At 31.8% G+C, this 121349-nt stretch overlaps 8 protein-coding genes across 10 annotated transcripts; 4 read left to right on the top strand and 4 right to left on the bottom strand.

The window, feature by feature from the left end:
• The first annotated feature begins 11861 nt into the window (after nt 1–11861).
• Nucleotides 11862–28070, top strand: LOC139488183 (solute carrier family 15 member 4-like). Its single transcript, XM_071273636.1, has 10 exons — nt 11862–12462; nt 13894–13992; nt 15640–15713; nt 16079–16218; nt 17042–17211; nt 18270–18448; nt 20111–20297; nt 21918–22109; nt 22849–22992; nt 27528–28070. Exons 1-10 carry the CDS (start codon nt 12189–12191, stop codon nt 27683–27685), a joined length of 1617 nt encoding a protein of 538 aa, XP_071129737.1. The 5' UTR covers nt 11862–12188; the 3' UTR covers nt 27686–28070.
• A 1752-nt stretch (nt 28071–29822) lies between these two features.
• Nucleotides 29823–40440, bottom strand: LOC139488187 (DNA-binding transcriptional regulator BolA-like). The gene is made up of 6 exons (XM_071273640.1): nt 40323–40440; nt 37849–37922; nt 36131–36230; nt 35141–35205; nt 34161–34229; nt 29823–30053 (listed from the first exon to the last, which is right to left on the bottom strand). Exons 1-6 carry the CDS (start codon nt 40345–40347, stop codon nt 29973–29975), a joined length of 414 nt encoding a protein of 137 aa, XP_071129741.1. The 5' UTR covers nt 40348–40440; the 3' UTR covers nt 29823–29972.
• On the top strand, nt 40436–47247 carry LOC139488185 (histone-arginine methyltransferase METTL23-like). Its single transcript, XM_071273638.1, has 6 exons — nt 40436–40551; nt 42720–42824; nt 43727–43964; nt 44270–44354; nt 45073–45596; nt 47102–47247. Exons 1-5 carry the CDS (start codon nt 40468–40470, stop codon nt 45239–45241), a joined length of 681 nt encoding a protein of 226 aa, XP_071129739.1. The 5' UTR covers nt 40436–40467; the 3' UTR covers nt 45242–45596; nt 47102–47247.
• A 2113-nt stretch (nt 47248–49360) lies between these two features.
• On the bottom strand, nt 49361–61294 carry LOC139488155 (isovaleryl-CoA dehydrogenase, mitochondrial-like). Of its 2 annotated transcripts, none has more exons than XM_071273572.1 (12): nt 61106–61294; nt 59877–59966; nt 59154–59205; nt 58528–58697; nt 58127–58220; nt 57283–57419; nt 56552–56648; nt 53312–53405; nt 52885–52966; nt 51867–51971; nt 51205–51277; nt 49361–50397 (listed from the first exon to the last, which is right to left on the bottom strand). In XM_071273572.1, exons 1-12 carry the CDS (start codon nt 61247–61249, stop codon nt 50264–50266), a joined length of 1272 nt encoding a protein of 423 aa, XP_071129673.1. In that variant the 5' UTR covers nt 61250–61294; the 3' UTR covers nt 49361–50263. The 2 variants fall into 2 exon arrangements, with proteins under 2 accessions (XP_071129673.1, XP_071129674.1); XM_071273573.1 differs by lacking the exon at nt 53312–53405 and adding an exon at nt 54781–54874 and having other exon boundaries at nt 61106–61284.
• Nucleotides 61295–66848: 5554 nt separating this feature from the next.
• LOC139488188 (uncharacterized) lies at nt 66849–73008 on the bottom strand. Its single transcript, XM_071273641.1, has 4 exons — nt 72867–73008; nt 70484–70531; nt 68438–68539; nt 66849–67129 (listed from the first exon to the last, which is right to left on the bottom strand). The coding sequence occupies exons 1-4, from the start codon at nt 72963–72965 to the stop codon at nt 67016–67018; spliced, it is 363 nt and encodes a 120-aa protein (XP_071129742.1). The 5' UTR covers nt 72966–73008; the 3' UTR covers nt 66849–67015.
• LOC139488186 (uncharacterized) lies at nt 72988–78087 on the top strand. Its single transcript, XM_071273639.1, has 6 exons — nt 72988–73112; nt 74129–74176; nt 75241–75313; nt 76323–76348; nt 76613–76639; nt 77160–78087. The coding sequence occupies exons 1-6, from the start codon at nt 73044–73046 to the stop codon at nt 77370–77372; spliced, it is 456 nt and encodes a 151-aa protein (XP_071129740.1). The 5' UTR covers nt 72988–73043; the 3' UTR covers nt 77373–78087.
• Nucleotides 78088–79052: 965 nt separating this feature from the next.
• Nucleotides 79053–94425, bottom strand: LOC139488184 (COP9 signalosome complex subunit 4-like). Its single transcript, XM_071273637.1, has 11 exons — nt 94276–94425; nt 91286–91365; nt 89019–89170; nt 88400–88503; nt 87339–87492; nt 85395–85545; nt 84996–85080; nt 84214–84299; nt 82791–82906; nt 81953–82037; nt 79053–79334 (listed from the first exon to the last, which is right to left on the bottom strand). The coding sequence occupies exons 1-11, from the start codon at nt 94356–94358 to the stop codon at nt 79198–79200; spliced, it is 1233 nt and encodes a 410-aa protein (XP_071129738.1). The 5' UTR covers nt 94359–94425; the 3' UTR covers nt 79053–79197.
• Nucleotides 94426–100492: 6067 nt separating this feature from the next.
• LOC139488180 (protein lin-54 homolog) lies at nt 100493–120951 on the top strand. 2 transcript variants are annotated; one of them, XM_071273630.1, is made up of 13 exons: nt 100493–100583; nt 102527–103428; nt 103752–103932; nt 105453–105586; nt 106553–106783; nt 108001–108173; nt 108586–108654; nt 109335–109480; nt 109732–109826; nt 114476–114675; nt 115413–115588; nt 115855–115881; nt 116923–120951. In XM_071273630.1, exons 1-12 carry the CDS (start codon nt 100565–100567, stop codon nt 115875–115877), a joined length of 2349 nt encoding a protein of 782 aa, XP_071129731.1. In that variant the 5' UTR covers nt 100493–100564; the 3' UTR covers nt 115878–115881; nt 116923–120951. The 2 variants fall into 2 exon arrangements, with proteins under 2 accessions (XP_071129731.1, XP_071129730.1); XM_071273629.1 differs by lacking the exon at nt 115855–115881.
• The last annotated feature ends 398 nt before the right edge of the window (nt 120952–121349 follow it).

Here is a 121349-nt window from a genome sequence, read left to right as displayed (position 1 = left end):
GCTTCAGAACAGTAAGCACATCTTGCTCCACTTTTGGCATCCCGTCGTGTTCCTCGTAGAACTATAAATTTTGTAACCAATGGAACATATTAATAGTCATCTGTTACACATATGTTCCGTCATAGTTCACCAACACGCGTCCGTCATATTTTCTAAGGGATACTATTAAATTTCACACTCACAAGTAACGATGAAAACGCAATGTGAAAGTATAAAAACGTTTGTTATGCAAAACAGAATATAAATGTTCTATACAAAATGTAAGGTGTTCGATTGATGTCTATATCTGAAATGTGATTATAATTGCTTTCAATTTATCATGTGATATACCTAGAAGATAATGACTTTTTTCAGATTCGTGGTTTCCAGATGAAATAAATGATGGCAAAACGGAACACGTTTTCTTTTTATTAGGAATTTTAATGTTAATTGACTTTGTTTTGTTTGCTATTATTGCATGCTTTTACAAATACCAAAAACTAGACAAAGTTGAGACTGAAATTTCAGGATCAACACAAGAAATAAACTGTGTCATCAATGAAAGTGTTAAAATAACAACACCTCAACATGTGTTGGTGAAATACAACAAGTAGCATATTATAACAACAGAAATGTAATAAAACTGTTTTCAAGCAATACAACAGAACAAAATTGTGTACTAAGTGACCGTTATTGTTAGTAAAATATGTTTGTGTATGTGTATGAAACACTACATTTCGTTCTAACTGCTACTTTTGTGATTGTTAAGATGTATGTTTACGTGTGGATCAGGGGACAGTACGTGTCAATTTTAAACATACACTAGAATAGAGTAGTTTTGCATTAACGAAAACCCTTTAATCATAAACTTGCACGTATTGAACTTCTAATTACACCTTTTGATTGGTTGGTAGCCAGGGTATTTTTTTTCATTTTCTAAAATGTTTTCCTAATTTCAAACGAATTTGCTTGTTTTTTGTCACTGCCTTTGAATATGCCTCAAATACCATGGTATATAGAGTTTATAAACAAGTATAGCAATAATACTTTACTCCAGAAATTGGGGAAAAGGTGAATTTCATAATAACTGAAGAAAAAAAATAAACGCTTCAAATCAGCGGAAGAAGTTAATAAAAAAACATCTTCCATATTCCTGATTTGATACGGGCGTTTTCAAAAGAAATTGTTTGGATAATCCTTGCTTTGTAGTTAGCTTATCTTCCTACTTGTGTGATAGTTGTTTTTAGTTCCGTTATGTCGCACAATAAAGTTGGCAACCATATCAGATACAATTGATTAATGCAACAATAGAATAAACTCTGTAAAATTATATCACCAACAAACATTGCTTGTCTGTCATGTATATTTACACAGTAAAGTTTGCTGGATTATTCTTGCATGCATCTATTATGTCTGCTTTGATTACTAAATGCGCATCTGGTGCAAGAAAATTAGTACCGTCAATTTTATTACTACCACTGGGTCGATGCCTCTGCTGGTGGACTATTAGTCCCCGAGGGTATCACCAGCCCAGTAGCCAGTACTTCGGTACTGGCATGAAAATACGGATTTTATGTGTTATTAAAATTTCCTGTTACAAAATATTAAAAATTATTATAAATTAAGGAATGAATCTCCCTCATGCAAAGCTCTGATTCCTTTCACGGATTTGGCTATACTTTTTTGACCTTTTGGATTATAATAGCTCTTCATCTTTTATATAAGCTTTGGATTTCAAATATTTTGGCCACGAGCATCACTGAAGAGACATGTATTGTCGAAATGCGCATCTGGTGCAAGAAAATTAGTACCGTCAATTGTATTGATTACTAATCAAATTATTTCAATAAAATGGAACTATAACATCTGTCATACAAATGGTAAGTTTAGCAAGCTATACATTATGGAATGTCTGTGTCATATCGACCCATCCTTCTTTTTTGGGGGGAGAGGAGCCATGCTATGTTATTTCGTCGTCTTTCTTTTAATGCCACTTAATATTGTCAGTTTAACTTAAAGTTGTCTTTGTCCTCTGTGTATCTTGCCTCTTTTCTCTCTCCCTATATATCACCCCAACATTAGTGCACTTACATTGTCTTTCGGTGAACAGGGATTTGTTATTGTTTTCTTTATACCAAAATCTATAATCGGGGCTGATTTCACTTTCTTTTCTTTACATTCGTTATTAATTATGTTTGCAGCATATAGAAGTTATAGATTATATAACTTTTGAATTGTTTTAACAACTCTTTGATTAAAAGAGGGACGAAAGATACCAAAGGGACAGTCAAACTCATAAATCTAAAACAAACTGACAACGCCATGGCTAAAAATGAAAAAGACAAACAGAAAAACAATAGTACACATGACACAACATAGAAAACTAATGAATAAACAACACGAACCCCACCAAAAACTAGGGTAGATCTCAGGTGCTCCGGAAGGGTAAGCAGATCCTGCTCCACATGTGGCACCCGTCGTGTTGCTTATGTGATTACAAATCCGGTAAATAGTCTAATTCGGTAGGTCACGTTCATGAAAGGGAAGGGGATTGTAGTTACGACGTAAGGAACGTATCCGATATCATTTGTGAAACGGTTATTTCATAACGGTCAACCAACTCGTGATGGCGTCCATAAAATTTACGAAGGGATGATTTCAACTTCACCATTTGGAACTCTTGGTTTAATAGCTTCCTTGTGAGCAGTAACCCTCTATCAAGAAAATCATGATAGGAAATGCAAGCACGGGAATATCGTATCAATTGGGAGATATATACCCCGTATGCAGGTGCTGCTGGAATGTTGCTACTTAGAAATGAAAAGTTCACAATTGGAAAGCTGAAATCATCTCTTTTGTCGTAAAGTTTTGTTTTCAACCGACCCTCATTGTCAATTTCTAGATGTAAGTCAAGATATAATGCCGACTTAACTGTATCTGTAGTATCCTTTATCTCCAATTCGATGGGATAGATAGTCACCAAATTTTGAATTGTTTAGTGAAAGAACGTCATCTATATAGCGGAAAGTAGAGTTAAAGGATATTGCTAACTTCTTATCTTTCTTCCTAAGAAGTTCCTGCATGAAGTCAGCCTCATAATAAAAAAGAAACAAGTCGGCAAGTAGAGGGGCACAGTTTGTTCCCATTGGGATGCCGACAGTCTGTTGAAAAACACGTCCTCCGAATGTTACAAATATGTTGTCAATCAAGAAATCAAGCATCTTGATAATATCGGTTTCAGAGAATTTTTTGTTTGAATCAGAGTGATTCTTTACAAAGTATGATTTATCCCTCCCTAAGACAAGATACTTGTATTTACGTTGGCCATTCTTTTTTATGAAGCAAAGTAATACCAACTCTTTCAATTTGTCTTTTAGTTTGGAATGTGGAATACTTGTGTAAAGAGTAGAAAAGTCAAATGTTTTAATACTGTTACAAGATGAAAGAGAGTTAGATTGTATGTACTCTAAAAGATCTTTGGAATTTTTAAGTATCCACATCTGATTCACGCCACCTCTAGAATAGGCAGTTTCACAATAACTTTGAAGCCCGTCTTTGATTGCTGATAAAATAGATGTTAATAATTAAGAAAGAGGTTTCGTGGAGCACTTGGAAGACCCAGCAATATACCGTTGTTTGTAAGGACACTTATGTAGTTTAGGTATCCAATACAGTGATGGAAGATCCAGTTCTTCGTCTTTGGTTGAAATACCAAAGGAACAAATAACAGACCTATGATTATCCAGGATTTCCTCTTTGGTTAGTGTCGTGAGTTAATATGTTGAGTTTTCAAGTGAATTGTCTATACCTAATTCGTTTATCAAGCAATTAATGTAGTGACTTTTACAGACAAAAACGATGTTATTTGGGGCTTTGTCTGCGGGGACAACAACATATTTATCATGGAGGTCGGATAAGTGTTTAGCAACATTTGGGTCTTTAAAGATTGACGTAGCATGGGCATTGATGGACCCATTCAGTTTCTTGATTCTGATTTGTATTAACGACCTCACTGCCTTAATCCATTCGGATAGAGTGTCTACGTCTTCCTTTTCACGTTTAGCCCATTGCCTGGCATAATCCTCGACTGAGTCCATCAAAATTTTAAAGTTGTATTTCCAATTGATGGATTTAGGCTCACGATATTTCGGATCTTTCGATAACACATTTCGTAGAGAAGTGTTATTAACAATGTTAAGGTCACCGGTATTAACGTGGCCAGCAGGATTATATATGAATTGGGAACTAGCACAAGTGCAATCAGGAGGTTTAGACTTGAAGTCGTCAATATCGAGATTCTGCAAAACGCGTTTGTAATTGAAAATTTTAGTTGCAATAGGTTTGGTATAGGTATAAGAAATTATTAGTACAGACTGGTCTTTGAAATAAGGAGGTATTTTCGATTGAACTAATTTATGATGAAGGATATTGCCTAGGTTGACGCCATCGAGACCTTTGTTGGCAAAGGAAAGATTTAGAAAAGATCTTTTCTCTTTTTCATCTTTTCCAATGCGAACTGGCTTGAAAAGTCTGTGACTTGCAATATCCGAAATTATAGCTTGAAGTTTGTATTGGTTTGAATGAGGGTTTGTAACAGTGGATTCCAAACATAAATTGAACAGAGAATGAAGTTTTGAAAAGGGTAATGAATAAAGTTTCGTACGAATGTGATGAATACCTAACGGCTTATGTATGAATGACAGCAAGTCATTAATAGAGACATCATGCAGAGAAGGTGATGTATAATGACGATGACCATGACTGCGTCTACGTCGAGGAGTCGAGTTGAAAATATTTATTACATTCACCGAGTTACACGAAGGACTAGATAGAATACCTATACCATCAATTTTGTCATTGCAGCCATACGGTGTTGCAGTTCCCAATTGTCTAATCCAGTAGTCTTCTTTTTGTCTACGGAGAGTCGTTGAAAGATTAGGATTGTTAGAGCTATGGTATATCTTTTCGATAATGCGAACTGTCATAGAAACGATGGAATGATCGGGCTGATTGAAATGCTGGTATAGAATGTCGTTAGCATTGAGGTTAATGTCTGATCTATGACCGCACATACGTTTGTTTAGCCTTCCTTTCGTTTCACCGACGTATACAAATCCGCAAAGGTTGCACTTTAATCCGTAGACGACATTTGTCGATTTATAATTCAGATCATCGTAACTTCTGGTAAAATATGACTTCTTGGTCAAATTGCTAGTGAATTCAGCATCTGTAATTAAAATAGCACATGTTTTGCAGCCTTTGGTCTCACATTTTGAAATGCGACAGTGTTGTACTGTGTCATTAAAAACCAAAATGTCTTTAAGGAGAACTGAACATGGCTGTATATGTGTGATATTGCTATTGTCACTAGGACGATGATCTGAATGAGTCGTGTTTGAGATATTTGTCATGTCTGGTGATGAGGGGACACCTGCCATATCAGACGACACCGTGTCCATGGTGACGTCTGTTTCGGACCTTTTCATACTGGGCGACGTCCGAGCCAGTTTCCTGTTCGACCTTCGTAAGTTCATGCAATTGTAGTTTTGCTACTGGGCGGATGATGTCCGCGGGGACAAAATGTCCACCAGCAGAGACATCAACCCAGTGGTACTAAAAGAGGGACGAAAGATACCAAAGAGACAGTCAAACTCATAAATCTAAAACAAACTGACAACGCCATGGCTAAAAATGAAAAAGACAAACAGAAAAACAATAGTACACATGACACAACATAGAAAACTAAAGAATAAACAACACGAACCCCACCAAAAACTAGGGTAGATCTCAGGTGCTCCGGACGGGTGAGCAGATCCTGCTCCACATGTGGCACCCGTCGTGTTGCTTATGTGATTACAAATCCGGTAAATAGTCTAATTCGGTAGGTCACATTCATGAAAGGGAAGGGGATTGTAGTTACGACGTAAGGAACATATCCGATATCATTTGTGAAACGGTTATTCCATAACGGTCAACAACCTCGTGATGGCGTCCGTAAAATTTACGAAGGGATGATTTCAACTTCACCATTTGGAACTCTTGGTTTAATAGCTTCCTTTTGAGCAGTAACCCTCTATCAAGAAAATCATGATAGGAAATGCAAGCACGGGAATATCGTATCAATTGGGAGATATATACCCCGTATAAAATCGTCCGTTAAAATATCCAATAGTAAATTTATTTGAATGCCGAAGATGCTTAGAAATTTATTTCTTGACATTATCTGTGTACCGTTTAATAATACAGTTTATCGACATGTTGTATATAGGTTGGTCAGGTCTATGAATAAAAATATATTGAATTAACAAATCTAATATTTCTTACTCTGTATGTTTATAGGTACTAAACTAATGGTCAATTTTAATAGCAGACCTGATCCTGAACTGTTTTGAATCACATATTACGGCCAAACTCATTAACGATCCATATTAATTACATTCACTGGGACCTTTGTGAAGTGACGTTTTTTTGTTCCGATCTTGGGCTATATTTATTTCATAACCCTTTCGCTTTGTCCAGATTTAGAGAGACGCTTTGAATTTAAAAACACGTAATCTATATATATTAAACAGGTACATAAATAAAGCAGACGTTTCGTTATGGACTATTTCTTAGAGCATACAGTTAATGACTACTTAAATATATAGATAAATATGTCCTGTCGATACTTATATTTTGTCATTACACAATGCAATGCTTTTCTTAAAGTCGTATGAAACTTCAAATTAAAAAAAATGATGATTGTTTTTATAACAAAATGTAAAGTTGTCATTATTAAAATTATGTACATATAATTTTTATCAGGAAAATTCTTTTGTTTGTCACACATTTAGAAGAAGTTTACTTTTTTTAATTGCTTGCTTCCAGGAAGCAATTCGCCGACATATTTTCCGTATTCAAAAATATAAAACAACACGTTTAATAATTTATTGCGTCCGAAGCGCTTTTCTGGATTTACCTTCATCAGGAACGCTCAAAGCCAAACATCTGAAATCCAAAGATGTATAAGTACCGAAAATCGTTGAAGAGCTATATGTTAAAAATACCTAAAATAAATAGCCAAATTCATCTAAAGCCAACTTTGCCTGAGGGAGTTGAAACCTTAGTTTCATAATAATTTCAAAATTTATAAACGGACAATTTCAGTAAAGTTTGTTTAATCATGTCAGTACCGAAGCACTGACTTCTGAGCTGATGATACCCTCGAGGACTGATAGTCCACCAGCAGAGGTATCGACCCAGTGATGTAAAAATATAAATCAACACGTTTTATAATTTATTGCGTCCGAAGCGCTTTTCTGGATTTACCTTCATCAGGAACGCTCAAAGCCAAACATTTGAAATCCGAAGATGTATAAGTACCGAAAATCGTTGAAGAGCTATATGTTAAAAATACCTAAAATAAATAGCCAAATTCATCTAAAGCCAACTTTGCCTGAGGGAGTTGAAACCTTAGTTTCATAATAATTTCAAAATTTATAAACGGACAATTTCAGTAAAGTTTGTTTAATCAGGTCAGTACCGAAGCACTGACTACTGAGCTGATGATACCCTCGGGGACTGATAGTCCACCAGCAGAGGTATCGACCCAGTGATGTAAAAATATAAAACAACACGTTTTATAATTTATTGCGTCCGAAGCGTTTTTCTGGATTTACCTTCATCAGGAACGCTCAAAGCCAAACATTCAAAGTAACCTTTGCGTGACCCTCTCATAAAAATCCGGTGATCGCAATACACATGGATCTGTCAATGAAAAAAACTTTATTCTGATTATACATGTTATACACGTGCTTCTTTGTTGATTGTTTACTTTAATCTTTACTACAATCGGTTAACTACGGCGTCAAAACTCGACAATTAATGAGCTGCCATATTTTTACTTCATAACAGACAGAGAGAAAAAAATGACGATTAAACGATATTTTTGCACAGAAGACTAAGTTTATGATATATGCATGCATTGGTTCAAGAATTGTATAAACATTATTATTCACCAGTCACTCAATTTCATCATATGACTTTAAAGTGTTTTAAAATAGCATCTTTACATGAAAGCCTTTTAGAAGCTACAAACTGATATCCAAGCAAGTCTGGGAAAAACCTGATTATCTATTGGTTAAAATTGGCTTTAAATTATCTTTCTTTACATAAATAGAAGTACTATTAGAAAGATACGTCGTGTGTTTTCTATTGCACTTAAGGGGTTTTGGATGTCAATTTGTGGTTCGTATGATTTCAGCTTGTCATTGGTTAAAATAAGATTATGACGTCATATGTTCTTGCTTTACTCTGAAATTCCTATTGTGATATCATGAAAAAAGTCAACTATGTATAATTACCTTAAATAGAAAAAACGACATTAGAATAGAAGGGATAAGATGGTCTGCATAACAGCTAAAAATCATAAGAAAAATAAACTACACCACCAAATATCATGCTTTGCGATATTTTCTCACTCTCGACAACTATATTTGAAAACTTAAAGATTTCACTTTCTCGATTGATAAAATCTATATTTATTGCTGTATGTTGCATAATAAATGAAATTAAGACGTTTGGGATGATTGCGAAATTTATCATATAAATCATATGTAAATAATGAAATTCTTCATTGAAGCAAAGTTAAGTATATTGCTGAGACTTCCTAGTTTTCCACGAAACCTCTTTCTAAATTATTAACATCTATTTTGTCAGCAATCAAAGACGGGCTTTGAATAAAGGCAACAGTAGTATACCGATGTTCAAAACTCATAAATCCATGGACAAAAAACAAAATCGGGGTAACAAACTAAAACTGAGGGAAACGCATTAAATATAAGAGGAGAACAACGACACAACATTAAAATGTAACACACACAGAAACGGACTAAGCATTAGACAAAATCCTATGAGAATAACAAATATAACATCAAAACCAAATACATGAATTTGGGATAGATAAGTACCGTGACGCGTCTTATAGTAATGTGAATTCACACTCAAAAATAAGAGAAAACAAACGACACAACGGAAACACAACGTTAAAATGTAACACACACAGAAACGAACTATAATATAACAATGGTCATATTCCTGACTTGGTACAGGACATTTTTAAAGGAAAAAATGGTGGGTTGAACCTGGTTTTGTGGCATGCCAAACCTCCCTCTTTTATTACCATGTGAAATATAACATTAAAATGACAACACAACATTACAGGACTACAATAGAAATAAATAGGAGAACAATTGACAAAGAAACACACGAATAATAGCTAACAAAAGGCAACAGAAGTGCATTTTGTCCACACAAGACTTACCAGTGACGCCCAGATACAAAAGTTTGAAAGCCGGAACAAGTACAAATTTGAACAGCATCGAGGACCAAAAGTTCAAAAAGGTTGTGCCAAAAACGGCCAGGGTTTTCTGTTAGGTACCAGAACATCCCTATTATTTAGAATAATTTATACTTTTGCAAACAATAAATTTTATAAAATGACTATACAAAAGATATATGATAAAACTGAAGTATTAACTAATTACAGGAAACAACCGAAAAATATTACATAACCCGACAAAACATACAAAAAATAGACACATCCGAATAAGTTAAAACCTCAATGCCAAGTGACGTCATATTTGAAATTGTAAAAAAATGACAAAAAATTACGTCACATTTGAATTTGTAAAACAGATCATCAAAAAATGAAAAATGACGTCACATTTGAATGAATAAGATAGTTTAAAGTTATTGTGAAACTCCCTATTCTAGAGGTGGCGTGAATCAGATGTGGATTCTTAAAAATTTCAAAGACCTTTTGGAGTACATACAATTTAACTCTCTTTCATCTTTTAATAGTATTAAAACATTTGACTTTTCTACACTTTACACAAGTATTTCACAATCAAAACTAAAAGACAAATTGAAAGAGTTGCTATTGCTTTGTTTAATAAAAAAGAATGGCCAACGTAGATACAAGTATCTTGTCTTAGGGAGGGATATATTCTACTTTGTAAAGAATCACTATGATTCAAACAAAAATTCTCTGAAACTGACATTATCAAGATGCTAGATTTCTTGATTGACAACATATTATTTGTTACATTCGGAGGACGTGTTTTTTTCAACAGTCTGTCGGCATTACAATGGGAACAAATTGTGACCTTCTTCTTGCCGACTTATTTCTTTATTATTATGAGGCGGACTTCATACAGGAACTTCTTAGGAAGAAAGATAAGAAGTTAGCTGTATCCTTTAACTCTTCTACCCGCTATATAGATGGTGTTCTTTCACCAAATAATTCAAAATTTGGTAACTATGTTGAACGCATCTATCCTGTCGAACTAGAGATAAAGGACACAACAGATACAGTTAAGTCGGCCTCATATCTTGACTTACATCTAGAATTTGACAATAGGGGTCGGTTGAAAACAAACTTTACGACAAAAGAGATGATTTCAGCTTTCCAATTGAGAACTTTCCATTTCTAAATAGCAACATTCCAGCAGCACCTGCATACGGTGTATATATCTCCTTATTGATACGATATTCCCATTCTTGCATTTCCTATCATGATTTTCTTGACAGAGGGCTGCTGCTGCTCACAAGGAAGCTATGTAACCAAGAGTTACAAATGGTGAAGTTGAAATCGATCTTTCGTAAATTTTACGGACGCCATCACCAGTTGGTTGACCGTTATGGAATAACCGTTTCTCAAATGATATTTGATATGTTCCTTACATCGTAACTGCAATCCCTTTCCTTTTCATGAACGTGACCTATCGAATAAGACTATTTACCCTTTTTGTTAAAATATGAGCAACACGACGGGTGCCACATGTCGAGCAGTCTGCTTACCCTTCCGGAGCAACTGAGATCACCCCTAGTTTTTGGTGGGGTTTCTGTTGCTTATTCTTTGGTTTTCTATGTTGTGTCATGTGTACTATTGTTTGTCTGTTTGTCTTTTTCATTTTTAGCCATAGCGTTGTCAGTTTATTTTCGATTTATGAGTTTAACTGTCCCTCAGGTATCTTTCGTCCCTCTTTTATGATATTTCTTGCTATTGAACAATTTGCTTCTGGATCTCTTGTGTGGTGCCAACAGCTTTCTGGATGCGTAAGCTTTAATCTAAAAAATTACAGAGACAATTGACAATCACATTATGCAAGAACAAATTGCAAAGATAAATCCTGTGATTAGAAAATTATTCAAAGAAAGAATTCGAACTCATAACCGCAGAGATGACAAACAAGTCTTTATTTTGAAATTGGTTATTTTTAATTTGGGTTTTTTTTGTTAACATTTATAGATTATAGTGAGATATTTCAGCTGTAATCAATGAATATTATTTTCACAATTCAAACCTAATTCCAGTTTTCTTTACAACCGCCCCTTTAAAGATAATTCTTTTTTTAATAAAAAGTATATCTTTTTCAATTTTAACTATCCATCTTTTTTAACCCGCTATTGATTTTGATATACATAACAACCACCCATGTGACTAATATAATTGTGTAAGATTTAAACATAATAAAAGTCGAAACTGTACATATGACTTTTAAAGTGACTTTCGTGGGAAAAACTTACAAAAAAGTAAATTCACTGAACTCCGAATTCAAAAAGAAAAGTTTCTAATCAAATGGCATCATCAAAAGCTCATACACATCAAACAAATGAATAACAACTGTCATATTTCTGACTTGATGCAAAGTGTGTTATAGAAAGTTTTTTGAAATACAATACAACGACAAAAATAAACAAGTAAGTTTTCTTTCCAATATAAAATTAACTTTATACTCTAATATTATTAGAGGTATTCATGTACTAAGGAAACTTTTACAGAAAACAACAAGGGAACACGAATATTAGGCCAACGAGACCCCATCACAAAAATGCATGTTAATATAAACAGGAAACCTCTGACAAAAATACACTATTATTGCCCATAATAATATATCCGACATCATATACTACAAAACAGATTTATGTCATCTATATCAATTACAATATTTAAATACAAAATACTACGGAAACTGAGTTCAGTTAACTAAAACAAGGAAACTTGATTTCATCAATCTATTTTTATTGATATTTTAATCGATAACATATGACTTTAATCATACATTTTAGCATGTGATAACAAAATTCCAAAAACTATAAGCTATAACTTTGGAAAATCCAGTCCATTTGTTGTTAATGGAGGGACAATACATCTGCTAATAAAAAGAATGTCTTCCATCGTACAAAATAATGCCACAGAACCATTGTTGGCAGGAACTGAAGATAATGGTGAAGGAAATCCTTATTCAACTGGATACGGTTCTATCGAGGAAAGACCTCGTTTTACAAGGAATAAGCTGTTCATAGTTGGATGTATTCTGATGACCGAATTATGTGAACGTTTGACATATTACAGTGTGATAGCCAATTTGATATTGTTTTGTACTTCTACTTTGGATATTTCTTCGACTGGTGCAGCAAGAATCAGTTTAATATTTTCTGGTTCGTTTAATATTACATTTCTTGATGCTTTTTAAGATAATGAAAGATATCAGCTCAATAGATGCTTAACAATATATGTTTGTTTTCTAACCACCTATTGCACAAGTATAAGTATAGGTGTGTTTTGTTCAAGAAAATATTTTCATGTTGTCTTCTTTTTGCTATTTATTAAAAAATTGCTTTCTTTTTCAGCTTTTCTAGGTGTCACATCACCAATTCTTTAAATCAAATTTAGTTCACGTGTTAAGCTAGTCGCACTTTGACAGAAATAATGTGCTCAGCGTTGCTGTTATCTAAATTAGCGAGCTAATTTTCAAGAAGTAATTTGTGGCTGCATTAGAAATTTAAATTTATTTTGACAATTTTGAGTAGAAATGTCCGAGAAGTGCTTAAACTTTCATTACAATTTTTCTGTAGATGTGCTATATAAAAGGCTGATTTTGATTTTCAGAAAACCAGGGTCAATTTAAGTAGTTAGTCACTTCCGAAAGGTTAAGTTAGAAGATGATATTATATAATTCAGAATATATAAGATTTTCATAAAGTCAATCTTAAGGGTGATTTTTTAAAGAGGTGTGAAAAGGGAAAAATACATAGTTGAAAATATAAGGGTCTGAATGAGATATACAGAATAGAGAATACTTGACAAAATAATAAAACAAAAATTGAAAAAATTAAGCATAGAGAATAAACCAGTGATAAAATATAAAGAATAATATGCATTAACAATCAAAAAATATAAAAAGGAACACAAACAAATCCAGACCCTTTTACACAAATATATATACTAACTGAATTGATAGCATGGCATAAAATAAAGTTAATACCGAACACAGAGAAATATTCAAAACAGAAAGTCATTAATCAAATGGTAAAATCAAAAGCTCAAACACATCAAACGAATGGATAACAACTGTCATACTCCTGACTTGATACAGACATTTTCTTATGTAGAAAATGGTGGGTTAAACCTGGTTTAATCTAGCTAAACCTCCCACTTGTATGACAGGCGCATAAAATTACCTTACATTTACAATGTGTGTATAAACAAACCGAACAGACATAAAACGTAATTCTGTCAAAATAGAGATACAACAGTCAACATAATGATTGTGTTACAATCTTAATCACTCTAAAATAAACAAATGTGTGAGAAAGAAAAAAAGGCATATAAACGAATAACATAAGTAGTAGATGTATTGTGATGTTTGGTAAATTTCAATCTATAAACATCATTATTAATTTAGAATAAACATCAATTTTCTGTTGAACTATTGTGCTCGGTAGTTACATTTGGAATACATTTCAATAATCGTATTTTTTTAAAATATATCGTAATATAAAAAAAAACAATTCAGGCTGGTTTCAATGGTTCAGATTCATTGAGGTTTGTTGCGATACAAAAGAATGGTTTTTTTATATATATTTCAGGTTCGGTATTCATTGTGCCAATTTTTGGAGGATATGTGGCAGACGCTTTCGTTGGAAAGTTTAACATAATATTAGGATGTGGACTAATTTACGTCATCGGTGAGTATTTATATTAAGTTATCAAATGTAAGGATAATGTGACAACCATGAGCCATACTTGTAATTACATTTGTGGAAATAAAAGGATATAAAATACATTTTGGAAAAGTATAACAAATTTATATCATACATTTTTTAAGGCCCACTTATCCATCGTATTTGCATATCTTACACAGATTTAAATACTTTCTTTTTTATAACGTTTGATATTCTTGCAATTAAGAAAAAAATGGCTTATGCTCAGATGTCTTTCCTAATTAAGGATTTAGAAAGCTTTATTTAGATTCGCTATATTGTTCTAATTGATTTTTTTATGGAATTTTCATGCCATATCTTTGTTTTTCCCATATTAATTTTGTCACAACTTTTCTTAGTGGCATTATTAGGAAGCTCGATTTCTTGATTGACAACATATATTTATGCTTGGAGAACGAGTTTTTTCAATTTACAATCGGCATTTCCACGGGAATTAACTGTGTGCATCATCTTACCGTACCGATTTGTTCCTTTATTTGTACGAGGCAGACTTTCTACAGGAGCTTCTTTTGCATTCCCATATATGGATGAAGTTTTCTTTCTTAGTAATTCAATGTGTTGCGACTATGTTGAGCGCATTTATCCCATCGAACGTGAGATAAAGTACAAATACAGTTAGCTCTACCTGGTATATTGACTTACATCTAGAAATTGACAACAAGGATCGGTTGATACTTTCAAGAATAACTTGTTTAATCGATTATAGACAACATTATGGCAATAGAGGAAATGACGAATGACGATAAACAAAAAAATGCCAAAACCAACATACTGTGGATTCATTTATTTTCGTGGGTATCAATTTTCGTGGATTGCTGAAAACTTGCATATTCATGGATATTTGATTTCGTGGTTTTGTCGATCTCTGTATACAAAGCATATTGGAAAAATGTTTCCGCGCCTAAAAAGATAAGATTCATAATTTCTTTTGAAGTTCTCATAACATAAAAGCAAGGTCAAACATTTCGTAAATCACTAAAAGTTTAAGGTTACGTATAAAACGGGAAGATAGGAAAGCCGACACCATGGCGTTTGTCATAAACTGTTCTGGTTGATGTGTATTGAAATTTATCAAAAATTGTATTTTGTAGACTGTGATGAGTCTTATGTAGACGAAACGCGCGTCTGGCGTATTAAATTATAATCCTGGTACCTTTGATAACTATTGGTCTGCTTGTCAAATTATTTTTGCCATGACATTGGCAGTCCGTTGTATGATTTTCACTATCCCTTCAGTATCATCTGCCTCTGTTTTAGTCAAATTAAGACATTAAACTTTATGCAAGCTTCTTGTCGCTTTAGATTCTGGACTTCATCTAGATATCAAGGATATATAAGTACTGACGGGTGTAATGAAAATACCAGAATTAATATAACAGTATGAGAAATTGAAAAAAAATGCTGAATATTCTTTTTATTCTTTTCTTTTTGTGTTATTTTATAAATTCTGTTTCATGTGAGTTCTCGAAGGTGTCGTATGGTATGCTTTCACAAATGTGACATGTTACTGAAAGAAAATCCAACTGTTATTTGTATATAATACAAGCAATACCTTTAACTATCCATCATGATATCCCTAATTATGTATCTTGTTCTCAATGCCTTTTATAGGATTAGTTTTACTACCAGCATCGGCTGTTGACTACAAGAATAATTGGTTTGGACTTCATAACAAAATATCTACTGTAAGTTTTCCAAATACTGGGACAATGTAGCGAAAACAGGTTCCCTTCACAGTTCATAATAAACGATTCCAATGTTAAAAAAATGAATAGATCAATAATACAAATTGAAAAATATCATGGTTTTGTTTACACACTATATTGTTACAAAATGCAAATGTCGGTAAGAATGTTTTATAATCCAAATGTAATGTATCTCACCATAATAACAAATTAAATATATGAAATATTGTATCGTTTAAATCACAATTTTTGTCGAGAACACAAATAGGGTTCTGCAGATCAAAGACTTCATTGTAGTTTTACTAGACATGTTAGAATAGCTAGCTAGCTTACATGGTTAACAAAAAACTTTTATAATATCACAGGAAACAAGAAGAGGATTGTTCTTGTCATCACTTGTTCTAATTGCTATAGGGACTGGAGGTATAAAATCTAATGTTGGACCATTTGGTGCTCAACAGGTTGAAAATCTGGGACCAAAAGCTGTGCAATCTTTCTTTAATTGGTAAATGTCTACCTTTAAGTCAAATCCTAGAATTTTATACCAAATATTAAATTCTAAGTATTCCAGAGTCTAAATTTAATATAAAAACTACGCAATATTTGTCATTTAGTTTAAACAACTTTAACTAGCAAGTGTAAGTACAGTAACACTTGCCAGAGTTAGAACAATACTAGTGCAATAAGACCTAGTTTAAAACCCGCTAAACCCTAATCTGGTTCGAGACCTGCTATTCCGACATAGTGCATGCACCACCGTTAGACTCGATCCTAGAAGTAACAATATGGCATTTACACAACTGTTAAATTTACTGATCAAACGACTATTATGTTTTCCTTAGATTTAAGACCTCGACCCAAGTCTCTTATGAATTTGTAAAGTATCGAACAATGAAAATATGATATTCGTTTAAATATCTGATGAGTGCTTTAAGTCTTTCATCTTTTAAATAAAATCTTTTGCGAGAGAAGCACGCATAAAGTATAACTCAAGAAATGTAAACAATATTCAATGAGGCACAGAAACAGTTGCTACTGAGAATTGAAAAGTTACAATATATATTAGTAGATGTATTAGCTAAGTTATAAAAATTGCCAAAATCACGATTTGTATTGCAATATTCAGGTGTCCAATCGTAAGGCAAAATGAGGACATATTAACATAAACATTCTTGCTTTAAATCATAATCCATGTCCAATCAAAATGGCTAACAATAGCTAACTATCATAGAATATTTATATATAATAATACTTTATTCAGAGGCAATACATATTATAGAATATGACTTATTGTATTTTTGTATTATCATATTTTATTTATGTTATAGGTTTTATTGGTTTATAAATGTCGGTGCTATAATTGCCTACTCCGGTGTAGCAGCTGTACAACAGGACGTTGGATTCGATGTTGGTTTTCTCATACCATTATTAAGCATGATAATAGCACTTGTTATTTTTGTTCTGAATAAATCAAAGTATATTTCTTCGCCTGTTAAAGGTAACAGCAATATTGTTATTTCTCGTTTATATTGATTAAAACGTGTATTAAATTGAACTTTAAGTATTGTATTACGAAAATAAAGTATGCTACTTATTTCTAAGCGTACGACACATTTTTTGGATAAATACTGACGGATGATAATCATTCATCACTAATAAGTCGAAGAAACAGACAGGGAAAGGTGACGAAAATGCGACAGAGAACAAACAAAAATTTAAAAAAAAACTGACAAAACAACACGAAATCCAAATAAAAATAGGGTTGATATCCGGTATTCCGAAAGGTTACAATCGAGCAAAATATGACAGGATTATGGTTTTTGAATGACAAACAATGATAGGATTTGATATCATAAAACCAAACCTCAGATAAAGATCAATTTTACCGAATGAAGTTGCAACCAATGTTGTGTAAAATTATTTAATTGATCAATTAGAACTTAACAAGAAAACAACTATCAGTTCGTCAAACGAGAGCCGAAACACTAGCTACCTTATGCGTTCTACATTTGGGGCCTTGTAGTGTAACAGCGGCGCTACCTGTATGGTCGTAGAAAAATAGAAAAGGTTAAGTAGATACCATTTGTTCGATAAAACAAATATTTTCGTTTGAAATGATGATGCATTGGTGGTTAATGAAATATTATATCATACGTTGTAAAATAGAAATAAAAATAAAGGTAAGAAAATGTGTATATAAGGATTCCAACTTCATTCTATTTACTAGAACAGATAAGCAACTGTATGACTAAAATGTAACATTTCCTTTTTTTTACCATATACATAAGCAGGACCGTGCAACTTTGTCATTATGCCAACGGTAAAAGTAGATGGGTGAAACGACATCTAAGTTATCTTGCCGATTGACGCTTTTTTCCATTTTCTATGACAAATTCGGATGTTTTTCATTGTACCTATTATCAATAATAAAATATAAGGGTTAAAGGCTCATTCATTATATAAAGAGATAAAGAGTTGACTCATTGGCACTCATACCACATCTTCCTATATCTATATACATAATTCCGTCATTTTCAAACTTTAAATTTATTTTAGGGAGTGTTCTCAAGGATACCATTGGTGTTTGTTGTGCTACCAGATGTAAGGGTTTCGACCATGCACGGGAAGATGACGGTGGCCCTTACAGTAATGAGATGGTAAACGGCGTAATAGCAGTCCTACGTATTCTACCTGTATTTTTATTGATTATTGTGTATTGGGCAATTTATTCACAGGTATGTTTACAGAAATGAGTATTACAAGAACTGCATTTGCCTAGCCATTCGAGTACAACTGACAATCTTACAATTTGAGAAATCATATTATAAAGGGACTCACGAGGTTTTATAAATTACAGCAAATCTGAATATAAAATGATCCGTAATCATTGGACGGTAAAAAAAAGCAGTGTTCAAAAGTCCCAATATCGGAATTTAAATTATGTGTATCAAATATAAGTGTTACCTGGTACAAAAAGTACTGTTGTTTTTATAAACCGCTCTCTCTCAAATATTTCTCAATCTTAAATGATTTTTTCATATCAACGAAAATCTATCGATGCAACATGTCAATCACTCCGGACAATAGCTTTGTCTTTGATGATACAATTATAATATACAACAGTACCTGTTGCTGTTTACCTTCTAATGTTAATGTTAATTTTCCTTTTTTTTTTGGCTTGCCGCAAAACCAGGTTCAACTCACCAGTTTTTTTTAAATGTCCTGTACCAAGTCAGGAAAATGTCAATTAATATCGCCTGGTTTGTTTCTGTGTGTGTTACGTTGTCGTTTGTTTTTGTTCACTTCAGTTTTTCAGTTGTTTCGTTGTCGAAAGTTACTATATTGTATTGTTTATTTGCGAAATTCTCTGTCCTGAATGTTCTTGCATTTATTTGTATTGTATTCCTGTCATGAAATGGTGTCATTTTAGTGCTATATTTAACATTGCTATAAAAGTGCGAGGTTTGGCTAGCCACAAAACCAGGTTCAACCCACCATGTTTTTCTTAAAATATCCTGTACCAAGTCAGGAAATACTCATTGTTATATTATAGTTCGTGTCTCTGTGTGTTACATTTTAGTGTTGTGTTTCTGTTGTTTCGTAGTTCCCTCTTATATTTGATTCTCTCAGTTTTAGTTTGTAACCCGGATTTGTATTTTTCTCACTCGCGTTATGCATTCGAACAATGGTATACTGCTGTTGCCTTTATTTAACGGCACAAAAGAGGGACGAAAGATAACAGAGGGACGAAAGATACCAGAGGGACAGTAAAACTCATAAATCGACAATAAACTGACAACGCCATGGCTAAAAATGAACAGGATAAACAGACAAACAATAGTACACATAACACAACATAGGAAACTAAACAATAAACAAAACGAACCCCGACAAAAACTAGGGGTGATCTCAGGTGCTCCGGAAGGGTAAGCAGATCATGCTCCACATGTGGCACCCGTCGTGTTGCTTATGAGATAACAAATCCGGTAAATAGTCTTATTCGGTAGGTCACATTTATAAAAGGGAAGGGGACTGTAGTTGCGACGTAAGGAACATATACGATATCATTTGTGAAACGGATAACGGTCAACCAACTCGTGATGGCGTCCGTAAAATTTACGAAGAGATGATTTCAACTTCACCATTTGGAACTCTGGGTTTAATAGCTTCCTTGTGAGCAACAACCCTCTATTAAGAAAATCATGATAGGAAATGCAAGCACAGGAATATCGTATCAATTTAGAGATATATATGACGCAACATGTCATGTAATTAAAGATTTGAAGTATATATTGTGTAGAATATCTGATAATCTTATAGTAACTAGAGTTAATTTAAATTACAGTCTTCTTTATTGTCATCTGCAGTTATAGTTTAAAATGATCATATCTTTTTAGATGGGTACAACCTTTTTCCTGCAAGGTGAAAGAATGGATCTCAAAGTAGGGTCCGGCAATGTACCTGTTGCAGTGCTTAACATATTTGACACGATCATAATTATAGTTTTAATACCAATAATGGAATCGTTGGTGTATCCATTTTTGACAAGGATCAACAGATCACCTTCGCATTTACAAAGAATGGGTAAAAGGACATTATGTATTTGATTATTAAGCATAACCATATTTTATACGTTATATGTTATTCATTCGATATTGAAGAACTTGCAGATGGTACTCTGACTTTATACAGCAGATTCCAACGAGCATGAAGCTAAATGTAGATTCTTTGGTTAGCTTCCTTGCTAGCTCAACCATGAAATCATTATAAGGTAAGGAACACAAGTCTTTGGTTGGAGTCAATAGTTAAGCAGAGAACCAATCAGAACTAGTGACAGAATATGAACATTATAAAACTTGTTTTACAAGTCAGTTTAAAAATAAGTTTTCAATCTAAATTTAAGTATAAGCTAATTCACAAGCATGTTGTAGGTGTGTTTGATTTGCCAATTTTATTTCAATCAATTACTCAGTTCATTTATAAATCCAGTTATGTGTATGTATAAGGTTATTGACCCCTTCTGTAGCCTTTGAATTACGAATGTTTCAAACTGCAATAATATAAAAACAGCAAAGATAATGAATAATAGAGATGGGCCATTTTGTACATTTACAATGAGGAACTTCGATCAAGCATTATTATTTGTAGTGTTATTGCATTTAAAAGTTAAACGGGATTTTGTGGCAAATAAACCAAGATTTTTGTAGAAAATCCACAGATATTTCTGTTATAAAATTTTAAGCATAGATTACTCACTTGATTTTCTATGAAGTGCTAGCGTTTATTGTTTACAAAGTCCTAGACAACCGTTAATGTAAATTAAACAAATTCGTCCGAAGTCACGAAATTCAAGCGCACCCTAGAAGGTGTACTTGAATTGGTCCATATGTATATTTTTTTAAACCAATATTCAAATTTATAAACGTGTTTCAATGAAATCATTGCTAGCACTGCTTGCAAAAAATCCTCCATATATCAAGTACTTAATTGCCAGCTATGAAAGTGCAAGGGGAAATGCTGTGGATTTTCTATAAAATTTCTATTTGTTTAGCATTAAATCAACACTAAATATTAATATCATCCTTGAACAAAACATAAACCGTAACTCCGCTTCATGCTTTATAAAAAATGAAATTCAATTTGCAAAATTGTTTAGGGAAACCTGTTTGTATGAAACATACATATTATAAACAGGCCATTGATATGAGTGTTTTCATTGGATGATGAATTGGTTCTATGCTCCTCCCAATTTTGAGGTAAAAATCATTTCATGGTTGAGCTAACAAGGAAGCTAACCAAAGAATCTACCTGTAGCTTCATACTCGTTGGAATCTGCTGTAAAACGTAACCAGTGTCTGGGTCGAAAGTTTATGAACCAGGGTAATGTAAAGGAACGTTTTGTTCTTTTTTTAAAAAGAAAAAGTTCATCGTAAGATACCAAGACTTTGTTGATAACAATTTCGTATCATTTTTAACGCGCGTCTGGCGTATAAAATTATAATCCTGGTACTTTTGATAACTTTTTACAAATAGTACATGATATTGTTCAAGAAAAGATTCAGTAATCAAAACGCAAAATCAAAAGCTCAAACACATCACACGAATGGATACCAACTGTTAAATGTCCTGACTGTGAATGGAAAAGTAATTTTAGTGAATATTCTTAATTTTATTTATTTACATACATTTCACATTCTTTTTAAGGAATTGGAATGATTTTCGCTGCAATGGCAATGTTTGTGGCAGGTATTCTGGAAATTTACAGAAAGAAGGATATAAGTATTATAGGCCAAAAACTTGCTGGTAACACATTTAATGCGTCATCTATATCAGTATTTGCTCAGGTACCACAGTTCACTTTGATAGGTGCCAGTGAAGTGTTTACAAGTATATCAGGTAATTGTATTCATAGTATACATATACTTACTCTGTTAAAACCTTTAATTTGAAAACTAGTAACTGGTTTCTTCAAACAAACATTTGGCTTTGAACGTTCAGATTGAAGGTTAACCTAGAAATGCGCTTGGGGCTCATTAATTCGCAAAGATTCTAGTCCATAGCTGGGTCAATATTGGTGGTAAGATCAAGATATGAGGCAGTACTTCTTGTTTTGTCCATCCTTAATCTCAAGTTTCCTGAGATATATTAGATACAAACATTTACAGAAAAGGGGTTTATTGAGTGACGAGAAATATTGTGTTTGTGTATGCCTGAAATATCACCTTTATACAATACAATTTGTTCATGATTGACCTATCGGGCCTATTTTGCACTACACTGTCAGTGTATTTGTTATTCTGATTCTATTCTCACATTTACAAGAAAACGGTTAATTTTATGTGTTGCACCTGCTTTACCCTTACTTTAATTTCATAATTTTGAGAGATACGTATTGCTTTTACCATTTTTGTCACATTGATGCATAATGACACTCTGACATCATTTTTCACCTCGCTCTTAATGTTTGTCCTTTTTCTCTGTATATATTTTTATAATATTATTATGCCCAATGACAAAGAGGTCTAGGCCATTTTTCAATGGTGTCGTAATCGTAAGATCCTTTAACTGCAATAAGCATGCAACATCTTGAATAAATTTTGAACTTATAAAGCAACCAATTAATATAAATCAACAGGATTGGAATTCGCTTATTCTCAAGCACCAGTGTTTATGCAGGGAGTGTGTATGGGGTTGTTTTTGGCGACCTCTGGAATTGGTGGTTATGTAGCTGAACTCATTTTAGTTATTGTAGATGCTGTGACCGGATCCAAGCCTCCAGGTATATCTTTACTAAGTAAACATTTCATCACGAAGTAATAATCAAGGACTTTAATTGTGTGATTTATAAGCGAAACTATAGCAAACATTCTTTTTTTTTGTAAACACTCTATTATGATATTATGATGTGTTAACCAGATATCTGGAAAGAGAAATATTTAAACGTCGTTATTTATTTTATTCTATCATATCCCGTTAGTTTACATCATTGTTCATTGATCTTCATTTTAATGAGCAGTCTATTTTTCACCTATTTTTCGATAAATCATAATACCTGAAGCCTATGAAATACTGTAGAGCCTTCTTGAAAATTGTTTTAATCCAAATTAGTTACTCTCTTTGAATAAAGATATTTTATTATATTTATTAGTCTATAAAATCTAAATAAAAAATCATCAAAGATACAAGGCTTATAATTGTGTACGCGTGTTTCTTCTTAAACAGGATCATCGGTGATCATTGAATCAAAAAGTTTAAAAGCCAAATGAAGTACGGTGTTAGAAGAGTGTTGAAGCCTGAAATTCTGTAACGTTTTGTCAAATACTACTTACAGTGAGATGCTTATAGGTGTTACTGTAAAATTTTACCTATAGCTCAACCTGTTTTTAAAATTGTCAACACAATAGGGACATTTAAATTGACCAGTTGGTATTGTTAGATTTAAATCTACCTTGATGCTACCTGTAAAAAAATTTATTCACCTTACCAAAAGTTTCAGCATGCTTTTTTCCTGAACTTTTTTTTACCTAGGATTATTCTATTGAGAGATTTTTATTTTACTGTCATTCAAAATCTTATGAGTGATCAAGCCAAACAAGAATGACTTTATCATATATTTTATTTTCTTGCAGTTAATTCAAAATTGCATGACCTAAAATGCACTACATTTCATCTAAATGTTTGCATAGCCACTACTAGCAGTGTTGAATACCCTAAATAATCCAGTCGTAATATTTCACTCACTTTAATGAAACCTCAAAATCATATTTGAATAAACAATTTCATTTAATTTTTTTTCACTACTATTTGACATCTCATCCAGAATTCCAAAGATTTTAAATAATTCCCAATTTTATTCATTTTTCACTACTTCACTAGATTTTTTTCTAAATCCATAGTATGAATTCTGATTAACTTCCAATGATATACATCCTAATTTAACAGGTGCAGAATCTATACATAATTCAGAATCATTTCCATTACTATATTCCAAATAGTTATCCTCACTTATATTTTGTAAAATTTTATTTATATTTTTACTGTATATCACCTGATTTTAATATATCCACAGTAAACATTTTATTTCATTTCCTATAATAAATTCCCAAATCAAACAATATTTGATTCAGAATTTTATAATGACTATTAACAATTTCACATTCACTTAAAACATTTCCTCATGTTAGGAATATTTTAGAATATTTTACTTTCATTTTTCACTTTATCACTAGATTTGACTATATCCACTGCATTACTTCAACATTTTATTTCATTTCCTATAATAATTTCCAAATCAAACAATATTTGATTCAGAATTTTATAATGACTATTTCCAATTTCACATTCACTTTAAAAAAACATTTCCTCACGTTAGGAATATTTTAGAATATTTTACTTTTATTTTTCACTTTATCACTAGATTAGACTATATCCACTGCATTACTTCAACATTTTATTTCATTTCCAAGATCCCATTTAAATAGGGAATCATCTTAAATTTGTAATAGATCCCAAAATTAATAATGAATATTTCAAAAATCACATTTAAAGCCACAGAAACATGTTGGATGAACACACACTATATCTCCTACTTTAATTCCAGTTTTGAAATTTTTAAATCTTTAACATAACTAAATCCCATCGTATGAAAAATTGAATTTCCTTGAGTGAACACAGCATTTTATGCACAAAACTCCCACTAATATTATAATAGATTTCAAATAAAAAACACATCAAGGTATACTCCAAAATTATTTTGAATTTTATATGTACAACATCATATGTAAGCCCCACAAAACGGTTTGAATGAATTATTTCCTCCTTGATGTCCTTCATGACAATAAAATCTTGAAAGAAACACATCACATTTTAAGAAGCAAAATTGCTATAAAAAGTCTGAGTAGTGAATTCAAATAAAATAAATCCAATATTGTACACACAATGACACCAAAAGATTTAAAATATTGCAAATAATAATCCAAAATGAGAATCTTGAAGGGTCATGTGAAGAAAAGAACAACATATCCCTCTGAAAATTTAAACTGTAAACACCTGAGCAGCTATTTCTTGTTTCACTGGCAGCTGGACAATACTATGTATAAGGGTTGGAATTTTAAACAAGCATTTTGGTGTAAAAACAGTTTAAATTTTCAAACAAATTAATACATATTTATTTTAATCTTTTACTGATTTAGAATTTTAGGTAAAAAATAGATAAATCATATATATCAGGGATTTAAAACAATGAAAACCAAAACTATTTTCTTCCCTATCAATTTTTAATAGAATAATCCTAGGTAAGAAAATCTTCAGGAAAAAAGCATGCTGAAACTTTGGGTTAGGTGAATAAAAATCTGTACAGGTAGAATCAAGGTATATTTTAAATCTAACAATACCAACTGGTCAATTTAAATGTCCCTATTGTGTTGACAATTTTAAAAACAGGTTGAGCTATAGGTAAAATTTTACAGTAACACCTATAAGCATCTCACTGTAAGTAATATATGCCTACTGTTGTATGTAACTATCCTTTGTTTAAATTTGCTGATGTGTGCAATTCATCTTTTTTTTTTATTTGATTCTTTGTTTGTTGTTTTTTTTTTAGCCAAATTAGAACTAAATTGGAAATATCAATATTGTGTTTTTTTTATTTTAATAAAGAGGCAGATTTTCTATGCCAAATTGTAATACTAAACATCCAGCCTTTAAATGAATTATACGGTTATGCTTCAAAGGCACAGGCACTGGTCTCAGAAATTTTATATACCTTAAGGTGTATATAAAAAAAATATTCTGAGACAAGTGCCTGCTTTCAAAGGGCTATGATGTTATGATATCGTAGTAAATTAAATTGTAATTTGCTGCGAACAAGTGAAAGAGCATCCTCCTTTTATTCATTCGGTGTTAGTAAATAGCTTGTTTCGGGACCTTTATAGATCTTTATAAACTTCAATTTTAATCAGTTCCATCATATTTTGCTGTACGTGTGATTAAAAAGTGTTATTGTGGAATTTTTTTTAAAATCAAGATCAATGGTCATCGATAAAGTCATAGATCATGAATGTTAAACTATATGTTGGCTCCTACTACGGGGCGCCAAATGGGACTCTTGTGGTTTTGTACAAAATTCAATTCTGTCATAACAAAATCATTTTTGTCTTACAAAACTATGTGAAACAGACTTGTTTTATGAGAACTTCAATTTTGTGATGACAAAATTCATTTTGTCAAAAAGGTATACACATATAAACTTATTTGCATACAAAGTTGACTTACCTGATATGGAAATTAAAACACAAAAGTCAATTGTGTGAGACAAGATTCAATTTTGTGAGACAAATTGACTTTTGTGAGACAAAATTGACTTTTGTGAGACAAAATTGGCTTTTGTGAGACGAAATTGACTTTTGTGAGACAATTTTGTAAATTTTGTCTCAAAAAAGTCAATTTTGTCTCAAAAAAGTCAATTTTGTCTCAAAAAAATCAATTTTGTCTCTTAGAAGTCAATTTTGTGACGACAAAATTTAATTTTGTGACGACAAATTTCAATTTTGTGACAAAATTGACAAAATGTGAGACAAATTTGACCTTTGTGAGACAAAATACAATTTTTGAGACAGAATTGACAAAATTCACAAAATTGAATTTTTTGTCTGACTTTTGTAGGCAAATTAGTTCACAGAGTCCAAACTAAACTAATTTGCATACAAAATTGACTTTTGTCATCCAATTTTCAAATTAGGTAACAAAAGTAAAGTCTGTGTTACAAAAATGAATTTTGTCATGACAAAAGTAACTTTTGTCCACTGAAAGATAATTATGTATGACAAAATTTTAGATTTGTAGTATGCTACAAATTTTGTTAAACTGAACTAATTTTTGTGGAACAAAAGTCCCATTCGGCGCCCCGTACCTACATCTTCAAGTATTGTGAAAGAAAATCTGTTTTCAATTTTTGAAAATTAGGTAAACCATGCAGATTGAAGTAATTTGCCTTTGTATTTATGAACGGCTGGCTCAGCTTAAGAGTGATGCCGTATACAAACAAAAGGTACTAAGAAGATGTATAAGATCATTTACTTTGATTTTAAATCAGAATTCTAATCAAATCATTCCTACATTTTTACTTTCTTTAAATTGTTATGTGTATTATGTTTTTCCAACTAACAAAAGTTGATATAAGTGAAACATCTGTATTTTCTTTCTTTAACGTTTTGGGTTCTTTATTTCTTTCTTTAACGTTTTGGGTTTTATGATTATTCGTTAGTTATCGATAAATAATTGATCGAAGTAATATAATGAACATATTTTTTTCAGATTCTTGGTTTCCCGATGAAATAAATGATGGAAAAACAGAATACCTTTTCTTCTTGCTGGGAATTTTAATGATTATTAACTTTGTGATATTTGCTATTGTTGCATACTTTTACAAATACCGGAACCGAGACAACTATGAAATTTCTGTTACCGCTTGATCTTAACCTGCTAAAATGATACAGGTTTACATAACTAATCAGGTCGTGACGTCTATACAGTTATGAGTCTTATTGAGTTGTATAGAGACGTATTTGTTGTCAACAATTGCAAATTATATTTAAAAAAACAAACATGTGTTTATATTCGATGCATTGCAGGCAGATATATTATGAATTGATAGCCTGTTTGCGCATTAAAATATGCAAAATATTGTTTGCGTGGCTCTGCTAGCTTCCTTAACCTGGAATGTAAAATAAGTTTCTGTTCGTGATCAGACTCGTACATATTAATGATGTAGTGTTATTTGTGTATCATTTTTTATTAGATGTAATTATGACTCTTTTTTTATTTATGTATATATAAGATCATCATATTTATAAATAACATTTGGTGGGTTACCTTCTTTTGTAAAATATTCATATAGCAATATTTATCGACTGAAAATCAAACAATCAATAAAGGCAACAGTAGTATACCGCTGTTCAAACTCATAAATCCATGGACAAAAAACAAAATCGGGGTTACAAAAAAAATTGAGGGAAACGCATTAAATATAAAAGGAGAACAACGACACAACACTACAATGCAACTAACACACACAGAAACGGACCAAGCATCAGACAAAATCCCACGAGAATAACAAATATAACATCAAAACCAAATACATGAATTTGGGATAGACAAGTACCGTGACACGTCTAATCGCAATGTCAATTTACACTCAAAAATAAGAAAAAACAAACGACGCAACGTTAAATTGTAACACACACAAAAACGAACTATAATATAACAATGGCCATATTCCTGACTTGGTACAGGACATTTTTAAAGGAAAAAATGGTGGGTTGAACCTGGTTTTGTGGCATGCCAAACCTCGCACTTTAATGGCAATGTTAAATATAACATAGAAATAACATAATATTACAGGACTACAATACAATAAATAGGAAAACGTAAGCCACTCCTTGTGATCGATTCTCCTTCTCGCCGGGTAGCCATCGTAAAGTAGCAGAATATGACGTTTACATTATTCCGACTTTTGTTTGAACACTTTCTTATCACCCCCAGAGTTTGGTTGGGTTCGTGGTCGGTGCTCAGTCTTTGGTTTTCTATGTTGTGTTTGATGTACTATTGTTTGTCTGTTTGTCTTTTTTTTTTTTTGGGGGGGGGGGGAGGTCATCGTCAGTTTATTGTCAAATTTCGTATTGTTCTCCCTCTCTTAGGAAACATACTGAACTTGGTTGAGGACTACTCATCAAGGTCATGTAAGCTCGTCATCTTATCTCTTTTTCCCTCAAGTATACCAGTATATGGAAACCATGACGACGACTTGGGTACATCTCCCATGCTAAGTTGAACCCTATTAGCTATGGCTGCATGCCTTTTTTTGGTGCTTCAAAACTATGGCCAATAATGCAGCCATATTGCTGATTATACTACCTAATCTGTAGTTACCTTATATCTGTATATAGCTTATATATAGCTGTTTTAGACAGATTTAGGCAGACTACATGTATTTGACTCTTTTTTTACTCTTAAACTGAACTTGTGAAGTTCCACGGTATCCTTAGATAATATTAAAAGGGTAGAACTACAGCCTATCTCCTGATCATTTTTTGACAAATCAATGATGATAGATTCCAAGAAAATTGTAAATATTTGTAAAAAAAAATCATACAAAAATATTGAAAAGCCAGAAAAGTGTAGAAAAGTACAAAAACTAAAACAGATACTAAAAAAGCAGGAAAATGTGAAATGTGAGGGAAACATATACAGATACTGGATAAAAAGGAAATGTACAAATTGAGGTCATACGCATCCAAAAACGTAAAATTAAAATCACAAAATGTCTGAATCTTAAGAGATGATAACTGTTTGTCTTTTTCATTTTTAGCCATGGCGTTGTCAGTTTATTTTCGATTAGGAGTTTGACTGTCCCTCTGGTATCTTTCATCCCTCTTTTAAAACCATCAGATCTCTTTTAATTTGTTTGACACAGCTGTAAATAAAAGCACCAGTAGTATACCGCTGTTTGAAAGTCACAGATCAATTGATAGAAAAGAAATCCAGGTTACAAACTAAAACCAAGGGAAACACATCACCTATAAGAGGAAAACAACGAAATAATAGAAACTATTGTCATAAATGGCCCATGATCCAACATGAACACTTTTATTCTCTTTCTTTTTGACATTTATCAAATATCTGAGTATCTGTCACATACAGAAGTTTAAATAGTGAAATACAATTTTTGTCATTGTTTTCTGCAAAACATCACAGTCTTCATCACAATCCAGAACCTCCTTGGCATAGTGGAGATTTACCAACATTCTGACCTGAATCTTCCCATTGTTTTGGTGTTTTTGCCTACAAATAGGATATAAAATACAATGTTATATGTATATATGGAAGTAAATATTACACATGTTAAAACTTATATCTATTTAGTACTGCCGACCAAACTGTTGTTTTAAAAACAAGAGGCTCATAAGACTGAATCACGCATTCAAGAAAATATGTCATTTTGTTTTACTGATTCTATAATTTTGCCAATGATCTAAAAAAAAATCAATTTTAGATTATTAAACTTATTTGAAATGTATATATAGCAGAAGGTATGAAAATAACCAAAAATGATTCCTTTCACATTTAAAAAAACTAGAGGGTCCAAGGACCCTGTGTCGCTCACCTGATATTTTTATTTACAATTGTTGCATGATAAATGCAACTGTTGTACTGTCGTTTAGTTTCAGAGATATAATACTAAAAAGTGCATTTGAAACCTATGTTTTATTTCAGCCATGTGGGCAGGCAGGGTCATCATACACAGTGGTCCCTGGATATCCTAGTGGTGATTTAAACCAAATTCGACAGTTGTTTCAGGGGAGAATTTTTGTAAAATTTATCTAACAAGAAATGCAAAGTAATGAGAAAGCTGTGAAGTAGTTTTGTTGTTGCGTAACCCCCCCCCCCCCCCCCCCCCACACTTTGCCACCAGTGCAAGGGTTGTATAGCCAGCTGAGGTCGTGAAAAACTCTCTTTCTTTTGTTGTTGCAGATAGATCTTGACCTGATAAACAATTTTACCACATGTCAGATTTGCTCTAAATGCTTTGGTTTTTGAGTGATAAGCCAAAAACTGCATTTTACCCCTATGTTCTATTTTTAGCCATGGCGGGCATCTTGGTTGGTTGGCTGGATCACCGGACACAATTTTTAAACTAAATACCCCAATGATGATTGTGGCCAAGTTTGGTTTAATTTAATCCAGTAGTTTCAGAGGAGAAGATTTTTGTAAAAGATAACTAAGATTTACGAAAAATGGTTAAAAATTGACTTTAAAGGGCAATAACTCCTAAAGGGGTCAACAGACCATTTTAATCATGTTGACTTATTTGTAGATCTTACTTAGCTGAACATTTTGCTGTTTACAGTTTATCTCTATCTATAATAATATTCAAGATAATAACCAAAAACAGCAAAATTTCCTTAAAATTACCAATTCAGGGGCAGCAACCTATCAAAGAGTTGTCCCATTCATCTCAAAATTTCAGGGCAGATAGATCTTGACCTGATAAACAATTTTACTACAGTCAGATTTGCTCTAAATGCTTCTGTTTTTGAGTGATAAGCCAAAAACTGCATTTTACCCCTATGTTCTATTTTTAGCCATGGCGGCCATCTTGGTTGGTTGGCCGGATCACCGGACACAATTTTTAAACTAGATACCTGAATGATGATTGTGGCCAAGTTTGGTTTAATTTGGTCCAGTAGTTTCAGAGGAGAAGATTTTTGTAAAAGATAATTAAGATTTACGAAAAATGGTTAAAAATTGACTATAAAGGGCAATAACTTCTAAAGGGGTCAACAGACCATTTTGGTCATGTTGACTTATTTGTAGATCTTACTTTGCTGAACATTTTTGCTGTTTACAGTTTATCTCTATCTATAATAATATTCAAGATAATAACCAAAAACATCAAAATTTTCTCAAAATTACCAATTCAGGGGCAGCAACCCAACAACGGGTTGTCCGATTCATCTGACAATTTCAGGGCAGATAGATCTTGACCTGATAAACAATTTTACCCCATGTCAGATTTGCTCTAAATGCTTTAGTTTTTGAGTTATAAGCCAAAAACTGCATTTTAACCCTATGTTCTATTTTTAGCCATGGCGGCCATCTTGGTTGGTTGGGCGGGTCACCGGACACAATTTTTGAACTAGATACCCTAATAATGATTTTGGCCATGTTTGGTTAAATTTGGCCCAGCAGTTTCAGAGGAGAAGATTTTTGTAAAAGTTAACGACGACGGACGCAGGACGACGGACGACGACGGACGACGACGGACGACGACGGACGACGACGGACGCCGGACGCCAAGTGATGAGAAAAGCTCACTTGGCCCTTCGGGCCAGGTGAGCTAAAAATCTGATTAACTAAGTTCAAATTCTCAACCACACCTAAATCTCGTGCAAGGTCGTTACTATCTTCAATTGTTTGAAAAAAAACTGTTGGGAAGTAGCTCTTGTAAAGAGTCCCTAATACTTTTAATTAAAATAAGAAGTAGGAAGATCTTCATTTGCTGCTATATATATCAAAAGCTGTGTACTAAGGATCATTATTTTATTTTATATTATTTTATTTTATTTTATATTATTTTTTAATTGATACAGTTGTGTTTGCTATTTTGTAGATCTTATTTAGTGGTCTTTTTGTGGATCTTGTATTAATGATCCTTTTTACTGGTCATAGTTTCTTCTTATCTAAAATTGATTTTTTTTTAGATCATTGGCAAAATTATAGAATCAGTAAAACAAATCTTCTTTTAAAGGCAATAACTCCCAGATAAAGTCATCTTATTGTTCTTTTTCATCAGTATATTGTAGATCTTGTGATTTAATAATTCATGTAGTTGAACACCATACTTATTATCAATTATAGCCTTCCATGGTAATTGCAAAATAAAACGAAAATTATACAAAATTGTCATTTAAGGACAAAAACTCCTTTTTAGGAGTCATCTAAGGATAACTCCCCTTTGGTAATTTTCGCCTCTCTTTTCCACTCATTGACATTTCCTGTTGCCTATCCTATCATTAATGCTGTTTACAGTTTTATATTTAGCTATTATAGTTTTTTGAGAAAATTGGCAAACACTTGATAATTAGACAAACATGGTCATTCAAGGGCAATAAGTTGAAAACCTCCTTCAAGAGACATTCAATGGTTTTCCACATATTGATTTTTGTGTAGCTCTTGTATTGAGGATCATTTTTTTCTGTGTTCAGTAAATACCTTTCTATTATAGATTTTGAGATGAAAGACAATCTCACAAAAAATAATAAAAACCATAATTTAAGGGAAGTAGCTCTTGTAAAGAGTCCCTAATACTTTTAATTAAAATAAGAAGTAGGAAGATCTTCATTTGCTGAACATTTTTGCCCGGTAAGATTTTCTTTATCTTTTAATGTTTTCAAGATATAAAGACATTTGATGCATTTCATCCTTCTGTTTTATTTTTAACCATGGGGCCATATTAGTTGACTGACAGGAGAAAAAAAACAAAAGCTGTGTACTAAGGATCATTATTTTTTAAGTTCAGTCAAAAAAGAATCTTGTAGTTTTAGAGCAGATTTTTTTCAAACAATTAAAGATAGTAACGACCTTGCACGAGATTTAGGTGTGGTTGAGAATTTGAACTTAGTTAATCAGATTTTATTTTTAAATGTGAAAGGCATTATTTTTAGTTATTTTCATACCTTCTGCTATGATCAAATAACTGGGGTTTTTTTTCCAAATTGTGGTAGCTAATAAGACATAGCCCATTCAAAACAAATTATTACCCTGGTATCAAGCTATATGAGGGGGAGGACAGGGGTAAGGGAGACCGGGAGAAAGGGGGTAGGAGAAAGGAGAAAGGGGGTGGGAGAAAGGAGAAAGGGGGTAGGAGAAAGGAGAGGAAGGCTGGGAGAAAGGAGAAAAAGTTGGAGAAAGGAGAAAAAATAAAATATCTCTCCTTTAAAAAAAATTTCTAATATTTCAAGAAAAAATATCTCAAAAGGAGATGTTTTATTCTAATGGGAGAAAGGAGAACAGGGGTAGGAGAAAGGAGAAGAGGGGTGGGAGAAGGGAGAAGGGTACCCCCCTGTCCTCCCCCTCCTATATGGCATTATTGTATGAGATCCATGCTATGATGAGTTCCCTTCCTACATCTCTATAAACAACTAGAGAACAAGATGACAATATCAAGTGGGAAACCTCTCACCTCATTTGTTAATATTTATAGATACAAACTGAACTATTAAGAACTCATGTGACAAGCAATAAAAAAATAGCATGTCTATAACATAACTTTTGCCATCATTTTACAATGCAAGTACATTTGTACTAAGAAATATTGTATGTCAAAACACTGTGTATCTATACTAAATTTTCAAAATTTTCAAATTCAAAATCTTTTTAATTACTCACAATTATTGAAAGTGCATGCACAGATCCTTGGAGTTCATCTGCTAAGTTTTCATTGACCATTCTATGTCTCTACAAAATAAGATTCAACTATAAAACATTTTTTGTTCATCATAACTACAATTTCATAAAGACATCAGCCTGTAGATGTGATGTAGCTGAAAATCACAGAATCCAACAAAAGACACTAGCAAAGTGACAACAAAGCAATGATGGTCAGATAAACAGACTGCCAGATGAAAAGAAGGAAAATATTCTATACTTGGGAAGTCCCTTGTGTGGGGTACTAAATAAAATAAACTTCTTTTTTTTTAAATGAACAATGAGTAAATTATTTTTTACAAACTATATCTGTGAACATTTATAATTCTCTTCTCCATATTTTATTTTTTAACATATCAAATCTTTGCTATCTTTTTAACTGATGTTCATTATGTGATTTACGTAATTTCAATATGTAAATGAAAGATAGAACATAATATTTTGATATTTTTTGTTTACTCTGCAGCAGTTGTTAACAACAAAAATATGAGATATCTGCATAAAATTTTCATTCTCTTTTTATAATTGCGTTGCTTTCAAACTTAACTTGCAAATACAAACATTAATGTTAGATACTAGTAGTTCATTTAAAAATATCTCAACATATTTTCAGTGAATTAAAGTAATGAATATCTTTTTTAATAAATATTTTGCCATTTGAGACAAATTCAAAGATTCATAGGTTTTCTGTATTGGGGGTTTTGTTACACTTTGCACATTAAAAAAAACAATAAAGGAAAAAGGAAAATCACAAAAATACTGAATTCCTAGGAAAATGTAAAACGGAAAGTCCCTAATCAAAATGGCAAAATCAAAAGCAGTCACACATCAAAAGAATGGATAACAACTATCGAAAGATAGTTTTCAATTTGCATTTTTATTTCTGGGCTTAAAAGCCTTACAATCAATAGAATTTTTTTAATTTTTTTTATAATACAAACCTTAATAAGTGGCTGGCCTTCAAACATATTTGATATTACCACAACTTTAAAATGACTTTCAGATCCTACAATTGTAAAAAAGACATTTCATTAAACACACTATACAAAAATATAAAATTCAAGACCTGCAACAATCAATTGACTATCAAAACATATAAAGACAAAAAACAAAAGTTGTAATGACTCTCAAAACCATAAATATCAATGGACATTCAGAACTTATAAAGATAAAAATTTATTCAAGGACATTCAAATCAGTTCTGTATACATGTGCCTGTCCCAAGTCGGCAGCCTGTAATTCAGTGGTTGTCATCTGTTGCTGTGTTACATATTTTTTTTTTTTCGTTTATTATTTTTTAAATAAATCAGGCTGTTAGTTTTCTTGTTTGAATAGTTACATTTGCCATGTTGGGGCCTTTTATGGCTAACTATGCAGTATTGGCTTTCCTTTATGTTACAGGCCGTACAGTGACCTATATAATTTCTATGTCATTTGGTCTCTTGTGAATAGTTGTCACATTGGCAATCATACCACATTTTCTTTTTATGCCCCATTTATGGGCATTATGTTTTCTGGTCTGTCCGTCCGTCCGTCCATTTCTTCGTCTGTTCGTTCGTTTATCCGTTCGACTGTTCGTCACGTTTCAGGTTAAAAGTTTTAGTTAAAGTTTTTGGTCGATGTAGTTTTTGATGAAGTTGAAGTCCAATCAACTTGAAACTTAGTAAACATCTTCCCTATGATATGATCTTTCTAATTTTAATGCCAAATTAGAGATTTTATTCCATTTTTACAGTCAACTGAACATAGAAAATGATAGTGCAGATGGGGCATCCATGTACTTGGGACACATTCTTCTATATATATCATTATTTCCAAATTCCAGATTATAACTCTCAAAACATTCCATGTCAGATGAGAGTCTCATCCTAGTTTTGTTGGTTTTGTATAAAAATTAAAAAAAATATCTTACTAGTAGTTTGACCTATTACCTTTAGGTACATTGTGCATAAAACTTTCATTTATAACTTCTAGATGCTGTGGTTTAAGTCCTTCTGTTAATTTCTTGGTAATTGAACTTTCCACTGGTTTCTTCAAAAAAATAATATTATTCTAAAAGATAGGGATCACATGCTGTAAATAAGGATATTTATATTTTATTGGTTTTAAAGGAGTATGTTTGGTAAGGTCCTAAAATGGCCCCCATTTGTAGCGTAAATTTCAAATTAGAATTTATTGACTAATATCACAATGAATTATAGCTAATAAATGTTCCTGAGTTTTATAATGACGTCACAAGTTGTACTCATATTAATTTTCAAAAAAAAAATCAAAGAAAATGGGTAAATTTCCATTGATTATCGGACAGGAAACATAGAGCGCATACATCGCAACAAAGATCTTTTGAAATAATGTTTATGAAGACATTTTACATGTTTTAATTGAATATTTAGCTTGTCGACGGCTGCGCTCTATGTTTCCTTGTCCTAAATTTGGTTGAAATCCAGCCGATTTTGCCAAATTTCACAAAAATCTCTTATCTTGACCTATTTGTGATGTAAAAATCAACGTGTTAGAATTAAACTTTGACAAAAATAGTTCTATTTAACTTTCTCTCATGTCTTTAAGTCAACTTAAATATTTTTTGTCTTGTCACATTGAACTTTATAATCGGGGCCAAATATGGCCCTTACCGAACTTACTCCTTTGTGTTGTTTAAGTAACAGAACACTCCAATTGTACACACAAATACATTAATAATATAATTTGTGTTTCTTTTTCTTATCAGAAAAATTGAAATGATATATTTTAACTGTTGGTCATCTTATAATTTTCATCATGAGTCTCTGTGACCTATACGTTTTTTGCCATCAGGGATATTGCCATCTACATCTAATGGTTTGTTGGAGTATTTCCGTTTATTCATTTTCCTTGAGAGCTTTAACTGAGGTGGAAAGCTGTATCAATGGCAATAACATGAACTCCTTTTCTTTTAATATGACTTCACAATTATTAATCATTTTATGATTTTCAGTGCCGGCTTACATTGAGTTAATCAGTTAGAAACTAAACATTTAAACAGCCATGCATAAAAAGGGAATTTTGAATTGTTCCATTAAAACAAGTACTTAGATAAAATGTCATGAATAATTATAATAAAATGTTAACAATAAAAATTCCAAAAGGAACAACTAATTTCAAGAACAAAATAAAGCATGTAAAATTGTATATGGTTAACTGATTCTGAAACAGAAAAACCTTTAAAATGTTTAGAAAGAATGAAATATCTACAACATAAAACAAGAGAATACATTAACCATTAACAACAAAAACCTCAAAATAACACATTTACAAAGACATAAAAAACATTAAAATATCACACATAGTCCAAATACCCTGCTTGGTATAGGTAACAATTTGAAGAGGTTATTATAAACAAGAAGATGTGGGTGGTATCAGTGCACGGATTAGAAGTTCCTTCATAATATAGGTTCAAAGTGGAAGAAATTTTCTGTATTATTATTTCCAATGGAATAAATATAATAGTATTTGTTTCTTACAGAATAAGGGGTATAGAATATTTGTTTCAACAGGAACAGATATTATGACATTGTACACTAAAAAGTTTCCAGGAGAAATTCTGTTAGTCAGAACAAATATACCCTTTGTTTTACAACATGTCAACTGTTTTTTTATAACAAAAAGTTACCTGCACAGCAGAATCAGCCATTTGTGACATACGACAGAAATTCAACTTGTAATTCTGCGACAACCTCCTTATTCCTACAAAAAAGGAAAAATATAGTACACTGGTATAGGTATCACTGTAGTGATGTGGAATGTTAAATGTGAATATGGCAAACAAGAACCCACAAAACATCTGAATAAGTTAACAATATAATTGATTGATTTGCTTTGACATGAATGAATAGTATAGCATTTTTCCCTTTATACTTCAATTATTATCAAAATAAAATCAGGATGATTACTAACAAATCTAGCTTAATCTTGCTACATGCTAATGAGTCTGTTCAAAATCAGAAATTCTGTCAGTGTTTACATGGCTATTATTTCATCATGGTTTTTTTTCTAATTGAGAGTTAGGTGTTTTTGTCATATTTTTTTTCATCTCTAATCAAATTATTCACAACAAGACTAATAACCTTTTAGAACAGATTGTACTGTGTAGGTGCTCATATGTTAATTTGGGTGTGAACTGGAGTCATGTTACTAGGATGTTTATATCAGAGCTGAGATGATACTTAATTTAAAAAATTGTTGGATAGTTGTTAAATTGTTAGGCTGTATTGATGGGGTTTTTTTTCCAGATCTCCATGTATTCACATAGCGATCCATGTCATCACATGACAGAAGTTAAGTTGTCACAGAAAATATTATATTAGATGTCCTTAAAAACTACATTAGTTTTGGCTAAAATGAATTATTCACAAGTATGAACTTATGAGAAAATAGCTACATAGTATTTTAAAAATATTACTATTAGAACTTCCTTTCTGGTAGACTTTGAATACTTAGTGTCCAGTGGGAAATAAAGCATGCAAACAGGATGTTATAAGACAAGGCAAAACTTAACAATTCAAAACCTGCAATTATCATGATGAGCATTATCTGAGATGAACAATAAATATTATAACAAACTTATTTCAAGATTAAACTGGTTAGAAAAAAAGGATTCATATTTTAGTGAAAAGTGTTAAAGCATCAAATAATAATTTGACAAACTGGAGTTATGCATTGGAAGACATCCTTTATCTTTTATTACATGATAGAATTATATTGGTCACAAGTCGTAACAAAACAAAATAGGTAAATTTACTGAACATTCCTTATTCAATTTCGATTATCTTGAGTTATCTCCCCTTATTTTACCAAGTTAAATAAAAAATTATTCAGTATTAGTGAAAACAGATGTAATACAATAATTAAAGTCATTTAAAATGAGTGACTGGTGAACAGTAATGTTAATCAAATTCTTGAGCAAATGTATGCATACATCATAAACTTAGTCTTCTGTGCACAATTTCATCATTTTTACACATCCATATAGTATAATCGTTAAAAATAATTTCTCTTGGTCTGTTATGATGTGAAAAGATGGCAGCTAAATACTTTGTTGTGTTTTGAAGACGTAGTTTGCCTATTGTCACCTTTATAGTAAAGGTAAACAATTAACAAAGAAGCATGGATATTGAGCATATGTATAACATGAACAATAAGAAATAGTTTATTTCAATGACAGATTTATGCGTATTACAATCACTGGATCACTTTTACAAAAAAGGTCACACTGAGTTCACTGCATACATGATACAGAAAACATATCTGTGAATTGTTAACTGGAAGCAAGCAATTTAAAAAATAGTAAATTTATTCTAAATTTGGATGAACTATAGGATTTTCTTGAGAAAAAAGCAAATATACAGTACATAAGTTTTTTTTAATAAAAACTAGCCATTTAGTTATATTAAAAAAACATATGAATATTTTTTTTCAATTTGAAGTAACATAATTTTTCTTCTGACATCTATTATACAAAAGCTTACAATTGAATTGCATTCCTTTGACGACTTTATTTAGGTTTTTATTCAGATGTTTATCCTGTTTATATTTATGACACTGGTACAACTTTTAAGGGGATGCTCGGTCAAATTTATGCTTTTTGTTTTTCATTCAATTTTACTGGGAAATATTTTTTTGTTATTAAACTACTTTTTACATTCATCCATCTTCCATTACATTTCACAATGCTTATACAAAATATCTGACGCCACAATGGAAAAGAAATTGTTGTACAATAAAATTGAGAATGGAAACGGGGAATGTGTCAAAGAGACAACAACCCGACCAAATAAAAAACAACAGCATGTTGACGTCAATAGTTCAAGCAGTACAGATTCTCTGGTCAGCCGTGAATATCAATAAGGTGTATCATAGCAAGCTATTCATAATTAAGAACTAGAAGGAAAAGAAAGAAACTCTTCCTAAGTTGTCAGCAAATGTGCGATTTATATTTGATTTGTTTATTTTCTGTATTTTAATTTCACTTTTCAATTTTGATTGTTTGTTTTGACAAAATGTTAACTTTTGGGGGAATTTGAGGGGGTGATGGGAGGGAAGGGGTTAATTATATTGGTAGATCTTTTTCATAGTCTTATAGTTTACCTTTCAGCATTTTAAAAATTAACATTCCACATTTCCTTCACTGTCATGTCTCTTTTGACAATGACGACCTATAATTTGACCTGGTATGGGTTTAAAAGACACTATTTTATTGGCTCATACAAATGTCATTATCTAGAACGTCAGCATGTCTTCTTCCAAGAGGCAGAAAATTGAAAAATTCTTCAAATTCAGTAGTGATTCAGAAAATTGTACAGTTTGTATTCCTGAGGTATCATTTCTGTGTTCTGTATTATTTGATTTGCATACCATTTTCTATATAACAATTCTGCATAATTTAGCACCCCCCTTTTTCACTTATCTATTTTATTTTACTTTTAGCACCACAGTGACCAGTATTGATAGGCTTATGAATACAATTTTACATTGTTATGCCCCACCTACGATAGTAGAGGGGCATTATGTTTTCTGGTCTGTGCGTCCGTTCGTTCGTTCGTCCGTCCGTCCGTTCGTTCGTTCGTCCGTTCGTTCGTTCGTCCGTCTGTCCCGCTTCAGGTTAAAGTTTTTGGTCGAGGTAGTTTTTGATGAAGTTGAAGTCCAATCGACTTCAAACTTGGTACACATGTTCCCTATGATATGATCTTTCTAATTTTAATGCCAATTAGAGATTTTACCCCAATTTCACGGTCCACTGAACATAGAAAATGATAGTGCGAGTGGGGCATTCGTGTACTGAGGACACATTCTTGTTAATATATTATTAAAACAAGAAACATATAGAGTGGGGTGCTCATTTTCGCCATATCTTTCCATGTTTTCTTCAGTTTATGTTCAGGTCCTTAAATTATGTTTTTGAAGTATACTGATATTTCTATATATGAAGATAACTTCAAATGCAAAATATTCTTAGCTTCAAAACGTGTTTGTTTTGAGAAAAATCATTTGAAATGTTGGATTAAAGGGTGTTTGAAATTTCCTGATGTTTTGTCAACGGGAAACACATATTCGCCGTTGTTACACATCTATATTAAAACCAAATAACTGCAGCTTTAAACAATATGTATCAAATAAATTTCATTATAGACAAATAGCAGAAATTTGAAAGGTGTAAAAAAAACTGAAATTTAGAGCAATCAGTCAAAGAATTACTAAAGAGATACCTCTTTGAAATGTTTTTTTTTTCATTCAGGAAATTGGCTGAAAATCGTTGTCCGTTTTTCGGTTCTCTGTGGTAAGTGCCGAAATGTGGTCTCATTTTCAAAAATTATCATATTTGTTATAAAAATATAATTTACCGGCATATTTCTTCAATTTCAACCATCCTTTGAAGTTTTTACACCTCAAAATCATAAAACGGCCAAATTGTGTCCACGGCAAATATGAGCGCCCTACTCTACATAAATGATTTTTTTTTATTTGATATTTATGTTTGATAACTATTATGATATACATTTGAAGGAAACAAGATAAAGACATGTTTTAAATCAAAGTTGCTAGCTCAAAAAAATCTGCAAATATAATTTAAGCAAAAAAAACTGCAATACCATTTTCTTTGTAGTGACATGAGTGAAGAAATGTATAATTAGTTAAGCAAAAATTCTTTTATTGGAATTAGCACATGTAATGATTTAGCTTACATGGTTTAGCCTTACTTCAATGTACTTGGTATCAATTGGGATATTGGTTATAAATACTTGTCAAATTTTTCTTTCATCAGAGTTAATAAAAAAATGATTGATGTCCTGGTGTGTACTATGAAATTTGCAATAAGGATAACAAAAAAGTTGACATCCCTTGCTATTCTAACATTGGTATTCATGTTATTTTGGGTTCTTGAATTCTTGGTTTAAATCCCCAGGTCTTGTGTGTTTTGGGAGTCAACATGATCGATATGATTCTCTTGAAAATAATTTTTCCTGACATAATTGAAAGTGCAGCAAAATGATGAAAATACAAGATTTCAATTGCAGATTGTCTTGGGTCATTCACAATTGTGAAGCTCGTAGCATCCCTCTGCTGTAAAATCATCTCTGCAGGGTCAGTTCAAGTCTCTTCAAAATTTGTGTTATAAAGTTCACCACACTTTGCTATTGTATCATCTGTTACAGTAATTATAATTCACAGATTATCAACCCTCCCATGTAAGCATGTTCTTGAATATACATAATTATAGAGTTCAATTGAAGGTCTCATACACATATTGTCATTCTGTAGTCCGACCAGCAAACCATGTACTAACTTTTTTATAAATTAGTTTTAGAAACTTGATTGTATTATCATGATTATAAAGCAAATATATTACAATTTGTGTGTACATTTTATTTTTGGCTACCCACCCAACTGGCAAACCCTCATAAATTTTGTATATATATGTGAGAGACAAAGTCACATTCACATTTTAATAGAAATATAGCACATACCCGGTAATTTTTATTTTAGGTTCTTGATGGTAACTATGGGATGTATGTGTGGCCATGTTCACCAGTATTAGCACAGTATATATGGTACCACAGAGCATCACTCAAAGGCAAAACTATACTTGAGGTCAATACATTAGATGTGTTCCTTTTGGGGATTGTTTTCTGAAGAAAAAAAATCTTTGTTATCACAATTGCAGTTACCCCAAATGATTTGAAATGAAACATAAAACAAACATGTATCAAATGCTACCTTGGGCTGATAACAGAAGATATGAACTACTTAAAAAGATATGTTGTTAAAAGTTTTTTAACAATACATGCATATGAGAAGATATGCTTAGAAGAAATATGGAGCAAAATCCTCTTTATCAAAACAATATTCTCAGGAAGTATATTATTATATATATTTATCTGTTCATGCTTTTGTACCATGTTTCAAGATGGAAAATATTCCTGAAGTGGAATTTTTTTGCACAAAAAAAAACCAACAAAAATATCCTTCAGGTGACATAATCAAATCATTTGAGCTAAGATTAAATTGACGTTTTCTGAAAGCATCTGAAGTTTCATCTGAATTTTAAAAAATGTGATTGATAATGCATTTTTTTAAGTGCCTCTCTACTTAAAATCATACAAAAGATGATTAATGGTTAGAAACCGTACACAAATTTAGCTCAGATATTTTGTTAAGAATAAAGATAATTTTTGAAAAACTTATTCTGAAATTTATACTTTTAGCTTTTATCATAGGTGGTAGAAATGAATGAAATGAGATATATTAAAAGGGAGATAACTTCATTATATGCAGTGTATCCCATTGTCTTTCTGTTTTTATCAGCAGACAGTTTTCAGGAAAATATTTAAACTTTTATTACCATGAAGACATGGATAACTGTTGGTGATTAAATAATTCTATCATTGAAAAAAACAAAACAATTAAATATTTAATTCAATTTGCTATTTAGTTAACGCTGTTAAGAATTTAATTAATATTAAGTTGCACATTTGTTTTTTTATGGATTACAGATTGGTGCTGGAACTTCTCTTCCTGGGATAGTAGCAGCCAAATGTGAAGCCACAGTCATTCTCAGTGATAGTTCTGAATATCCACAATGCCTTGCGAATTGTGCTGCATCATGTGAAGCAAATAATCTGTCCAATATACCAGTGGTTGGTATAAAATGGGGACAATTCACACCAGAATTACTCAATCTTCAACCTGTTGACATTATCTTAGGATCTGACTGTTTCTTTGATACTAAAGGTTAGAAATCTAGTTGGAAAATGGTATTTATAGTGTAATTTGGGGTTATATTGACACTAACATTAATTACAAAGTGATGTAAAAATATGATTGAATTTAAGATATATATGTAAAATATTTATTTCAAGAAAAATTAGAGAATTTCAAAAAAGTTTTTGTTATCAGTTAAAGTATGCATACACATTCCTGTTTAGTTTTTGTCTATCTTTCTGACAAATAAAATTGTGAGTAGCAAAACTTTGAAAACAGTGCTGATGTCTTGTGATATTAATAGTAATTGACATAATTTGTTTTATTGTTTCCAGACTTTGAAGACATCATAGTTACGGTAGCATTTATAATGAAGAAAAGACCAAGTACAGAGTTTTGGTGTACTTATCAAGAAAGAAGGTAACCAGTGTTTTACTCTGTGAAAAAGTCAAAACACTAGGAAAATAAGAAAATAAGTTGTTGGCTGCTCTACTAGATCTTCTTGGAAAAACAGTAAAAGCTGCTAACATGGATAAAAATTAACAACATCAAGGAAACAGATAAAAAAAAACATGTGGCTGCATAATGGAATTCACTTCACAATTCAATTTGATAATAAAATTGTATTTTATATTTGGAAAAGGATATTATATTTATCTACAATCCTTGCAAAAATTAAGTAAATTAAGGGTAAGAGGTGCTCAGAGAACATTATTAGCACATCTCAATCTATTTTGATGAAGGGAAGCCATGGTCAGTTGACAAAATATTCATATAAGTATTTTTGTCTGAAGACAGGAGCTTTAAACCCATTGGTTTATTTTGGTTGCTGTCTGTTGTAATTGTTTATTTTCCTAATGTTAAAAGTTTGAATAAGGTCATGGTTTTCTCTTTTAAATTGTTTAACTTTTTTGTGTCTACCTTTTACTTACTTAAACTATATGGTATAGGATTTGCTCATTGATGAAGGCTGTTCAACTCTTATACATTGGTCTTTTGTGGATAGTTGTCTCATTGGCAATCATACCACAAGACAACAACTTTTTTTACATTACACTATATTGAATCATTTAATGTAATTTAAAGTTGTATTTTGAGTAAATTTGTCAATGAAGTATATATATATTTATGATTACAGTTCTTCTAGAAGTATTGAGTACCTACTGATGAAATGGGGATTAGAGAGCACAGAGATAGATTTAGAAACATTTGAAGGAGACTCACCAACCCTGGCAGGATCAACATTACCTGGGAATCATACCATTCACATGTTCATTATGAAAAAGAAAAAATCAACTGACAGCTAGATTTATAAAACTTCATGTATAATGGACCTTTTCAGAAATGCTAGTTCCATTATCATAAATTATGTTGCACAGTCCTAGTGTCCTGATAAATTTTGTCAGGGCCTTCCAGTAGCATTTAGAATAAGATGTGTCCACAATGCAACACCATTTTGTATGGTCCTATAATACTGCATACTGCTTACACATTACATATTTGGAAGAGGGAATTTTTATATGTGGTTATACAAAATGAATAACCAAAAGATGTCGGAAATTAGATTACCAGTAATTGATATTAAGTTCAAAATATGTGACGAGTACACTTCTCGTACTTTGAAAAAAGGAGCCACTGATAATGTGATGTTCAGAGCACAGAGTAAGTTGACAATATCAACATGATGAAATGATGACTCAAAGAAGTTTGAATTCCCGTTGACAGGTAGAAAAATTTACTGATATTTTTAAGATCTGTTTTAAACAAAGGAGAAGGTTCACGAAGGGTTAAAATTGGCGCTAAATTTTTTATATTTTATAAATCGGGCCAAAAAATTACAAATTTCAAATTGAAATACTAGTGATAATACTATTACCACTAAGACAAAAATATATTTTCCAGCACTTTCCTTTACAATTTATGAAGCTATGACCCCTTAAATAAACATTGTTTGTATTTAAAGGTCAATTTTGGTACTTTTTTCCAATAATTTTAATTGTTTTTGGCCTAATTAAACTTGGCAACCATCCACGATCCAAAAAAGCTTTTATATTGATGAATAATATATCAAAATGGAATCTTTTGGTTACAACACATTTTTGATCATAGGTGGTGGCCAATGTGTTTCCATTTAGCTTTTAGGTCTGAAAATAGCACAAAATCATATTTTAACAAAATGTCCAAAATCAGCTTATTTTGTGGAATATTATGTACTTTTATTAAAAGAACTGATGTATTTAAAATTAACACTTTTGAAATGGACCCATTTACGAACCAAATTGTGACCTTTTTGATGTTATATGATAAAGTTGATATTTTAGGCCATTTTGTGTCAATAGTGAACCTTGTCCTTTGTAACCCTAGAAGTTGTACCGAAAACATATGTTGTTTTGAAATGGTTTTCATTGATGGCAAAACCTATATACTGTTATAAGATTTCGATTAACTTAAGCTTCATTCATTTAAATTCAATATTGAAGTGCTCCACTTCCTGATGTCAAATCATTATCAATTTACATTTCAAAACTATTTGTATTCATCAAAGAATAAAACAATTATGTCTGTTTATGCCTATGATTATGCTTCAGAAAACTCTCGCTTTCTGTGTGTAACATTATCACCTTATCATACCATGTAAAACTTACATATCTTTTACTCTGTTACCAATATGAACGAATAATAAAGAATAATCTCTTGTTGATATTCTGAAAATTTATAATCATAAAAGATGAAATCTAAGAACTTTTTAGTTCAGTTTCTACATAAAGAAACAGTTTTTTATATGTCTTCTATGTAAACTGTTTCTTTTGTCCTGAACCTGCATGGTCTTCGAAATTAGCACAGGACAGACAGGACATGTCTTGTAAAAATATATTCAGTTCTGTTGAAGAAAGAAATGAAGATTCATTAATTCCGTCCTGTAAATGCCAAGCCCCAATTTCTTTGACTGCATGCATGAAATATTTGTCAATGGACATTAAGCAATAATAATCAATTAAAGACTAACAACTTCAGAAAAAATAATGTTGTATTTTTTGAAGTGATTGCTGATTATGCATTATTAAAGATATGATTATGAGTTAACATTCCAAACTTTACCTAAGTTTTTCAATGTATTAAAATGTAGGGTATGCAATATGATTTTTTTTTTTTTTTTTCATTTTCAGGTACAAGAAAAAGAAGAAGAGCAGATGAGAAAAGAATGACAATGATGGTTTTAAACAGAATCTTTGGCAAATGTGCAATAAAAAATAGAAAGAGCAAATAAAATAAAATATTCAGAATATTTTCTCTTTAGTTCAGAGAACTAAAATGAGCTTTTCTCGTCACTTGTTGCACATCTTTGATGTACATTAACTTTTACAAAAATCTCCTCTAAAATTATAAAGAAGTTTCTAGTTTTAAAATGTGTTTGATGACCCTGCCTGCCAACCAACATGGCTGACAGGGCTAAAAATTTAACAAATTGGATAAGTGTAAGGTTGACAATTATCTTGAAAACACATATAGACAGATAAAAAATCTGACAAGGGCAGAATTGTTCAGAATGTTCAGATCTTCAAATTATTCATTTAAAACAAGAATTCTGTGAGTATTGCATGGCAAAACATAGTCCCCTACTGGTTAAAATTGTTGTATAGGAACAAAATCAGAACTAGATCTATAACTTGTAATGGTGTAAACTATATAACAAATATAAGGTCAATATCTTCAAGCATGATGAAAAGGAAAACTGATTATTTAAATGAATTTTGTAAGTCAAGGACCATAACTCTGCACATATTCATCAAACGGAACAAAGTTCGAACTTAATCTGTTGAAGATAATAGTTGGAACCTAAATGACCTTAAGTCATCTGTATACAATGCATTAATTATCAAGCTCTCCTTTGATAAGAAATAAGCTTTAGAGAAAAAGTCCAAGCTGTTGGTGCTTGCCTTGCATACCTGTCTTGCTTACTGGAACATTAGTTACAGACAGGACAAAAATAACACAATTTTCAACAGTCCCGTCACCTTAAAATTTATACGAGAGTGCACATGCTTTAATGTTTTGCCTTCTTTACTAATAATAGATATTATGTTGATAGTCCTAAATATAAAGCTATACTACAACTATCACATAAACTTAACATGATCCAAGAAAATGAGGTCAAGGTCTAATAAACCAAACAAGAAATACATGTACACCTTACAATCATTCAATAAACTAAATATAGTTGATGTAAACCAAGAAAACTAAACATTGACCAATGGACCATGAAAATGAGGTCATATATATACCAATATACGGGTACCTCATTGTACTTGATGCCTCGGAGAGGTTTCTTTTTCTTCTGGTTGGCTTTTGTTGTTCTCGAACCTTGTGGAAGTTAATTTGTCATATCACATTGGGCTTGTGGTCAGTTTCCAAGGATAGATCACAGAGATGTCCATTAACTATGAAAATGAGGTCAAGGCCAGATGAACTCTGCCAATTATTTCATGCGACTGTCATAAAAGTGAGAGTTTTAGCGCTATAAAACTAGGTTCAATCCACCATTTTCTACATTTGAAATTGCCAGTACCAAGTCAGGAATATGGCAGTTGTTGTTCATTCGTTTGATGTGTTTTATCCTTTGATGTTGCCATTTGACTTCCGTTTTGAATTGTCCTTGGAGTTCAGTATATTAGTGATTTTACTTTTTTTTTTTATGTGTACACCTTACAATAATTCCATGCACTAAATGCATTTGACCTACTTAATATAGTATCTATGAAATGGACCTATCATGCAACATAAAATTGACAAAATTGAGGTCCAGGTCAGGTGAGCACTGATTGACAGACCATGCAAGGATCCTATATACCAAACACAATTCTCCAATTACTTTTAAATAAGTGCGAAATTCATATTACAAAAAAAATACATATTCTTTTACAATTGGTCGCTTAGCAATGAAAATGAGGTCAAGACTAATGGATCTATAAGAGATAGAAATTTCTTAACATTAGGTATATAAATACAAGGTATGAAGCATCCAGGACTTCCACACTCTGAAATATCAAGCTTTATACAAATAGTTAATGTCACTGCAACCAGTAGCATGTCTCTAATCGGGAATTTTTGTCACAGACCAAAAAAAAAATCAGGAAAAAGATTGTTGCCAATCAGAAGTTATATTAATATTTTAAATTGTTAAGTTGGAATGGAATAGACCTGAGGCTGTGTACAATGTGGGTCTCAATGGAGTCTAAGTGTGACACCAAATTACTGTGCCATGAAAACAGGAAATGAAGTCTAGTGGGACACAGGAAATAACAAATTACTGAGAATTGCTTTCGTACATAGTGTAAGCGGGATACAGGATCAGAACCCCCCAATGAGACCCCTATAATATGTGAAAACAATATGGATACTCAGATGGAAAACACATTGAACAGAAATAATATCAGTAGTATTTTATTGACATAATAGGTACCATTTTCATCTTCAAATTGACTGCTTAATATTAAATACATGATCTCAGTAACAAATATTAGAGCAAGATAAATACTTAAGTGAAATAAAAATCTTTGAACCATGGTTGTTCATTAAGTCAGCTAATCTGTTTATTAATGAACATAAATCTTCAGAAACACAAAAATACTTGATTATAGAGATAATGTTAATTTAATTATTCATATAAATTAGTATTAAAGATCAATTAAGCTCTGACTACATAACTTTTTTAAGGTATACAATTGTTTAAAAAATTTAAAAAAACAAACCTAAAAAGTTAATTTAATTATTCATATAAATGAGTATTAAAGATCAAATAATAATTATGTTTGAATAAAAAGATATCTGAGACAAACAAGAATGTAACAGCAACACAAGCATACAATACAATAAAAACAAGTAAAAATAAAACACTTATTTACTGGCCAGGAGAACAATATTGTCCACCAAGGCACCAACTATTTCCCCGACAAGAAGCAGAGTTCTTCAAGTTCTAATTTTGATATATATATTGACTGACAGAGAAATGTTTTGATATATATAAAACCACTAAACCAAACTTTTCTAGGAATATACAAATTATGTTTGATATTAAACTGGCCACCTATAAAAAGTCTGCTTTAACTACTTCAAAAGCATTTAACTAGTTTATATAAACTCAGCAATGGTTCAATGCTTTTGGATAGAAAAAGATACATTTTGAATATATCAAGAACTTTAGCCTATTTAAATATTTTTCCAGTATATTTTTATTCCCTGAGATGACTATTTTTGGAAGTGATTAGTACTTCTTACAATGCTCAACATTTAATTCTTATCACAGTCGCTTGCAACAAATTATTCACATATTATTTATAGTGAGCATTAATAGCACGTCCTATAATCAGTCTTCTAACTTCACTCGTACCAGCTCCTATTTCATATAATTTGGCATCTCTTAAAAATCTTCCTGTTGGATAATCATTGATATAACCATTCCCTCCTGAAAATTAAAACAAAATATGTAAGTGTGAAAATCATACCTGTCAACCTTTTAAATCTTCAGAGGGAGATCTCCATCTCACCAATGACATTGTAGGGGGAGATTTTGAGCAAATGACATTTACAAGCTAAATATATGACCTATAAACCTGCACACTTATTCATTTTCAAAACACCAATCAAATTTAATAAATATACGGGGACTTTATCTTTTCAAATCATGGTTTTAATCAATACAAGTTTGTGTTTTTCCTTTATCAAAACCTCCACGTCTCATAAATCATAACATTCTATATTTTGGTATGCATAATATCAAGGTTATTATTAGATGTCCATGTCTTACTTATACAACAAGGAAAACAATGGGCAATGTCTATAGAAAATGTATCAAAAGGACACTGCTTCTCATGCTATTATTTGCAGCTGTTAAAGTCTTTTATTTAAGGGGGTAGACCTTGGTTCAGGGAGATAACTCTTTAAATCAGTTAAGCGTTTGTAAAAGTCAAATTCATCAATGTATTTTAAGCATTTACCTGAAACAGATTGAAAATAATCTATGTAACCTAGAAGCTTAGAATATATTTTTGAAAATTGTTGACACAAACATACTGATGATTTTAAGAGTTATTTCCCTTAACCTAGGTCTACCTCCTTAAATCTATTCAACATTCATACCAGGATAATATTTATTCATTCATTGCTTTAAATTTAAACCCCTTCTAATATCAAATTTTGATTCAAAGACAAAGTTTTGTTACAAGCTAATGAACCTTCAGAAAATAAAATGTTTTAATCTAATTTTTCTCACCTAAAATCTGTATAGCATCCAGTGCTGTTTTGGTGGCTGCTTCTGCTGTATACAATATTACTGCTGCACAGTCCTAAAAAATATAGGAGATAATTGAATGAAAAATGAATTTTACTCAACTACTTATTAATTTTTGGACTGAATGAAATAGAGAAATATTTAATCTTCCCAATCAAAATTTGAAATAATGTTTACTTGTATTTAAATTACTGTAAATTCAGACATTATTGCATGCATTTATTATTGCAATTTTGTCATTTTAGACTAAAATGTGATTTTAATTTTTGCGACATTGGGAAAAATCCTGTTTAATTCATATAAAAAATTTCAAAATGCAAGTTTAAATTATTGCAATTATAACCCTGTTGCATTTTTCACCATAATAAAAACATCGCAATGATTTCTGAATTTACAGTACATAAATTATTAAGGCGGCACTTTTCAGGTGGCTATCTCAAGCCATCTGAATTTTGAACAAACAAAAATATTTAGCATTCAAACTTCCACAGACAAATGCATATATAAAATTAAAGCATTTTTACAATACTATATACATTTTGTTTGGCTTTCCAAACTTGAAATGTGGAGAAGACTTGAAAAAATTTATTCCAGAAACTTGAGTCATGTGCATAGAAATTAATATCATAAATTTTTGTACATACATTTGGTTGTCTTTCTCCTCTATCTAATGCCCTGGCTACATTATAGACATATGAGCGTGATGCATTCAGTGTTGTATACATGTCGGCCATCTTGGCTTGAATCATCTAAAATGTTAAACACAAAATAATCATATAAGTAAAGAAATATCCTATGAAAAGTTTTCCTTACAAAAAATAAGAGAGCACACGCTAAATTGATCACTTGCTTCATTGATCATTATTTTTATGTTAAAGGTCTTAAAGATAAAGGTTAAAGAAAGTAAAGATTGAACACAGCATTACAGCAAAATGCATTGAGTGTGTAGATAAAGAAATATCTTTGACTAGTTTGCTTGCTAACTGGACCATAAATTCATTATTAGGTTAGGTATACTACCCTCTTTCTAGAGTAGACTAGTCCGACAGATAACCAATCTATCTGGCTGCAGGACTACACTACTCCGAAAGGAGGGTAGTATACCTTACCTAATAATGACTTAGCCTGTAATTCAGTGGTTGTCGTTTGTTTATGTGTTACATATTTGTTTTTCATTCATTTTTTAACATAAATAAGGCCGTTAGTTTTCTCGTTTGAATTGTTTTACATTGTCTTATCGGGGCCTATTATAGCTGACTATGTGGTATGGGCTTTGCTCATTGTTGAAGGCCGTATGATGACCTATAGTTGTTAATGTCTGTGTCATTTTGGTCTTTTGTGGATAGTTGTCTCATTGGCAATCATACCACATCTTCTTTTTTTATATATTCACAGTTCATCTAGCAAGCAGCTAGTCATAAAGATATTACCTTTACTTACACAATCAATGCATTTTGCTGTAAAATATATAAAGAAATTGCTTTGAATGCTGTCCTCTATCCTGGCCATTTGAAATTAAGTCTGAACTGTGTTGCACCAACACTTGCACAGTATTCAATTTAATTATGAATAAAAGCCTACCATAGATTGATAGTTTGACATAAGGCATAATAATATCTCTCTCACTTGTAACTATGATATCCCCTTAAAAACTGTATTTACCTGAAATTCTCCAATCTTTGTACCAAACTGCTCTCGTACATGAGCATAATTAAAAGCAACATCACAACAGGCTTGCATTATTCTGAAATAAATCATTATATGTTATACCTTTATAGCACATCCTAGAAAAATTATAAACTCTAGCATTGAAAATGGTCACTTTATAGATTTTTGCTTTAATGCAATGAAAAATAGTAATCATATTATATCTGTGCATTCAGGATTTTTTCTACTGCTGCCTTTTGGGATTTAGAAGGCAAATATAATGACAATTGAATTTTTCTAGCAGTGCATATCAACATATATCAGAGTTCAATAATATCAGGTTTTTAATGTAATTTTAAAATACATGTTGAATGATTATTTGACTGTTGCTTAAGAAATGTCCAGTGGCAAATGTACATTTAAACCAACACTTTGAACTTACCCAAGTGGACCTGCAGCCAATACTAATCTCTCAATATCTAGACCACTAAATAGGACATACACTCCCCTGTTTAATGCTCCCATCATATTCTCAACTATCAAGGAAAGAAAGGGGTGTTTTCATAAGTGCTAAATTTTCTTAAATGTCTTATCCGTGCCATATATACAGTGTATATAAAGTGACAATTTCACTCCAGAAAACATTTGGAAAACCAGAACACAAAGTGCTACCATTAGCTCTGGTGAACAAAATGCTTTCCATGGAAAACCATAAAGCTAAGCAATTTTATGTTTATGACCACAAACCATTTAGATATGCTAAGATTTCACAATGACTATAAATAATCATGGCCATTCATATAGCTTTTTTGTGGTTGTCAGTTTTTATTTGTGGAGGAAGACAGAGTACCACAATTTAACATTCCTTCTCTAAAATGACATTCTAAATATAGTTTGTGGTCATTCATGAAGCTGTACTCCTTGAGGAAAGTGTCTGAAATAATGAGAATATATCTAAGACATTACTTCAATTGTAATTTTGTAAAAGATCCTTCATCCAAGAAGGCTGAAAATGGCACCTTCATATCATCACATAATGAATAGCTCAAACCTTATATTATTTTTAAATTTTCAAACAAGGCTGTCTTCAATATATTCTCTTTATACGTTGCTTTATAATTATACAGTTTAGAATATATATTCCATTGCAATACACCATGTATGTAGACAATTTGCATTCACAACTTTAATTGTCAATTTCATTAAATATGAGCTAAGTGTGTTGAAATACTGCTGCAATCCAAACATTAAATATTTCATCACCAAATATAATTTCATCTCCTAGAATTTTCAGACAAAATTATAACTGTGATGCTTAAATGAGATTTACAATAATTTGAAATAAATTTCAATCACCAATACATGTTGTTATGCCTAATGGACTAGCGAAATAAAGAATGATTTTGTCTACATAAGAATCACACATGCCATTGTTCAAAATAAATTACAGCAAAGTTCCTTGAGTGTGTAGGTAAAGGTAATATATTTGGTTAGCTTGCTTGCTAGCTAAACTGTGAAGTCATTATTAGATTATGTAAACTATCCTCCTTTATAACTGTCTGTAGGACTAGACTACTTCCAAAGGAGGGTAGTATAGTTAACTAGCATCATGGTTCAACTAACAAGCAATCTAACTAAAGACATTACATTTACCTACACACTCAAAGTATTTTGCTGTAATACAAAGAATGACTTCTAAAGTTTTGTCAACATGAGAAGGTGACAGTTAAACATTTATTGTAATCAAAGAAAAAGAAAATGGCTTCTTGAATGATAAACTCATCACTGTATAATTCTAGAAAATTATCTGATTGGTTGATCAAGAAAATACAAAACTGTTATAAATGAATTTATCCCCAAGCCATGTATGATTCTTATATAGAGTTGTAAAAAAAAAGATAAAAGCCTCACCCTACACATCCACTACTTCCTAGACCTCTCTCTATATCTAATCCCGACATTAGAATATAGACACCTTTACCTATACCACCAATTATATTTTCTTCTGTAAGTATAATTTTAATTTAACAGAAAAATAGTCAAAGATTCAAAAGGCAAGGTTGCAAAATGTAAGGCTTGAAGGACCATAAAATGATAAAGAAAGTAAAATTTGATATACTTTGGGGAGCATATTAACAAAATTAATACCTCTATAAAAATAGTTGCTGAACAAAAGTTAATTACACCAGTCTTTACTAAGAGAAGCTTAAAATTGACTCACTTTCACAATTTGGAAATTCTGGGTAACCTAAATTTGTGTTCAAAGTTATTTGCATATATGCAATGTTATTCAACCATTTTGAATTTGTTGGCTGCAAGTTAAAAACTGTAGGAGTTGATTATACAAAATGTTGACAATGTTGTTGAAAATAAACAAAGTTTCAGTATGATGGCTTTAGATATTTTGATTACCAAAAATATACATGTTGTATTGCAGTGAAACAATTTCTAGCTACAAGGCATATGCTTGTGTATAATCTCACCCTGGAGCACAAGCTGCCACTATAACCCTTTCAATATCTAACCCAGACATCAGCACATAGACACCTTTATTATTACCACCTAACATATTCTCAGCTGAAAGTATTTGAGAATAAGCTTGGCAAGTAATTCTTTGTTAAACATATATAACATGTATTTTCAATATAAACCTTGATGATGGAAATTTTTAAAACAGTGTAATGTTAAATTTACTGATAAAAATAAATATTCAATGAAATTTTCTGAAATAAAAGAACCTTTTTCCTTTATTGAAGTATGTGTCACTACATCACAGTTTTTTTTTAATTGTATTTATTCAAGCCCCCAATTTCACTAGCTAATAGTTTTTTACTGTAAATTTAGAAATTATTACAATTTTTATTATTGCGAAAGATGCAAATAGGTTATAATCGCAATAATTTAAACTCGCATTTTGAAATGTTCTATATGATTTAAACAGGATTTTTCTCAATGTCGCAAAAACTAAAATTGCAATAGTCCATTTGCCAATTACCGATTTGATTCTGTTATTACACACTTTTTAAACAAATTGCTTCCCTTTGTCAATCGTAGACTGGTTCCATAATGGACAAAATTGGCTTTTGCCAATGCAAAGTATGATGAAGTGAAAGTGATGTATTGGCGGTTTAACTAATTTTTCATAAAAAAATAATTTCTGATGTCAAAAGTATTTAGCTTAACAACAAATTAATGCAATTAAAAGATTTGAGAGCCTTAAATAGTACTCACATTACGCACACGTAGATGCGCTCGTTCTGCTAGCTCTCAAATATAAATGAAAATTAATGTCCCTCATAAGGGAGACAACTGAAAGAGGAATCTCTAATAACAGGGTCAATTACAGGAATTGGCAAATAGCCTATTTAGTCTAAAGTGACAAAATCGCAATAATAAATGCATGCAATAATTTTTGAATTTACAGTACCATTAAACCATAGATGGTGATTGCTAAACAACCGCTGGTGTCTTTTACTGAGTTGATGGTCCAAAAACAATAAACATACAGCCAAAAATTTATTATGAAAACAAAGAGAGAATTTCATGGGAAAAATGAATAATTAATCGGCTCTGATAAAGCATGTTGAAGTTTATGTCATAAATAAATGCTTTGTCATCCCTTTTTTTATTTGTTGAAAAATAGCATTTGTTATTTTTCTTTCAATCAGAAAAAAATTCTTACCTGGAACTATACAATCCTCAAATATTAATTCAGATGTGTTAGAACCTCTCATACCAAGTTTATCTAACTTTGGTCCAGCAGAAAATCCAGGCATCCCCTAAAAAAATTGAACACACAAATACTGAAATTAAAAAGTTGGCAATCACATAAACACAGATAACCCTAAAGTCTGTCCATTCAGTACACAATTCATGTTTAATAACATACATTTTGTAGCAACTGATTTAAACAATTTTAGCACTAAGTTTAGAATTTCCATCTTGACAAAACCTAAGCATCATCTACAATGAATCCTGTAAATTTTTGTTCCAAATAAAAACATGAAAAAAATGAAAACAAAACAATATTAATTTTATGCATCGAACTCCTTTTCTGAATTTACCTTCATCACGAACGCTCAAAACAGAATATTTGAAATCCTTGAATGTATAAGAACCAAAAACAGTTGAACAGCTATATGACCAAAAGTACCTAAAAAATAGCCAAATTCATCTGAGATAAACTTTGCCTGAGGGAGTCAAAACCTCAGTTTCTATAAAATATCAAAATTTATATATAAATGATGTCAGTACCGAATACTGTCTTCTGTGCTGACTATACTCTCAGGAACGAATAGCCCTCCAGCAGAGGTATCGACCCAGTGCTGTAAAAAATGAAAACAACCAAAAATGAAAATGAGATTTCAAACAGGGTGTATGTCCTCAGTCAATTTGAGACCATTATATGGTTACCTTTTCTATTAGGAAAGCTGTAATACCATGTTGTGGTTTATCAGAAGTGATATCTGTTTTAGCATACACTACCAGCACATCAGCATCAGGACCATTTGTTATCCAGAACTTATTACCATTCAATACGTAGTGATCACCTTCAAGTATAATGAAAATAATTCTCGTTTTAATTTTTCAATATGATCATAAAAACTCCCATTTTTTGGGGCTTTTATGGGCCTTGTTAGCTAAAGATAAGTAATTGATCTTCTTTCAAGGACCCACACTATAAAGCATAACATTGATGCTCAAACTCTTTCTATGCCCTCTGCTATTAAATAATGTATAATCATGGAGACGTACTGTAGAAGGAGAACTGAAGACCATGAATAATACATGGGGAACAGTAGAAAAGATGGCCAAAGACAGACAGAAATAGAGAACCTTTGTTGCTGCCCTACATGCTGATGGCATACCGGGCAGTAAGTAAGTAAGTGTAAGTAAGTATATTTTCACTAATCATTGCTTTCAATATGAAAAAAAAAATCCTGTGCTATTCCTATGCGCGGCTATACAAAAGGCATTTTATTCAAGATTCAAGGGATTTGGAAAAAGAATGCAGAAGAGATTGTGCTGTTCGTTTAATATATTGAAAATTTACAACATCAACAAACAGATAGAACATATTCAAAAAGTGTAAATAAGTTATTACTTATTACTGTGAACCTGTGACTAAATATAAAGTCATTCTATTTAGCAGTACCTGAGAAAATTAAGGAGCAAATATTTGTTGGACGAAATACAAACTTTTATTTTAATTTATTGACTAATGCATTATAATATAGCCCCAAAATAATAACCATACCTTTTTTTTCAGCTTTCAATTTCATTGATACAACATCTGATCCTGAGTTAGCTTCACTCATAGCTAATGCCCCTACATATTCTCCTTTAATTAACTAAAACAAACAGTAGTAATTTTTATGTTTTTATCAATGCTTCTCTCAGTTCATAATTTGCATTGCACAATTTCAACTTGTATTTTAAAAACACAAAACACCACTGATCACTCCCCTTTACCCACCATATATCATTTTATTAATTTTATATGATTTTTTGACCAAAAATTAAATTACCCACTACATTTTTATTAAAGTATCTTCTTATAAAACCAAACCCCATTACACACACACACACACAGGTTTAATTATGGACCTTTCCTAAGAACATTTGTATGCTTCATGCAGATACTATTTATACAAATACCTTAGGTAAATATTTGTCCTTCTGTGCCTCTGTTCCATTTCTGACCAGCTGATTGATACATAAATTTGAGAAAGCACCATAACTGAGAGCTATGGCTGCTGAAGCCCTGGACATTTCTTCCATCACAAGACAGTGGTCTAAATAAGACATTTCTGATCCACCATATTGAGCTACAATTAAATATCAGATCAGTGAGAAGTTCTTACTTGGCATTGGCTATTATAGTCTCTTTTATATTTCAAAAACAAAAAAAAACAGATAACATCAGCTGTAATCTTCTTACTTTCTTTTGCCTTCTTTTTTCAAGCATCAATGATGACTGATGAGTCATTTGAAGACGAAACATGCATTTAGCATACAAAATTTTAATCCTGGTATCTTAGATAACTTTATTTAATATATAGCACAAAAATTGACATTGTATTAGTTTAGGGCAAATCAGCAAAATCTCAGTTCAGTGCACATTGTGTATAAAATTGTCTTTATATGAACATTTTAACAACATTGGAAAATGTATCAAAAAAAATTGAAAATATTCATTTTACATAAATAAAACTAACCCAACTGACCTTTATATTACATGTAGTATTTCTAAAATGTAACATTATTATGATGGTAATACAAACCAGGTGCTGTTATGCCAAGTAATCCCATCTCTCCACATTTTTTCCAGAAATCCTAAATAAAAAGAAAAACATCTTTCTAAATATCCTATCATTTAAGTATGAACAATAACACTACTTGGAGTTAATAATAAAATAACAATTCTTACAATAAGGCATAACATAAAAAAAACAGTTGCTTAATCTCTGCTTTTAAGAGTGGAAATTTGATAATTAAAGTCTGTATGTCAGTTATTTTTACATAATTTTCATAATCCAAAGTCTGTATTTTCACAAAAATTAGCACAGCCTTACCAAACGTTTACTCAACCTGTAACTCATTATAGTAGATTCACATACTTAAAATCAGTTTAATATGTGAAGGAGTTTTAGAAAAAAGTTGTATTGCCGATTAACATAATCATGGACAAGGGTCAAACTATACATTTGCTATATGACAGCAACAACTTTGTGTATTTTTCATATAACAATTAAAGCGTTTTACAAACTTCAAATCTTACATGGTATGTTTTAAGTACAGTGACCTAAAGTTGTTAATTTCTGTGTCATTTGGTCTATTGTGGAGAATTGTCTCATTGGCAATCATACCACATCTACTTTTTAGATTTACAAGACACTAAGCCAGAAAGATATAAACAAAGGCAACCATTGTTAATGTGCTTGACAGGCAGTAACCTCTTTTTAATGTGTACAAGATAAATGGAAATATTCCAATAATATACGTACTCTTAAATCTTTAAATTCATTGTTATGATCAATTTCTTGTGCTTTTGGTGCTAGCTCTTTTTGACAAAACTGAAAAACTGACTGTCTCAACTGAAAAATAAACCATGAAATTGAAATAAACATGTAAATATTTATTAAAATCAATTGCATTATATTGTACAATAAACACTAAATGCGTTCACAACTATGACGACCGGTTAAAAATCTTACAATGCTACTTAAACCCTTACAATCTTACAACTATTACATACACCAAATATAGTTGACCATTTGCTTAAAGTACATCTGAGAAACAGACAGAATTGAGAAAACAATGATTAAAAACACCCATGAAAATGATTGAATAATGTAAAAGTCTTTTATATTATGGTATTTATCCACAATTTTAATGTTTATGGTTTGTAACCTTTTCCAAAGGTATGGTGTCATGGATGTTAGAGTTAAGATTTTAACTTTATTAAAATGACTAAACAATTGTTTTGATAAAAACATACTGATAAGTTTAAAAAAACATGAACAATATGACAATGAGATTTATGTCTAATTTCATAAGCATACTTGTTTATCTTTTTTTTTTTAATTATATCATTTTTAAATGAATAATACATGTCTTTTAATATAAAATATAAAAAAATCCTTCAAAATAAAGGAACATAAACTGCATCGTTGTTTACACTAAACAATGTCTTGAACATATAATTCCTAACAATAGGACCAACATATTGTACATGTACATTTCATATTTTTATAAGGTTGAGTCAGTAAGTGATGATATTATTAAAAATTAGATGTTTTAATATTCTAATACTGATGAATTAAACATCTTTCAGATATTATAGTTAAGAATTGAAGGTTTACCATTTTTAGAGAATGAGGAGAAATTTTGTCTGGAATTATAGATATCTATACATGTAGATAGGTTTAAATCATTATATTGGCACAAAGTCCCCAATATTACAGTAGGAAAAAAAAAAAAGGAAAAAATGTATGAATAACATAAACAGATAAACCAAAATATGTCTCAACAAAACAATAGAGCAAATTACATTCCCATTTAATTATAGACTTTAACAAGCAATGTTTCGAGTAAAACTCATCTAGTGGTGCTGTCTCGGTTGTTTTGTAAACATTACAGCCATGTCAACCAATAACTTTGGATAAGAACCATGTTAATAGTCAATGACAATGGATCACATAAATTTGTTATGTAAACATCCCAAGCTTCATACCTGTTTTTGTTCTTCTGTCAAGCCAAACAATGAATCGTTTACAGGATAATACGAGCAACACTTTGTACTTTTTATGTTTAACTTATGTTTTGGTGTGTTTAGTACTCTTTTTAAGAGTCCCCTGTGTAAAAGTTTGAGGGTCATTTTTCCAAAAGATATAGCGGAAGTATTTAATTTAATATAAATTCGGAATCAACTTCGGATAAAGTGGACATTCCGTTTTTACGGATATTGATTGATTGGTTCAAGGACACGGGCACTTGTCTCAGAAAAAAAATCTTATATTACCTTAATATAATGAAAATATTACACATATATGAAGGTATATAGGGAAATGTTTTCCGAGTGCCTGCGTTCAAGTATTCTTACTTTACTGGACAAATCCTTGATTGGTTGCAATTTGGTTAACGTAAAAGATCGTAAAATGATCTAAAATGGCAAATGATTTCAAGTGTTATATTAAAATTTTGTCTTTGGCAATTCATAATTTTACTATAACAACTCAAGTACTAGTATATGATTTACATTTACTGCGAACAAAAACACTTTTAAATTACGGTTACCCAATTTGTTTTGTCTTTTATTAGATCCATCCTATATACATGATTACATGTAGGACCAACTCCAGTAAACGTAGTTGGGCTTTGTCAGGGTTGCGAATAAAGACTGTTAAGTTTGCTAACAATTTTAATCAATGATGGAAAAATAGTTGCTTGTCCAAATTTCAGTCAATTCAAACTTTCTGTAGAGACATTGGCCTAGGACCTGAAAATCTACACAGGGCTCTTTATCATGATCCGTGCGCTAAATCTAACAATTGGTGGAGATCTGATTTATTACTCATATGGTATTGTTTGGAAACGAAACTATCACACGTAGTTGTGTATCTTTGATTTTAGTCGCTTATTTTTTTCAAACGTAGAAGTTTGAACTTTCTCTCTTCGAACGTCTCAAACCCGATAAGAATGTGTTTGAAGGTTAAACCTTAGGTATAGAATACATGATTTATATGTTTTACTACTTTTTTGTGATGTTTAATAAAACAAGAGTGCACACGCCGAAATGTCTCGCCTTCTTTACTAAACATTTATTTCATGTTGATAGTCCTAAATAATAATGTTTACTACAAGTATCACATAAATTTATTAGAATTAAAGAAAATGAGGTCAAGATCAGATAAACCAAATAAGAAATATATGTACCCCTAAACATTCATTCAATACACCAAATATAATTGACTTATTGCTTATAGTTTCTAAGAAACAGAGTTAACCAAGAAAACTAATCATTGACCAATGAACCATGAAAATGAGGTCAAGGTTAGATGATACCTGCCAGACAGATTGTACACTTTACAATCCTTCAATACGACAAATAAAGTTTACCTATTGTTTATAGATTAAGTTTAAGAACCAACTCCAGTAAACGTAGTTGGGCTTTGTCAGGGTTGCGAATAAAGACTGTTAAGTTTGCTAACAATTTTAATCAATGATGGAAAAATAGTTGCTTGTCCAAATTTCAGTCAATTCAAACTTTCTGTAGAGACATTGGCCTAGGACCTGAAAATCTACACAGGGCTCTTTATCATGATCCGTGCGCTAAATCTAACAATTGGTGGAGATCTGATTTATTACTCATATGGTATTGTTTGGAAACGAAACTATCACACGTAGTTGTGTATCTTTGATTTTAGTCGCTTATTTTTTTCAAACGTAGAAGTTTGAACTTTCTCTCTTCGAACGTCTCAAACCCGATAAGAATGTGTTTGAAGGTTAAACCTTAGGTATAGAATACATGATTTATATGTTTTACTACTTTTTTGTGATGTTTAATAAAACAAGAGTGCACACGCCGAAATGTCTCGCCTTCTTTACTAAACATTTATTTCATGTTGATAGTCCTAAATAATAATGTTTACTACAAGTATCACATAAATTTATTAGAATTAAAGAAAATGAGGTCAAGATCAGATAAACCAAATAAGAAATATATGTACCCCTAAACATTCATTCAATACACCAAATATAATTGACTTATTGCTTATAGTTTCTAAGAAACAGAGTTAACCAAGAAAACTAATCATTGACCAATGAACCATGAAAATGAGGTCAAGGTTAGATGATACCTGCCAGACAGATTGTACACTTTACAATCCTTCAATACGACAAATAAAGTTTACCTATTGTTTATAGATTAAGTTTAAGAAAGACCAAAACACAAAAACTTAACATTGAGCAATGAACCATGAAGGAGGTCAAGGTCACATAAAACATGTGAGGCTGACATGTACATCAAACATTATTTCAATTAACCACATATATAGTAGACCTATTGCATTCAGTATACGAAAACAAAGACCAAAACACAAAAACTTTCATGTAACTATGATCAACTATTACTGCTGAACCATGAAAATGAGGTCAAGGTCAAATGACACCTATCAGTTAGAAATGTGATTACCTTTCCATACACCAAATATAGTAGACCTATTGCTAATAGTACATACAATCTAGCTCTCTTTCATCTTGTAACAGTATTAAAACATTTGACTTTTCTAGTCTTTACACAAGTATTCCACATTCCAAACTAAAAGACAAATAGAAAGAGTTGGTATTGCTTTGCTTCATAAAAAAGAATGACCAACGTAGATACAAATATCTTGTCTTAGGGAGGGATAAATCCTACTTTGTAAAGGATCACTCTGATTCAAGCATAAAATTCTCTGAAACTGATATTATCAAGATGCTTGATTTCTTTATTGACAACATATTTGTGACGTTCGGAGGACGTGTTTTTTCAACAGACTGTCGGCATTCCAATGGGAACAAACTGTGCCCCTCTACTTGCCGACTCGTTTCTTTATTATTATGAAGCTGACTTCATGCAGGAACTTCTTAGGAAGAAAGACAAGAAGTTAGCAATATCCTTTAACTCTACTTTCTGCTATATAGATGATGTTCTTTCACTAAATAATTAAAAATTTGGTGACTATGTGGAACGCATCTATACCATCGAACTAGAGATAAAGGATACTACAGATACAGTTAAGTCGGCCTCATATCTTGACTTACATCAAGAGAGCCGTGGTGTAGTGGTTAGTGCATCAGACTACTTACACAAAGGTTCCAGGTTCGATTCCCGACTGGGATGAAAATTTCAGGAACTTAATTTTCGGCTCTCCCTTGACACCATTTGCGAGTATGGTCTCGAGGAAACGATGATAGTCTGTCGGAAGGGGACTATAAATGGCTGACCCGTGTTAAGAGAGAGACATATCTCTTGCACGTTAAAGACACCCTTGTAGATTTCGAAAAAGAGCAGGCTAATGCCGCTACAAGGCAGCACTCGCACCTGCAAAGTGGAAAGGGATTAATATAAGTTGCAAAACTTGTTTCCCAATCCACTATAGATAAATATGTTTAAACTAAACATCTGGAAATTGACAATGAGGGTCGGTTGAAAACAAAACTTTACGACAAAAGAGATGATTTCAGCTTTCCAATTGTGAACTTTCCATTTCTAAGTAGCAACATTCCATCAGCACCTGCATACGGGGTATATATCTCCCAATTGATACGATATTCCCGTGCTTGCATTTCCTATCATGATTTTCTTGATAAAGGGTTGCTGCTCACAAGGAAGCTATTAAACCAAGAGTTCCAACTGGTGAAGTTGAAATCATCCCTTCGTAAATTTTACGGATGCCATCACGAGTTGGTTGACCGTTATGGAATAACCGTTTCACAAATGATATCAGATATGTTCCTTACGTCGTAACTACAATCCCCTTCCCTTTCATGAATGTGACCTATCGAATACGACTATTTACCGGATTTAATTGTTATCACATAAGCAACGCGACGGGTGCCACATGTGGAGCAGGATCTGCTTACCCTTCCGGAGCACCTGAGTTCACCCCTAGTTTTTGGTGGGGTTCGTGTTGTTTATTTTTTAGTTTTCTATGTTGTGTCATGTGTACTATTGTTTGTCTCTTTGTCTTTTTCGTTTTTGGCCATGGCGTTGTCAGTTTGTTTTAGATTTATGAGTTTGACTGTCCCTTTGGTATCTTTCGTCCCTCTCTTATATAACCAGTGTAATTTTTCTAATAAAATGGTTGGTTCAAAATTTTTGTTATTTTTATATTTTTGTTAAAGGTTCAAAGTAAATACTTTGTCAAAATTTTATGAAAATTAAACGAGCCAAATTAATTTTAGTGAAAGTGTTGGGTACCACCTTAAAAAGTTAGCGAATGCCACAGCCGACGCCGAATCACTATCCCTATTTATGCCGAGCTTTCTGCAAAAGTTGCAGGATCGACAAAAAAATGAAGAAAGAAATTTCGATCCCTGAGCTCCCTTCCTCTATTATACTAGTAAGTCTTTAACAAAATATCCAGGTATAACATACATAACTCAGAAAAAAATGTTTAATATGCATGGTTGAAAAAAATAATTTGAAGTTGAATTGGATAGAAATATTAAAAATGTATGCATATTACTGTTAATTTGCATGTGTATTGTCAGTGAGCATTACGTCCATCTGGATTTGTTTCCCCCAGCAGTGCTTTCATCACATATGGTAATTGACGTTTTAAAATACAATCTTATAAACATAGACCTTTGATTCTGCTATGCCCATTAATATGATAAGAGCTTCGGTGAGTAATCGAGTTACGATTAATCTCACTATTCCTTTTCCTGCTCCTTTATATGTATCGAACCAAAAAGCTTGTATTAAATGTCTGATTTTTGTTTGCTTCAACGTAATAACGCACAGTGGACAATAATGCATTCATGTTGAGGACAGGACCAACATAACGATAAACTCAGTAAGTAGGTCTACAAAATAGGTTGACCAAGATGAAGTGAGGTATATTAAGACATCTTGTGAAATAGGAGGATAAGTTGTCCGGGGCAGAAAAGTTGCCTTTAAAGACCCTTCAAAATGGTGTTGCAATAGTTCTTTAACGCACAGATAACATGCCATTTTCCTTGCATCGGTTTAAAGTTCGGATTTTGGCCGAAAGTGGCTGTGTATTTATACATCCCTCTCACGTAAACGGATGCCGCTCTTGGTGGGTTAAACTGCTGAAGTATATAAGTGACAATTTTTCCAGATCATGTTTAAGTTTTTAACCCTTGGGATGTACATAATTAATCATCATATCTTTTTATATATTTTATTGAAGATCGATGAGAAATCAAGCAAGTAACATGGATTGACCAAACTTGACGTAGATGAATCAAAGAACTTATAAAGCACAGGTCTAGTTTACTAATTGAAAGGGGTTTTATATTTCAAAACTATATATTTAAATGAAACGGAAAATCAACTTCATACAAGAAAATTATTTTACCAATATGCATGGTTTCGGTTATTCCTAAAATCGGGAATAGGTGTGGTATATGTTAAAATACCTTAGACTGACTGTTGGTAGCACATTTCAAGCAAAATTTGACATACTGTATAAATTTCCTCCGACGCATATCAGTGTGTGTTAATTTTTTTACACTATTGGGTCCCCCTTTTCTGTGTATCGTTTATCGTTCATCCATTACTTAATTGTCTTATATAAACTTGTTTTCATAAAAAAAAAATGAACTTCAATTTGGATCAGTGGTGGGTATAAAATGCACAAAAAAGGACATATGTCATATCGTTGCATAGAAACAATCGGATTGACCGACATATTTCATATTTTAAATAAGGCTTTTGTTCATATGAGGGTTTTTATGCAATTAAGTTATAACTAATAGATGTTTATTGGCAAAACATAAACAATATATACATACATAGTTACAACAATACAAATAAATATTGTGTGAATAAGGTTGCATAGAGAACAACTAAGAAGTTAAGTTAAAGACATTCTTTGATCGGTAAGTTTTATTCACACTGTAAAAATTCGTTTTACTGATATAACAAAACATCAGTAAAAATGGATTCCAGAATAACACATCCTCCTACAAAGTATAGAAACCAGGTTTTCTCCGGGGGCAACTCTCCTTTTCGAATAAACAATATCTGCAAAAGAACAAATAAGCAATTTCAGAATAACCATTTGAATTATTAAAAATAGTCACTACTATTCAGAAGTAAATCAAGAGCGATTTCTAAAGAGTACAATATCCAGAAACTCCTACAAAACTGAAAATGATATTAGATGTTGCGTAAGGCTTGTGTTTCAATCGAGTATTTAGATTTTTTAAAAGATCTAACTTTTTATATTAACGTTTTCATCTAGAGAAAGAAAAAAAACGCTTAAAGATTTGGCCTATAGTACCAAGCTATAAAAAATGGTCTAAACTTGAATATGATGTTATCTATCGGATAATTCAAAAATATTCTATTAATTATACTAAATGATAAGTTGCAGTTCAAATTTGTATATATATTGTTTCGTTTGTTAATATGGTACATAGATTACTATAATTTCCAAGCTGGATGACATCAGATTTTACTTGGCGATTTTCAAGAACAAAACAATGGGCTTTGCTCATTGTTGAAGGCCATGCGGTGACCTATAGTTGTTAATGTATGTGTCATTTTGGTCTCTTGTGGACAGTTGTCTAATTTGCATTCATACCACATCTTCTTTTTAATAAATAGTGTTTTCAACTGAAAAACTACCATTAAAACATGAAAAGTATATGTTGATCATTGTCATTATGCTTAAATATAGGTAGATGTGGTATAAGTGTCAATGAGACAACTCTCCATCCAAGTAACAATTTATAAAAGTAAAGCATTATAGGTCAAGGTACGGCCTTCAACACGGAGCTTTGGATCACCAGAAACAGCAAGCTATAAAGGGACCCAAAAATTAGTTTCTTCTGTGACATATGCAACATCGGACTTTGACTTCTTTTAAACTGTGGGTTACTGTGAGTATTGTTGTGTGTTCGTTTTTTACACATTAATTGGCTAGATGTATAGGGTTGGGTTGAGATCTCACAAAACATGTTAACCCCACCTCACTTTTGTGCCTGTCCCAAGTCGGGAACCTCTAGCTTTTTTTTAGTCTCCTGGGTTTTTTTTTTTTTTTTATTATTTTGAGTGCCTTTGTATGTTTTGGGGTTTTCTTTTGCTTTTATCTCGCCGAACAAGTATACCTATTGTTGGCATTGGATTTTTTCCGCGCTTTAGTCGGTTGTTTTCTTTTTGACGTATTCCCTCTTTCAATTCTCAATTTTATTATTTAGGGCCAACTGAAGCCCACTTCCGGGTGCAGGATTTCTCGTAGCGTTGCTCTTTGGGCGGTTTGTTGTCTCTTTGACACATTTCCCGTTTCAGTTCTCTATTCTACAACTATAAGGTGTTAAACATTCTCACCAGAATTATTTCAATCACAACAAATCCAATAAGACTTATACCCAACATGAAATAGTTAGCACCATGTTTGATTCCCTGGTCCATACTTAGTCCTATATTTATCTGAAAAAGACAAATAGTATGACACTGTGCAATCTCATTAAAATCCGATGTTCATTAAATTGGACACTGTGGTGGCTAGCATGACAATCTTGTACACAAAATATTTCATGTTTCCTTAATGCATACGTTTATATATAATTTATCATATGTTTAGTAGTAAATACAGTAGTTTTGCATATGTGATAAATAGCCTGCTGTTTAATCCATATCGCGCAACTTTGATGCGCACCCTTTATCGCATACCCTTTATCACACCCCTACCCTTTATCACATACCCTTTATCACACCCCAACCCTTTATCATTCTCTATATAATACACACCGAGAAAATTAATATACATTCATCCCATTTTTTCCAACCAACTTGACTAATGTAGACTCTTTATTATTCGTTGGATACCAATTTTTTGGATTTCGTGGTTACAAGTGAACCACGAAATTAAATGTTTAACGAATGACAAATTCTATATAGGCTTGATGGCAGATATCTACAAAAACCACGAAATTATTTATCAACAAACATGCAAGTTTTCCTTAATTCTCGAAAATTGGTACCAACGAAAACAAAAATTACACCTTTAGGTAGTCAAGACTGATAATAAATTTTCTCCTTTTAAAAATGTATACTTCGCAGTTTTTATTCTTCTGATGAGCAGCACGTCTTGAAATGTTTACCACAAAAGTAGAAAAACATAACCGATTAGACTATTCGGTCAATGCTTGGTTTAAGTGGGAGAGGGATTTCATGAAAGAAATGTATGGGTTTATTTTTTAATTATCAATTGATTGAATCATTGTTGCTTCATTGCTTAACAAACACTGGCAATAATTCATACATGCTTATGTGGCAGTCGTAGTAATAAGAAATTACGAAATAAGACTACAGAAGAAAATGTTTATCATGACATATTTGTCATTATTCAAGTGAGACAAAATTTCTTGGATATGAATAAACACCCATCAAATTTTCTATAGACTTGTATGTAGACTTGGGCAAAACCACACAATAAAATATTTGGACACGAAAATATAATTCATCGTCAATACATGAAAATTGGTAACTACGAAAATAAATGATTCACAGAAGCAGGTGCACGTTTTTTTTGGTTGCAAAATTGGAAAAGTTCGGCATGTTTAAGCTAAATAAGGACTTAAGTAATTCCTTAGACGTTTGTTTTTTAAATATATATATATTTGTTTAAACAGTACTAACAAAAAAAACCAAAGGAAAATAATAAAGAGCGTACAAGGATTTGAAGACAAAATTTGAAGCGAGACACAGACAGATTCGAAATTCCAAATTTTGTAAGACCTAGAATAAGTAGAATATCTAACTGATGATGGAAAATAGCTTGCATAAGAAAAACAATTATGCCAAGACCATCTATGTGAAACTGAAGGGGAAGATAAATTACTCTTCACAATGAAATGTACTAAACTCCAAGAGTTATGAAATAAATTTCATTTCAGATAGTATATCTTCTTTAAATTACCTTTCAGAACTTGTAAATTTCCATCTCAGATTTCACATAATCGATTATGATGTCAGTAAATGTAGCATTAGCGAGATTGAGATGTTCAATAATATAACAATAAGGAGACGTGGTAAGTGCTGGCCTATGGTTGTAAATAAGACAACTATCCATCAAAGTTTGAGGATAATTTAAGGTAACCGTACAGCCTTCAACAATGAGAAAACCGCACACTATTTAATATCCCGACATAAAAAAATATATGAAACAACACAAATGAGAAACCTGACAGCCTAGTTTATAACAAAATAATTTACGAAAAACAAATGTGACAGATATGAACCAACTTCAGGCTTCGGACTAGGGACACAGCAAGTTAGTTTATTTAACTGCATACCATCTGAGACTAATAATTTTAAATGACAGTTCTTAAATTCTTCTTTATTAATGGTCAGCAATATTCTTATACTTACCCCAACCATTATGACTACCAATGAGACAAATAATATTTGTAGCCGTCGCTGAAAATAAAAAAAAGCAAGTCTTACAGTAAATGCACACATCAATAACACCCAGTTATTCAAAATAGTAAGCATATGTGTGTTGCAGATACGAAGTTTGCCGTTTTTAAAACAAAAGTGCATACGCTGAAATGTTTCACCTTCTTTACTAATCATTGATATTATGTTGATAGCCCTAAATATAAAGCTTAACTAAAACTAACACAAAAACTTAACATGATCCAGGAAAATGAGGTCAACGTCATATAAACCAAACAAGAAATCCATGCATGTACATCTTGCAATCATTCAATATACTAAATATAGTTGACCAATTGCTTATAGTTTCTAAGAAACAGACCTAACCAAGAAAACCAATCATTGACCAATGAACCATAAACACGAGGGCAAGGTCAGATGAACAATGACACGTAGGCAGCCATGTACAGCTTACAATTCTTCCATACAACAAATAGAGTAGACCTATTGCTCATAGATTTAAAAAAAAAAACCAGACTACAATACAAAAACTTAACACTGAGAATTGAACTATGAAGATAAAGCCAACGTCAGATGACACCTGCCAGCTAGACATGTACACCTTATAATCATTCCAGACACCAAATATAGTAGACCTATTGCATACAGTATAAGAAAAACAGATCAAAACATAAAACAAATAACGTTTTTTAAGTAGTCACTGAACCATGAAAATGAGGTCAATGTCAGGTGACACCTGTCAGTTGGACATGTTCACCTTACAGTTCTTCCATACACCCCATATACTAGACCTATTGATTATAGTATCTGAGATATGGACTTGACCATCAAAACTTAACCTGTAAAAAAGAAGATGTGGTATGATTGCCAATGAGACAACTGTCCACAAGAGACCAAAATGACACTGACATTAACAACTATAGGTCACCGTACGGCCATCAACAATGAGCAAATCCCATACCGCATAGTCAGCTATAAAAGGCCCCGATCACTGATCCATAAAATGAGGTCAAGGTCAAGTGAAAACTGGCTGACAGTATATGAGGACCTTGCGAGGTACGCACATATCAAATATAGTTATCCTATTTATTACTCATAGTAAGAGATAAATTAACATTACAAAAAATCTTAATTTTTTTTTCTTCAAGTAGTCACTGAACCATGAAAATGAGGTCAAGGACAGTGTACTGACATGTGACAGACCTAAACTTCGTAACATGAGGCATCTATAAACAATGTATGAAGCATCAAGGTCTTCGACCTTCTTAAATATAAAGCTTTAAAGAAGTTAGCTAACGCCGCCGCCGCCGGATCACTATCGCTATGTCGAGCTTTCTGCGAAAAAAAGTCGCAGGCTCGACAATTACACCCATAAGGGTCAAGCAATACAAACAAACAATAGAACATATTTTAAGGGAGAGTCCAATTTACAAATTTTACAATTTAATTTTATATTATATAGCTCGTACATTTTGTATTTTTTCATTAAGAAGTGTTGTCTACACATGTTTCGTTATACTTATCATTTATAATCACTTGTCCTATCACATGTAAGTGTCTTAATTTTCCTGACAATTGGGCCCTTAATTGGTTAAATAAAGAGGTCTAATGTCCAATGTCTGATAAATTATTGATAAACTGTTTTACGAAGCTTTACATTTGTCGAAATACTAAATGACTTTCTACTCAATGAATAGATTACCTTACTTGTATTATTTCGGAACTTTGTAGAGGCAGATTTGGGGAGCTCAGCCCTCCCCTCCCCCTTTTTGTGACAAAAATTTTGTTGCTCATTTAGTGAATATCTGAAGCATGACTTGAGCGGCCCCTCTCAAGCAGTCAGTGGGCCCCCACTAAATTAATGAAGATATCGGGATTTGTCACTGCTTTTGGTCTGCATTTGCTCTTCACGGCTTAGTACTTTATTTGGTCTTTATATTTTTTCATTCGAACGTCACCGGTGAGTATTTCGTAGACGAAACGAGCGTATTTTAAGATCATCGGTATTTCAGTCAAGCTAAATTAAAAAAAAAATCATATCGCAAAAGAAAATATAGTTAGTTTTGTAGGTTTTTCAGCCTCATCCAAGAGAAAAAAATGAGTATACTACGTTAAGTACACCATTTTTTTTGTTGGATACATTTTTTTATAACATGGTCATGATGATGGAAAGTTCATAAAAAATCAATAATGCAACTTTAAATAAGGAAGGAAGTAAATCTGAAGTGATGAACAACATTTTCAACTTATATCAATACAGATTTTATATTTATTTATGTACATCATTATATGATATCTTTACAAGTGTACAAGATAACATGATACTCCCATAATAAGGACAGAAAAAAATACTTACCGAATTGGGCGACAGATTATTGCCATAATACAGCGCATTTTCCTGAGGGTTCCCGGCAGTATCAGGAGATTTTGGCAAAATAGGAGATTTATCCGTCATTCTTGACACTTCCTATTTTGAGCACGTGTTTATGATTGTTTATGTTAAGATAAACAGTCACATGAAACAATATCTAAAATGTCGGATAAAGCTAATGTAGCTTCGTTAGATAACAACGCTATATATCATGAAGTTTCGCCAAATATTGTAAGTATTTTTTGTAGAAATCCAATTATATATACACTTTTTAAAAAGAAAAATGAGCACTATCAAAAATTAACGCCCACTAAGTTGTAGGTACTTAATCTTATCTGTCAAGTGAAACTTTTTGTTTGATAAACACAGTAAGTTGGGATATATGATATATCCCAATAAGAATAGTGTTTAAAATAAAATTAAAATGATTTTAGGGACTAACTTCAAATTATTAGTTACGCGAAACGTTTGCTTAAAGCAACTTCTCTTATTGGCAAAATATGCAGGGATCGATTCCAACTGGTTAATTGAATGTGTACATTTTCAACAGCAAAAATATCTTAATTGTCTCTACTCCTTTTCTTAAATGTTACATTGATACTGTTTGAATATACAAACTTGACTATAGAGGCCCCTTTGAGTATAAATTGTTAACCTAGCAAAAAATGGCATTTTTACTTTCACTTTTAAATTATCGCGATCAATTTTTTTTCTCAAATTTACCGTGACGATCAGTCCTCAAACTTTCCCATAGGCTGTCACCACAATCTCAAACAAAGACGTGATTTTTGTTATATATCAATTTGATTGTTTATCGATTTAGCTGGCTTACAGTTTCTCTATCATATATTGCTTCGAAACTTGCCCAGTGGTTATTTTTTTTATATAAAGATTTGTATAAACGTTCACGACAACGTCCGTCAAAAGATGGCCAAGCTCAAATGGCCGAATGAACCAGATGAGCTTAATAGAAATTGAAAAGGGTTTCTGGTGAATATTATTTGGTTAAAAATTTTTATTTGAAAAAGTTAAAGTATCGACGGAAGAAAAACAAAGCATGTGTTTTAGAACAGGCTACCACTACACAGGTTCTTATCTCTGTAAAAAATATACATCTTCATACGAGTACCCTTTCTTTATAATGTTAAGTTTAGGTGTATAGGTATGTTTTTTACAGAGACAAGTGCCTAAGGACCACTGTTAGAAATATCCATTCTCGGATTGTTGCATGTAATTTCTATTTCCAGATTTTGCTTCTCCGGTTCTTCAATTTCCTGACGTTTATAATGGCCGTGGTAAGTATGTCAAAGACAAGGTTAACACACAGTCGTCAAAATTATCTTCCCATTACGACATCTAATTTTTACAACCGTAAAAATGGAAGCCCGGCATTGTTGGGATGAAACCCCTGTCTTTAATGAATTGCTTCACTGTTGGCCTGGACATTTGAAAGGTTTGCCACTGGACATCAACCATACAGTAATCAATCAACCTAATACAATGTTTACGGATAAACTAAGAGTGAACACGTATTTCGTGTTATACAGCAATAAAAATACCCAAAGTCTTTAAGACATGAAAGTTGCATGATACTCAGTTCTGGTTCTGGCACTACAAACATTTCAAACTACGCATTTTTTTCAAAATACGTAATGGAATATGGGTAAACTCAATTTGCGACCGTAAAATCTATGTTTTACAAAGGCCAAGATGGAACTAATACAGTTACATTTTGAATATAAAAGTAAAATTTTAACATTCAAACTTCGATAGAAACTGTCTAATGACAAGAAAGTTGCAGCAGTCCACGTGAAACAAATTATAATACTTTAAAATAACGTTGGTATTGGTATATGAAGACTGAGTACTCGTAAAATATTCACTAATTTTATTCTTTTTTTACATGTACCATATGATAATAACTTATTGCTTTGTTTTATATCAAATATCCACTTTACGAATTATATTGTCAACTACTGGCGTTTTTAATGAATACAATTTGTGATTAAATCATAATCGTTTGTACAAAGGAATCAAGTAATTCGTTTTTCGGCCATTAAAATTGTTACAATAGTTATTGATCATGAACCACAAGGTGTGTGCCGCACAGTTTTATAAATTGACCATAAACCCACTTTTTCATGGTATGGTATCAATATTTCTGACTTGACACTACGTACTTTTTATTGCTTAATTCATTAGAATTTAATATGCAATGTTTCGGTTTTTTTCGGGAATAATCCCAGGTAAACCCTCATCAGAATTGCATGACTGAAATGAGTTTTGTTATTTATTCATTATCACTTGTTGGTTTCCCATAACGGAAGCTTATTTCACAACAAATCTCATTCTTTTACAGATCTCATTTATCCTGTGTATTGTGCAGGGAGATGGGAACGAGACATATTATTTATTAGCTTGTAATACTGTTAGTAAGTATATCATTCATCTTACACAGGCGTTTTATGAATAGACAGACCCCGGGGGCCCTGTTTTCTGTTTTATTTTTAAAGTAAATTTTTCTTATTTCCGTGAGAAAAAATTGAGGGGCATCGTATATAAAATAAATGTTTTTACAAAATCGTATAAATAATAGCAAGAACACAATAAACAAGAACATAGATACTGTTCACAACACTAAATAAGTTCTCAAACATCAAGTAAGATTTATTAATAAAATATTAAAAAACACTAAAAAATATAAGAAAGAGGGGTTCATTTCACAAACATCTGGGTCATCTTAGAGATAATTATTTCTTTAACGTTAGCAATGGCAATAAACTATCAAATAGAGATACCGCAAACACATCAACATTCAGAAGTGTCCTATCTTTTAGAAAACATTAATCTGAATACCGGTTACAAAGCTCAAGTAATTTTCTTTTTTAGTTATAGCACTATCCAACTTATTTATATATGGTATAAAAGGGGTGTGATTTAATGTGATTTCATATATCTTTATTTAAAAACTGTTTGAGTGGTTTGGTGGCAGTGTGTTCTCCTAGAGGGTGGACTATAGGGTCAAACCAAAGACTTGAAAATATTAAGTAAAACACACCATTTGGGAGTACACACATAGATGAAAGATCAGTCCGTTTTTTAGTGAACAATCACATTAAAAATCGGGCTCAGTTTTTCAGTCTAGTACAAAGCAAGACCAAAAACTATAAGGTTCATATTCAGATCTAATTTACATAATAGAAAAAAAGAGAGAAATTGGGTATCCATCTATGACACAAAATCAGTAAATATGTAGGAAGGAACAGCACTTTAATTGATGTTCTTCGTCTCAAAGTCCTAGTGAGTCACATGTTCTCATACTCATGTGTGTGTAATATTTGCCACATGATGTGAAACACAAGTCAGTAATTTTTGACAAAAGGAACTACTCAAATTTAGATTTGATCTGTTGTGATACACATTTTTTATTGCTTTTTTCAGTCAGCTGTCTTGTTGGAATTGTTGTGGTAAGTTAAATTTATCATTAAAAAAACAACAACAAAAAACAATTTTTTTTTAAAACCATTGAATGAGTTAATATGTTTGAATGGAAATCATTAAAACAATACTTGTAGCTGATTTGTGTTTTTGTATTCCAAAGTCATTAAAATGAGTCAGACAAATAGTCTTTCCTTTTTGTAACATCACTTTTCAGCACTAAATACAATTGGTAAAGAAAAAAATGAACAAGTCAAACATGGTCTCAAACATCATATATACTTTCTTTACAGAACTGGTGGTACAGAAGTGGAGATCTAGTATGTATACATAATAATGAACTATAATGGTTTTTCTTTTACAAATTGTGACATGGATAGAGAGTTGTCACATTGGCACTCATACCACATCTTCTTATATCTATATCTTAATTATAATAAGGAGAAGTGGCATGTATGGATTATATACAGCTTTAAAAATGTAGCTTATGCATACACCTTTCCAGATGTAAATTTGATATGCATCTTTAGAACTGTACTAAAGCAGCTTTGTTGGAAGCCTGACTTTAAACATAGTTTACATCCAATGTTTTCAAACATCAATAACATTCATTATTGAAAGCAATAGTATAATTTCATTGAAAAATAATACAACTTTTTTAAAATGATCTACAGAGCCATTCTATTTTTTAAAGAACTGCTTTCAACACCCTATATAATTTTGGAAAAGTATATTGATCTCTTCTGTAGAGCCAAGCAATATTTTGGTATTTTATGTCAGCTTCTTCTTTACATGTGCCAGTATATTTCTGACATCTTACAATACCTCTTCTTTTTACAGGGTCCAGAAAAGTTCTGGTACATCTTTATAGTAGGAGCAGTAATCATGTTCCAGTGTATTACAACAGATATTTTTGTGTTTCATGTTCTGAACGAGGATAGCAAGAATATAAATCCTCCTTCCAGTGTAAACAGAACAACAATTTTCCCAGCAATTTCTGTTAGACCTGCTTCAACTGTAAAAACTTTCATTGATTTTGTTGACATACATTGAATGCAATTATATGACTTTCTACAATATGTTTGGTGTTGTGTAATTTACTATTTATAGACTATCTTTTTATATTTTAAGCTGTCGTTTTCATTGGTATGATCAATAACATGACATGTATAAATTGAATGTAAACATCTATGCTTGTTAATGTATTCCCAATTAACATTGTGTTTTAAACACTCATAATACTTGCCACTGGACAATAAGCAGCAATCAATTAGTCAGTTAATCTATGCACTGCTCTTATTTCACTACTGTTAACTATTTATCAATAACAACAATATGTGATCAGAATAGAAGATCTCCATTTTTCAACAATTTTCCTTTTATATCATATCTTTTGAATGGTCAGATGAAACATTTTTTTAAATCCATAATTCTTTTATACACTTTCACTAAGGATTTCAGTCTTTTTAGGAATTTTAAAGGTTTTTTTCACCTATGGAATTTTAAAATTTGGTCAAACCTTAGTTGTAGATGTTTTTTTAATGGAAGGGATCGCAAACTTGCTGTGATAAATACACTAATGGATATGTCAATGAATTCCAATTAATATTTGTATATGTGCAAGAATAAAATGTAAAACAAGCCATAAAATTTGTTTTAGTGTATGATTTTTTTGTCAATTTTGAATCTTGTTAAAAAAGATTATTTATAGTATACATGTTGCATATATGTAAAATGTTTTGTTAAATAAATTCATGTGAAACATTCATCTTTGGTTTCTTCTACTACATGTCATTTCCTGTATCAAAAACATATCCATAGAAATATTTGGCTCAATATCTTTAATTGTTTTTACATAGGTGGTAATGGTAACGTTTTTTCCTGTAGCTCAGTCCATATCGTAAACTTGGATATGTATGATAGCTCGTTTCGAAGCTGTGAAATTTCACATATGTGGTTAAATTTTCGGGGTATGAAGTGAGATTACTTTTTCCGTAAATTAGCAAACCCCGAACATCCTTTTGTGATGCGGCTCCTTGTGGTAAAATATCCCCTTTTTAACACAATAAGTTCTTTGAAAATTTAATACTTTGAACACATTCAATAGCTCCATAGTTTTTACACATTTATTCTATGTTCCTCTACTTTCCTAATCACCACAAATAATTAAGTTAAGTCATTTGTTAAAAATAGAAACATGTCCAATATCACTACACAGAGATTTTTTCTTTACATGTGACTTTTGAGTTCCTCATTTCGAGGCGCATTAGGGATGTTGTCCCATTTGATTCCTCATGGTAAGCTCTACAACAGAAGACACACAAAAGCATATACAAATTCCATCACCCTATCTTGTGTGATAATATATTTCTTGATTTTTAGCAGTTAAATTTTAAATAGTTCATAGCTGTCAATGTTAACTTTGAAGATTGAACTGTATCAGGAGAAAGTATTTAGCATACTCTATACAGTGGTTGAAGCTTTATACACATGTACTCTACAAAATTAAACCAGAATTTTTGAAAATTCACCTTGAAAATTTCACTAAAGATATAAATCCTTGATGTAAAATGTGTACAATGTTGCCACTTGATAAAACTGATATATGTGGTCTTGTTCACAGCCATTTTTGTTGTTGTTGATCATGCATTAGAAAGAGCTTGTTGATGAAGCTGTCTTTGTTTATGTTCAAGACTTTAAGTAGAAAATGGCTACAAATTCAAGGAAACTCAGTTTTTAGGAAATTTAACTATTTTATTAGCACTTGTCAACATTCTTCAACATATCTGAGCAATCATCTCATGATTGCATTGTTATACAGAGTATTTGTCCATTATGAACAACACAAACTTTACCACAAATATCACATATCTATTCCTCATCCTTGTGCCATTTCTGAATCTACCATTTTTATCATCCATTCAGGATTAGTTTGGTCTATTTTTTCTATGATTTGATTGACTTGAAAACACAGACTTTGTATTTGTTTATCCCAAAATGGCAATGGATCACGTTCTGAAAAAATAAGCCAAATTATAAACAAGCTGGGTATAAATGATGGTCTAGACTCAAAATTATCTTAAAGTGCCAGAAAAGCAAGCTCTAAAGTTCAAGCAATGAGCTGATGGTGTTGTTATACACAAGAAAATATTATTTGATTTCGTATCTTGTTACGATCAATAATGTATAGAACGCATTTCAAGCTTACAAGTACCAAGTCGGGTTCTTTCAACAATATTGTGTACGTTGTTGTTTAACTTTAAGTATTTTTATTTTCTTTGAGAAGTAAGGAGTTGGTATGGTTTTTTGTACTGCTCATGTTCACTGTTCAGGTAATTCCAGGTATACTTTTAATGTACAGTTAAATGTAACTTTAGTACTAAGATAGTTGTCTCATTGGCAATCATATCACATTTTCTTATTATCATACTGGTACAAACGAATTCTTCACACATCTAAAAATATAAATATGCTTTAACAAATAAATTTTTGCATACATTATTCAAAGATATAAAATAACCAGGTGCTCCGCAGGGCGCAGCTTTATAGGACCGCAGAGGTCGAACCCTGAACAGTTGGGGCAAGTATGGACAAAACATTCAAGCGTGATACAGCTCTGAATTTGGATTGTGATCAAATTTTTGACATTACATGTTTTTTTTTTACACAAAACAAATGTCAAGATTTTACAAATCAATTAAAGATTTCTTCTTCAAACTTTTTAAATCTAAAATTAAATAGTTGACACAGCATAGGTTTCTGACACAGAATGAATGTGGTCTAATGAACTTAAAATATTTTTTTGCCTTTGAGCAATTCACTATATATATATGCTGTTGAATATTAATCCTCTCAAAAAAATGTTTGAAGAAATTTTCTTTTTATTTATGAAATCTGAAATGAGAAAAATTTAAACCCCCCCCCCCCCCCTTTTTTATCACATCCCCGTTTCCCTTTTTCCAAAACTGATATCAATTCAAATTTCTAATGGAGTTTACAACAATAACTACTCTTTTAAATACATCATAAAATATTAAAATGTAAAATAAAGTGCTTGTTATCACTGAATGGTAAAGATTGGTTGGTAGTAAAAGTGAATATACATTGTTTATTGTATAAAACAATAAAAAAAACTTCATCAGCAACATTTTATATTGGCAAATTTCCAATGAAGTTATTTACATAAAGTTATTGGCAAATAAAAATAGAAAATGACATCACAGTCATGTCTGGCAAATGTCCAACATACATTAGCTAAAAACATTTTAGATAAGATAAGGAAAAAAAGCTTCATCAGCAACATTTTATACTGGCAAATTTCCAATGAAGTTATTTACATAAAGTTATTGGCAAATAAAAATAGAAAATGACATCATAGTCATGTCTGGCAAATTTCCAACATATATTATCAACTTCTATTCTATACAAAGAAAGATAACTCCAATTGAAAATTAATTGCTATTGCACAATATTGTGCAATTAGATATTTCTTGCTACTGTGCAATACTGTGCAATTGAAAATTTCTTGCTATTGCACAATACTTGATATGGAATCCTGATTTGGACCAACTTGAAAACTGGGCCCATAATCAAAAATCAAAGTACATATTTAGATAAGGCATATCAAATAAGCCCAAGAATTTAATTTTTGTTAAAATCAAACTTAGTTTAATTTTGGACCCTTTGGACCTTAATGTAGACCAATTTGAAAACTGGACCAAAAATTAAGAATCTACATACACAGTTAGATTTGGCATATCAAAGAACCCATTTATTCAATTTTTGATGAACAAAGTTTAATTTTGGACCCCCATTTGGACCAACTTGAAAACTAGGCCAATAATTAAAAATCTAAGTACATTTCTAAATTCAGCATATCAAACAACCCCCAGGATTCAATTTTTGTTAAAATCAAACTAAGTTTAATTTTGGACCCTTTGGACCTTAATGTAGACCAATTTGAAAACGGGACCAAAAATTAAGAATCTGCATACACAGTTAGATTCGGCATACCAAAGAACCCCAATTATTCAATTTTTGATGAAATCAAACAAAGTTTAATTTGGACCCTTTGGACCCTTTATTCCTAAACTGTTGGGACCAAAACTCCCAAAATCAATACCAACCTTCCTTTTATGGTCATAAACCTTGTGTTTAAATTTCATAGATTTCTATTTACTTAAACTAAAGTTATTGTGCGAAAACCAAGAATAATGCTTATTTGGGCCCTTTTTTGGCCCCTAATTCCTAAACTGTTGGAACCAAAACTCCCAAAATCAATCCCAACCTTTCTTTTGTGGTCATAAACCTTGTGTCAAAATTTCATAGATTTCTATTAACTTAAACTAAAGTTATAGTGCGAAAACCAAGAAAATGCTTATTTGGGCCCTTTTTGGCCCCTTATTCCTAAAATGTTGGGACCAAAACTCCCAAAATCAATCCCAACCTTCCCTTTGTGGTCATAAACCTTGTGTTAAAATTTCATAGATTTCTATTCACTTTTACTAAAGTTAGAGTGCGAAAACTAAAAGTATTCGGACGACGACAACGACGAAGACGACGCCAACGTGATAGCAATATACGACGAAAATTTTTTCAAATTTTGCGGTCGTATAATAATATAGTAATTTTACCTTCAAAGTGTACAATGGAATCTATCTGATCTATACATCCATGCATTCTTTCCTCTGTTATCATCTGTGATGCTATTTTTTCAGCCTAAAATTATTACTTGATTTATAAGCAATTAATATATAGAAACATGAAAGAAGAAAAATGAAGTTTATTTCATCAGAATTTTCTTTATCTTTTATAAATCTTATTAACCTTTGGTGTTGAAGGAAGCCAATGGTGTAACCATTATTCAAAATTACTACCCTTAGTTACATTTTACAATCCCTTCCCCATACATGGTCCTCCATTAAACATTTTTTATGACCTAACTCATCCATGGCTAAGTTCAGATGGATATCTAGAGTAGATTGGATTGACATGGTCATATATAACACCTGCTATGATTGGATATAGCTTTCCCGCCATTTGAACTCAAGGAGCCCTGGGTTGTGGCAGGGTTCCTAGAGATCGACTCAATGTCCAGGATGTTATGACATCAATCCAATCAAATTTGAATGTAAACATATTCAGAGTAGGGGCCTTGTACTTCCGGTAATCTAGAGACCTTGCTCTTCAAAATTATTTACCGTTCATATAAAACTCTAGTCAGAACTCGAGTTCCATCCGAACTTGGCCCATGGTTTTGACTTCATACTAATTGAAAAGGAAATGTAAAAAAATAAAGGTGCAAAAGGGGGACAACAAGTTAATGACAAATTGACTGACTAACACTGAGTACAAACACATTTTTCCTGGATAAATTTGTTATGTGGCATATTATATAGGATATAACTGTAGTAATTCATTGATATTCCAAACAGTTTATCATCTGAATAAATACTGTGTTCTGTCACATACCTTGCTAGGTGGTATTTCAAGTAAGGAACCCAGTTCAGCAAATGAGATATTATTGTATAATTTACTGGCAGAAAGGAGATTGTGTTCTGTTACAGCTCTGTTTAATATTGTTGAACCTGAAAAAAAATAATTAGGTATAGCCATATTTATTATTGCTAGAAAACCCTTTTTATTAGTTTAAAAGTTATAAAAAAAGATACATCAAGTCAAGCTGAGATTCATTTTGTCAATTGTTTTTCTGATTTTAAATGATAAGTTGCAGTTACACACTCACACTTCAACTATGTTGAACAATCATAAAAGAGGGTCTTAATGGTTTAATATAAAGCCTTGTTTTAATGGTATCATATTACATCAATCAAAATAATCTGATGGAAAGAATCATCACTTTGGAAATATAGATTCCTACACTGCAACAAGTGTATTACGATATTTCTCCACTCGAGACAGTTAAATTTTATTATTTAAAGCGCAAGGCTTGCCGAGCTCTTTAAATAACTAAAATTTAACTGTAATTGCCGAGAACAGATTTAACTGTAATTGCCGAGAACAGATTTTTCACTAGTGAGGAGAAATATTTTTCTCACACCGGTCAGGAAATGTGAAAATAGCGCAAAAATTAAAGAAGCATGTTTCTTCAACCAAAATTTATAAATATAGATGAATTTTCAAGACACTTTTGAAGATATCATTCAATAGGAATAAACAGACTAAATGTTGTGAACCATTAAAATGGCCTAAAAAATATTGTTATTGAGACCAATGATATTCAAACAAACCCACAACAAGAATGTGTCCAAAGTACACGGATGCCCCACTCGCACTATCATTTTTCATGTTCAATGGACCATGAAATTGGATAAAAAATATAATAAGGCATTAAAATTAGAAAGATAATATCATAGGGAACATGTGTACTAAGTTTCAAGTTGATTGGACTTCAAATTCATCAAAAACTACCTTGACCAAAAACTTTAACCTGAAACATGCACTTTCATTTTCTATGTTCAGTGGACCGTGAAATTGGGGTCAAAAGTTTAATTTGGCTTTATAATTAGAAAGATCATATCATAAGGAACATGTGTACTAAGTTTCAAGTTGATTGGATTTCAACTTCATCAAAAACTACCTTGACCAAAAACTTTAACCTGAAGCGGGACAGACGGCCAAACAGACGGACGAGTGAACGGACAGACAGACGAACGGACCCACAGACCAGAAAACATAATGCCCCTCTACTATCGTAGGTGGGGCATAAAAAAATCATTCCCAGCGAAGAATTGTTTTGCATAAATTTACTTTTGATAATCCTATGTAATTGTGGTATAAACTTGAATATATGCTGTCACCCAATTTGACAACAATTAGAAAGGAATTTACAATTCTAGTAACAGTATCAACTAAACATGTTCTCAGTACAAACCATCAGAGGTTGAAGCTTTCTGATGAGGTTCTAGTAGAGCTGAAAATTCTTGTAAATCTGTCCGTCTAATTATTCTGTCTAAATACCTGCAAAATATGAAACTTTATTGTAAAAACATTTAACACTAAACAAGTTTTTTGAATGCAGTAAGTATACACTCAACAAGTAAAGTGTTGGCACTAAAAAGTAAAATGCATATTCCTGACTTGGTACAGGCTTTGTTTTATGTAGAAAATGATGATGAAGATGATAGGTTTTACCGTCCAGCTATCCTTCTGGATATTGCAGACTAATGTACTTGAGTTACAGATTATGATCTATCTGTCTTTTCGCTTTCAACTGCGGTGTTGTGGCTGGTACTGAGTATCAGGCCATTTTGACAGGATGGCTGCTTCCATTTCCTCATTAGATTCGATGTTGAAGGGCGATGTATGCGGTGGTGTGGTCAGTAGGTCAGGGTCGTAGATGTCAAACCCTTCATCAATGTCGATCCTACTGCGCTTGCCTCTTTCAATGTAGAAAATGGTAGATTAAACCTGGTTTTATAGCTAGCTAAACTTCTCACTTTTATGACAGTGCACTCTCAACAAGTATAATGTATGCACTTAGTTCACACTATGTTATGCAGTGAATCTCAGCATATTTCTGTAGGTACATTTTGGCTATCTATCCTATATTTTTGTACTGTATTGCTCATTTTTGCAACTGTTTTTCTTATAAAATAAATGCTGCAGTTCCCAGAGCATTCAATACTTGTGGCATATTTCTTATTTATTACTTACATTTTTTCTAAAATATTATATGCTGGTAGCTGTTGGCATCTTTCGTCTTTAAACAATGTTGCTAACATTCTAGATCTCTGCTGCCCTGAAATTTAAAAACTTATTTTCACACTTAATTTTCCTCAAATTAAAGCAATTTTGTTTCATGGTAAATGTATCCTTTTTTTTTAATCAATAAGGTATATTATATATATGGAAAAGGCATAAACATATAGAGAAATTCATTTATAATAAGAGGTTTCAAAGAGCATGCAATGGCTCACTTACATTGCCATAGTTTTTCTCACGGATTGGAAACAGGCAATGTGCTGTGTGTAGTAGAATCTCCTTATCCTTAACATAAAAGCTTTTATATTACATTTCTTAAATTTATTGACACATTTGCACTCGGAAACATACCTGCAGATGCTAATATAGTACATATTAAAGCGTTTTTTAATGCAGTCATTCTTTCCTCTTCTGCTATCATTGTTTTATATGATAATTCATTATATCTTGCAGCAGCTTCTATAAACTTCCTCCTGTAGTCTAATACTCTAGCATAGCAAGCCTGTTAATAAATATATTGCAACATTATCAAACATTTAAATACACCCATAATTGTTCAATTTTCCTAAAAGAAGCCAAGAAAGCATGTTTTGCAGCATTTTCAACTGATGTTGCCTAATTTGTCAACTTATTTATTTACTTTCCAAATTGTGTATAAATGTATCCTTCTGATTAACACTCACAACTATAAAGTGGTGTGAAGTCAAAGAAAAGGAAAAAATTGATAATGATCTACAACAATAGACAGAGGAGAAAAAATACAAAAAAATCCATATAATGAGTTCAAAATTCTTGCCGGTATTGTCAACTTCTTGTCCCGGTTATGTATCAACTGATTCATGTCTTTACTTTTTAATGAGGCTTATACTAATTTTATCCTGTGATAATGAATCCTATTATATTCTGCTTTACAGTGTGGTAAATTTTACAAACAAGAGGCTCTCAAGAGCCTGAATCGCTCACCTGGTAAACAATGCCTTCGGCCATGTTTTTTGACGAAATAGAAAATAAAACACAAACTTTATTTTATACACCCTACTGATCATTCAAATGAAGTTTGGTTGAATTTGGTTGAGTAGTTTTAGAGGAGAAGATTTTTTAAAGTTAGCAAATATGATGAACAAATTGTGAAAAATTGTCATTAAAGGACAATAACCCCTTAAGGGGTCAATTGACAATTTTGGTCAGATTAACTTATTTGTAGATCTTACTGTGCTGATCATTTTTGCTGTTTACAGTTTATCTTTATCTATAATAATATTCAAGATAATGACCAAAAACTGCAAAATTTCCTTAAAATTACCAATTAAGTGACAGCAACCCAACAATGGGTTGTTTGATTCATCTGAAAATTTCTGGGCTGATAGATCTTGACCTAATGAACATTTTTACCCCATGTCAGATTTGCTCTAAATGCTTTCGATTTTGAGATATAAGCCAAAAACTGCATTTGACCCCCATGTTCTATTTTAAGTAACGGCGGCCATGTTTTTTGACGGATCAAAAATCGAAGCACACACTTTGTGCAGGATAATCTAAGGAACAATCATTTTAAGTTTCATTCAAATCCATTCAGTAGTTTCAGAGGAGAAGATTTTTTAAAGTTAGCAAATATGATGAACAAATTGTGAAAAATTGTCATTAAAGGACATTTACCCCTTAAGGGGTCAATTGACAATTTTGGTCATATTAACCTATTTGTAGATCTTACTTTGCTGATCATTTTTGCTGTTTACAGTTTATCTTCATCTATAATAATATTCAAGATAATGACCAAAAACTGCAAAATTTCCTTGAAATTACCAATTAAGTGGCAGCAACCCAACAATGGTTTGTTTGATTCATCTGAAAATTTCTGGGCTGATAGATCTTGACCTAATAAACATTTTAACCCCATGTCAGATTTGCTCTAAATGCTTTCGTTTTTGAGATATAAGCCAAAAACTGCATTTGACCCCCATGTTCTATTTTAAGTAACGGCGGTCATGTTTTTTGACGGATCAAAAATCGAAGCACACACTTTGTGCAGGATAATCTAAGGAACAATCATTTTAAGTTTCATTCAAATCCATTCAGTAGTTTCAGAGGAGAAGATGTTTGAAAAATTGTTAACGACGACGACGACGTCGACGACGACGACGGACGCCAAGTGATGAGAAAAGCTCACATGGCCTTTTAGGCCAGGTGAGCTAAAAAGTACAAGTTCAATGGAAATCTAAATACATGTACATATATGTTCTTATGTGAAACAATTTTAGCACAGGCATCACTAAGTTTGATATCAAAAATATTAACCTTATAACGTATTTGTAATTCTTCATTTTTGGAATCAGCTTGAAGAAGAGATGCCCTGTTGATATAAGCTTCTGCTTGTACAGGATCCTCATCTTCTAGATATAATCTGGCAATCTTTAAGTATGTCTTCAATTTGTAGTCAGCTGGGTATTGTCTACAAACAAATGGAAAAGGATGTAATTATAGTACATAAAACACTTGGAAGTCCACGGTATCTATTAATAGAAGCCTTATGCCATGTATGCAAAGGCATATTTATTAGCCATCTTAATGATGGCCAATGAACCATGGAATGAATTAAACATCAAATTTGAAATAAATTTAAGTAAGTCTTTGAATTATAAACATGTCAATGATAGCTGGAATATGTTAGACAGAAATTTCACCAAATGTGCATGGGCTGTATAGCCAGTCAAGGTTGTTAAAAACTTCACCGAATGTGCATGGGCTGTATAGCCAGTCAAGGTCGTTAAAAACTTCACCGAACGTGCATGGGCTGTATAGCCAGTCAAGGTTGTTAAAAACTTCACCGAATGTGCATGGGCTGTATAGCCAGTCAAGGTCGTTAAAAACTTCACCGAACGTGCATGGGCTGTATAGCCAGTCAAGGTCGTTAAAAACTTCACGTGAACATGCATGGGCTGTATAGCCAGTCAAGGTCGTTAAAAACTTCACGTGAACATGCATGGGCTGTATAGCCAGTCAAGGTCGTTAAAAACTTCACGTGAACATGCATGGGCTGTATAGCCAGTCAAGGTTGTTAAACACTTCCATCATCATCATAATTATCATCATCAGAAACTTCACACCATAAACTTTAAACTTATCTTTTCCCATCTATGCTCTAGAATATCAAGATTTAAACAATTAATTGACATTGGTGCTGGATAAGCAAATACAAATTATTGCAGGAAGGACATTTAACTTATTGGTAAAACTATTTTTTTTATATAATTATCTCTACATAACTGAAGAAGAAAATTGTACAGTAATGTTCAATAGTGATTATTATCAAATGAAGGTATTTATAATAATTATCCATCTATTTATACTTTTCTAACCTTTGACCTGTTTCTAGTGGAATCCCTACCAATACATTTGCAGCTTCTCTCCATGACTGTTCTCTTTCATATATATTTGCTAGGTGTTGTCGTATTGCACCAACCTATAATGTAAAGTTAGACCTATTATGTAAAAATATAGACCTATTATGTAAAAATACAGGTTGGTGATGGTTAGGACTGAAGAAATTGTATTCTTCTATGTTGAGAAAAAAGGTTATCTTTCAATTGAACACTTGTAGCTATATATAGGGTGCTTTTAAATCTCTGCAATTGGTTGTCTTTAATCAATAACATATATCAAAACATTCTAGGTTTCATAATGGGACCAAGTTCCAAAAATGTTTTCTCTCTCTTTTAGAATGTGTGAAATTCAAACTTAATTTCAGTTCAAAATAACTAAATGACTCTGTTAAATGACTTTCCAATAGATGTACACTATACAACAATGTTTATATAATTAATGTATTTATGTTCACTCATATGTAAATTTATACCAACAATATGTTTTGTGTTGAAAATAAGTAGGAATTAAAGTTAAGATTCAAATGCATGTGTAATGTTAAAAAATCTTTAAAAAAAACCCAACATATTACAGTACATATCACACACAACAAACCTGTTCTTCGAATGAGATAACACGAGTGTGAACTTTTTCCAGAGTGAAATGAGCTACTTCCTTTGCTAAAGCATCTGCTAGCTTTGTAAGGTGTGAACAGAAATCTGACAATAACTGCCTTGAAATGACTAGACTAACATTTTCATTTACCACTGAAAAAGAAATTCATAAACTGTTTGAAATAATATTATGCCTTTTCATTTCAGATCATAAAGATTAATATTTCATAAACTTTGATTTGTGTTTAAAACTACAAAAACCAGATGCTCCGCAGGGTGCAGCTTTATACGACCGCTGAGTTCGAACCCTGAACAGTATGGGCAAGTATGGACACACTATTCAAGCTTGATACAGCTCTGAATTTGGATTGTGATTAAATAGTTGACACATCATAGGTTTCTGACACAGAATTAATGTGGTCTAAGAACTTAAACTTAAAAACTTAAAAATTTTAAATTGGACATTTAACTATTATGGTCCAATATCCAAAATATAAATACATGGTTAGATTCAGCATATCAAAGAACCCCAATAATTCAATTTTTTATGAAATAAAATTAAAAAAAAAGTTCAATTTTGGACCCTTTAAACCTCATTGTGGACCAATTTGATAACCTAGCCCAAATATCAAAAATCTAAATACATGCTTAGATTCAGCATATATCAAAGAACCTCATATATTCAATTTTTGTTGAAATCAAACAAAGTTTGATTTTTTACCCCTAATTGGACCAACTTGAAAACTGGGCCTATAATCAAAAATCTAAATACATGTTTAGATTCAGCATATCAAAGAACCCCAAGGATTCAATTTTTGTTGATATCAAACAAAGTTTAATTTTGGACCACGATTTGGACCAACTTGAAAACTGGCCCCATTAGCAAAAATCTTAATACATGTTTAGATTCAGCATATCAAAGAACCCCAAGAATTCATTTTTTGTTGAAATCAAAGAAAGTTTAATTTTGGACTCTGATTTAGACCAACTTGAAAACTGGGCCCAGAATCAAAAATCTAAGTACATGTTTAGATTCAGCATATCAAAGAACCCCAAGGATTCAATTTTTGTTGAATTAAACAAAGTTTAATTTTGGACCCAGATTTGGACCAACTTGAAAACTGGGCCCATAATCAAAAATCTAAGAACATGTTGAGATTCAGCATATTAAAGAACACCAAGTATTAAATTTTGTTGAAATCAAACTAAGTTTAATTTTGAACCCTTTGGACCTTAATGTAGACCAATTTGAAAACGAGACCAAAAATTAAGAATCTACATACACAGTTAGATTCAGCATATCAAAGAACCCCAATTATTCAATTTTTGATGAAATCAAACGAAGTTTAATTTTGGACCCTTTTGGCCCCTAATTCCTAAACTGTTGGGACCAAAACTTCAAAAATCAATCCCAAACTTCCTTTAATGGTCATAAACCTTGTGTTTAAATTTCAGAGATTTCTATTTACTTGTACTAAAGTTATTGTGCGAAAACCAAGAAAAATGCTTATTTGGGCCTTTTTTTGGCCCCTAATTCCTAAACTGTTGGTACCAACACTCCCAAAATCGATTCCAACTTTCCTTTTGTGGTCATAAACCTTGTGTTTAAATTTCATAGATTTCTATTTACTTAAACTAAAGTTATAGTGCGAAAACCAATGTGTGACTGTCTTCAGATGACGACAACGACGACGCCAACGTCATACCAATATACGACCGCAAATATTGCGGTCGTTTAAAAACAACATTTGACATACATACAATGACATATTTAAGTGTATTTCTATTTTTATTTTTTTTTGTTCAGGCAAATTCCATGTGAAAAGTAAGTGAACATTTATTCAATAATTATAATTATTATATCATATGCAAACCATTTACCTTGTGTTATAAATCTATGGTTTTAGAATCAATGTGCATGTTTAATTAAGAATCCTCACTTATGTTGAGTTATCACACAAGACAACATTTGCAAGTTAAAATATTAATTTTAAGTTTTACTGTTTGTATGAAGTTCAGAATCCACAGGTACATCTACCAATCTTTGATTGTATGAAATATATGCTTGATTTCTGTCATGGTTAAAAGTTGGGAAACAAGTTTTTTTGAAAGGTTTTCAGATACCTATAAATCACATCTTAGAGTAAACATTAAATTGCTTAATCAACATCATTAGTACTCTGTTAGATATTTGCCTATGTGGAAATCATACTGCATTACCATATTTTATATTAAATGAAAATTCATAAAAAAGTTAACTTCACTTACATGCCTCTACAAATGCCTGTAAGCCCTGAACAAGATTACTGCCTTCAGACTTCAAAATTTCTTCCAAAAATCCTTTATACCTGTAAAAATTAAAAGCTTATCATTTCAAACACAATCATGAGCAAACTTCAAATAGAAGTATGTTTTTTTTAAATAGCACTGAAGAAGAACACTGAGCATGCTGAGGTGTCTTATAAAACTTTCAAAACACAAATATGTCTCACCGACTTTGCATTGATAATTAATTTGATTAATATAAAAGGGGCACTAGCTGTCAAATTCATCTTCACCCATTTGACTCAATTTCTAATATTTGATTTAAAACATACTAAAACTTATATCCAAATTACAATAAGTCTGAAATAAACAGTTAACAAAGCATGTACAAAATGTACATGTGTTCGACAATTATATTAGAAGTTAGTTATTATTTCGTCTAGACTCCATCTAATTAACTATCGATGATCTCTGAATACTGGCGACAATCACATAACCCCAATATAAACATTTTCATAAAATATCAATAGATTGTGACCTCATGCAATTTGATTTTTATAGGTCTGTTGGATTTTATGCTATATCCATTGGTTATAAAATAAGCTAATTAACGTTTTTACCTGCATAAGAATAATTTTTTGTGGATTGAATTGGTCAACAAAATGTTTACATTCTTTTTCGTTTAATGGCTGAAGGGTTAAATTGAAGTTCCCATGAATACAGATTTATCGAGGTCCAATTATTCAATATTCCTTGATTATTTAGAGAAAATTGAACTAAATCGGTTGCCAAAAAAGAATAATCATTTCTTTATTTGATTTTCACTTTTATTAATGATTGAACCAAAAGTAAAATAAACACAATACCAAAAGAGACAGAATCGTCATAAATTTAATTTGATAATTTGGTTATATTTTGTTTCAAACCATTCTAATTCTTATTTTCTGATATACAATGCAACAGTTAATTACTATTATTTTTTTTTGCATGTATGAGCTTGTATTTTCCTAAATTACTCTGTTATATGATACAACCCTCAAGTGCTGCCTGTTCAATTCTTATTAGGATAAATGGAAACTGTCGGTCATGGATAATCAACATCACCTTGAGAGAGTGTTATAACCTTGGGAATTTTTATTATGGTGAAGGAAGCTGAGGTACTCAGAGGAAACCATTAATCTCCTTAACGAGAACAGATAAACCAAATAAATATCTTGAGATTGATTTTGAAGTCAAAGTTAGCTTCTATTTGTCTCATTAATAAACAACAGCTTGGGTAAGGACTTCTTGTTTCTCATGAAGTTTTTGAAGAATAAAACATCAATAACTACCTCATAGGCGGATCCAGGGGGGCCCAGACCCCCCTTTCGTAGGAAAAATTTGGTTGATTATATAGGGAAACACTGAAGCGTGACTGGAACCCCCCCCCCCCCTTTTAGATCAGTCAGCGGCCCCCCTTACAGAAGTTCTGAATCCGCCACTGTACCTGTAAACTGTTGAGTTAAAACAACAAACTTATTAACTATGTACTTGTAGTTGATCATGTTGATCAAAACATCAGTTATAGAATTTTAGGAAAACTTTAAATAATTAACTTTTGTATTCTAACTACTTGATGCTTTTTTACGATATAATGCATGATAAAATCCAACCCCCAAAATCAGTCAGGGGACTTACTGAAATAGGTGATTTTTAAATCACTTATTTGAGTAACAAAATCGTGGTTTTGTCATAAATTGGAATTTTGTATTTTTTTCCAAATTTTAAACACATAGGTTTAAATAATATCTTTTAATTAGTAAAATTTGAAAAAAATAAACTTTTTGCTTCTTTTAAGTAGAAAGGTTTCTGCCTTTGATGCTATCATTTAGCTGAAAATTCTATTTTAGTTGAAAAAATAATATAATAATGGCTTTACATAATGAACTGATACTTTCTTCAAAGATTTTTCCCAGCAGTGGGAGTATTTTTCCTGTGAAGTTCAAGGTTTCATCTTTCAGATTATGTAATAAAATTCTACTGTTCGCGATAAAAATCTCACTGTTCGGGGGTGTTGAAATTAGTAGGGATTATTAAAAGAATGATACTTAAAGAAGTGATTTTTGGGAAGGAAATTGAGGTTGATACTTAAACAAGTGATTTTTATGTCATTATCCCAGATTCAGTACAAGGTCATCACCTGAAATGACCTGGTCATCCTAGACAACACAGATGTTGGTTCTGTTAAGTTTAGAAACATAATTAGTCCCTGGATCATTAGTATTCTATATTTAAAGCTACAATAAAATTAAATCACTTCTTCTAGTGATTAATTTGTACTACTTAAATAGGTGATTATTAAAGAAAGACAACTCTAACTTCCACCCTTTATGGAAATAATGTTACTTAAATCAGTGATTTAGAAAATCACTAATTTAAGTAAGTCCCCTGACTGAAAATATATCATGTCTTTATACATTTTAGAATTAATATATTGGATGCCGAATTGACTTTTAATAGGTCCCAATTTGACTAGATGCCGATTTAAACAGGTGTCGATTTGACTTGTAAACCTCCCCTGTTCAACATGATCAACTGATCAAGAAAGACAAAAAATAACTGACAACATAACTTTGATCAGGTAAAAGAAAATCTTCAAACATGTGTGCATCTTTGAACCTCTGGTTTGTAATCAGGGGCGGATCCAGCCATTTTAAAAGGGGAAGGGGGGGGGGTGTACCTAACGCAGGACAAAGGGGGGGTTCCAATTATATGTCCCCATTCAAATGCATTGATCGTCCAAAAAAAAAGGGGGGTTCCAACCCCCGGAACCAACCCCCCCCCCCTTCTGGATCCGCGCCTGGTAAAAATCCGACAAGAAATACCCTCAAAAAAATGTTTTGAAAAATTTGTTTAATTTATTGAAATACAAAATGTATGTGACAAATAAAAAGGAACATGCACTATGTTTTAGTTTAAACGTATAATTCTTTTACAAACAAATATATTCATACTTTTCTGTGACATCTTTGTGGGAACCTCCGCCGTGCGATAATGTGGCTAACTGAGAAAGTTGTTGCCTAAAATTTGAGGCCATTTTGACGCAAAACTTATTCGAAACTAAAGTGGGTAGCACGATTTGCTGTTGAAGATCTAATAATAAAATTTCGGAAAAGACATGCTCTAAAAGTCCGGAAAAGTTTGTTTACCCCCTTACCGTGTTGGCATTTTTCCAAAAATGTTCAAATTTATCTAATTTTGAATATAAAAAGATACAGGAGATGACAATTAAAGATTTTTCTTGTCTAAAACTATATAATGAAAATTTCACAAGACCAAGGATTTGTATCATGTAGTAAGACTTTCTAAACAAATCCTTAGCAAGACATATAGGAACTTGACTTTTTACCCCTTTTTTTTTGTCAAGTTTCAAAAAATATTTCATAGAAACACAAGTTGTTTTATAAGGAAACCGTTTTTGTTGTATGGTCTTATAATAAACCCTCATTTCATAGGCTCTTTGGGAATTACCCCCACCCCCCTTTTTTCTATTTGATATATATCTTTGGTGAAATCGATTATCTACTAAGATAGTAATTATTATTTGATGCAGTACAATTATTATTCATAATATTTTGAATAAAAAAAATATATTAATTTTCTTTTCTTATAAATGACTTTATTATGCGCAGCTTCAGTATTGGGTAATTTTAACGCCAGTCTTTTAAACGTTCATGTAGGTTTGTGCATCAATAATAGTTTTAGTCCAGGAAAAGATGTGACGTTTAGGTGGTGCATAGATGAATATTATATCGATCATTTGTCATAATAGATGTACATAGTTTGATCTACTTTAATCGAGACTTCAATTTACTGACAAAAAAAATAAGAAAATTTTAATATTTAGCTGACTCTGTCGCCTATTACATTTTCTATATTCATATAATAGATAAAAAAGGAAAAAAAACTTGCCTCTTATTTTCTTATTCGTAAACATTGATAGACACGGACATTTAGATCCAAGGACCGAAACTATCAAGGCCGACAGGTGTAGAGACGAAACGGTTGAAAGCACGATGTTTCGGCCATGGTGCCTCTTCGCCTTGGTATTTTCGGTTATGGAACCAGTTTGGCATTGGTCGTTTTGGTCGTGTACCACTTCGGCTTTGCAATCAAGTAGATTCGACCATAAATTTTTTTATACTATAATTAAAGAGATTTTGTGGTTTTTACTCACACTTATCCTTTAAAATTACTTTATTATCCATTTATTGTAATGACGTTTTATCAACAGCATTTTTAAGGAGGTTTTGAAGATGTTTGTTTTATGAGAAACACGCATATGTCGATTTTTCGGTTTTTAATGCTTATTTTATATAGTTTGACGTTTCGATTGGAGAACCACTGATGAGTCTTCTGTATAGTAGTCTGACGTAGCAAATTATATTAGTGTCGCCGCAAATACGAATTTCTAATCCTGGTATCTATAAGAAGTTTATTTACAACCACTGGGTCGATATCACTCCTGGTGGATTTTTTATTCCCTGAGGGTATCACCAGCCCAGTAGTCAACACTTCTGACATGAATTATCATTTATATGGTCATAATTATAAATTTACTGTTTACTAATCTCCGATTTTTTTTAAATACTTATGCTTTTCTACCTCAGGAATACAAGAATAGATCACCTTAGCCGTATTCGGTATTTTTTTTTAGGAATTTTTTGTCCTCAATGCTATTCAACTTTGTATTTTATTTTGCTTTTTTAAACTTTTGATTCGAGCGTCACTGATGAGTCTTTTGTAGACGAATGCGCGTCTGGCGTATATACAGTTTTTAATCCTGGTATCTATGCAATTTGATTAAAATATAGATCTCTGATTTCTTTATAGAGATATATACATTTGTGTACTTTAATTGGATTGGTATCTATGATGAGTTTATTTAGATAAGTTATTATGGTGTAATACGTTCACAAAAAAATACCCAACGAAAAACCTAAAACTGTTAATGATGTCACCACGTTTGAAGTTTTCAGGACAATACATAAGTCAACTAGACCCTTCTAGCATCTGTGTTTCATTCGGGAGAATAACATATAAGCCAATTACTACATCTGACGAAGGTAATTGATGTTGTGATGTGCAATTTGGTTACAGGTTTCAGATACTAGTTGGGAGATCCGATTAAACCATATAAATTCAAGATAATTGTAATTTTGACAATCTTCTCAACAGAACATGCTTAGGAAATATAAAATAGATATACGACAAGAACAGCTTCAGCATTAGTTACAGTGGCGGATCCAGGGGAAGGGTTCCGGGGGTTGGAATCCCCCTTTTTTTACGATCAATGCATTTGAATGGGGACATATAGTTGGAACACCCCTTTGTCCTGGGTTGGGAACCCCCTTTTAAAATGGCTGGATCCGCCCCTGGGTTATTGTATCGCAGGGCCGTAACTACATTGAGGCAAATAAGGCATATGCCTCATGTTAGAACCCCTCCCCCCCCCAAAAAAAAACCAAAAAAGAAACAAAAGATTGTCTTCATATCAAATTGTTTTTCACGGAAAGTGTCTTTCAAGACGCAAGTTCTCTTCACTCTTTGATGTCGCCCCTGCATGTTTTTTTTTTTGTTATCCATGCATGTTTCTATTTTCCTGTGTCCCGGGTTTGTCTTTTGTTCATTTATTGTCTTACTTTATGACTATAGTCTGAGTGTTGATTTTCATTTGTAAACGTGGTTTTGCAATGTTGCATGTCCCTCGAATTCCAGACATTGTGCGAGAAAATATTTTTAGAATATATATACGATGCTACTGGACACAAAAAAATGGTCCTTTCTACATGGACAAATAATTGATATCAAAGAATACAAAATAGTTTTTTTGTAAATAAAACTAGATAGCTGACATGGTTTGAATTAAAGTAAGGTCACCTATTACCCGGTATCAAATAATTTGAAAAAATAACAACAAGGTATTGCCATATGTGATCTTTTACATTAAAGGGTTAAACTTGCATTAAGTCGTGTTGAGAAAATAAAGGAATATGGAGTACACTTTCAGAGGACCTAATCGCACACAAAGTCAATGCATAGAAAAAATACAAATGATTAATAGTCAAAGTTTTTGTTCCTGTTCTTCATCTATATAGTTGCTGGAGGGTCTTCAACAATACTTTGAGAGAATCATTAATACCGTAAAACAAGGTGAAGAATTGTTTCTAGTGTGAACTTAAGCAGAACTAGTACTTAAAGTATAATACTGCACTGTCACTATATTTAAATCTAGTCATAAATAAAATCACCAAAGTCTAAGCACAATACAAGAAAAGAACAGACAGACAGATCCGGTATTCAATAATTATGAGAATTACAATTTTTGCTTTATCCTACATATCGGTCTTTTAAACCAGACTAATGTTGTATCTAGAACCTTAAAGTCTTAAATTACAAAAAATACAATGAATCTATGTTTTTGCTTTGGGACCAGAATATTGTCGAAAAAAATAGCCAAAAACTAATTAAGCCGTTTCAATGCAAGGAAAGTCTAGGAAACGCTCAGAATGCACGATTTTGCGTTATTTTTCTCAGAGCTTCGCCAAAAAATTTTCGCCTTACTACGCTCAGCAAATATATTTTGCCTCACTATCAAAAGAGGATGGTTACGGCCCTGTATCGTATTAGTCTGTTTATGCATCAGGAATGGTTTTAGTCCAGGAAAAGATGTGACTCTTAGGAGGTCCATAGATTAAAGGGCAATCAATGAGACATGGGAAAATGTATATCCAATATCAAATTCAATAACTTCCTGTCTTTATTGGTTGAAAATGCATCAGTGTTCTCAATTTGTGATTTTCAGGTACTGACAATTGTAAATGACAAAATATGACGTGTTTGATATATCTTATTTGGGTTATGAAATACTCACAGTCCACTTTCAGCGTTGTATATGGAATTAAAATGCAGGGGTTTACATGTAAGATACTTCTAACCTACCTGAAAGTTTATGTAAATATCATATTATGTAGTCCGAACCTTGGTGATCATTATTTTGAACAATTAAACAAAGTTCTGGGACGTCTGCAAATTTCTAGGTTAAAAATAAATCTATCAAATGTAAAGTAATTGAAAAGAAAGTCGCATTGTAAGTGAGGATGATATTAACCCACATCTGAATACAGATGACTCAGTACAAAATCGGAAAACTCCAAATAATGTAAAGGAAGTTCAACATTTTCTGGACGAAGTTATGTAACCAGATCGTAAGTATATATAATGTTTCAGGGATGTTGCTTATTCAATACGCCAATTTACTTAAGACTAGACGTTAATCAGTTAAGTCAGTTTTATAAATATCAGTCAGCTTTTGAAAAAGTAAAAAGACGCTCCCACATGGTGACAGAACTCTTGACATGTTCGCTACAACTGAATCACGTTAGGCATTCGAGCCGTCCCTTCCCAGAATCAAAATAACAAAAAGAATATGATTGCTTATGGCTCAAGAAAAAAACCCAGTGGTAATTGATTCTTAGGCACTTGTCTCTGATTTTTTATATACTTTTATATAAGGTATAGCGATTTAGAAATCAGATGCAAGTGCCTGTGACATTAATCCATCAAGTTAGGCATTACTTATTTGGTTGAAAATGTGTGTTTAATACATACAGATTATGGGTAACGAAAAAGCTGGCTGTTTGGTGTGAGCCAATGCTCTCTATTTAAGGCCGTACTTTGACTATAAGTGTTTACTTTTAAAAATAATGATGGAGAGTTGTCTTATTAGCAATCATACTGCATCTTCTTATCTACGAACAAGCATGATCGTAAGATTTTTACTGAGATATATGTAAACGCCTGTGAGCAGAGATTATATTACTGCTTGGAAAAGGGAAGTAGTCCATTGAAAAATTTAAGTCATCACGTTTGTCATGACATATATATTCTAGTTTAAAGGAGTCTTTCTGGGTCGATATCGAGGAACTTATCAAGAAATGAATCAGACCTTTTACTTTTGGTAGTATCCCTAATCGAACGTTCACTGGGAAATATGAGATGTAACCACTCATTTAAAATAATGCGGTGTTTGTGTGAAAAACAATATCAATATACAATATGTATCTGAAAATGGAAACAAAAAGATTCTTGCAATATGCTCTTTTTGTCTTTGAGAGAGTTTTGTATGAATTCTGGTTGGAGATTACTAAAAATGCTTATACAAGTCCAAAATCGACACTGCATAGTCATGTTGTCTGATTCAGTCTACTGTTTCAAGATTTCAATCAGATGCGTTAAATGAGTTTCAGAGCGCAATTATTTGATTAAATGTATATAATCAGCTTATAAATACAACAGTCGAATCTTGAATGTAAAATCTCAATAAGATAGGCGAAAAATACCAAAGGGATATTCAAACTCATAGGCATGTTGAAAACTTTTTTTTTGGTCACGTTTTGTTTTTGATTTGGACTTATTGACAATAATATATTGACTATTATATATCAGTATAATATCCAGGCCCAGACTGACGAAAAGACAATATTCATTTACACAAACCACACTTACATTTAGTAGTGATGAAATTACTAAATACAAACAGGAATAAAACAGACAATGGTATAAATATATGCGCGGGAGTTGCTTTCGTGCCTTTCGTGAGGAAATTTAAAAAAGAAGAAAATAATTATTGACATCAAATATTAGTGTATTCTTAAATAGTTATGTGTGTCCATGTGCAGACATGTAACATTTTTACTTAAATTTAAACACCATTTTCTTCTTAAAAAAAAAAAACCAATCACAACTATAGTTTGCATGGTATTTCATAATGTCTAGCGATCTGCTAAAGTGCTCCGGCAAGTGCCTTAGTTATATTACTTAATGCAAATGAATACATTTCAACAATTTTTTTTTTAATTTATGTATCTTTCAAAAAGGTATTGCATTTACAGATCGGAAAGAAATGATATCATCTACATTTTTTTCCGTCACAAAAGTGTTGCCTATCTGTTTACGCATTTTAAACGGGGTTTATCAGAAGTCATTTTTCTATTAAATCCTCATTCAGATCAAATAAAAATATCGACTGTTTGATTTTGTAAATAATATTGAAAATTTAAAGGAAATTATATTTTTTTCAAACACATTTAAAAGTAAGTTCTTTTAAACAAATTTCCCGTCATTTCACTTATTCAAAACTAAATATTATCATAGCTTTACTTCAATCACCTTCGCGGAAATCAACACCGCAATGTATTATGGGATGGTAATGGTGGGCGCGTGATTTTGAACAAATACAGAATGCCTGCCCAGAGAACGGGTACGCTGCAAATAATCATAAGAACAAAAGAATAATAAGCGTGTTATCATGCAAAAACTGACTGTTTATCTATCTCCTCATATATAGAACGCCTGCCAAAATTCTAAAATAAGAGAACATGGCGATATTTTTTGTTCATACCCCTCTCAATAAGTTCGATTTTTCCACGTCTTCATGATCAAATACTAACTGCAGCCTCCCAGATAAACAGCAATACATAAAAGTAATTAAAACAAACATCAATGCATGTGTTTTAACAAAATTAGCTACTGTTGCGGTTGTATTTGACGGAATTAGGAAGTTGGATTTAGTTTCGTCATTTTAAATTTCCCTGCATTCATGTCGGGCAAATGGCGGGTTATTTGAGTTGTTCCTATGGAAAAATTTTCGTTTGACAGGAAAAAAGTGCTTATCATAGTTTTCTTTCAAATAACATTCATCATAAATATGTAAGAGCAAAAAAATCTGAGGCTGAACAGAAAACATGTTTAATTTCATGGAATGTGTTTCAACTAATTTTTTTAAATAACATTTATGTATATTAACTAAATGCATTAGTCATGTCAGTGATATTTCACTAGCAATGAGAGATGTACAAATGTATATATATATATAGCCTGAAAAAGCCTGAATATATTCCATGCAGTTGAGGTGCTCCGCTCAATGCTGGTCTATACACAGGAAATTTTACACAGACATTATAACTCATAAGTGTATGTATTTTATATTGACAATTTACACAAAAAAAAAGCCTGATTGAATATATCAAATAACTAATAGCCAGAAAAAAGAATTAAAATTGTTGTTTTCAATTTGTTTTCCCTGTATCACAGAGTTCGCGAAAATGGTCGGTCCTATCGGTCAAAATGAGGCTTGGACCAGTATTTTGAAAGCTAGTGCCGGTCCTGATGACCGATGTAAAAACAGCTGTTGTAGTTCCTTTTTTTATTGGTAATTCCTGTTTTAAACAAACTGAAACCTATGGACACCAAAGTGCTGATCTACACGTGGCCTGCTAAACTTGTTCTTGGCAAACAATAGGCGATTGAAATCGTAGATGGAGATAACAAATACTGAGAAAATGATTCAGTTGATGAAATAGATAGAGAAATGACTTTAATTAAGAACAATCAGAAGATCAGAACTCGTACTTCATTATTAATTTGTCCGTGGCTGTGAAAAATAAAACTAATAATAATAAAAGATATTTTTGGATAAAATATGTTATTATTTTTATTTTAGGATCAAATTGACAGATTTTTTAGGACTGGCTAAAATTTTGTAGGACTGACAAATAATCTTGCTTTGTCGGTCCCATGACCGACGGGTCAAACGAAGTTTTCGCGAACTCTGGTTACAAAAGGTATTCGATGCAGTCCAGTAAACTTGCACATCTAGGCTTAGATTGTATGCATTTCTTCTTTATTTTTTTATTAAAATTGCATCAGATAAACGTATATACACTTTTCGTATTTAGCTGAATTTTGTTTCTGAATGACCTTTGATCTGCTGAGAATAACTTAACTGTGACTAACTGTGACATTAATAAACAATTGCTTTCTAAATGTGATGTCAAAGTTTACAGGAACCTGTATCATTTTACATTATGGCGGTCAAATTTGTATACAAGTGCACGTGTAAATATGTATTCACTGAAAACTCTATTTTACTTATATTATCTCATATGTTTCAACTTTGGTACAAATGTATGTGCTTCATTCTGTTTTGAACAATGCAGGCTTTTGCAGAGTGATGGGGAATTCTGATTTAATTTTAAAGTTAATCAATAGGAGCACCACTTATATTGGTCAGGATGCATATACACCCTCTTCAAGCCTCTATGGAAAACACTGGAGGTCTTCTTTCATTATTTGTTCTTAACTGAAAACACAGCAGAAAAATACAATGTACCTATTCATGTTTTTTATATTTTATGATTGCAGGCATTGGTGTAGTAAACATTCATGAAAATGATCCATCTGCTCAGTCAATAGAAATAAATTCCAACAGCTTTTCTGGAAATACTATTTCAGTTGATTATAACCAGTTAAAAGGCCATGTGTTAAATCCATTAGACAATCTGGAAGGTACACTTGGAAATTTAGAGACCACAGAATCCAACTTAGGAAATGTTGATCAGGTTCTAGTGGATTCATCTGATTCTAATAATCATACTCAAATTCAGATTGTCAACTCAACAGCGGATAGTGGACATTCAGAAGGAACGTTAATAAGATTAAGTGATGGATCTGTTGTTAGTACATTGATAGACAATTCACAAATTGTAAGTGCTAGTAGTTTACCAACTACATCTTCTCAGGCTGTAAAAAGACAATTGAATGCTTCATCATCTAGTCCTATGGTAACTAAAGTTATAATTACAAAAAATCCCAACTCAAGTCAACCACAAGCTGTACCAATTCAGTTAAATCCATCATCTTTGCAGTCTTTACAACATGGACAGACATTAACGTTTAATCAATCAATGGCACCTGCTGTCAATGTGGTGCCGCAAAGTGCACAGACACCTACAAAGACCATTACAATTTCTCAGCAAGGAATTATGTCACCACAAAAACAATATTTTGCTTTGCCTGTAAGCTCACCAAAGCCTGGAATAACAAAAATTCCTATTTCTCCAGCAAAGACTCCTACAAAAATAACAATGATACCAGTGACTGTTGGCAAATCTCCGCAGAGGATAGCGCCCGCTTCAGGTGTATCTGTATTAAGTAAAAGTTTATCCGATAGTGCTACATATACAGCTGTTCCTGTGTCATCAGGACCTACAATGATTACATTATCACCTTCAAAAGTTTTTAAACAAGGCACAGTGGTACAAAATGTAAGTATTATAAAAGAGGGATAATTAGCAAAAACGTTTTTCAATGTTTACTGTAAGGGTTTATCATGTTTGATATAAAGATTTGACATTGATGTATGTCTTGACATATAAATTTGCTTACCAATACACGATAGTGAAAGAGAAAAATATAATTATTAGGTTGATAAAAGAATGTTAGTTAAAATGATTTTCTGTCAAATTTGAACCAGAATAATGTAATTAAAGACCTACTTGAAATTTTAATTTATTTTGGAATTTAGGATTATTGTTGTATTTACAGCCTCAAATAATTTAAGATGACTAATCATGAAATTTTAAATCAGGTTCAGCAGAGACCAGGACAGATACAATTCCAACCAAATCAGGCTATTACAATAAATAAACCTCAGACACAAGGTGGTGTACGACAAGTTGCCATACCCTTATCTAGCATGCAGAATATTCAAGGCAGCAAAGTTCAATATGTTAGACTGGTAGCTCCATCACAGCAAGGCCAAACTGCAGGTATGTTTGGACAATTTCATTTTTATGGCCCGCAACAAAGTTGTCGGTGCCATATAGTTTTACACTTGTCCGTCATTCCGCAACAAACAATTATATGGAGTTTTTTTCTAAACGCCTTATGATATTGGGATGATTTTTTGTATGTGAGTTACTTATGATGAGTTACAGATCAAATATAAGTTTCGTTCAGCTCGGCTGATTTTTGCTGTAATTTCGGGCTTTGGACTTTGATAAATTGTTGAAAATCACAGTTATACGGAACTTTTTTCTAAATGCTTTCAGATATTGGGCTGATTTTTGGTATGTGAGTTAACCATGATGAGTTACAGATCAAGGTTAAGTTTCGTTTCGCTCAGCTAATTTTTGCCAAAATTAAGGGTTTACAACTTTGAAAATTGTTGAAAATCACAGTTATATGGACATTTTTTATACGCCTCCAGATTGTGAACTGATTTTTGATATGTGAGACTACCATCATGATTGTGACCACATGCGTTATTGAAATTGCAGATTTTCCAACTTTTTGAGATTGGGCCATTCGTGTCGCTTTGACACATCTAGTTGTTCAAGACTTAGAGCCATGATTAAGTTTTTATCTTTTGCTACATATTTTGGTTTTCAATCCCAAATATAAGATTGTCATTCAGTCAATATGAAAAACAATGGTGATTAGGACAATGAAGTCTGATCCTTACTTTGCTGATTAAGTTTTTATCTTTTGCTACATATTTTGGTTTTCAATCCCAAATATAAGATTGTCATTCAATCAATATGAAAAACAATGGCGATTAGGACAATGAAGTCTCCTTGACCCTTACTTTGCTGTTCCTTAAACACTCTTGGGAATATATTGGTGTCTCAGATTGATCTGGATATGAGCTTTTGCAACCAAGATTGATATTGATTACATGATGTCATACAGGGTTTGATAAAGACTTTGCAACTGTGACTGTTATTTAAATAATCAAGGGTGGCTAGTACAGTGTAATTGCTATTGACTGTTTTACGCATACATTTACTTGCACTTACTACCAAACATATCGGGGCCGAGTGGTCTACTGTATTGCTAGCAAGTCAACACTGAGAATGTGAGTTGAATCTGGTTGAATCCTGCACAGTGTACATGCAGGTGCACTCAACTCCAATCTTAATTGACTAGGATTGTCAGTTTCTCTTCCGAAGATTGCTGGTTCACCACGAGTACTTAGGCTTCCTCCACCAATAAAAACCAAAATCCTGTCCTCCACAAAATAGCACAATAGTGTTGACAGTTGTGTTAAACACCAATTAATCAATCAATCAATACTAACTTATAAAACATTATAAACAAAGGCCATCCTTTTTCAAACCTCGTCACAAATTTTAATTGGATGACATGGAAGTACATTCCCAATATTCAATCCAGAAAAAATTGAATTGAATATGTGTTTGAAATATCGATTGAATTAAGATTTTTTTTGTGATACATTGAAACCACGATTAAACTTTCTGTCATGTTCTATTGATATGTTTCATTATAGGTATTAAGACATCTTTGGCATCATTAGTCCAAGGTAAACAGATTTTTACAACAAGTGGTGGACATCCTTTGACCATACAACAAGCAGGAGGACAACAGATGAAGATTACGTTACCAGTTCAAAGTAACCATCCAGTAAGTGTTCTCACTTTTAACTCGCCTGTGTCCGAACCATAAATATGTAAATAGCATTAATGTACAGTCATGACAGTATTTCTAATAACAAAAAGGTTTTTGATTTTTGAAAATTGTGTAATTCATTCATATTAATTCCTTTTCGACTGAATTATTATTTTTAAATGCTCCAAATGATATGATAAAAGGCCATTTATCGGTTTGGTGTTAACATGCATCTCGCTACATTGAAGACCTGTTGGTGACCCTCTGCTGTTGTTTTTTATTTGGTCAGGTTGTCTCTTTGACACATTCCCCATTTCCATTCTCAATTTTATCTGAACATTATTTTGAACAATAAATTATATTTTTATGCACCACCTATGATAGTAGAAGGGCATTATGTATTCTGGTCTGTGCGTCTGTTCGTTCGTCTGTACTGCTTCTGGATAAAGTTTTTGGTCAAGGTAGTTTTTGATGAAGTTGAAGTCCAATCAACCTGAAACTTAGTACACATGTTCCCTATGATATGATCTTTCTAATTTAAATGTCTAATTTGATTTTTTACCTCCACTGAACATAGAAAACAATAGTGCATGTGGTGCATCCATTTACCATAGACAGATTCTTGTTAAATCTTGGCTTGACATTGAATATGTTTTCATGAGGGCAAAAATTGAGTGAAATATAGGATTTTTTTAATACAGTGATGTCTTTGGATTCATATAATGTATCCAGTTTTTGCCATAAACTTTTAATCATTTTGTTATCAGAAACCAATTTCTATTGATTTTTTATGAAAAAAAAATTGATATTGCCTGATCAATGCTATAAACTTCAGCAACAAATGCTGTTTGAAAATTTCCCATAAGCCAGTATGCCACTTCAAAATTCAGTTGATAGCACTTTTAAGATTATTTTTTCTTGATAACATGAACTTAACTATACTGTAATTCATTTATTTTGTTATATTTTATTTATTTCTAGCGACCTGTTATAGCTCAAGGTAATACACAGACAGTACAAAGAATACTGTTACCTGCTGGCCCTAATCAGATACAATTACGAGCAGTACCTAATACCTTAGGTCAGATACAAAGTAGTGGAGTGACATCGCTAAGTAATCTGAGTAATCTCCCTCCAGGAACAACTATTCTGTCCTCTGGTAATTCTGGTTCTGGACAAGGATTTGCCTTAGTACCTACACTTTTATCACAGGTGTGTATGCTTCAGGATTGTAGATCATTTTCTGAGTGACAGTGCTAAGTTGATTAGAGTCCAAGAGTAAACCAAATATTGCAAAACAAAACAAACATAAAATATTTGGTTTTAGCTTTATTAAACTCCAAAGTGATGTATAGTATAATTATCTATATTTATTTGATTGAGATTCTAATGGACTGTACTTAACAAAGATTTTTGAATCCTGTTAATCATCAAATGTGCAAATTTCTCTTTATTTTGATACATTTACCTTCTGTATTCCTTAGGGCTATTCCAGAAAAAAATGTATGGGGGGGGGGGGGGTTGGAAGGCACATTGTATTAATAATACATGGGTGATGAGTATCAGAGCTTACTTTTCACACTATAATGCACTACAATTCTCAATTACAATTGTCTTGGTGGTGGGTGCTGACAAAAACTGCCTTCCAACCCCCCCATTCATTTTTTTCTGGAATAGCCCTTATTAGAACACATATACAAAGCATTAATCTCAATAAACACCTCCACTATGACCATTGACTAAATCCCTCATCTCTAATTTGGACATGACCAAATCCAACTTTGGGGTGGCAACAGATAACAGACACACTGAAAATATAACTACTGAAGCATTTAAATTATTTTTATTTGTATATCACATTACGAATCAGGTACAACATTGAAGGTACAAATACACATGCCAAAAAAAATAACAAAAAAGCTACAAAAAATATTTTCCTTGGAATTTAGCCCTGAAAAAAGTATGCAAAGAACAGTGTATGCATACATGATACACACACCCTTTTGAGATATCTTTCCCAGGGTAAAAATATGTGTACTATATACAAAAGACAGTACACATAAAGAGAAAAAGATATATTTTTTGTTTTAATTTCCATTCCTGAAAACTGAAATGTGTGATAAAAATGCTTTCTGGATGCTTAATGACGGGATTACACACGTACTTTAATTATGATCACAAATGATAAGAGGAAAATCCTTAAAGGCTTTTAAGCACAAGGTCTAACATTGTGTCTAAGTTCAAGGTAGAAAAAAACCTAAATTAGAATTGTGTAACATAATATTACTGTCTGAAACTATAACTTAAAATATTTATTATAAACTTTGCCCCTTTTCCTTGGTATGTGAGCTGCTCTCTAGAGGTTCTTTAGTTGACACATGATTATTGTAACATAACTTTTACTATCATACACATTTGACTTTTATCAGATGTCTCAGCAGCAACAACAGGCCACGGTACAAGTGAGACCAATGACTTCCCAGGCAACAGTAATCTCACAACCATTACAGAACAGACAGGAGTTTATACCGATAGCCAGTAATAACCCAGTCCTTAGTGCTTCAGTGGCTAATTCAGCTAGAAATAACAATAGTACTGAGGGGTATGTTGATAATAATTATGTGCATCCTTTTCCAAGTTTCAATGAAATAAAAAGGTAATGAATTTAAATGTTGCTGATGCTGCTTTGGTATATATGTATAAGTATAATGTTTTAGTAGGACTAAATCTTTTCACCAACCTATTTCAGGGTCTTCATTGTACGTGGCTTATTTATTTTCAGCATTTGTAGAGTTGATAGGGAAATTAAAATTCTTCTGTATTTAAATTAAATTTAAACAAATTTTATCATTTGTGCAATGACTTGTTCACTTTGTCTCTTTATTAGGAAATCTCATTTGCCTCAGTAGCAACTATTTCTCTCTGAATATTGTACCTCATTTGATTTTGAAAAGGAGATTGTAGATTCATAATATATAATTGTATGAAGTGTAAGGTTATTGTTTGTATTACAGAGCAATTGAACCAACAGGTGCAAGACCTAGAAAACCATGTAACTGTACGAAGTCACAATGCTTGAAATTGTAAGTTTACTTCTTACATAAAAAAAATTTCCCCTCGTGTATGTCAACCTGAAATGTTTATTTGTTGTAAAGAAGATGTATCTTAAGGTAAAAAACAATAAAACATTCAATTCTCGTGAGGACCATCTTGGCACAAGTACTTAGAGATGTGAAATTATTAAAAGCCAGTGTAAATGTGCATAGTGCTTGGTATTAAACTCCCATTTTCTTAATATGCCAATTTCAAACTTCATTGTAAATGAGACAGGACAATATAAAAATAATGTGAAATGGAATGTTCCCAATTGAGAACTTTTGAAGACCAAAGGACAAGATGTTAACAATTACAGTTCTGTGTACTGCTTTTAACATTGGACAAAACATGTACGATACAGTAAACTTTAAAAGGCATGGGAAAAAATGTGAAACAATTTAAAAAAAGAAACCAGGTGCCAGATTTATCTCAAAATCAATTATTGCTGACAACATCCAATAGAACCATTGGATAACAGGTTCCTGGCTTTGGTCAGGCACATAAATGATGTTGTGATGTTAAACATGGTAGTGAGCGCTCAATCTTTTCATTCATTTGGACAGTGGTGGAACAACACAATAGAAGAACAATTTAAATATCAGATGAAACATGTATGATTAAGAACTCATACCAATGTACTCTATAATTTATATTTTGTATTTTACAGATATTGTGACTGTTTTGCTAATGGAGAATTTTGCAATAATTGTAACTGTAATAATTGTGCCAATAACCTTGTTCATGAAGAAGAACGGTCAAGAGCTATTAAGTCATGTCTGGATAGGAATCCTATGGCATTTCATCCAAAAATAGGTGAGGAAATATAAGCATGACAGTGAAATTATAGTTTTTTTTGTAAGAGATATTTATCTTTTGAATTAGAAAAATAGAACTTATGAAGATTATTTTGTACAAACCCATAAGTCATGGTCCATTGAATTTGAACTTTTTTTATACTTTACTTTTTAAAATTTAAATTTTAACATTTGCATTACACCATTCAATTAAATACAGGCAAGACATATCTCTGTGTCAACAGTTTTTTTGTTTGTTTTTTTTTATAGGTAAAGGACAGATTGGTAACGGTAACAGACGCCATAATAAGGGATGTAATTGTAAACGGTCAGGTTGCCTGAAAAATTACTGTGAATGTTATGAGGTAAGCACTAGAGGTTTTAATAATAGTTAGATCAGGTATCTGTAAAGTTTGTGTGCATGTTATTGGGTATGTCATGTAGGCATTATTCAGTCAGGTTGTATTGTTGAACTTGTGATTGATGCAAGTCATCCTTCTTTTGCAATAAAATGATTATATGTGATGCCTCCAATTATATAACTGAAATTATCCTTTGTTACTACAATGTTTTATTGGTATTACTCCTGACAATCAATATGTATATAAGGATATGTAACACCAATTAGACCAGCGTTTTACGTTTCCGCAATTTGGCACTACATTTCTGCATTAAATTTTTTACGTTTTCGCAATTTTGTAGTACTCTTTTCCGCATTTTTTACACTGATTTTATTAAAGGTTGTTTACGTTTCTGCATTTTTCTTATAAATGTATTCCTCTTCCGTTTGCCAGGTAAACCTGGGGTGTTTTTTTTTGTTTTTTTTCTTCTTCGGTAGTGTTTGGTGTTTAACGCTACTTAAAACACAATTGGGCTATTCTGGCATTAATATTCGTCTTAATCGTTTTTAATTGTAATTGATTGATTGTTTGTTTGTTGCTATTTTTTTACGCCCTAGCGAATATTCCATCGGAATTCAAATCAGTGTGAAGTGGATGTAAGCATTCATAGGCAACCTTTGGCCTTCTCGTGTAAATTGGCATGAGAATGGAGAAAGATGCACTAACTATTTTTGTAAGTTAGAAAAGAAAGCCTTCTTAAATAAAACCATGACTGAACTCATTGATGACCAAGGTAATCAAATTTCTGATCAATCTAAAATATTGTTTGAACAGGAGCAGTTTTATAGGACACTTTATACATCTAAGTCATTCAGTAATGATGACAATCAATTTTTTAAACATGACATAAAACTCAGTGCAGAACAAAAACTTCTTTGTGAGGGAAACTTATCTTTTAGGGAATGTGGGGAAGCTTTAAAACAGATGCAAAATGGAAAGTCTCCAGGATCTGATGGATTTACAGTGGATTTTTTCAAATTTTTTTGGAAAGATATTGGTCCATTTGTCTTTAGATCTCTGCAATTTGGATATGAGTTGGGCCATTTTTCAGATTTTCAATACCAAAGTATTATTACTTGTATTCCTAAGGAAGGGAAAGATAGGAGGTACATGGGTAACTGGCGACCGATCAGCTTAATGAACACAGATATGAAAATTGCATCTGCAGTTCTTGCTGGTAGAGCTAAAAAGGTACTGTTCGCCATTATTAGTGACACACAAAAGGGCTTTATGAAAGGGAGATTCATAGGAGAGAACACTAGACTTCTATATGATTTAATGCACTATCTAGAAAAAAATGATATAGAAGGATTGTTATTACAAGTAGATTTTGAAAAAGCCTTTGATTCTATAGAATGGGATTTTTTAAAGCAGGCTTTGATTAGTTTTAATTTTGGTCCTTCTTTTTGTAAATGGTTTGATGTGCTTTATGCAGATGCAAAGAGCTGTGTCATTAATAATGGTAATATGTCCCAATTTTTCAACCTTGAAAGAGGCTGTCGCCAGGGGGACCCGTTATCTCCCTATTTGTTTATTATTGGGGTGGAATTACTTGCCATACAGCTAAAAGGGAATCCAAAAATAAAAGGGGTGAATATAAATGGGAATCTGCCACTCATTAGTCAGTATGCAGATGATACGTTTCTTACACTGGATGGAAGTGAAGATTCATTAAAAGAGACCCTTTCTTGTTTTGAAAAATTTCACAAAGTCTCAGGATTAAAGATAAATACAACTAAAACAAAAGTTGTTTGGATTGGAAGTAAGAGATATTCTGACTTGGTTTTATGTCCTGAAACAAATCTAAGCTGGTCCTGTTCAAACTTAAAGGTTTTAGGATTAAATTTCTCTTTGGATCTAGAGTGTATGCCCAGTTTGAATTTCAGAGCAAAAATCATTGATATTTCAAAATTATTGAAAAGTTGGCAGCATAGGAAGCTAATACTACTTGGCAAGGTTACTGTTATTAAGACTCTTGCACTTCCGAAATTGATTCATTTGCTTACATCTTTACCTAATATATGTCAATCCATGTTGAATGAAATCAACAGATTATTCTTTAATTTTATATGGGATGGAAAAACAGAAAAAATCAAACGTGATACACTGATTGCAGATAAAAAGGAGGGAGGTTTGAAAATGGTTCATTTACAATCTTTCAACTTTAATCTTAAAGTCGGTTGGGTGAGGTGATTTTTTTCAAATTTGAATGGGGACTGGCAAAATATTCTTAAGTTGATATTGAAAAAATTTGGGGGTGCAAGATCTTTTTCTTTACAAAACTTCAAATTTTTAGAGATTGGAAATCAACTCAGCAATCCTTTTTGGAAAGATGTTTTTCAAGCTTTACACTCATCTAAACCACATGTTAAAACTGATGTCAAGGAGTGTCTCTCGATGGATATCCTGAATTTTGTGAAAACAGAAGATTTCTCATTATATAACAGATGGGGAGTTGCCGGTGTGCAAAACCTCTGTCACATTTTTGACCATCAAAGAAGAGATTTTTTCACATTTGATCAGATTAAACAAAAAGTTCAGACAAATAATTATATGCACTATTACAGTTTAATATCAAATATCCCTATGGAGGTAAAACAGTGTATTAGGGAAAACACTGATACTGACATAGAAAATTTTACTCCGCAGGAAAATTTTTTGGAGAAAATTACTAGCAGTAAAAATATCAAATTCATATATAATAATCTTATTGTAAAATGTGCACATCCTCCAGTTGTAAAATTTTCAAAATGGGAGGATGAGCTGCATTCTAAACATTGAAGACTGGAAAAAATACTTTTGTATACTTCAGAAATGTTGTAGAGATACATATTTGTATAAATTTCCAATATAAGTTTTTACATAGGACTATTCCTACAAATACATTTTTATATAAGATTAAAATCAAAGATACAAAGTTATGTTCTTTTTGTAGATGTGAAGATGAAACTATTGGACATTTATTTTATGATTGTCAAGTGACATCAAATTTTTTATATTTGTTTTGTGCTTGCCTGAAAAATTTCTATGTTAACATTGATTTTAACAAAAAAAACTTTTTTCTTGGTTTTGTAGAAGAAAGCTTATTTTTAAATTTTCTTGTAATTTTTGCCAAAAAATACATATATAAATGCAAGCTAGAAGAAAAGCTTCCAAATGCAATTGAATTAAAAAATAGACTGAGAAACTTTTATAACTTAGAGTTATATACAGCAAGAAAATACAACAAAGTTTTTGAACTTGAAAAACTTTGGGCCCCTATGCTAATTATTTATCCTGAATGGTAATCTAACAACCAAATTTATATCAATATATATATCTTTTTGACCTATTTATGGAACAGAGCAAACAACATGTAATATATGCATAGCACATGTAAACCTTCTTTTTTTTTTTCTTCTTCTATTTTAAAATAATCTATAGATATTTCTATATGAAGAGATTGTGAAAAAAGAGAGAAAGAGAGAGTGAGAAAGAAGGAGAGAGAGAGTGTGAAAGAGAGAGAGAAAAAAAAAAAAAAGATTTTCAAAATATTTATTTTTTTAGTTTGTGTAAATCTTGATAAAACAATAGTCTATTGTTGTTATATATTTGAAACCCTGTAACACCCTAGTCAGGTGGTGCTGTAAGGGTGATGTTAAATCCTGACTATTGAAAAAATAAATAAAAAATAAAAAAATTAGAATGCCAAAAAAAAAAAAAAAAAAAAAAAAAAAACCTTTGGCCTTCAATAATGACAAAATCCATACTGTAAAGTCGTCTAGAAAAGGCCCGAAATGAAAAGAGTGAAACAATTTAAACGAAAAATTATACATAACAAAACATTTTATAAAATATGAGTAGAGACATGAACCATCAACAACCACCAACAAATCACACAGAAATTCACAGCTATATTTCATCGTTCAGCCTTCAACAATAAACAAAGCCCATACCACATAGTCAGCTATAAAAGGAACCAAAATCACAAATGTAAACATGCTAAAACAAAACAAACCAGAAAACTGTCCAATATCTTCGCTTTATACCAAAGAAATCCATAATAAAATATTAATCAAGAACAAATACTACAATAAAATAAAGTCTTATATATCATTATTACCAATTTTTTACATGTGAAATACAGGTTAAAATGCGGAAATGCAATTTCAATTTCATGGAAAAGTAATGCACGATAATGCGGAAATGTAAAACAGGATTTTTGCTAAATTGCAGAAACGTAATACGCCCAATTAGACATCAGTCCAACAACATAAAAAAAAAAAGAGACCTCTCGATGTATACCTCAAACTTATGTCATTTTACTGTACAATGAGAAATAATGTTACAACTAAATACTTTTCACTTTCAATAAGCTAAGCACAATTGTTATATTGCATGTAAGATTGTAAGTAGTTTAACTGAAAAGACTGAAAACTTATTTAATCACAGACACAGAAAAGACATACTTTGAAAAATACTATTTTAAAACAGGAAATATTGATCATTAAGATTTACCCTCGTATCGCTTAAAGAATCTATAAGATATTTTCTTCAACTGATATTTAGTCAACTTCCGTCATCTTTTGACTCCCTCCAAATTTTTTTTAACACATATCTCATTTTCTTTTTAGGCGAAAATTATGTGTTCTAATGCTTGTAAATGTTTTGGTTGTAAAAACTTTGAAGAGAGTCCAGAACGACGGACATTAATGCATTTAGCAGATGCTGCTGAAGTTAGGGTACAACAACAAACTGCAGCTAAAACTAAACTTGGTTCACAAATATCAGGAGTGCCATCCAAACCACCTACATCCACAGCTACAGGAGAAAGGTATAGAAAGGTTATCTCAAAGTGGGATAATTTGAACATGCATTTGTAAACTGGAAACAAACTTGAAATCTTGTTAAACTTTATTGAAACTTTTTGCATGTAAAACATAAACAAAAATATGATTTTAAAAATGATCTCCAACCAATCAGTTTGTATATCTAGTAATTTAACCATGCATCTGTAAAGAATGAGAACTGACTTGAAATCTAGTTGAAATTATAGAAACTCAGATAGCAATTTATGTTTTAAAAAAATGCTGTTCTTCAGTAATTTTTTTGCAAATTCATGATCTTTTTTGCTTGTATGTTTATTATTGTCCGGACTTAATCAGCTATCGTAATATAAAAAGAACACAACCATTCTGTTTAATGTTTACTTCATATATATTGAATGATAAGGCTACTTACAGTACATCAACCCTAGATACATTAGGTAAAATGCAGGGTATTCTTAGCAATTACACCTATGGAGTATGGATTTAAATTTGGATGTAGATTACTAAGATTTTGCAATAAGTGTGATTTGGTATTTGGTCTTGAATTTTATAATAAATTTGTTAAAGATCTGCAGATCTTCCAGGGAGTCACTTCCTGTTAGATGCTACTTCAAATTTTTGATATACCCACTGAGTATGAATTTTTTTACCAATGTCTAAATACAAGTGAGGTATACTTTACATGATAGTGTTGATACTACATACAACTTTCTCTGTATAAACATTATTTTACTTGTTTTAGATTACCGTACACCTTTATAACAAGTGAAGTGGCAGAAGCCACATGTGCCTGTTTGTTAGCACAGGCTGAGGAGTCAGAACGAATGAAGATGCCACCTGTTGTACAGGAGCGTATGGTGATAGAGGAATTTGGACGATGTTTGTTACAGATTATAGAATCGGCCAATAAAACCAAAGGTATATCCTGATGCTAAAAAGTATAGAGATTATTCTGTTTGTAAAGAATTTCAAGTAATGATGAGTAAGGTATTGTATTAATTGTCTGATTTGTCTTTTTGTTCAACATTTATTTCTATATGACTTTTGATTTAATTCTATGGTCATTGATGGTTTAGCTTTTTTTAAAGAGTAGAAAACTTTCACAAAACACAAAACTTGATCTCATTTCGTACATGCTGATCTTATTTTGTTAGTTCTGTTCATTACTATCATTCATTTTCCAGAACTCATCATATTTGCTGAGTAAAAAGGTGAGCTGTGGTTGTGTTGTCTGTATTCCTTCCAGACAAACCTTTTAGTGTTGAAATTTTCATTTTGTAAAGATTTTTTGAATTTGTATATGCTACTTTACTAACCGAATTGTTTCAATGAAATGTTAGACAGTTAGTGACTGAATCCTTTAATGTTGGCATGTTGATTTTCCTCTCTCTATTGTGGACTTTTAAAACTGCATGATGTTTTTAATAAAATCAGAATAGATTGAGCACTATTCTGACATGTCACATGTGCTAATATGTCTTCTTGTCAGTCAGCTTATTATCCAGTTGAAATATGCATTCAAGATAATGTCTAAAACAAAAAAAGGAATGATGATGGATTCTACATTTCACTTACTTTGATTAGACTTAATGTCAAAGTTCAGATATCAGATACTAAATGACCACCACCATATAACTTGTTGTGAAGGGATTTATTTTAAAACCACAGCAGATTTTTATGTCGGTCGCTATTAATTAAAATGATATATACAAAATTCATGTTTAATTGTGTATTTAGTTAGTTGTTCAACACAATTGCTAAGCAAATTGCAGGATTTAGAATAGTTTGAATTTGAATGACTAATATATTAGAACAACTTGAATGTATGCAGTAAAAGGAATGATTTTAAGAAAACAAAAAAAATATCTTGGAAAGGACGTCTTGCAAGTTTTTTTTTATTTGCATATTTTTAAAGTACTTGTTAAACTCAACTGATTCAAAGTTTTAGGAAAACATTAAGGTATTTTCATATCTTATTAAACTTTACATCTGAGTACATTTTTTAGATTGTAAGATACTTACAACCATTTAATTTAGTGTAAGGATGTATCTAAGAGACTGTAAAAATCTTATACAAAAAGAAGTCACAATGTCCATAATTTTAAATTTCATTTATTTATCTTGCTGAATTTATATTCCATGTTTAAATCATAGACATTTGTAACTTTAATTGTAATGATTATAAGGTTTATGAAGGTAATTTCGTGACAACCTAATTTTTTTTAATCCTATATTATCTATCTATTTTATAGGTGATGAAGAAGAGGAAAGATGATTTCGAGAGAGGATATCTGATTGGTTAATAAATCATGTGATAGAAAGAGTAAAGCTGAATGGAACGAGGGATAAAAGAAGTCATTATATATATTTACTATGTAATTATATTAGACTGTTTAACCTGGCAGCAGTGTATCTATGCATGTTATCATGTCGTCCATCAATATCATACTTACACCAAAGTAAAGCTTGAAAATAACCCCTACTGCTCACATTCAGAATGTCATTGAAATCAGTGTAGAATGTAAGTGTGTGGTAGCACGAATGAAATACTAAATGCTGCATATCTCTTGCTGGTAATGTATTCAAAAAACCAAGCTAGTTGTGAAATTGAAACTAGCCTTAATACATGCCTACATTAGAGTCAGTGGAAATGTGTATTGTGTTTTGAATTGGATTGACTGAACTATTGTGTAATTTCAATGAGAAATTGTTACTGGATAAATGTTGATAACTATTTTATGATATTGTACATTTTTTTAAAGTCACCAAATAATATTTGTTATTTCATTATAACTGTATAGAATAATTGTAAATAATGTACATAATTGTTAAGTACTAATATATAATTAAATTTTTATCATGTCTGGTTTGCTTTAAAAAAAAACACCCTGAAGTAACATCAAATTTGTGAGACATGTAAAAGTTTTTAATTCTTATTAACTACACAAACTTTACAAATCTGTGAGTTCTGTCTATTTTTTGTTTTAATTTGTGCTAGAATGATATAGGGCAATAAGATAGTCAGAATGATGTAAATATAAAAATAAGGAAGATGTGGTATGATTGCCAATGAGACAACTCTCCACAAGAGACCAAAATGACACAGAAATTAACAATTATAGGCCACAGTACAGCCTTCAACAATGATTTCAGGTTTTGTTTAAATGATTTCAAATTTTACTATTGCCAGTTAACAGTAAACAATTATTTTAGATAAAGTACATTTACAAATTTCAACCATAAATGAAAAAAAACTTAGGTCTAACAAAATAAAAGTGATGAAATAAAAATGCTTTAGATCCAATTAAACCTCTCATTATAGTTGTATGATTATTAATGTGTAAACTTATTGATTTGATTTTCACAATTCTGAAAAATATAATTCTGATCAGATCAATTTCTATGACTGATGAGAAGAATCCTAAAGATTTGTTCTTGCTCATCAATATAACTACCACACCATTGCTCAATTTTTGGAAAAACAGTTCAACTCATAATTTAAAAATTAGTTTGAAATATCCATTATTTTGTTATTTATAGATCTGAAGATATTGTACCAATCTTTTTATTCATCATTTATCTGTCAAATTCTTAGTATATTAAGGATGTGATGTTCTGTTTTATAATAAAAGGCTATTTAAAAAGCTGTTATAGATGGATAGCAAATATTTAAAGAAACTAAAAAATTGGTCATCTTTTTCTTTAAAACCTTGTAGAAAAAAACAGGGATTTTATATTAAAGATTTACTAAAATGGCTGTGTAAACTATATGTAATAAATTGTTAAAAGAATAGAAGGGATTAGTGGGCAAAATTTGCAAAGGCACCACATGGTTAAAACCAGAGGTTTCAGAATATCTAACAGAAAGTCAAAATCAAGATAAGTGAACATCCTAAAGTTCTATATTTTCAGTTATTCCTATCCCTATAATATCCAATTAAGTGATATAATTTCATATCACTAATAAGAAAAGTCATTTTCATTGTCATAATTGTAGTTTTTAATCAGAACAAAATGCTTTAGTTTTATCCTTGCATATAACTTTTACTGTTTTAATCTTTAAATAAGGGATTTTGTTTTTCGTGTACGATTTGTATGGTTTTCATTTTAATAAAACTGTAAATTAATGAAAAGACTTGAGTATTTAGAAAAAAAGTTCACAATTTTATGGTACTGCATTTCAATCATGTTAAAAATCATGCTCAGTTTAATAGGAATCATTTCAATTACATCATATTTTAAGTATCATCATTGATGTATGTATTGTTTAATGTAGTATTGTTTCTCTTAGGCAGCTTTCTGATAATAGAAATAGTGGGATGTTTCTGAGGTGAATGAAATATTGATATATCAGAAAAATGAAAATTAGTATCATATATACACACATATTACATATTAAATACATGTACCTATTTATACACCTATGTTACATATTAGATACATGTATACATATATATTTATAATATTCAACCCATTTGACTTAAGGGCACTTGAGGAATTAAATGCATAGGGGAATGGCAGGAACTTTTGGACCCCGACCACCCATAATTTAAAATTTCATTTTTTTTTTATATTTCTTACAAAAGTAAAATGCATTCAAATGACAATTAATTAATTTGAGAGCTACTCATTTGCCCACATATGTCAATTTTGAAACAACTCGTAAAGTATTTACTGTTGAAAGTTGATAAGTATTTTCCATTCCTTTTTTGAATTTTAAAGAAATTCTGTGAAACAAGTTAATGAGTAAAAGTTCTTATAAAAGATTTTCAACTGATACTGTCAAAATGATAGTCCTAAACAGATTTGCTTTAAGAATTTGATAATGCCCCATGAGATGTTTATATCTCTTAAGACCTTGAGGTCAGTAGGTCAAAGGTCAAGGTAACATAAATTTATAGACTGAAGTGAGGGCAAAAAATGTTGGATTAGGTGATCTTTTTACAAGCATATGAAAGTGGTCTGTTATACATTTAGGTAAATCGGAAAGGCTATCATTTTTTTTGTAATTAAATCAATTTATTGATTATTTTAAATGCTTATTGAAGTATTCTCTTTTTAAAAAAAATAAGGTTTCAGGCTCATGCTTTTCAGAATCATAGGCAGAAGCTAAACTGATGGAGAAAAAGTGGTGAGACTAAACTGCCTGTTGGCTCATGGTGCTATAATCTTTGGTTCCTACAATGATTTATCTTGCCGTCACTACTCTTGTACAGAAAACACCTCAAAATTTATATGAAATGTTTCCCTTCCCTGTTTTGGGAACCATTTTTTCTTAAAATAGGTCAGTGTGTAATAACACTAACTATTTACCAGTTATGCCTTTTGACAGTCTTTATATCTTTGATTTACTCTCTATGTGTAGAATCTTTCAATCAAATTTCTATATCTTGTTGTACATATTGTAGACCCATTGTAGATATTGTTATCTAATGTTGTTTGTACAGTTAATCATTGCTCACACTTCACCATGGGGTTGAATTCCCCAGTATGTAGTTATTTCTTTCTGTTTTGCATGAATGTATTTTAGAATGGAATCTAGTGTGTTATTGAACATGTGATTTATCTTAACATTGCTTTAGTTTGTGTGAGAGACGAATGTGATCATGGAAGAAAATTAACTTTTTTAACTACTGGAATGTATGATAAGATTTTTGTGCTGTAATGGAATGATGTACAAAAATAATGTATTAATTGAATTAGAAAACTATTTTTTCTGTCATAAACACAGAACTTTTAGTTTCAACAAAACCATACAGCGTATAAACAGATAACAAAGACTCCTTCAAATGATGTGTTATGAGTGTTTTTAGAGTATTGTTAAAACAAATGACACTTTCTTTCTAATTTCAAAATGTAAAATATTGATAGGCCTTTTCTATTTGAATAGTCTATTTATAAACTATATTAAAAAAAATTGAAGTACAAAATTCCCTGTTGGAATCTGTATCCTGCACAGAATCTTTTGGCTTGATTTAACCTGAAGAAAACATCAATTCAATCTAAAAATAGAGAAAACATGTCTATTATTTCTAAGTTTTCTAAAACATTACAGATATTATAGTTTGTTTTTCTAGTTTTCTTTTTAATATGCATAATATTAGAATACAAAGTGCACAGTTTTTAATACAACAAGCTCCATAGTGAAGCTTTATTAACCAGGGAATCTTTATTATGGTAGTTGAAGTGTGGTTTATGTGCAATATTATAACTGTTGAATGGTATTTCATTTCCTTGCAGCTTGTGTGAAGCAAACAATAAACAATCTCTATAATCTGGCATTTAACTTTTATTTTTTGTCTAGATTTAATCAACTTTGCTGGATAATACCTATTCACTGACAATCATCCAAAAAATGTGTTCTTTTTATCTATCGAGAAATTTGTATCTCACTGAAGGACCCAAGTCAGGAAAAATCTCTTATTTCATGTCAATTTGTTAGCCTCATTGGCTCTATGAACCACTTTGAGTAATAACCTCCTCTTGGCATATGTTTACTTGTATTGTGCCCATGCCATTTGATATTATTCCTATTGTTATATCTGTCATGGTTTACTATGAACACTTATCTAAACCATGAAAAATGAGGTGAAAGTCAGATAGTCCAGCCAAGAACACATGTACACCTTGCAATTGTTCCATACACTATATTAATTAAAAACTAGAGGCTCTAAAGAGC

The sequence above is a fragment of the Mytilus edulis genome, chromosome 9 (genome assembly GCF_963676685.1).
Source record: "Mytilus edulis chromosome 9, xbMytEdul2.2, whole genome shotgun sequence".
NCBI classification, from domain to species: domain Eukaryota; kingdom Metazoa; phylum Mollusca; class Bivalvia; order Mytilida; family Mytilidae; genus Mytilus; species Mytilus edulis.
Note: the sequence above shows the minus strand (reverse complement) of the source record. Positions and strands in the feature narration are given on the sequence as shown.

Bases quoted from the DNA above. Each gene is read 5' to 3' on its own strand.
- LOC139488180 (XM_071273629.1), top strand. The intron at 108,174-108,585 runs GTATGTTGATAA...TTTGTATTACAG, and splicing joins AATAACAATAGTACTGAGGG to AGCAATTGAACCAACAGGTG. The intron at 108,655-109,334 runs GTAAGTTTACTT...TGTATTTTACAG, and splicing joins AAGTCACAATGCTTGAAATT to ATATTGTGACTGTTTTGCTA.
- LOC139488186 (XM_071273639.1), top strand. From the start codon at position 73,044: ATGTCGGATAAAGCTAATGTAGCTTCGTTAGATAACAACGCTATATAT. The intron at 76,349-76,612 runs GTAAGTTAAATT...CTTTCTTTACAG, and splicing joins GTCTTGTTGGAATTGTTGTG to AACTGGTGGTACAGAAGTGG. The intron at 76,640-77,159 runs GTATGTATACAT...TTCTTTTTACAG, and splicing joins GGTACAGAAGTGGAGATCTA to GGTCCAGAAAAGTTCTGGTA.
- LOC139488185 (XM_071273638.1), top strand. From the start codon at position 40,468: ATGTCTTCTTCCAAGAGGCAGAAAATTGAAAAATTCTTCAAATTCAGT. The intron at 43,965-44,269 runs GTTAGAAATCTA...TATTGTTTCCAG, and splicing joins CTGTTTCTTTGATACTAAAG to ACTTTGAAGACATCATAGTT. The intron at 44,355-45,072 runs GTAACCAGTGTT...TTATGATTACAG, and splicing joins TGTACTTATCAAGAAAGAAG to TTCTTCTAGAAGTATTGAGT.
- LOC139488155 (XM_071273572.1), bottom strand. From the start codon at position 61,249: ATGACCCTCAAACTTTTACACAGGGGACTCTTAAAAAGAGTACTAAAC. The intron at 59,206-59,876 runs GTACGTATATTA...CTTTTTATTTAG, and splicing joins ATGAATTTAAAGATTTAAGA to GATTTCTGGAAAAAATGTGG. The intron at 58,698-59,153 runs GTTTGTATTACC...ATTTAATTGTAG, and splicing joins ACTTGGCATAACAGCACCTG to CTCAATATGGTGGATCAGAA.
- LOC139488183 (XM_071273636.1), top strand. From the start codon at position 12,189: ATGTCTTCCATCGTACAAAATAATGCCACAGAACCATTGTTGGCAGGA. The intron at 12,463-13,893 runs GTTCGTTTAATA...TATATATTTCAG, and splicing joins AATCAGTTTAATATTTTCTG to GTTCGGTATTCATTGTGCCA. The intron at 16,219-17,041 runs GTAAATGTCTAC...TTTATGTTATAG, and splicing joins GTGCAATCTTTCTTTAATTG to GTTTTATTGGTTTATAAATG.
- LOC139488184 (XM_071273637.1), bottom strand. From the start codon at position 94,358: ATGGCCTCAAATTTTAGGCAACAACTTTCTCAGTTAGCCACATTATCG. The intron at 91,366-94,275 runs GTATGAATATAT...TAATTTTTACAG, and splicing joins CACAAAGATGTCACAGAAAA to GTATAAAGGATTTTTGGAAG. The intron at 87,493-88,399 runs GTTAGAAAAGTA...ATTTGTTTGTAG, and splicing joins CCACTAGAAACAGGTCAAAG to ACAATACCCAGCTGACTACA.
- LOC139488187 (XM_071273640.1), bottom strand. From the start codon at position 40,347: ATGTTAATTTTTAAAATGCTGAAAG. The intron at 36,231-37,848 runs GTAACTTTTTGT...ATTTTTTTGAAG, and splicing joins TGGCTGATTCTGCTGTGCAG to AAACCAGTGGAAAGTTCAAT. The intron at 34,230-35,140 runs GTTTGTATTATA...CTTATTTTGTAG, and splicing joins AAGGCCAGCCACTTATTAAG to AGACATAGAATGGTCAATGA.
- LOC139488188 (XM_071273641.1), bottom strand. From the start codon at position 72,965: ATGACGGATAAATCTCCTATTTTGCCAAAATCTCCTGATACTGCCGGG. The intron at 70,532-72,866 runs GTAAGTATTTTT...TTTTATTTTCAG, and splicing joins ATAATCTGTCGCCCAATTCG to CGACGGCTACAAATATTATT. The intron at 67,130-68,437 runs GTGAGAATGTTT...GTTCTTTTGCAG, and splicing joins TTGTGATTGAAATAATTCTG to ATATTGTTTATTCGAAAAGG.